At 48.1% G+C, this 141,897-nt stretch overlaps 3 protein-coding genes across 4 annotated transcripts; all 3 read left to right on the forward strand.

Moving 5' to 3' along the window:
- Positions 1-4,989: 4,989 nt before the first annotated feature.
- Positions 4,990-79,355, forward strand: CORO1C (coronin 1C). Its single transcript, XM_026515052.3, has 11 exons — positions 4,990-5,146; positions 32,400-32,599; positions 51,615-51,737; positions 65,458-65,587; positions 68,469-68,650; positions 69,852-69,971; positions 71,109-71,213; positions 73,232-73,377; positions 74,974-75,031; positions 75,135-75,380; positions 76,949-79,355. Exons 2-11 carry the CDS (start codon positions 32,405-32,407, stop codon positions 77,066-77,068), a joined length of 1,425 nt encoding a protein of 474 aa, XP_026370837.1. The 5' UTR covers positions 4,990-5,146; positions 32,400-32,404; the 3' UTR covers positions 77,069-79,355.
- A 14,123-nt stretch (positions 79,356-93,478) lies between these two features.
- SELPLG (selectin P ligand) lies at positions 93,479-102,954 on the forward strand. The gene is made up of 2 exons (XM_026515049.4): positions 93,479-93,649; positions 100,368-102,954. The coding sequence occupies exon 2, from the start codon at positions 100,373-100,375 to the stop codon at positions 101,693-101,695; it is 1,323 nt and encodes a 440-aa protein (XP_026370834.2). The 5' UTR covers positions 93,479-93,649; positions 100,368-100,372; the 3' UTR covers positions 101,696-102,954.
- A 14,748-nt stretch (positions 102,955-117,702) lies between these two features.
- Positions 117,703-124,973, forward strand: TMEM119 (transmembrane protein 119). Of its 2 annotated transcripts, none has more exons than XM_026515051.4 (2): positions 117,703-118,248; positions 122,816-124,973. In XM_026515051.4, exons 1-2 carry the CDS (start codon positions 117,718-117,720, stop codon positions 123,698-123,700), a joined length of 1,416 nt encoding a protein of 471 aa, XP_026370836.2. In that variant the 5' UTR covers positions 117,703-117,717; the 3' UTR covers positions 123,701-124,973. The 2 variants fall into 2 exon arrangements, with proteins under 2 accessions (XP_026370836.2, XP_057162062.1); XM_057306079.1 differs by lacking the exon at positions 117,703-118,248 and adding an exon at positions 119,077-119,307.
- Positions 124,974-141,897: the final 16,924 nt, after the last annotated feature.

The following is a 141,897-nucleotide window of genomic DNA, read 5'->3' on the forward strand; positions in this document are numbered from 1 at the left end:
TGAAAAAAATACTGGGAGAAAATTTTGGAAACTACATATTCAAAAGAGGAGTAGTATGGAGAACATATAAAGAACTCCCAAACTCAATAGTCAAAACACAAAAGTTTCAATAAAAAAGTGGGCAAAAGGCATGAAGAGACAAACAGATGGTAAATAAGCATATGAAAGGATTTCAGGGGTGCCTGGGCGGCTCAGTCACTTAAGCATCCAACTCTTCATATTGGCTCAGTTCATGATCTCAGGGTCCTGAAATTGAACCCCACATCTGGCTGCGTGCTCAGCAGGGAGTATGCTCTTCTCCCTCTGCTCCTTGTCCCCTTCCCCTGAGCTTGCTCTTTTTCTCTCAAAATAAATAAATAAAATCTTTTTTTTTTTTTTAAAGAATAGATTTCAACATCGTTAGCCATTGGAGAAATGCAAATTAAAACCACAATGAGGGGCGCCTGGGTGGCGCAGATAGTTGAGGATCTGCCTTTGGCTCGAGTCATGATCCCAGGGTTCTGGGATCGAGCCCCACATCGGGCTCCCTGCTCGGCGGGGAGCCTGCTTCTCCCTCTCCTACTGCTCCCCCTGCTTGTGCTCTCTCTCACTCTCTCTGTCAAATAAATAAATAAAATCTTTAAAAAAAAAACCCGACACAATGAGATACCACTACATATCTATCAGAATGGCTAAAATAAATAATGATGACAACACCAAATGCTGGTGAAGATGAAAGAAACTGGATCGCGTATGGATTTGTTTGATAGGGGTATAAAACGGCACAGCCACTCTGGAGAATAGTTGGGCAGTTTCCTAAAATACTAAACACACAATTACCGTATGACCCAGCCATCATACTATGCGGCAGATTTTCTTTTCACAGAGAAATAAAAATTTATGTTTACACAAAAACCTGAACATGAACGTTTATAATGTTTATAGCAGCTTTTTTGGTAATTATCTGCTCCTAATTGGAAACAACCCAGGTGTCCTTCAAGGGACAAATGGTTAAACTGGGATATAGCCATACCATGGAATAGCACTGAGCAGCAATAAAGAACGAATTACTCATACGTGCAACAACCTACGTACATCTCCAGAAATTTATACCGAGTGAAAAGAAACAATCCCCAAAGGTTGCATACTATCTAATTTCATTTGTCATTCTTGAAATGACAGAATTAGAGAAACTGAGAACAGATGAGTGGTTGTCAGGAGTTAAGGAGGAGGCGGGCAGGGAGGAAGTGGGTGTACCTATGAAATGGGCCTGTGATTTTGTGGTTTTGGAAATGTTCTGTATCTTGACTATCAATGTCAACATCTGGGTTATATTGTACTATCATTTTATAAGACGTTACCACTGGGGGAAACTGGGTAAAGGGTACGTATGATCTCTTTGTATTATTTCTTACACTTGCATGTGAATCTACAATTATCTCAAAATAAAAAATTTAATTTAGAAAAGGCAAATCCAGGGGCACCTGGGTGGTTCGGTCCATTGGGTGTCTGCCTTCCGCTCTGGTCATGATCCCAGGGTCCTGGGATCGAAACCCCATGCCCGGTTCCTTGCTCAGTGGGGAGCCTGCTTCTCCCTCTCCCTCTGCCTGCCGCTCTCCCTGTTTGTGCTCTCTCTCTCTGTCAAATAAATAAGTAAAATCTTTTTTAAAAAATTTAAAAAGTGAAATAAAATTAAAAAGGCAATCCGTCTGTAGCCGGTCAATCATTTCCAGCTCTTAGTTTGCAGAAAGAGGCACTCAAAGCAGGGAGAATCGAGATTTATCGATGTAGCATGAATTTTAATATTCTCTGAGGTTTGTCCTCTTCCATCACTCAATTAGGGGTCTTGCCTGCTGAGATTACTCTCGGGGTTTCCAGTCTCTCATGTATTTAATATTATTATTATTTGTTAATGCTTCCACAGGGCTAATTCACTCAGCTTCCAGGTTGCCCTGGCAACCCAAGACTAATGTCCCCATTTTGGTGCAAAGAGAAACAAGAAACATGATGTGCAGAGGAGCTCCAAATGCAGGCTTCATAATCCTTTCTTCTTCATATATGAGCTAGCACCTGTAGCGTGTAGCATTTGGAATCACTCTTATTTCTCCTGATCATTCAATTCCTCTTCATCTAGCACGTGTCTTAGGTCACTTCAGAAACCACTGGCAAAAGACTTTACAATCCAGCATCTCACCTGGACCGGAGTCCCTTCCTTTAAGGGCCAGCTTGGGCGAAGCCAAGATCACCTTCAGGCTCATGAAGCCTTTGCTGTGGATTCAAGAACAGGGAGATGCAGGGTTTCCTCCCAGCAAAGGGTTGCGCAATCTTCCTGCTGTTTTCTGGGAGTAGCAGCTCTCAGCCGACCACATTCAGGGCAGGTATGGGGTGGGGTGGGGTGGTGAGGTGGCCTTGTTTCTTGTGCAAGAATCACCACTCCCAACCCAGGAATACAACTAGGAATTGAAACAGGCACCTGGAAAGCAAAGGCCTTGGGAACTTTCTTTCTCAGTATATTCCATGGTTGCTCTGTGGTGGTGTCATCTGGGGGAAATCGGTGTCATGGAAAATTTTACTTCTAATTTCATCATTGAAAAAACTGGGGTAAGTGAATCAAGTTTTGAACATCTGCTGTGTGACAGGCTCTGTGCCGGGTGCTTTGCCGTGCCTTAATTCAATGAGTTAAGATCCAGATCCCTGAATCGTTAAAACCCCACCCCTAAGTAAGCATTTGGATGAACCCCACTGTTTAGATAAAGAGAGTAAGGCCAGAGAGGGGGAAATGACTTGCCCAAGGTCACACAGTGGGTAAGTAGAGGAGCTAGAAGGTAAGGCCAAGGCCACCAGGATCCAATTCTTTCTTGCTGCCATTAGAGGCGGTTTAATGGAATGACTAACTGGCAGAGGGTGCAGATTCTGCCTTTAGAGGGATGTGGGTTCTGTCTTTAGCTCTGCCTGGCTCAAGTGACCTTGAGCAATTAATTTAACTTCTTAGATGGGGATTAAGAATCGTTTTTGTAGGGGCACCTTGGTGGCTCAGTCGGATGCATCTGCCTTTGGCTCAGGTCATGATTTAGGGGTCCTGGCCCTGCGTAATCCATCTACCTGATCAGTGGGGGAGTCCGCTTCTCCCTCTGCCCCTCCCCCCCCCCCCCCCCCCCCCCCGCTCCTGCGCGCTCGCGCTCTCGCGCTCTCTCTCTCTCTCATATAAATAACTACAGTCTTAAGAAACAAGAATTGTTTTTGTAGCCATAGGATTGTTGGAGGAATTTCGGGAGATTTTGTGTTCAAATCTCTCAGATAGTGCCTGGCATATATATAAGCTGTGTTAAATGTTAGCAATAATCCGTTCCCAAAGAGTAAGCCAGTTTGGTTCCCGGTTCCGTCTCAAAGCACTTGCATCAACCCTCATTTTCCCCAATCCACTCAGAGCTCGCTGCTAACAATGGCCTTGCTTCACTAAAAATAGGAATCATAATCATAGCCAATGGTTTTTGTGCATGGCCAGATGCCCGGCGCTGCATTCGGTGCCCCACCAACTCCATCTTGTTTAAATGACGTCGTAGCCAAATCTTTCTGTAGAAGGGGTGCTCAGTCCCTCCTGTCAGTGGCTGCTTGAAGGCAAAACGAAACTCACCCCTCCACTTTGTTGACGCCCAGCAATAGCAGCATCAGGTACCATTTGTTGAGGGCTCATCACGAGTTAGTCACCCTGCTAAGTGCATTACTAAGCTCCTGGAATCCTTCCAGGAGTGGCTGCTACAGTCCCTATTTTACCGATAAAGAAACTGAGGCTTAGGATAGGTAAGCTACTGTTATAGCTCCTTAGGTTCCGGTGGACCATAATTTACAGAACACATATTTCCGAGGCTAATGCTTAACATGAAAAGGCCCCCCCCCCCCCCGCCTTAACTGCAAAGATGCCTTGCTTTGGATGGTAACCACCCCTCCGCAGGTCTGCTTTGTTCATTCAGTTCCTCAGGTCATTTCCCCAAATCTTGGTATTTCAGAGCTTGGTATTTCCAAAAGGGGCTCTGGCTAGTAACAGGACGACTTGATGTTAAAGATCAGGAAATTCTGGCCCGAAGAGGTGAAGGGAGCTGACCCAGGACACACAGGCTGACAGCCGCAAAGCTGGAACTCGAATCCGCTGATCTTTGGCCTGGGCGGCCCAGCTATTGAACAAACGGGTGAGGGACTTTGGCGAGCAAAAGGAAGGGAAGAACCCTGTTCCTCACCTGCAAAATAGGGTCAAGACGGGACTTCCTTGTGGAGTGGTGTGGCCCAGCCCAAGAGTAGCCACCCTGTGCTAGGAATGCGACAATGGAAAGTGGAGGGAGGGCGGGAGCGCCAGCAGTCCCCAGAGGTAGTGGTGGGAGGGTGTGATGGGACCAGGGGCGGAACTTCGGAAGGCAGAGGCGGGGAGTTCGAGAATTCGGGGCGGGGCTTGGAGATTTACGGGTTTACACAGGCAGTGGGCGAGGCTTGTGATGCCGAGAATCGGGTTGGGGTCCGTGGGTGGGGCTTCTAGCAGCAGGGCAGGGTTTTGTGGCGCCGTTTGGCCAATTCGGAAGCATTGGGAGGGGAGGCGGGCTTAGGGAGCCAGGAGGCCGGGTAAGGGCTTGGATGGGGCAGTGGGCGGGCTCAGAGGAGCTGATGTTTCGGTTTTGAGGGCCTCTGTAAGCATCTTTGAGGAGCCGGGGGATGCGGCCCTGCAGACCCAAGCGGGTCAGTGGGCGGAGCTCTAAGAACGCCGCTCCCGGTTCTGAGGAGCAGCGGGCGTGGCTCGGGAGCGCCCATGGGCGTGGCCCTCCGGCTAGTGGACTAGTGGGCGGTGCGTGTGCTTGGGTACCGCCTTCCTCCGCAGCCCACCGGCATCCTTCGGCGCGACCAGAGGGGGCGCTAACGAGAGTGGGGCGTGGAACGAGGGGTGGGGAGTGGGCTTCCCCTCCCGGAAGTGGGCGTGGCGCGCCGCAGCCCGAGGGCCCTTTGGTTGGGCGCGGCGCGGCGCGGGGGCGGGGCCTGCGTGCGGCGGCGGCGGCCGCGGCTGCTGCCCGCGCCCCTCCCCCGCGCGGCGCTCAGTGCCAGGCGGGAGGCGGCAGCGGTTAGAGGCTTCGCCGGGTTTTGCAGCGGGGACTTCGGCGGCGGCGCCTCAGGCACCTCGGCCCTGGTGAGCAGCGCGCGCCTGGCGGGACCGCTCGGGAGCGAGCCGGCGGGCCGACCGGTCCTCTCAGCATGTGCCGGCGCCGGCTGACAGGAGCCGGCGGGGCGTGGAGCAGGGCCCGGTGGAGGGGAGTGGGCTGTGGTGGGCGCGCGGGGCGCGGACCCTTGGGCCGAGCCCCCCCCACGCCGGCCGGTGTGCAGCGGGTTGGAGCAGGGGCTGCTGCGGGAGGCTCGGGACGGAACCGCTTGGCCTGGGGAGGGTGAACCGGGGTCCCTGTGGGGAGGAAGCTGCCCAGGGGAGGCTTTTGGGGATTTAGAAGCCTCCCGGCAGGGTGAAGAGCCGCGGGTCGGGTGGGGACGGGGCTGCTGGAGGAAGGGTTTTAGGGGTTGGGGACCCGCCTGGCTGGGTGGGGTCGGGGGTGGGGAAGGGCTGTTCGGGGCTGGGGCGCTGAGCCGCGGGGCGCCGGGCCTGGGGGCGGGGTTTGAGCCGCCCCAGGGAGCGAGTGGGTTGGGGGGGTGGGCAGTGGCCGGGCTCACGTGGGGCCAGGGCGAGCTGGGGCCCTGCGTGGGAGGGGCGAGGGCGGCGGTCCAGCCTGAGGGTGGCTGGCTGTGGGTGCGAGGCCAGCTCCGGGCCCTGAAGATCTAGCTCGGGGGTCGGGAAGGGCGGGGCACGGCTAGAACTGGAGTAATGTGGGCGGGGGCAGCTTGGGAAGAGCGCTGAGCGGGGCGGTGGGAGCGGCGGGCTGGGAGGGCCGGGACTGGCGGGGGGTTGGGAGAGGAAGAACGGAGCCGGAACGCTGGAGGGTCGGGGGCTTGGAGCGTCGGAGTGAACCGGGTGATTCAGAGACGTGTTCCCCTAATAGCGGAACAGCTGGCGAGGGACGCAGTCAAAAGGAGCGAGGTGCAGGTGGGGCTCCGCTGCGCCTGAATGACTGGGGATGAGGTCAGATGGAGAGGGTGGAAATGCAGGAACCCAGCTCTCCCGCCTGTCCACACAGGCGCGCACACACCAGCTAGCCGTCTCTCAAATGATTTGAATGTGTTGGGGGAAGTGGCAGGCTGCAAGGGAGAGCCGAGAAGAAAGGGGCTTCCTCTTGGAGGGAGGCGCTGGCCCTGCCGTCCTTTTTTGGGAGTGTTCAAAGGGTTTTGATCGCTGGAAAAGGAAACGTAGGCTTTACTGCATCGTGGTTTAGAATCACATCCTATATTTGGCCTTAATGTAGGCTGCCCTTGTTTTGTGGTGTCTGAAGTACTTGCTCTACATGTTGCAAACGTGGGATTCGGTGTGAGAAGCAAATTGCAAGTTGTTGTCTTCCCCAGGATAGGAAGATACAAAGGCCTTTCTTCCCTATAAGACATTTAAACAGAATTGAATGTAGTGCGTGTTTTTAAATTGGCCCCGGGTGGCCAGTGTCTTTACTTTTGGTAATAGTTATCACAAAATATTAGGCCGTTTTCCCGCTGCCTTCCTGCCTGGGATTACGTTCTAAAACAGTACTTGCAGGGCTCTTAGTCACTCTATATAATAATGCATTTCATTGTCCTTATCTGGCAGAACTCTCTCCTGACACCAGGGCCTGGTAGAATAGACAAAAACATGATGAAGTATAAGCAGTTGCTTTGTACCGTCTGTTCATTTGTGAAGGCAAATAGATATCTGTTTGTATAACTTCACTTTCTGCATTCCCTGTAAAACTGAAGAAATGGGAGAAATCTGTTCTGGACTTGATTTTTGTATATTTCAGAAAACAAACTTAAAGTAATTTTTTATTTTTTTATTTTTGTTTTTATTTTTTTGAGTGGAGGTACATTTCAGAGTCACAGTGTTTGGCTCTGAAGTCTAGTAGTAACCCTTGGGTCTGAGAGGTTGCATAACTACTTGGGAGAGAAGTGAAATAAAACATTCTCTTGAATGTTAGGCCTCCGTGCAGTGCAATGTTTTGTGGTAGGTGATAGTCATATGTACTGAGGATTGAACAAAGATTGGTATAAAGGTCGGGTCCACACCTTTTTGACAAATGTGCCATATTTGTTTTTGATTATTTGTGGAAGGTACATTGAAGCCTGACGAATTTTAATAGACACATAGCAGTGAGCTCTCACACTGCATACAGTATTGAATTTTTCATGTTCATTTGTTACTTTGCAGATTGTGCTAATGAGCATTTATGTCTGTTACTTTACACAGTTCAGGATTAGATTCAGGGTGACACACAGTACTTTTTTAAACACTGTTGGATTTTTTGGTTTACATTTTATGTTTAATGCACTTGTCACTTTTGGGATCCACCCCAACCATGATGAGGAGAGTCACTCCAATATCTGTGAAATGGAATGTTCAAAAGGATAAGTTACCAGTTCTCAGTTATGTAACTGGGAATGGCAAATTATTTCTTAATACTTTGATTTGTCACAAACTGGTGCTTTAGAAACAGATTTTTTTTTTAAGGTTGTATTTATTTATTTGTCGGAGAGAGAGAGAGAGCACACAAGCAGGGGGAGCAGCAGGCAGAGGGAGAAGCAGGCTCCCCACTAAGCAGGAAGCTGGACCTGGGGCTCGATCCCAGAACGCGGGGATCATGACCTGAGCCGAAGGCAGACGCTCAACGGACTGAGCCACCAAGGAGCCCCTAGAAACAGATATGATTAACTGGGCTGTTTCGCCTTTGAGTTTTTCAGAGGTGGAACAGTAATAAATTTGGGTGTCTCTTTCATAGCAGGGTACAAATCCATGTTTGTTTTCCATTTGGTGGCTTCTCTGTGTTATCCTGTTTCTGAGTTATAAAACCTCTTTTTTGACACTTCTCTGTCTTTTCCAACTTAAGGTGTCTTTTCTGTATTAAAACGTGGAAATCCTCATGAATATTTCAGTATGACCTAGTACCTAGAATCTTAAGTAATAGAATCTCTCTGGGTTTTCTTTGCCCTAGTTTGGATCCTTTAAAATGAGTGAACAAGGTTCTATACTCCTTTTTGAGAGCTTATTTATATTTCAGTAATGCATAATGGAATCTTTTTTTTGTTTTATAACTACTTTTGGGGATATAATTCACATACCATACAGTTCACCCATCTAAAGTATACAATTCAGTGGTTTTTATTATATTCACGGAGTTTTGCAGTCATCACCACATTTTTAGAACATTTTCATCAGTCCAAAAAGAAACCCCATACCTGTTAGCGGTCCTTCAACCCCCCTATTCTCCACCCTCCACTGCTCTAGGCAGCCACTAATCTATTTTCTGGCTCTGTGAATTTGCCTATTTTGGACATTTCATACAAATGGGATCATTCAGTATATGGTCTTTCATGTCTTTTATAAGTTTAAGTGTTTTCAAGGTTTATTTATGTTGTAGCATTCATCAGTACTATATCCTTTTTTAATGGTCAAATAATATTCCATTGTATGGATATACCATGTTTTGTTTATCCATTCTTCAGCTGATGGACATTTGGGTGTCCTGTACAAGTTTCTGCGTGGACGTGTTTTCATTTCTCTTGGGACTTGCTGGGTCAAATTGGTTACTCTGTGTTTAACTGTTAGAGGAACTGCCAGACTGTTTTCCAGAGCAGCTTCATCATTTTACAATTCCACCAGAATAGTATAAAGGTTTCAGTTTCTCCACATCCTTGTCAACAGTTATTCTCTTACTTTTTGACTCTGGCCATCCTAGTGGGTGTGAAGCAGTATCTCATTGTGGTTTTGATTTGCATTTCCCTGATGGCAAATGATGTCCAGCGTTTTCTGAAGTAATTAGCAGACAGTTGTATATTTTCTCTGAAGAAATCTATTTAGATGCTTTTCTTCTTTTTAAATTGATTATCCTTTTATTGTTATGAGTTACTTATATATTCTAGATTATATAGTATCTTATCAGATGTATCATTTACAAAATTTTTCTCCAATTCTGTGAGTTACTTTTTCACTTTCTTGATGGTATCCTTTGAAGCACAAAAGTTTTTAATTTTGGTGAAGTCCAATTTATGCATAATGAGAGTCAGTTGATAATGGAGTTAGAATTTACTTAGAGCTTGGGTGTCTGGATGGCTCAGTTGGTTAAGCATCTGCCTTTGGCTCAGCTCATGATCTTAGGGTCCTGGGATTGAGCCCCTTCAGGCTCCCTGCTCAGCTGGGAGCCTGCTTCTCCCTCCCCTGTGCCCCTCCTTCTGCTTGTGCTCTTGCTGTCTCTCTCTCAAATAAATAAACAAAATCTTAAAAAAAAAAAAAGTTACTTAGACCTTAAATCACATCCTCATCAATATTTTGGTTCTATAAATTAAAAACCAAACGTGAAAGGGTTAGGGAAAGATTTAAATTAGTTCTAGATCATAAAGGGTTCATGAGGAACATGCCCTTCCCCTTTTTAAATCCTCTGCTGGCTTCCCACCTCCTGTCTGTGGTTAAACTTCAGGCTTCTTCACGTGGTTGTGGATCAAGGTGTCTCTGATTTCAGCTTGCCTCATCTCTCACTACTCTCCTTCCTATGTTTTCATCGCTGTTGCCACTTCCTGAAACTTCCTTGCCTTCAGATCTTCTTAGGATGAACTTACTAGTTACCCCCCCCCCCCCAATCTGCTGAATCCCACTTGTCCTTTGGAATCCTCCATGAAACCTTCCTCAACCCTGCAGGCCGACATGGTCCCTGTCTTCACACCTCAGACATTCATCAATACTGTCTGCTACAGGGAACTGGACCCGAACTTGAGCTTACTGTCTGAAAGGGCCTTCCATAGAAGGCAGAATGTGAGAGCGAAGTTCCTATGGGAGGCAGACACAGCGTGGTCTCGAGCGCCTTTTGGGTTATTTGCTGAATGAAGGGTTATCGAAGTTAACTGGAAAGATCTTGAGGTCAGTGGGTTTCTCTGATGATTATTGACATCTTTGTTGCCTGTGTGAAAGTAACAGGAAGTACAGGGTTATCCCCCTCTGTCTTTCTGGCACCTAAGTCCAGCTCTTGCCAAAAATTGTTCAGATGTAAAACCGAGCATTTGAAACATTTTCCTGAGGGCAGAACCTTCTCATCCAGGTTCTTTCCCCCTAATGAACAGTGATGACTGGTGCACAGCCTTCTCAGTAGGACAGACGGTCAGGGAACGGTTTTAGTTTGGTGTGATTTAGTCACACCAAACGCAGCAAGCCAGCCCTGATGGTCCTGAGTCAGTCAGTACTGGAACCTCCCTCCGTACACCTGATGACGGGTGTAAACTGGGTTTTCAGGGCACGCGCCTTCTTGCCTTTCATTCTTTGGTTCATGCTCTCTTGCTTCTCTCAGAGCATCTGACTCTAGTAGTCTTTAGTTATGTTTTGTGCTCCTGTGTTCACTCTTAATAGTTTCATTGAAAATACTCCACTTAGTATCTTTTTGTTTTTTAAGATTTATTTATTTTGGAGAGAGGGAGAGAGAGAAACTAAGGCAGACTCCATGCTGAGCACAGATCCTGATGTGGGGCTCAACCTCACGACCCCAAGATCATGACCTGAGCTGAAAACAAGAATCGGACGCTCAACTGACTGAGCCACCCAGGTGTGCCCCCGGTTAGTATCGTCTTGAGAATTAGGAGAAACCGGTTGGCTGTTTGGGAACATTTCTCTTTTTGTGTTCACTGAAGTCGTTGGATTATGGTTAGGTAGTAAAGAAAAGAAAAATAAATTTCAAATTTCTTCATCCCTTCAGACTTAATGAGCCATCCCTACCTTTTGTAGTTTCTTGCTCTAAGAGAGTCTTATATTTAGAGAAACTGAGGCAATGAAAGGTGCAGGCCTTCAGAGCTAGACTGAGCTGGGTTTCACTCTTGGCTCCACTTCTTAATAGCTGTGACTGCCAGTTATCCCACCTCCCTGAGCCTGTTTTCTGTAGGGATGTTAATGGTGTCTGGCTGGGCTACCTGAGTAGACCATGAGTAAATTTGTATTTCCTCTGTCATCATTCTTAATGTCTGTTAATGAATGGAACTGGGGAGAATCAAATAGGGTAAGTTTAATACATTTTATTTCTGAAATTAAGCTATTAATATGGATTCCCACTCCGACCTCAGCATTTTAGACTTCTAATCAAAGTTGAATTACTGAAGAGAGGGAAAATGTCTAATTTTAGATTAGGAAGGTAATACTAAAGATGAGGCAGGATTTTGTTTTATTTTGTTTTTGCCTTCTATCCGAATTAGAAATGTCTGTTTAGACAAGCTTCTCTTATTCAGGCCTCCTTTGTATTCAGTCTGTCTGTCTATCTGACGGAAAAATGTTTAGTTCCTGGAAAAGATGGATATCTTTTTAGCGTTTGGAAGGAGATTGCGCTGTGGTGCCTGAGACCCTCATCTGGTTATAATGTGAATGGCAGTGTTGTGGAAAACTAACATTTGGGAAAGAGCCTCAGTAGCTACATGGGATGTTAAACTGGGCCTGTCATTTGAATTTCACATTAATAACAAAAATGGTTCCTCCTGTTTGCCACAGTAAAGAGAAATTAAGTCAAATTAATGCAAAGGTCAGAGTGAGAGAAAGTGGAATACAGATCGGTATAGGGAGGCTTATATTTTGTATGACTGAAGGCAATAATTTCACAATACATATCCTCCCCCTTTGGCCATGAAATTGCCTACATTAATTTTTTTAAAAAATTATGAAAATGGATCATACATAGCACCAGTATCTCACCTCCTTTTTAAGAATATATCATTGTAGGGTGTTTGGGCGATTATTTCTCAAGTCCAGAGGTCCTCATTCTTTTTTTTTTTTTTTTTTAAGATTTTATTTATTTATTTGTCAGAGCTCAAGAGAGCAGAAGCAGGGGAAGCAGCAGGCAGAGGGAGAGGGAGAGGGAGAAGCAGGCTCTCCGCTGAGCAGAGAGCTCGATGTGGGCTCCATCCCAGGACCCTGGGATCATGACTTGAGCGGAAGGCAGCTGCTTAACCGACTGAGCCACCTAGGTGCCCCCAGAGGTCTTCACTCTTGACTATCCATGAGGATCAGCTATAGACCTTTATAAATACATCTGCTTGGGCTTGTGCTCCCTGGTGATTCTGAATCACAGCCAGAGTGGAAAGTACCTTGTTGGTCTATTCCTCCTCTTACAGTTGAAGGGACTGTTGTCATAGGAGCATGAGAGACTTGCCCAAGATCTGCAACGTAACTGTTCCACCCCCCCTCCCCCAGCTGCCTTCCACCTCCTTAGATGTGTCTTGTGAAATTCATTTTTAGAGTTGGTTGTGTCAATCTATAGTGTCTTGAATTTTTTTTTTTTTACAGTGTGAACCTGATGTACTTTCTCTTTTTAGTCCTTGACCGCATGCACCAGTGCCCTCTTAACCTTCCACCACGGTCTTTTGCCAGATCTCACAGAGTTTGCCTCTTCAGTTTATCACCACTATCCGTAGTTTGTACCAATGTTTGTGCGTTTTCTCACATCTTTAGATTGTGCGTGTATTTTACACTATGAAGCTTGGTCCAGATTTTCAGGTTTTTTTAGATGAACTTAAAAATACACTGAATCTCTTGGATAAGCTTTTGGTAGATTCGATTTCTTAGTTTAAATGTAAAAAATTTTTTATTTCCTCAATCTTATAATCTGACCATTAGTAAACAGTGGTTGTAGGTATTTATCTCAAGAGTTTCAAAGACCAATTAGTATTGCAAAGGTGGCTTTGCATTGCGTCTTGCCAGAATAATCGGCACCATTAGGCCGTATGCATATGGAGACGCTAATTTTGATAGGAGCAAGGCTCTGGGGTACTGGAACTACACAGATTGTAACAGGCATAGTGAAAACCCTTTAGGATTAGCAGAAGTTGATCACAGCTTCATAGTGTGGTCATTCTGGTTCCATGGAACCAAGACAGACTGGGAACCTGGGCACAGGGCAGTTTGCTGCAAGAGCCTTTTTTGTGCCATGGTGGGGTCAGATGTGTGTTCCCATTTTCTGAGAACTGCTGAGGTCTTCATCCTGAATGAACAGAGCTGTAGTTTTTCAGTTTTGTGAAAGGCCATAAACACATGTGGGAAAGGAAGTGTTGGGAGAGTGCAGCCTTTGAGGGGGTATTTTCCACTCTTGATATTGTAGGGGTTCTTGACAGAATTCACAAGCACCTCCTTCTTAGGACAAATGCTTAATCACCATTGTTTGCTTACTTCACATGAAAGATACTTAAATTCCTTTTCATAATGGTCAAGCATTCTTTTCCAGTTAAAGATTCTAATTCCTTTCATTCTTAGGAACTTAAAGAATTGAGGCTGACTTACAAATGTAAAAACTCAGATGGTGCATGAGTGTGACTGAAAAACACATGTAAACTTGAGATATCTTCTCCCTTAAGCAGAAGGATTTATTGGGAGACCCATCAGTTTACAAGCTAGGTGGTGAATTAATTTTGTAGTTAGTAGTGTCTTTAGCTTAACATTGTCATCCTAGTTTTTCTTGGCAAGCAAGGGAGGGGTCTCAGCCAACGAGTGCCGGCTGTAGCTCTGAGTGCCGGCCGTAGCTCTTCGGGTGGTATTTAATAAGATGCCTGTTGTCTGTTTTAGAAATAGAGTAATCTTAGGCTTTCTCTCTTATCTGAGCCATTGCTGCTTCAGAGTGCTATTATAGGAAAAGTTAATCTAACTTCTAACCGTTTTTGGTTCTTTTAGTACCCTGAGAGTTTCATTTTGTTCTTAGACCATATAGATATACCTTGCCTGCACTGGGCTGAAATTGTCAAGTGGAACAAATAATGCCTATCGCCTGCAAAGGATGGTTGTGAACCATGTGGTTTTCGAAGCCTGAATGGTTGAGAGCCCAGATACAGTTTCTGTTTTGCAGGCACTGTGTACATTGAGTCCTCAACCCGGAACTGGGTTGTGTTCCAAAGCTGAACTCGGTTATTTGGAACTCAGATGGCATTTGTAGTATAGATTTGGTATTATAAGTGGTGGGTGAGTTCCCAGCCTAGACTGAAGAAATCTGTTTAATTCGCAGCACAGGTTTTTCACCTTTTAATGGTGATAGTGGAGTCCTGTGAAACAGAGGGAAGGAACCATGTTCTACCCCCACCAGTCTGTGCTGGCGTATGGTGGCCTCCTGCCCCGGCAGCCCTCAACGGGCTTCATCCTCCTTTCTTCATTTGAAGCTTCTACTCCCCTGGTTAAGCTGATCTCCTTTAAATAGTAAAGCACATGGTTCAAATTCATTTCTGCTAATGTGTTCCTGGATGGCCACAGTCACTGTTAATCAGTGCTAGGATGACAATGAGCTTTAATTATATTATTTTCCTCACATCCCTTTACCCTCTCAGAGGTACAATATTAATATTTTTATTGTTGTTAATTATTATTATTATTATTTTTTTAGAGACAGAGAGTGCAGAGCGGGGAGAGGGAGAGAGAATCTTAAGCAGGTTCCACACTGAGCTCAGAGCCACACTCGGTGCTTGATCTCATGACCCTGAGATCATGACCTGAGCTGAAATCAAGAGTCAGATGCTTAATCAACTGACCCACCCAGGCACCCCTATATTAATACTTTTAAAAAGGAATATTCCTATTAATAGATCATCTCTCTGAAATTTTGGCATTCGGTCAGCCCAACAAGGTTTCAAGGGGAAAGTTGAACCTAAGGCGTGTGGAATCAGGGAGAGCCCATATAAAGAGGCTAGCTCTGATACCTGGAATAGGGAAGAAGCCTTGCCTGATTTTGAAAGGTTCTTCCTGTTACCTCTAAAACAGTTAATCTGCTAAGTTTTTCGAATATTCATGATCCCTTTTTTTTCTCTTTCCTTTTGGATACCACTCTTGAAAGGGTGTTAAGTTTTAGCAGTGACTTGGTTTCTTTGACCTTTGAGAAGTGGATTAGGGCAGAGTAATGGCTGTAAATTGGGTTGGCTTGTACTGGCCAGAGCTAGGCGCTGATCTCTGTATTTCTATTCCCTTATAAACTCATATCAGAAAGCACCTTCTTCCTTCAAACAATGAGAAATAATTGACCTCTCTTTTTTGTTGTTGCCTCTTTGAAGGGTTTGGATTGTCTGGTTTCCAAGAACTCATTCAAACATTTTTATGTATAAAGTATTTTATTTGCTTTTACAATGTGTAATAGTGGGGCGCCTGGGTGGCACAGTGGTTAAGCATCTGCCTTCGGCTCAGGGCGTGATCCCGGCGTTGTGGGATCGAGCCCCACATCGGGCTCCTCCGCTGTGAGCCTGCTTCTTCCTCTCCCACTCTCCCTGCTTGTGTTCCCTATCTCGCTGGCTGTCTCTATCTCTGTCAAATAAATAAAATCTTTAAAAAAAATGTGTAATAGTATAAAAAATATGTTACAAGCTTCCTCTAGCCCTCAAGTGTACAATTCCTTTTATTTTTTTTAAGTAATATCTACGCCTAATGTGGGGCTCAAACGTATAACCCTGAGATCAAGAGTCATGTCTCTACTGACAGAGCCAGCCAGGTGCCCCTCAAGTGTATAATTCTCGATACTGAATTCTGTGTGGGGACTGAGCTCCATGGGAGTTGAGAGGACAAGGTGTTGGAGAGTCAGTATCTATGGGACATGGGGTTGAGGCCCTAAGGGTGTATAAAATAGCACTTGGCCGATTTGGAACAGGTGTAGTAGAGGAGGAGTGTAAGATGGATAGTGGAAATAGCCCAGATTGTGGGAAGTCATGATAATAGAATATATATTCTATGTATGTAAAATATAAATATAGTTTAGATATGGAGTTATAAAGGTAGATGAAAATGTAATTTGTGGGTGTCACTAGTGTTAATGATTCCTCCGCTAATATGAATTATATTTTGGGTTAAATGAGTAGAAATTTAAAAATAAATATCTGTATGGAATTATTTTTCAGTTTGTGAAAGTGAACACTAATACCGCTATCTTTCACATTCCTTGAAGGCAGAGAATATGGTACATTTTCCGTGCCTCTATCCTCAGCATGCTGCCTGGCACACAGTAGGTGTCCAATAAATGTTAGTTGAATAATTGAACTTCAGTTTTATGTGATACACTTGTGATAGAGATGGTCAGTCTTTCCATTTTACTAGAAGATGAAAGTAATGAAGGGGACTTTTCTGTGTAGAAGGATTACTAATTGTGAACATTTGCTTATTAAATTATTTAACAGTAATCCAACCCCATAATTTTTATTATAAATACTGTAAACAGTGTGTGCGTTTGTGTACATGTTTAGTTATTGAAACATGTTTTATTTGTAAAGCACATTTTGGAGCTCTGGTTGTTTAAAGCATGAATTCTGATGAAAAACAGGGTGACATTACATATTGGTACTTCATTGCAAATTTACTTAACTGACTTCTTGAATAAGTTGAAAATATTGGTAGCTTGGCGTTTTTAGGTCTTTGTTTTGTAGTTTGGTTAGCAGCTTTGACTTTAGAAGCAATTGAAGTAACATCCCAGTGGAAGCATGCTTTCATCTTGTGAGTTTTTGCTAAAGTGGACAGGAGAAAAACCATAATTTGTATCAAGATGAGGAAAACATTGAGCTTCCCTTTCCTGTCTTTCTCCTCTCAAGTTTCTTATCCTTTAATGCATTGACTGCCTGTTAAGTGTCCCCAGTGGATCCTGAGGGGCCTCCAGGCCAGCCCTAGGGGTATCATGGGACACCTGTCAGCCCTATTCAGGGGCTCCTGGGTTCCAAGGTTTTATGAATTCATTTGACTTGAGAAATTGACAAGAACTGGGTAAATTAAGATAGGGCAAATTGTGTACTATTCCAGCTGTTGAATCATTTGGGGGTTCATTTGTGTGTTATTAAAATTTGAGAAACCATAGGCTTTGGTTTATATTGTATTAGTGATGCATGATCACAAAAAATGTGTTTTGTAATTGTGATATGTGATCACAAAGAATTGTTTTGTAGTTGTGATAAGTGATCATAAGAATTGTTCTGTAGGGGCACCTGACTGGCTCAGTTGGTAGAGCATGTGACTCTCTCTCTCTCTTTTTTTTTTTTTTAATAGAGAAAGGGAGAGCAAGAGAGGGCGCGCCCGCACAGGGAGGTGGGGAGGGAGAGGAAGAGAGAGAATCTTAAGCAGGCTCCACGCCCAGCATGGAGCCGCTGTGGCTCAGTTTCACAACCCTGAGATCCTGACCTGAGCAGAAATTGGGTCAGACACTTAACTGATCGAGCTGCCTAGGCATCTGGAGCAATCCACTCTTGTTCTCATAGTCACGAGTTCAACAGCACATTGGGCATTGAGCCTACATTTAAAAAAAAAAAAGTTTTATAATTGCATTTATGTGTGTGTGTGTATTTCTTGGCAGTTTTTAGAGATTACTATTAACTATAAATGTAGGTTTTTTGCTTGTCTGTTATAAATGCAGTCTTTTAAAAGAGTATTAGGGATAGGAAGCCCCCTGATCCTTATGTTAGTCTTCTAGTCAAAATGCTTTAAAGAGGATTCTTCCTACTTTCTTTTGAGGCATATAGTATTTCTCTTTTGGTTGTATTATGCAGTCCAATTAATTTAACATAAAGAATTGACTGATTGTCTTTGCAATTCTTCATACAGTATGGAAGGAAAATAAATTTGGGGGATTGTGTTACAGTTTTGCCAGCTAAGGCTACTAAAATTTTGCTTCTTGTAATAGAATATTCACTCCCAAAATACTTAGCCCAACTGTTTCCTCCTCAAAGAGGGCTTTATTTGTTTGTCTCACTTCCCTGGAGGTATTTTCATTTTATTGGTGAAATGGTATGTATGATGTTTTTTCCTCAAGAACCGAGGTCTTTGGAACGTAGTGGGTGGTGGGAAAGTATTTATTTGGTAGTAACTGGATTTTCCTTAGTAAAGTTACATTCTTCCTGTTTCTTGTACTTTGTTGTAGATATTGACATTCTGTGGGTTTTTTGTCCCCTACTCCTTTTGAAGAGAGGTGTGCAGATAAGGAAATAGTTTGTATTTTTACCAGAAAGAATCAGACAAAATGATTTGCCCTAAGGTGGTAAGATTTTAAGAGGTATACTTTTCTATTTCTATAGGATGTCTGAAAATTCTGGAGACATAGATTTATATTTAAACAGTGTTAATTTCGTTTTGAAATCACTTGCTCAATATGTTTACCTTCAAGCTCTGGGTATGTCTGTGGGCAGAGTACCTTAATTTTAAAGCCTTTTTTTAAGCCTCTTTTTTTTTTTTTAAGATTTTATTTATTTATTTGACAGAAAGAGACAGCCAGCGAGAGAGGGAACACAAGCAGGGAGAGTGGGAGAGGAAGAAGCAGCCTTCCCAGTGGAGCAGGGAGCCCGATGCGGGGCTCGATCCCAGGACTCTGGGATCACACGCCCTGAGCCGAAGGCAGACGCTTAACGACTGAGCCACTGAGGCGCGCCCCCCCCCTTTTTTTAAGATTTTATTTATTTGTCAGAGAGAGACCGAGAGCATAAGCCGGAGGAGAGGCAGGCAGAGGGAGAAGCAGGCTCCCTGCTGAGCAAGGAGCCCTATGTGGGACTCTATCCCAGGACCCTGGGATCATGACCTGAGCCGAAGGCAGATGCTTAACCGACTGAGCCACCCAGATGTCCCGAGAGAAGGCTCTTTGAAGCTACTACTGAGAGGTGGTTCTTTGCCCTGGCTATTGACTCCCTCTGTGTGCACTTCTGCATCCCAACATTTGTCACAGCAGCACATTAATGTTAGTGTGATTATTTGATTATGATGTGTGTCTTCCAGCAGATTGTAAGCTGCATGAGAGCTAGGGCCAGGTCTCCTTGCTCAGCGTTGTGTCTGCCATGTCTTGGATAATGCCAACCACATGATCGAAGCTCAGTAAATATTTGAATAAATGAATGATGAATGACAAGGATTAAAGACCTACTCAGCATTCATAGTTGAGTGTATGTGTTGTATTTATAACCCTGTGAGTGCTAGTAACTAATGGAGTTCTCAGTGAATTGTGTGTCTTTATAGGGGGTTGTGGACTGGATCCCAATGAAATGAGCATTTCGTATCAAGTTGTAGGCTTCAGAGTACAGTAGGATCCCTAGAATAATAACATGGTGGTTGCCCATTTTGTAGATGAAGAAACCAACAACCGTAGGACAAAAATGATTTAGTGGTTGAGTGACTGTGTCAGGGTAAACTTGTGTCTTGCACCTAAGCCAGACTTTTCCCACTCTATCTCACTGTTCCCTTGAAACATTGTCAGGAGCATAGGTTTAGTCACTGCCCAGGGTATAGGGTATTAAAAAGTGAAGACAAATTCTTCAGTGAAAGGTGATTACTTTGTTTTTTGACATTGCTAGTTTTGCCTATGACTACCTTATGAAGATCTTCATAAAAATGTCTTTAAAACCCCCCCGAAAGATCTGGGAATCCAGTAATTTCATTTCCTGGTACAAGTATATTGGCAAAGAATTATTAAAATTTTATTCCAAGAGTAACTCCATCTGATTAAGTGGTAGAAACAGACTTAGCAAGTTTGAACACTCATACCGTGTGCTTTTTACCGGTTGTTGATAAGAGACAGTAGGTCATCGGTATAGAAAGAGTATTTCGAAACACATTCATCATTAATTTTTAAGTGAGATTGCTGGGTCAGTCATGTCTGTAAAAGTTCTACAGTTGATATGAGAACTCTTGGGATTAATTTGGCTCTTTGATGAGAAGAGTTTCGGCCTCTGAGACTAGTCTCCTGTGGTACGTTTGAGGGAGATGGTGCAGCCTCTGAATCTGATCCCAGTGTTCCCCGGGCAGGTAGGGCCTGCCTCTCTGTCTCTGTGTTGGAAGTTTCTTACGCAATTCTTCTTCAAAGCTCCAGGGATGGGGAGAGGTGGTTGTGTTTATGAAGATGCTGGCGATAAGCACCAAATTGGGAGAATACAAGGAATAGCAAACACGTCATCCTTGCACATGATCGCAGGAAAAAAATCTGCTCTTATTTTGATAGTGCAGTAACAAAAATATATTTCTGTCATCGAAGAGCCAGAGATGACCCCTGAAAACTTATAATCTCATGTTTTAACACCTGTAAAATTTCTGTAATGTCATTATTATTTATTATATTTTAAGTGAGTTACAGGCCCTATTAGGGCATCTTTTAGTTGATAAAGGGTTGCTCTTTAATTCAAGTGTGAGAGTTAATTTGAAGATTTTTATTTTTTGCATTTAGGATCTTTATGTTGCTATTTTGCTGTTTATGTGCTGATTTCATTTTTAAAATTTGGGCTTTGTTGAGATGTAGTATGACATGAAATTGTGAGATGTTTGAAGTGTACCTTGTGGTGATTTGATTTACGTTCTATAGCTCATTTCATTTCTCATCAGACTTCATTTTTAGCAGTCATTTTCATGGCTTCACATTCTATTCCAAATCATCAGTGAGTGTTGTCACCATCAGGAGTCCCTAGCTTCTCTCTGGAACAGGTTCATAAAATGACTACAAAATTGCAAAAGGTAAAAGTAAGAATTCTTTTCTTGGAAAGCTTTAAAAAGTATAAACCTGTTCATTATACCTCACCTTTTAGAAATTGTCCTTGATATATACATTTCTAGCTTTTTATGCATGTCCTTTGTGCTATTCTTAAACAAGAGAGAGCATAGTCCTCTGGCATGAAGCCTAAGGGTTTTCAATCAGAAGTAAAGGTTTGCTTCCTTTGGCATGTTTAATGCTGCTTGTCTCTGTCTTTAAATGTTTACAGCCAGTTTCTGTGTTTTATAAAATGTGAGCAGAATGCAATTTCATATTTAAAATGGCACAAACAGGCCAAGTGGAACCATGAACTGTGGAGGCAGCACCCCCACAGAAGAGCTCTGAGTGGCATTGTTGGCTGACGTGGGAAAGCCAAATTGTATGTATGATGGGGAGTTTATCATCGAAAAAGTATGAAAGTTCAGGGGGCGGGAAGTGGAACTGCCCTGTACTTTGTGGTTCAAGGTCATTGTGTCTCTCTAGAAGTCTTTTATCTTTGGGCAAGTCCCATAATGTTTCTGTGCGGAAAATGAAGGGCCTGGGATTGATGAGCTTTGGAACCTTTTCCACTCCAGGCTTCTGTGAGGATCGAGCCTGGAGTGGAAAAGGTTCTTGGTGGATCTTACTTGTGTTTTCTTTTTTTTCATTCCTGAAAAGATTTAAAAACTAAAATGATAATGGGTCATTGAATTGAAACAAAGTACATTTATAATTGATGCTTCCTTGGCATTTTGCCTGTTACCTGGATGAATAATGGTAATGGGATGAAACTACTTGGAAGGCAGGAATGAGGGTGATTTCCCCCCTGTGTTCTTACCATTCTCGATGTCATAATAAATTGAACCAACATCAAGGCTGTTCCATACTTGCAGTCAGTTGTCTTAAGTGGTCAGCTGTTTTTCAAGGGAAAAAAACCAAACATTTTTTTTCCCAGCACCTCAGCGTCATCGGTGGAGACCGCATCTCTTTTAGCTGTTGCTGCTGTGTAGGAGGTCTGTTGTGTGTCTGTCTGTTGTGCTTTATAAGAAACGTTGTATGTGATCTTTTTTCTTCTTTTTTAAAACAACTTCTATTAAAGTAGGTAAATTAGACATATTTTTTCCTTGGAATGTGTCATATATGAATCCGTTAATTGAGGAATTGGATGCAGTTAAAATGATTTGTTAGATGAATTCGAGTGTCACTGGTAGATTTTAAGAAAATTCATAACAGCTCAGCCATCTCATGTCCAGAAATGATGAATGTTGAATTTTTGTATTTAATCGGAGCACCTCCCATATTTGCTTTGGGTGTCTGCTCTCTTGTGAATGTGTATTCTACATAGGCTTACAAATTCCATTTCCAGCTTAAAAGCAATTTTAACTGTCTGTATTGCCATCTAAATAGCTGATTTTAGGGTGTTTGTTTCCTCATCCACGATCTTGTCATTTTCTTTTAAAAAATGCATCCGATCTCTCCCACATTGAAAAGTGCCTGCCATTAAGGCAACAACTTAGAGGGAACACGTTCTTTCCCTGTTGGGACATTCTCGAGTCTTCCTGCGGTTGCTGCTGGCAAGGGAGCACTCTGTGAGCACTGGGGTAATTGATGCTCTGGAATAGTCTCCGTAAATGTGCTGGGCAGGATTTTGCTACTAGTAGGGGTTTTCCTGTATGTGTTCCTAGCAGGATGTGTTTCCTTTCATATGAACCATAGAAATACATCTGCTGGAATCTTTAAACAGATAACTTCTCAATAAACAGGAAAATGTCAAAATTGTGGTCATTTTTTATGAGATTGATGGAAGTAGAGAGAATAGAGAAAATGTAGTAACATTTACTCAGGTGTTTTTAGTGTATTTTATTTGGTACCATTACAGTATAAACACCCTGTCTTGTCTACATTTTTTCGTCCTAACACCCAACACATTTCTTGTATGGCCTATGAAATAAATTTTCTAGGTATAACTTGGCAGTACCTTAAGACTTGACACTCTCCTTGAGGTTGAAGATTATTAACTGACTGTAAGATGCAAGTTTTATTCTGAGTATGACTTTTTGCAAACTTTCCTCTGACACTTATAAGTTTGGAGCACCTGGCTGGCTCAGTTGGTACATTATGCAACTCTTGATCTCAGGGTTGTGAGTTCAAGCCCCATGTTTGGTATGGAGATTACTTTTAAAAATAAAATCTTTAAAAATAAATCCCTAAACCATAGAGATAGACCTTATTTTTAACAGCTTGTTCTTGTTTAAGATGATCACCCAACATGTAAAGAAAATTTTTTTTTGTTTCCTAAGATGTGCTGTTAAGTATTATCAACTCATTAGAAATCTTTGTGGAAATGTAAATTTGTGCAGCCATTATGGAAAGAAAATGGAATGTAAATTTGCGTAGCCACTAGTATGGAGGCTCCTCAAAAAATTGATATTACCGTATGATCCAGTAATTCCACTTCTCGGTGTTTATCCAAAGGAAATGAAATGACTATCCTGAAAAGATATATGTACCCTCATGTTCATTATAGCATTATTTATAGGGGTGCCTGGGTGGCTCAGTCGTTAAGCGTCTGCCTTCGGCTCAGGGCATGATCCCGGGGTGCTGGGATCGAGCCCCACATCAGGCTCCTCTGTGGGAGCCTGCTTCTTCCGCTCCCACTCCCCCTGCTTGTGTTCCCTCTCTCGCTGGCTGTCTCTATCTCTGTCAAATAAATAAATAAAATCTTAAAAAAAAAAAAAAGCATTATTTATAATAGCAAGAATTGGAAACAACCTGTGTCCTTCAATAGATGAATTGATAAAGAAGATGTGGTATGTATATGTATGTGTGTGTGTATATGTATATACACACACACATACGCATACCACATCTCTATCAATTCATCTGTTGAATATATATATATATACGTACACACATATATAAAACATGTATGTATGGATATAAATATGCATGTGTATACATATATATACATATATATATGAGAGAATATTGTTCAGTCATAAAAAGAAATTCACCATCTGTGAAAACATGGATGGATCTTAAGGGTATTATGCTAAGTGAAATGAGTGAGACAGAGAAAGACAAATACTGTATGATATCACTTACATATTTTTAAAGATTTATTTATTTTAGAGAGAGTGTACACATGGAGGTGGGAGGAGCAGAGGGACAGGGAGAGAGAGAATCTCAAGCCGACTCCACTGAGCGCAGAGCCTGATGTGGGGCTCACTCTCATGACCCTGAGATCTTGAGCTGAGATCAAGAATCAGATGCCTAACTGACTGAGCCACCCAGATGCCCCCACTTATGTGGTTTAAAACAACAACAACAAAACAGAACTCATAGAAACAGAACAGAACTGGGGGAAGGGAGGTGGCTGAAATGGGTGAAGGTGATCAAAATGTACAGACTTCCAATTACAAGATAAGTAAGTGCAACCACAGGAAAGATTTAAGAAATTAAAAAAAAATAAATTTATTATGGTAGTCACTAGACAGTCAAGTCCTTGATCTTAATCCTCTTTCCTGGCTTTCAGTATTACCTGGGGACTTACATCATTACAGGTGACTGCCCATGTTGCTGAAGTTTCAGGGATGCCTGGGTGGCTCAGTCGGTTTAGCATGACCTGCCTTTGGCCCAGATCATGATGCCAGGGTGCTGGGATCGAGTCCTGTGTCAGGCTCCCTGCTCAGCAGGGAGTCTGCTTCTCCATCTGTCTACCCCTCCCCTCTGCTTGTGATCTCTCTCTCTCTCTCATGCTCTTTCTCTCTCAAATAAATAAGTAAATCTTTAAAAATAAAATAAAGTAGGTGTTTCAACTGAATCCCAGAGAGAGCATTTCATAGTTGAGCCTCTGCTGTCAACATGTTCTCATGTCTTTCAAAGACATCAGTTTTTATTACAATGAAAACCATTTTAGGATAGTCCCAGTCTTGTTAGAAATGTGGGTAGAATGAGAAGTTTCATACTAAAAGGCCTTAGGTAAGGTTTGTAATTCCTACATTTTGTGGAAATTAAAAACCGTGTTGCATTTTCTCACATCTGAAGTCAATTTATTTTGAAATTTGTAAACATTTCTTTCTTTGATTTGCTTAATGAATGACTTATTGCTGCATCTTCTCGCTCTACTGCTGTTGATGATCCTACAACTGCAAAGAAAAGGCCCTACGCATTTTTAAGAATTTGTACTTGAAAGACCAAAAGAGCAAGCAACTTCTTCAAGGTTGAACTCTGGCAAGAAATTTAGAATTATCCTTAGTACCTCCTTGGACTTTGTCTGTTGTATTAGTTTAGGATTTTTTCATTTATTCTTTTTAATTTAATTGAAAATTAGATTTCTTTATAAAGTGTTTTAGTTTTAGGGGATACTTTAACTGTATAGTTTAGGGTAAGATTATTTAATAGAAGAACTAAGATTGGCTGATAATGACATCTTAATTTGGAAATTCATAGCTTAGCATTTAAAAAAACAGTGAAACACTAATGCCATTTGATAATGCAGGGGAGTTGAGAAGTTGAGATAGATCTTATTTTTTCCTTTGGGGGGAAATTGAAGTGTAATAAATACTGTACTAAGGTAGGAGAACATAAAATTTTGTAAAGGGTCCATGATAACTGATGCTAGTTCTCTTATGTGAAAGTTACACTCTTGGACCATAATCAGTAGGGGATTGATTGGCCCTTTTCCCCTCAGGCAGGGAAACCTATAATGGGACTCTTCAATAATGATTGCTAACATTTATCGAGCAGTGCTTACTATGCTTCAGAGTCTATGCTAGGTACTTTGCGGATATTTTAAAAAACAGCTTTGTTGAGATACACAGTTGATCCTTGAACAACATGGAGGTTAGGGGCACTGATCCCTTGCTCAGTCAAAAATCTGTATATAACTTCTGACTTCCCAAAAACTTAACTACTAATAGCCTACTGTTGACTGGAAGCTTTACTGATAGCATAAGCAGTCAACACATATTTTGTATGTTATATGATATATTCTGTATTCTTACAGTAGAGTAAGCTAGAGAAAAGAAAGTGTTACTAAGAAAATCATAAGGAAGAGGAAATACACTTACAGTCCTGTACTATATTTATTTTAAAAAAATCTGCAAGTGTACCCATGCAGTTGAAACCCATGTTGTTCAAGGGTCAACTGTAATTCACACACCATACTTTTCGCCCATTTAAAGCATACAGTTCAATGGTTTTTAGTATACATATTGATAAATACATGCAGCTATCACCAGTTGATTTTAGAACATTTTCATCACTTCAGAAAGAAACCCTGTACTTGTTAGCTGTAACCTTTTATTCCCCTGTTGTCATCTCCCTTCCCCATCCCCCTCCAAACAATCACTAATTTACTTTCTTTATCTGTCAATTTGCCTGTTCTGGACTTTCCTATGAATGGAATCATAATATGTAGAATTTTGTGATTTACTCACCATAATATTTTCAAGGTTCCTCCAAGTTGTAGTGTGTATTACTACTTCATTCCTTTTTATGGCTGAATAATATTTCATTGTATGAGTATGCCACATTTTGTTTTCCCATTCATTTAATGAGTATCCAACCTATGGGTTGTTCCTTCCCTTTGGCTATTGTGAATATGCTGCCAAGAACATTCACATAACAAATATTTGTTTGAATACCTGTTTTCAGTTCTTTGGGGTGTATTTCTGGGAGTGGATTTGTGGGTCATATGGTAACTGTTTAATCACTTAAAAAACTGTGAGACTGCTTTCCAGAATAGCTCTGCCATTTGATACTCCGCTAGTAGTGTATGAGGGTTCTGATTTCTCTGCGACCTCATCAACACCTGTTATTCTCCGACTTTTTGATTCTAGCCATCTTAGTGATCATGAAGTGGTATTTCTTTGTGGTTGTGATTTACATTTCCATAATGACTAATGATGTCCAGTATCTTTTCATGTGCTTATTGGACATTTATTTATTTATTTTTCAAGATTTTATTTATTTATTTGACAGAGAGAGAGAGAGACAGCCAGCGAGAGAGGGAACACAAGCAGGGGGAGCAGGAAAGGAAGAAGCAGGCTCCCAGCGGAGGAGCCTGATGTGGGGCTCGATCCCCGCACCCCGGGATCACGCCCTGAGCCGAAGGCAGATGCTTAACGACTGAGCCACCCAGGCGCCCCTACATTTGTATATCTTCTTTGGAAAAATATCTATTCAAGTTCTTTGATTCCGTTTAAATTGGATTATTTGTCTATTATTGAATTGTAGGAATTCATATATAATCTAGACACAGGTGCCTTATCAGATACATGATTTGCAAAAAATTTCTTCCATTCTGGTGGATTGTCTTCACTTTCTTGATGGTATCTTTTGAAGCACAGAGGTTTTTAACTTTGATAAAATCGAGTTTATCTACTTTTTATTTTGTTGCTTGTGCTTTTGTTGGTGTCATATTTAAGAATCCTTTGTCAGATTGAAGGTCATGAAGATTTACTTCTGTGTTTTCTTTCAAGAGTTTCATAGTTTTAATTCTTTTACAGTTACGTCTTTGATCTGTTTTGAATTTATTATTTTATATGGTGAAGGTCAGGATCCAACTTCTTTTGTATGTGGCTGTTCAGTGGTCCCAGCACCTTCTGTTGAAGACTGTTCTTTCCCCATTGAATGGTTTTGGCATCCTTGTTGAAAATCACTTGACCAAAGATGTATGAATTTATTTCTGGACTTTGGATTTCGTTCCATTGATGTACATGTCCGTCCTTGTTCTTGTACCACACTGTCTTGATTTTCATTGCTTTGTAGTAAGTTTTGCAATCAGAAAGTATGGGTCTTCCTAATTTGTTCTTTTTTAAGGTTGTTTTGGTTATTTTTGGTTCCCTTGCAATTCCATCTGAATTTTAGAATCTGTTAATTTCTATAAAGTCAGCTGAGATTCTGATAGGGATTACATTAAATCTGTAGATCAGTTTGTGGAGTGTTGCTTTTTTTTTTTTTTTTTTTTTTAAAGTAGGCTCCATGCCCACTGTGGGGGCTTGAACTCACAACTTTGAGATCAGGTGTCCCATGCTCTACCAAGTGAGCCAGCCAGGCTCCCTGGAATATTGTTATCTTAATGTTAAGTCTTCTGATCCATCAACACAGGATGTCTTTCCATTTAATTGTGGTCTTCTTTAATTTCTTTTAGCAGTGTCTTGTCATTTTTAGTGTACAAATCTTTCACCTTCTTGGTTAGGTTTATTCCTATTTTATTCTTTCTGGTACTGCTGTGAATGGAGTTGTTTTCTTAATTTCATTTTCAGATTATTAGAGTGTGTAGAAATACAGTCGATTCTCGTGTATTGATCTCTTATCCTGCAACCTTGCTGAACTTATTCTGATAGTTTTTAAGTAGATTTCTTAGGATTTTCTCTATGTAAGATCATGTCATCTATGTTCAGAGATAGTTTCACTTCTTCCTTTCCGATCTGAATGCCTTTTATTTCATTTTCTTGTCTGATTGCGCTGGCTAGAACCTTTAGCACATTGCTGAATAGAAATGGCAAGAGTATACATCCTTGTCTGGTTCTGGATCTTGGAGAGAAAGCATCTTTCATCATTGAATATTGTGTTAGCTGTGGGGCTTTTGTTTTGTTTTGTTGTTTTAATCAGTTTGAGGAAGTTCCTTTGTATTCCTACTTTGTTGAGTGTTTTTATCATATGAAAGTCTTGGATTTTGTCAAATGCTTTATCTGTGTGAGATGATCGTATGATGTTTGTTTTTATTTGATTGATATGTTACATGATTTGATTTTCAGATGTTGACCCTACCTTGCGTTCCTGACAAGCCCCACTCTTTTTGTAGGTTGCTAGATTTGGTCTGCTAGTATTTTGTTGAGGATTTTTGCATCTGTATTCATAAGAAATACTGATGTAGTTTTCTTGTGATATCTTTCTATAATACTGGCCTCAAAATTAGTTTGGAGGTATTCTCTCCTCTTCTGTTCTTTGCAGGAATTGTTCTTTGTGAAGAATTGGTGTTAATTCCTTAAATGTTTGATAGGCTTCGGTGGTGAAACCATCTGGACTTAGGCTTTGTCAGATGATGTTTTTAATTATTATAGGTATCAGTCCATTCATTTTATAGAAGAGGAAACCGAAGCTCGGAAAGGTTAATAAGTAATTCGCTAGTAAGTGACAAAACTGGGATCTTAATCCAAATGACTTCTGTTAAGTTCTCGGATAACAATAGCTGACATTTACTGCATAGTTATGTGTCTCTAACCGCAATCCCCACACCAAGTGCTCATTTAATAATAACTTCAATTTCATATGTATTGTACCCATTTTCAGGTAGAGAATCTGACACTGACTTGCCCTATTGAACCTTGCCAGGAAGTAAATGATACAGCTGTGCTTCTTACTCACAAGGCTGTCCGACTGTGGAGCCTGCCCTCTAAATTGCTCTTCTCTATTGTGTGCAGCAAAAGCAGCTGTGCCACATGTGGACGGCTGAGCCCAGGTCAGGTTCAACCTTGTGTAAATGGGCTCACATATGTCACGTTCCACTTGGACATATCTGGCTTCAGTCAGCACAGTGCTCTGGAAGTACTGTCTTTTCTCACTTACTCTGCTATGTGGCTAACACTCTTCTCCATGGTTGTAGCAAAAGAACCTGCATATCATTCTGACTCCATGTGGTTAGGATGAAAGTAAGTTGTCACTATGCGTAATATAGAAATGACTTTTAAAGGTATTTTAGTATGGACGTCAGCCAGCAGATTTACATAATGCGTTTCAATGAGGACATTCAAAGCACTTTACATGTTTATATTCATATTCATATTGTTGCTGAGATTAGATGGTATCTGGTCTATTTGAGTAAAGAGGGAAAATTGTCTCTATTTTTTAAGTTAAAGGCCCTCCTCAAACATTCATTCACATTTCAAAGGAGGCCCAAAAAGCTGACCTGATGCCTTGTGTGGGTGGAGGGGCTGGTTGAGTGGTGGAGCTCACAGAGGGAGGTTAGCTCTCATCTCCTGCACAGTGGGGCGGGTGGTAGCTAGTCTTGGCAGCTGGTGTTCTGGGAGCCCCAGAACAAGGGCTCAAGGCTCCACTGTACAGAAACAGGTTGTCAGTGGTACCTTCTCATACCTGTGCGCGCCTGTGCTTGGTGATGTCTTATCCAGGGCCTGCAGCCTGGCTTCTGCTGAGGCTGGCGTGGGGCAGTGCCCTCACCGTGCAGCACTGGAGGAGGGTATCTGAGTGTCTAGCTGCTCTTAATTTAGGCTTTCAGTCAGTTTTCTCTGCAGCCTGTTTTCCACATCCCTGTCTTTAGAGATACACAGCTTTTCTTCTGAGTGCTCTGGGGTTTCACGATGGGCCTTGGCAGGCATCCTTTTCTGAGCCTTTCCTCCTGAGGCACTCAGCTGAGTGGAGAACATTCACACTTCCGTCAGTTATGTGTGCATGATCGCTTTCTGTCTTTCAGATTTTCTTGTCACGTTTACTTTTTTTTTTTTTTTAAGATTTTGTTTTTTTAAAGAAATCTGTACACCCAATGTGAGGCTTGAACTTTTACAACCCCAAGATTAAGAGTCGCACTGTCCACCCACTGAGCCAGCCAGGCATCCCCACATTTGCTCTTTCGTAGGCTTTTTTCCAGTGTTCTTTCTCTTGTGCTTCGGTGTTATCTACTTTTATTCCTTTTTTGGCATTTTATTAGGATTTCAGGAAGGAGTGGAGATAAATGTCATTTGTATTTCTTTTGTAGATTACCTCTTCATGTCTTTTTTTTTTTTTTAAAGCTTTTATTTATTTATTTGACAGAGAGAGAGACAGCCAGCGAGAGAGGGAACACAAGCAGGGGGAGTGGGAGAGGAAGAAGCAGGCTCACAGTGGAGGAGCCTGATGCGGGGCTCGATCCCATAACGCTGGGATCACACCCTGAGCTGAAGGCAGACGCTTAACCGCTGTGCCACCCAGGCGCCCCTCTTCATGTCCTTTGTATAACTTTCTATTGGGATTTTTATGTTTTGAATCGGTAAAAAATTCATACATGAACAATAATAACTCTTTGACATATGGTGCAGTCCTTCCTTTCTACTCCGTTAACTTACCTTAGAAACACTTGCTGGAAGATACCAGTGGGGATTCCAGTTTTGCTAACTTGTACAGATGGTTGTATAGGGAAATGGATCCAGAGACCAGCTGGCTGTACATTGACTTTTGTATGGATGTGATTTTCTTTTGGTTTTCACTACCCCACGGAAGCTGGCTTATCTATTCATACTTGAGAAATACTCAGGCTGTTTCACAAATGACCGACTCTGGCCAAGTAGAAGCGAATCATTTGCCATCTCCTCTACCAAATACTCTAAGTATATGGTCCTGGTAGTCAGCTGGAAAGGTCTGGCAACAGCTGGGCTGGGGAACACGGGTGCTCAGCTGCCTGCCAAGCGTTTGTTGCCTCAGCCCAGCCACATGCCCCAGGCTTGGAAAGAGGCCACTTTTGCACATGCCTTGGAAGTGTAGAAGGAGGCTCTGGCAAGTGTAAATGATCTCCCTCTGCATTTAGCAGTGGGCCCAGAGCCATGAGGAAGAGAATCAGAGGGAAGGAATTAGCAGCAGCCCACCATGTGTCCCATTTGGCATGAGTAGACAGGTGTTCACCTTCCTCTGTGCATGGTGATCAGGAGTACTGGTTTTCAGCTGAGTTGTCAGGTTTGACCATGTTCCATTTCCCCTTCTGTTTTCTCCAGGCCCCTTCTATCCTAGCCAATATGAACAGAATGTCCTGCATATTAGCAGACAGGAAAACTATATTGGCTGCGGTGTAGGAAACCTGGATCAGATGAGGCCTGGTGATTCCAAAGCATGAAGCTTTCAGTGCACATGTCCCTGGGATACCTAGTCTGGAGTACTTTGGAGTCTGAAGTGACCCATGAGGAAGCCCAGGAACACCGGCTTGGTGTCACTTCCCCTTACCCAGGTCCCCTGGTCACTTGGGAAGTGGCTGTGGTGAATGGTCAGCTCTGACATGAAAACTCATCCTGGTTTCATTTCCCCCCTGAGTTTTTCCTTTCCTCTGTCTGACTGCTACTGCTATAATCATTCTGGAACTTTCTCAGGCTGGTTTACTGCCACAGTTCAGCCAGCACCTTGCTTATAGCTTCTTCCCATCTGATATGTCCAATATACTACTGTTAGACCTCTTGTCATCCTAAATAACACTTTTATCACATTGCTTTCTATTTAAATCTTTGCTATTCTTTTCTAAGACCTAGCTTTTGACCTGTCTGCTGCCTTAGTCAGACTCCTGTTAGCACTTAGCACCAGAAGTCTTGTTCTAAGTTTCTCTGATATTATTCCTATGTTGGAAGGCTTTTGAAGACAAGGATGGTTGCTTATGTCTCTTGAATTTGCCACTACACGTAGCTGGTCTTAAGGAAACACTCATAAGCAGACACAGTCCTCAGCAAGAGCCGATGTCTGGGGAAAATGCTTAAAAACTGAAAAATTACCTTGGCAGACTGAGGAAAAAGCCACAGTAATATAACGTTTGGGGGGATTTGCTTTAGCTTCAAATTCACCAGATAACTTTACTTTGGATTTTCCTTATCTATGAAAGGAGAAGGTTGGAGTGAATTATCTTTCAATTCCCACTCAGCCCTGAAAGGCTAATTTTCCTTCATTCTTTGCCTTGATCTTTCTCTTGAAATTAAAACTGATGAGCTGTTTCTGGATCTTGAATTAGGAATTTTTCATTTCTTTGTAATTCTTTCCCTGACGCATTTTGTTTTCTCGGGTTATGTGCTGCTAAAGGGAATTTGGGTTTGCCATTTGGCTACTTTTTAGGAGAGCAGACAAAATGCCATATTCTGATTTTTTTTTTCCTGCTTGGATTTTAATGTACTTTTTGCTCTTCCACAGACACAATGAGGCGAGTGGTACGACAGAGCAAGTTTCGGCATGTATTTGGACAAGCAGTGAAAAATGACCAGTGTTACGATGACATCCGGGTTTCTCGAGTGACCTGGGATAGTTCCTTTTGCGCTGTCAATCCCAGATTCGTTGCCATTATCATAGAAGCGAGTGGGGGAGGAGCATTCCTTGTGCTCCCTTTGCACAAGGTAAGTAATCTGACTTTTCTGTTCTCTTAGACACCCTCTGGTAATCTCGATTTATTTCATAATAGATTAACTTTGGGGATTGATAGTTCACTAAGAATTGTGATTGTGGAGACCATTATACTCTGATGTAACGGAGGTTTACTCCACACATTTCACTAACCACATCAGTTTTTCTCTAACAGAATCATTAAACAAAATGGTAAACTCTGTTCTGGGTGTGCCTTCACTGAATGAAGAGTTTTTTGTTTTTTTTTTTTTAAGATTTTATTTATTTATTTGACAGAGACAGCGAGAGAGGGAACACAAGCAAGGGGAGTGTGAGAGGGAGAAGCAGGTTTCCCGCCGAGCAGGGAGCCTGATGCGGGGCTCGATCCCAGGACCCTGGGATCATGACTTGACCCAAAGGCAGACGCTTAACGGCTGAGGCACCCAGGGGCCCCTGGATGAAGAGATTATTGTAATGATGCTGTGAGCATGGGCGGGCACAGGCATTTTATGATTTGGTTAGTAATCATCCACTTTTCACAAGTTTTTTCAAAGAGTGCAATTTTTAAAAGGAGCGGAAAATTTTTTTTAAAGATTTTATTTGAGAGCGAACGTGTGTTCAAGCAGGGGGAAGAGCAGAGGGAGGAGGAGGAGAGATTCTCAAGCAAACTACACACCCAGCGTAGAGCCCGTCATGGGGCTCGATCACACAACCCTGAGATCATGACCTGAGCCAAAATCAAGAGTCCAGTGCTCAACTGACTGAGCCACCCAGGCACCCCGAGCAGAAATTTTTAAATTAATCTTCCTCTTCTTCTCCTTCTCCTTTGTTTTCCTTCTCCTCCTTCTCCTGTGAAGTCATGAAGACTGAGACTTTTTGGTTTTTTGAATGGTAAATGGGATGAGACCTTAAGAAAATGTCTCCCAACCAATGCAGGTTTCAAGTCTGGACAAGACTAGGTTTAGCATAGAATCTAGCAGTGCAAATAAGTGGTAGAAATAAAGGATCTTTACTGAAAGTTGTTACACGTGACCTTCAACCTTACTGGGCTTCCCCGTCTCCTGACTTTATCCTTCCAGGGAGCCCGCTCCAGTATGGGGGAGAAGATAGGAGATTTGTGAATTTCTGACTGTTCTTGAATATTGTAGATGAAACTCAGTACTTGCTTTAACAGGAGATCCCAGGATTGCAGATAAGTGGGGGTCGGGAGGTGGGTGTGAAGAGAGAAAGTGAGCCTGGAAAGCATCCTTTTCTAGTTGGCTTCTAAGAGGAAAATAAGTTTGGGTGAGTCCTGAGCTCTAATGATAAGGGCTCGGTACCGGTGAGGATGCAGGTGTTGGGTCACATTACAGCTGTTTCCACTCTGCTGAGAACATTGGGTCTCTGTGAGTCTGAGCCATGTATATTACGGGTACATCTCATCATAATGGACTGTGTGATTCTGAAAGTGGTTATAGTAGAGTGAATTTCTGTCAAAGTATTGTTTCCCATTATATTTCGATGTTTTTGCCTTGGGAAAATTCTCAGTGGGAAAACTTCCAATTCCCTTGTACTTTACTTTCTCTCAGATGTCATGACTGACTTATTTTAACATCTGATTTTTACTTCAGTGGCCAGATTGCTGTGATATTATACAATAGGACCATCTCACTATAGAAATAGTAGATGGATGCCTTTAGGGAACAAATTTGTTAAGTGTTTCCAAACATACCTTCTTACTGGCAGAGTTGTTGATTATATCTTAAAGGGGACTCTTTTTGTTAAGTTGAATTTTTATTTTCTACTCAGATACTTTTATTTCTGTGGAGAAAATTGCTGTTTAGCAGCAGATAATACATTACAGTATTGTAACTGCTTACCTGATTCTAGAGTGGGAGTTTGACTTTAATGTCAGTTGCATGTGGTGGGTTCTGTAATGGCCACCCGAGAGGACACCTCAGTTTGTCAACCAAGATCAGGCACCGGAGTACCATGATGTGTTTCGGAGTTTGAGTTTTTATTCTCTCTTTTATAGACTGAGAGATAGATTTAAGACTGATTTATTTACTTATTTGGCTTCAAAGAAATGGAACAAGCCAATTAAGCCCCAAAGTAAACTTTTTGAATGGTTTATCTTCCTCTGAGTTCAGGTAGTTCTCTTCAAGTTCCACATTCACAAAAGGCTCTGTGAATCCATCTTTGCTTCTACAAACCACAGGAAGCTTTGAGTTTCATTTATATCATTTAAGGGAGACCTGTATGCAGTTTCTAAGCCAACTGGATCTTATGATCTGGTTTTCACTTGCATTAGTATTTTGTTCTTTTACCAGTTGTATAGGAATTAAGGTAGAATAAGTTCTTTAAAAAGTGCTGTGTTTGGAAGAAGTGTTAGTTTTTGGAAGAACCTCAAGGGTCATTTTCCCAGACTGTAATATGGTCTGTGTGGCTTTGGTCCTTAAATACTAATTTGTTTTGGAGGAGGTGACATTGGCATAAACTAAGCCCAGCCATTGGAAATAAGGTCAGTACTTGGTGTTAATGACCTTTGTAATTGATGGGTTCACATGTACTGTGTGGGACTTTGTGTATTAAAGTGTCTGTATTTTAGCCCTTAGGGCCAGTGTGGCATAGAGGAAGAACACAGGTCTGGGAATTGGGGAGCTGGGGGTGGTTCAGTCCTGGCTCAGCTACAGACTTGCAGTAGGACATGGATATGTCACTCTGTCCTTCCTACAACTTCAGTCTCTTGACATCTCTGAGATAGTTTTATAATAAGGTGCTGCTTTTGTTCAAAGCTAAGAAAAACCAAATTCTTAAATATAATATGAAGTGATGCTTGAAATGGCAAGAAATGATGCTCCAGATGTGTACTGGGCTCCAGTATGTGTTGTTAGCAGTCTGGGATTACTCTAAACATGAATTGTAGGAGATGGGCATGGTTTTTAATAGCCATCTCAGAGACTTCTATTAATGCTCCCCACCCCCTTTTTTCCTGGTTATAGACAGGCAGGTGAGTTTTGGAGACGCTTTTGGGGCTCTCTGTACATATTAATACTGAATATGCATGTATCAATCTTGAGATGTATTGTGACTCTTCCGCAAAGGTTCCTTTTTGAAAACATGGCCTTCCATGAGTTTATCTTCAAAGCTAGTTAGTGTCCACAGTAAATAGGGCTTATTATTGCTACTTCGTGAGGTTTGTGGTTAGATTCTGGGAAAATCGTGATCTCTGTGGACTTAAAATAGATACAGTGTTAGGGCAGGTACATTAAAACACATACGTAGCAAGAGGCAAGCTTAGGAATGAATGTCTATTTATTTTAAGTGTATGGTTTATGAGGTTTTCGTTAAGAAGGTTTTATTAGAGAAAGTGGGATTGTAGGAGGTCACTGCTAGAGGACTACAGAAGGTACTGAGCCCTGAGGTGGGGTGATTTAGGTTAGCACACGTGGTTCAGGATCTCTTTTGTAATGCTCCCATCAGGCTGTGGCATGCTGTGCTGTCATGACTTTCAGGGTGTGGCTTAATACATTTTCTTACTATTTGGTCTTTCAGAGGATGAATAATAGCAGTCTTGCAGAACAGAAGTTGGCTTTGTGGTTTTGGCTGTAGGGATTTTTCCCCCCACAGTGACACAAGCTGCCTTGTATCAGCATACAGGTTTGAGCTCCCTGTGTACTGTACCATGTGGGCATGAACAAGCCTCTCCTGTGTGGAGTAGCTGCACTGGTGATGTGGGGTGAGGCATTCCCAGTCCTGTCCTGAACCGTGGTGCTCATACACACCGGTGTTTGAGGGAAGGTGCATGTGTGTGCGTGCACATACACATTAAAGCTTCAGATCACGGTGAACATGTAAATCCTAACTTAAAACAAGCGTGTGGGGGGGAGTTGGTTAGAATTCTATGCTCTTGATCTCTTAACATTCACTTAGGTGGAGCATGCAAATTGGAGGGCTCCTGTCTTCCCTAATTGCTTTCTCCCTTCCTCCCTTCACTGTTCTTACTTTGGGTTACTGGAGTGATGGCTGATTTCATCCTCCCAGTAATTGCCTCTTAGGCAGCTCTGCTCTGGGCCAGGGTGGGCTGGGTGTAGCCAGGCCTCTTACCCTTTTGGGTAACTATCCCCTCTCCTTCTAGCTTCTCTGGTATAGCTGTGCAGTACTTTCTTGCACACGGTTATGTTTCTCCCATTTGTTTTAGGAACTGTGTGTAGGAATTTGTGACACGGCTTTATTTATGTCTGTGAACTATCTTTTCAGCTCATCTGGTAGTCTTTCTCAACTAGGGTTTTGTGAAAGAATTCAGTCCTACAGAAAATCATTTCAGTAAATATTTTCTTAGTTCTCTCAAGGATGGGACATGCTATTCCTTCTAGATGTATAGGAGGGAAATTAATTCATTACATGAATTTGCTGCCTTAGAGCACTTGGACTTAATTTTCTTATAGAACCTGGGTTGACAAGGGCTGCTTTAGAGTGTTATTCTGTATTACTTATTGAGGAAGATTATCTTGATTCATTTCAGTCAGAATTCTAAGTACCTCTTCTTACTGTTCAGTATCCAATTCAAACGTAATCTCTGATTCACTGAGTCAGTGAAAATCGTCCTTTGGGTTCCCTTAGCTGCTTGTCCATGTGCTGGTACCACATCCTGCATCATCACAATGTACTATAATTATTTTCTTAGCCACTGAACAGATAAGGGAAGAATGATTGCAATTATAGTCTCTTGATCTCTTGACATTCACTCGGATGGAGGATGCAAACCCGATGGCTGTTTGTGTGGTAGACCTCCAGGATGGCCTCCAGTGATCTCACCTCCTTGTATCCATGCTCTAGTGTGGTTTCCTCCCGCATTAAATTGGGCTGAACTATGTAACCACTGGGATATGGTGGAGTTGATGGCATGTGACTTCTGAGGCTAGGTACTAAAAGCATGTTGGCTTCCGCTTTGTCTCTTTGGGAAGCAGCATGTTTTGAGGAGACTCGAGCAGTTCTGTGGAGAGGTCCACAGGCCCTCCTGCTGATAGTCCGCATCAGCTGACCAACCCTGTGAGTGACCTGTCTTGAAAGTGGATCCTGCAGCCCCGGCTGACACATGACTCATGAGAACCCTGGGCTAGAACCACCCAGATAAGGTGCTTTTGAACTCCTGACCCTCAAACTCTGAGACAATAAATGTTTACTGTCTTAAGCAGCTAAGTTTTAGTGTAACTTATTAAGCAGCAATTGATAAGTGATTCATGTATTCTGAGGATATAGCACTTGATTCATCATGTAAGTCACACAATGCATGAATAGATGAGATACTTACAGTGACCTAAAAGGCCTTCTGGGAGTTTTGGGCACTCTTTCCACATATCTCTTAAACTGTCTACACAGGTAATATTCTTAAATAAATCTTAAATGGATAATTGAGGGGTTCTGTGCAGTAGCAAGAGGAAGTTACGTGGCAAAATTTGGTGATCCTTTGTTCCGTGATACTCTCATAGAACCTAAAAAATGTGTTGTGAGGTCATAGCCACTGTCCTATGTATAATTTCAAATTATGTTATTGGTTTTTGGGGAAAAGTCTGGAATGTTAACATTGATGGTGGGATTGAAGGTGATTTTTATTTTCTACTTTATAATTACCTATACTTTTTTCAAAATGTTTGCAATGAATTTATTACATGTAAAGGTTATTTTTAAAAAATATTATCACTAATATTATCAGAGCATATATAAAGAGCTAATTGTTCTTTAAGCTTTAGTGAAGTCTAAAACAGTACTTTAAAAAAGTCATATTCAGGGGCGCCTGGGTGGCACAGCGGTTAAAGCGTCTGCCTTCAGCTCAGGGCGTGATCCCAGCGTTCTGGGATCGAGTCCCACATCAGGCTCCTCCGCCATGAGCCTGCTTCTTCCTCTCCCACTCCCCCTGCTTGTGTTCCCTCTCTCGCTGGCTGTCTCTATCTCTGTCAAATAAATAAATAAAATCTTTAAAAATAAAAATAAAAAAAAAATAAAAAAGTCATATTCATTCATTCACATACTCATTCCTTAGACATTTGAGTACTCTGTGCCAGGACCTGTGTTGGGTTCTTGCTCTTAAAAAGCTTTGGTAACAGTTGACCTCGATCTCTCTGATGGGAAAGTTTGTGTATATATAAAGTTCTCAGACACCTTAATGAGAGTTGAGTTCCAACTGAGGCTCATAAGTCAAGGAAGACATCATAGAAAAGGTCCTGTTGGAATTCGGGTTTCTCCTGTGTGTAGGAGCTAGGGATGAAACAGAAGAGGAGCCCAGCCAATTCGCTAAGCTGATGAGTTTGAAGAGGTGCTCAATTCCCAGCAGGACAGAGAACGAAGTGGGAGCCCCATTCCCCTCTCATATTCCAGGATCTCTGGGTGTGGAGGTGGGCGTTCAGTGAGACTGGTGAAATTGGATGTTTGATTGGAGAGATTAAGAGGAGGTAAAGGATAGCTTTTTGGTAGAAAAAGCATTTCCTTTGTCCTTTTGGTCCCATCACTTCCAGTGTAAATGGTGCAAAATTAGTGTTTTCCTTGATCATTATATGGAGAAGAACCAGAAAATAAGCAGCACTGTTCTCTATTTTAGGATTATTGTCGTAACTGGATCCACATAGCATTTTTCCTACGTCTTCTTCAGGGGAAAAGGCAATGCCTTCATGTCATCTTCATAAAAATACGACTCCAAAATGACCTCAGAATGTGCTTGGAGGGTCCCCTTCATAAATGGTCTTAGCTGTTGCATGGGTGGGGTTGCTGTTCTAGTTGTTTCTGCAGGTGCGGGAATTGAAGCTCAGACTGAGTGATTACCCAGAGCTGTATGGGGTCTTTCATGGATGAGAACCTGGACCTCTGAGCCTTTATTTGATTTGTACATGTATATTTTTGAATAACATTTCTCCCCCTACTGAGTGAAAGATTTTTTTGGTGGGGGGTGTATAGAAACTGTGGGTCTAATTGATACTTAATCCTTTGCATTCTTTCTTTCTCTGGCATTAGAAGGCTTAATAACAAAAACACTAGCTTGTCAGGGCTTTGGTTCTGTCAGCTGGGAGAATTGTCTTTAGGTTTGGAAAGTACTGGGTCTATACCCTGCCTCGAGGAGACAGCCACAGAGATGAAATCGCAGCACTTCACATTATGGAGGGCTTCCTTTAAGCGCCAGGCACCGTGCTGATAAGTGCCGTCTTTCATGGGCTAGTTCAAAAGGAGTGGCAGTCTCCCGATGGCGCTTTTCTCTGTGACCCCCCGTCCCTGCCAGCACCTGCTGGATTTGCATTGGCTGCATCTCCCCCTTACTGTACACTGCTGACAGGCAGTTTTCATTCCCACAAATAGCAGTGCTTCAGCTTGGACAAGGGGAGCGGTGCCAGTAGCCCTTTGTACAGATGTGGGCGTTTGGCACATGGTCGCTTTGGTGTTACGGGCAGGGAATTTTATTCATTGCCAGTGTCCTGATGTGTCACGGGATGCCCATTCACTGCCTCCTGAAATAGAGGCTGTCTGATGCGCTGAGCACCTTAAACTGTCAATTGTATGGGCGGTGAAAGGCTGCAAGGCGGGGGTGGGGGTGGAGGATGCAGGGGGACGGCACCAGGTGCAGAACAATGACTTCCAAATTATGTCACGAGCTGCCAGCCGCAGGAGCACTGCACGGCCTCATTACCACATGAAGTGCCACAGAAGGGCCCTTTCATTTTCTCCCAGTGACTGTTTTCCACAGTCCTGCTATGGGGGCTTTTAGGGGGCATACCCTGCTCACCCCCAGTTAACAATGGAGCACAAAGTCCTGGCAGAAGGAACCTCACAATGTACCCTGGGGCTATTTTTGATTACAGTGAGTGGCTGTGAGTCAGAGTGTGCCCTGGCAGATGACGGCTTCCACCCTCCCCTCCCCATCCTCCTCCCCTGGAGATGAGCAGGCCGCCTGTCCTTTGTACATTTCCTTGGCTGGCTTCTCCTGCTGCTGCAGTTCACTGATATGTCCACAGCAGCCGGCTTGTAGGCCTGACAGGGCTCTGACAGTGGTTTTTACCATATATGGCCATCAGAGCTCTGGGGCTGTCAGCTGGCCAGGATAATTTCCTTCCTTTGCTTTGATTGGCTGCTTGGTGGCTCGGAGAATGGTGGGATCTGGGAGTGTGTGGTGAAGGGAAGCCACTGAGTCAAGTGCAAAGAACGTTTAACTCTTTGCTGGTTTTCTGGAGCGTGAGTCTGTGCTAAGCACACAGGCAAGTGCTGCTAGCGAAAGCCCTCACTGTGTAAACATCATAACCTAAGTCTGGGAAAGCAGCGAAGAAAAGGTTTCCGAACACACATTACTCTGAAATAGACCCAAGGTTTAATGGACAAATATCTACAGTCCTGATTTGTCCAGAAGCCTCCTTTATAACCATATGTAGCAAATTTTCTGCAGCCAAGTTGAATATCTGTACTTGTTAGGGTGGGACCTGAGTTGAGTCCAGGGGAGGCTGAGCTGGGAGGGTGAGTGATGGAGCACATGTTAGCTTTCTTAGAGGACCAGTGACTAGAGTTTCTTTTCTGGCTGAGCTGTAAGTCATGAGTAAATGCTACAGTCTACTGAAGTGGGTCTGTACTCCCATACTCCCGCTTGTTTACAACTGCTGCAAGGTGGGAACTGCCTCTGCCGTGGAGCCCAAGACATTTACCTTTAAAAAAAATTACAGTATTTTTCTGGTTTTCATCTCTACTTCAGGGCGGGTGGTTTTTATTCTGAAGCTTGTGTGTAAGCCACTGCAGAGCTTGGACTGAAAGGGGTAGCTCTGGAGTTCGTCGTCATCACAGAAGGTCCTAGGGGAGAAATCCCCAGTGTCATTCGCTGAGTACAGGGAGTTAGGCAACTGATTACTCTCTGATTTGAAATTGAATTATTTGTTTTGGTTTCCTATATTTGCACTTACATCCGTAGTTATTTTGCTTTTCAGCTTTTTCTTTCGAGCCGAATTTTATTTTGACTAGGTTCTACCTCATCTTGGATTCCTAGCTTTTGTTTATTCTCAGACCAGAAGTGTATGGAATTACTTGTCTGTAGTGATGAGGTTTTCACTTTATAAATTGTTAAGTTAGGAAATACAGTGTCTCCATGAACTATTGCATATTTAGGCGTGGTTGAGCAAGGAAACGTTAACTTCCACTGTTTTGCTTTCTGATCATGAAATCCATAGTTTTACGGTAACTTCCCTCATATCTCTAATGAACTTTAAAATGGTCTATGCAGTATTAGCCCAGGTTTTAAAGAGGACCCATGATGCCAAATAATTTGCTTGGCATGTTTTCTTATGCCCATAAGCCTGTTGTTCTTTGCTCACAGGCAGCTGAGCTCTCTACAGAGCCGCCCTGCCTCTCTCTGGCAGCTCTAGGAGCTCCCTTACTTTACAGGACTGGGTAACCCAACCTGTGTGCTTGATTCCAGGACACCTCCGCTTACCCTCAAGGTTGGTGTTTTCGGTTCCCTTAAAGTAAAACCTCCTCAGAATGTATTTGTCCCGGGTCAGGAGCTGTCACTCTCGGTGGCCAGCTTGTCGACAAGATGTATATTTTGTGCCTCAGTCTTTCCAGTCTGCTGCAGAAGTCCTTGTCATGTTCCCTGTGCCACTCTGCCCTGTCCCATGATCACAGACACTGTAGTGTCTTCATGTGGAGCAATAGGGCCCGAAGAGATTTCAACAGAACATGTATCCACATAAATAATACTGATACAAGAAAAAGGAAGTTGAAAAAAACTTCAATAGACATCCTTTTTGGATTCCTTTGAACTCTGCACAGTGTGAATGGAGCCCTTATGCCTGGGCTCAAAACTTTTCCTTTGCTTCCGAGCACATGTTTGACTTACCATTCTCCTTGCTGAGAGTTCAAGAATTCTCAGTGTATTACTCCGAGGCCAGTAAGGAGTCATTATCAGTGCCTTACAAAAGTTCTTTTAAAGCATGAACAGAATGATTATGTTATTGAACTTTGGGCATATAAAGTGATTTTGATCAGCAGTTTTTCCTAAAATATATAAATATAAAGTAGGGATGGACAGTTTGGAAAATCTTTGTCTCTTGTTCCTTTTTTTTTTTTTTTTTAAAGATTTATTTATTTATTTATTTGACAGAGATAGAGACAGCCAGCGAGAGAGGGAACACAAGCAGGGGGAGTGGGAGAGGAAGAAGCAGGCTCATAGCAGAGGAGCCTGATGTGGGGCTCGATCCCAGATCGCCGGGATCACGCCCTGAGCCGAAGGCAGACGCTTAACCGCTGTGCCACCCAGGCACCCCTCTCTTGTTCCTTGAGTCAGGATAGGGAGGGGCTTCTTAGGCATTTATATCCGGGGGTGCTGGAGTCAGTCTGGATAATAGGCACAGAATATAAAGCAGCTGGATCAGATGACTGCAGGTCAGAATTTGGAAAGGCTCTGGGAGCTGCCATGCAGGACTAGAGGAGGGGGACGGTGTGGACTGCTGTCAGAAGCCGGCACCCTGGAACAGTGTGGATCTGCATGCCTGAACTCCGGGATGTCAGCTAGAAAGACGTCGTATGAGGGATACGTGGGGCATCTTAAAGGGGAGTCCTTGATTTGGCTGATAAAATTAACACGTGTCACTTTAACACCATGGAAGTTTATTAACTTTTTGGAAACCTATGTTATTGTGAGAAAGAGTGAGCCTGCTGGGAAAAATGCTGTGTGGCTTTAACAAAATGGTACATTTTGAAGTACCCACTAGGAGCTCCCGTGGCTCCAGTTTGGTAGTATCTTCAGCCTAATATTGAGCAAACTAATGTGTGGATCGGAAACAGTTATCATGTTAGGAGTTGTTACATTAATAAACAGTCATTCTGAATGATCTTTTATATATGCAGAGGGTCATATGGGCAAGCTTCCCAGTGTTGAATTTTGAGAGTTCAGGAGGGTGAAAATGCATGCGGATTCCTCTGTGATATTCCATCAGCTCCTTTAAAAACACATCGCAGAGTGGAGCTCCTTTATAGAGACAGACTCCTGTACACTTTTGTTCGTGTATATTTAGAGTTTTTGATTGCACAGTACTGCCCTTGGCATGTAGGACGAGTGCACTTCCTAAGTGTGGATTCCTTTTTGACATGAGGTGTGAGAAATAAATAAGACACACTGTGAGTTCTAAGTGGGAGAAGTTATGGTTTCCCATCGAAATTGATGGGAAGTGTCTTTAACAACCAGAAATGTCATAAGAGTTACACTGAACTTTGTATGCCTCAGGAGCAATGCGTTTGCAAGGTTATTTAAAATCACAAACATTCCTTCTTAGAGCAGTGACGTAATGTATTTACCGGTGCTTAAAATTTGATTTTTACTTTCCCCTACCCAAAAATGCCTGTTGGAGGAAATCATTGCCTAACTCTGGGTTTAGTTGAAGCATCAGTTTCCAGGAGCTCTGTTGAGTTTTGTGGCTGCTTTGAAATTTTTGAGAACTCTCCCCAAACCCAAAGTAAATGGTAGTGCTAGTGTCTAGGTGGTTTTCTGCCACCATGAGGGTTACAGGCTGGAGCATGTCAAAGCCATCAGCCTCAGCTCGGGCCAGCCACATGGAAATTGTGCTGTCACACCTCTCCCCTATGCCAGCAAGTACACACACTCTGGAGGCTGAATTTTCCCTGGGGCTCATGTTGCTTGGCCCTGGGCAGGCCACTGGATCTTTTAGATAATGACAGTCCATAAGCCAGTGCCCTGACCTATTTCACTAATATGCCACAAGTTTATGAGCTAGGCACGGGGCCAGTGCCGTTGGTAACCTTGGTCATGTTGCCACTTGTGTTGACTTGCTGGCAATTCCCACCACTTGGAGTTTTAGCTAGAGAGGTACAATAAGAGCTCTCTTGTGACAAGTGGCTGAGACTAGTTAGTAATTGATAAATTTTTAAACATTACTTAAGGCAGGGAGTCTAAATGGTGGCAGACTGTTCTCAGCTAAACTTTCAATTCCATGCTAGAAAAGGAGTGATGTTCTAGATGATGGAGCTGAGGTGTGACACATCCTTAATGAGACAGTGACCTGAGGAGTTAGTGAATGAAATTACTCTATATGTGAGCCTTGGAAAACTGATTGATAGTACTTAAAATAAATTACCATTTAGTTAAAAAAAAAAAAAGGCTGCCATTAAATTCTTGTAACTTTTTTCCAGCCTCAGCATTCACTGACATTTGCTGCTTAGAGGTGCAGGTGAGCTGTGTTTCCCCATGACTGGCACTGGATGTCTCTTCTGAGTGGTCCTTCACAAGCCAGCAATTAGACATGGATTCCTCGGTCTGTTCACTGCATGATGAATGAGGCTGTGTCATGGGTATGAACGAGAAATGCGTTTTCATTAGATCCTCGTGCAAAATGTTTCTCGGAAATGATGCGTCCACATCTTTGCCATATAAGGCCAGTATTGTATGGTTTCCTCCACTTTTCATGTACTCGTGCTCTCAGCAGTTCATAATTGCCCAGCTTTGCCCTTTGAATAACATATACTCATTGGGTAAAATATGTTGTGCTTTTCTTTTGATTGATTTTGTTATGGGTAAGAAGATATTCAGGGGTATAAGCCCTTGAAATCGAGATAGCTGATCCAGGATTGTGTGTGGTGAGCGTCCTGTACGTAAAACAGTCAGTGCACATTTAAAATGCTAGATCTTCTCGTACTTCTTCCCTTTTTTGTTCCTTTATCACGATCAGACATTTAGTCAATTCCCTTTTTGTTCTGCTGCAATATGATGCTATTTTCCAAAGTTTTATTTATTGTAAGGATCTGTGGTAATGTTAAAACCAGAGGAAACAGCTGTTGGCAGGATATCATTTTTTATTAACTCTGTTTCTGATGACCAGCTGCCAATAATTTTAACATTACTTTCATGCCTTTTTCACAACCCGTGGCCTAGTGGGAATTTTCTTTCTCTACGGAAATCTAGTAAGGCTGGGTGGTCAGTGATGTTTTAGATCTCTGCTTCTTCACTCCATTTCTTTATTTAGAAGATGGGATAATACAGTTGCTATATCATAAAGCAACTTTGTGAGAATGAAGATCTAAAGGTCTTCATACAGTTCCTGGCATGAATACAAGCATTCTGAAAGTGTTAGCTACTTTTGTAAAAAATTTGTTTGCTTGTTTATTTTAGGGAGAGAGAGAGCACGCAAGCAGCAGGGGGGATGTTGGAGCCAAGGGAGAGGGACAAGCAGATTCCACACTGAGCACCGAGCCTGACTCGGGGCTTGATCTCACCACACTGACCTGAGCCTAAACCAAGAGTTGGATGCTTAACCAACTGTGCCACCTAGGCCACCCCAAGTGTTAGCTATTTTTATTATACTTGGTTTTGATAGGAAGGAGGGCAATTGGTGGCAGTTGCCCTTTATTATTATTATTTTTTTAAGATTTTATTTATTTGACAGAGCGATGGAGGGAACACAAGCAAGGGGAGTGGGAGAGGGAGAAGCAGACTTCCCGCCAAGCAGGGAGCCCCATGCAGGGCTCTGTCCCAGGAGCCTGGGATCATGACCTGAGCCGAAGGCAGACCCTTAACGGCTGAGCCACCCAGGCACCCCGGCAGTTGCTCTTTAAATGACATTCAAGTTCCTATGAAAATGTTAGGCTCTTTAGTACTTTGATGCTATGGCGTTGTCAGCACTAAGCTGAGAATGGCAGCTAGGCTTACTACTGTTCTTAAATGTCTGACTTGACTGAACAACACTGGCCAGTATCTTTAAGCCAGGATCGTATAATTTTCACCTTAAAAAGAAAGCCATTTAGTAAGCTGCTCAGAATTAAGAAGAACTTGTATTAGTACTTCCAGATTGCCTTCAAAATTGTTGTATATCTGAGCAAAAGCTCTTCTTAACCCAGATTGGAAAAAATTATTTTGTGTCCTTGGAAGTTCAGAGCTTAGTGACTATACTCTGCCATCAGAGATGCGAGACGTGGTTTGCTGGGGAGAGTGTAAAGATGCAAAGACCCTGAGATAAAACAGTTCAGATAGAAAAACATTTTTTCCTTGGGAGTGAAGTTTTGATGTAAAGTTAGTTAACAGTACATTGGTGGGGGGGGGGGATAACAATACATTGGTGTGTTTCTCAACTTTATTGTATTTTAATTATTTTTTTAAGAATAGGAAACAAAATAATAGGACACTTATGTACTTACCCACAAGATTAAACAGATGTTAATATTTTGCCTTGTTTGTTTCATACCTCCTGTTTTTGAAAAACAATAAAGCATAACAGATGTAGCTAAAATACCATTCCTCTTTCCGCCTCTTCTCCTTCACCAGAGGTAACCATTTCCTCAAAGTTGGGATGTGTACCTTTATTACATGTGTATCTATCTATATATAGGTTATTATTTTATATGTGTTATACTTTTACATAAGTGATATTTATTTCCATACCAAGGACAGTTAAATTGCTTCTGCTTTTTTCGCTATTCCCAACGATGCTGCAGTTAATATCCTTCCTGTGTAAAATATGGGAACCTCTCTCTCCTACAGACCACCCGGTGGTGGCACTGGTCAGGGCTGGGCATCTTCACCTCCACCTGTTTGCAGATTGCTCTCAAAAAGTATTATAGCAGGAGAATCTCCTGTGACAGGTGTCTTTGAGTTCCTCTTTCCTGACAACCTTGGCAACATTGTATTTAGAGTTCTAAATTGTTGCCAGTTTTAATAGGTGTAAAATGTTACCTTATCATTTTAATATGTAGTTCTCTGATTACCACTGAGAGCAATATCTTTTCTTACATCTATAGGCTGTTCAGGTTTCCTTCCCTGGGGATTCTGAGCTCATACCATTTGCCATTATTCTGTTAGGTTGTTCATTGACTTTGTCCAGTACGGATGTTGGATATATATTTTCTCTGTCTGCAACTTGTCTTTCCACTCTGCTGTTTTTTGAGAACAACACACACTGCCAGGTTTGGTTTAGTTGTTGTTTTTGAGGGGAGTTTGCATCAATATTTGTCCTATAGGCTTCAATTTCTCTTTCTTATATTGTCCTTTGTGTCAGGGTGGTACATTCTTTATGTAATGAGTTCAGTGGTACTCCTCTTTTCTGTTCTCTGGGAAGTTTTGTCTGAGATGATCTCTTCCTTGAGTGTTTGGTAAAGCTCTCCAGTAAAACAGTCTGGGCCTAGTGGCTTTTGGTATTACGTGATTGATGGGGAGGTGGGTAATAGGTGGACTTTTGTTGCTGGTTCTTTTATGGTTATGGGTCTATTCAGGTTTTTTATTTATTGAAAAAGTTTTGATATGATATTTTTTTTTCTAGGAGATTGCCTAATCCATCTCATGTTTTCAAATTTATTACCAGATGTTATTCCTATTATTTTCATGTCATGTAAATTTACACCATATTTTTAAGTTATGTCCCTTTTAAATTCCTGGTATTTGTCCTTTCTCTCTTTTCCTAATCTATCCTACTGTGTCAGTTTGGCTTATTATTTATTTCTTGTTAATTTCTTCTCATAATTTTACATTCTTTGCGTGTGTTCTGTGTATGTTCTAACTTCTCAATACATACTTAGCTCCTTAATTTTCATACTTTCTGTATATATACATTTAAGGCTACTGATTTTCCATTAAGGAGATCTGGTTTAGCTCTGTCCCACAAATTGTGAAATGTCATGGGTTTATTGATCAGTTTTAACCTTTCTCTATTGGCCATTATAATTTTTTGTGTGAAGAATTTAGTAAATTTAAAAATGTTTCAGATGCCTTGGGGATTTAGGGTGTATGTATTTTTCTATTAATTTTTAATTGAATTGCATTGTACTCCGAAAATGGGCTACAGGATATTGATTCCTTGGTATTTTGTGTGAGATTTGCTTTGTGGTATCCTAATTGGTTGTTTTAAAAAGGTAATGTTTAATGTGTGCTTGAAAAAAATGTTTATTTAAAAATATTGGCTCCAAGGCTGGATACATCCATTCGATCAAGCTTGTTACTTGCTAGAGTCTTCTACATTCATGCTAATTTTTGTCTGTTTGCTTGAGAGTAAGTCTTTGTTAACATCTTCTAAGATTATGGCTTTGTCATTTTCTCTTTGCTATAATCTATGTAGTGAGATGTGTTAAAGTTCATAGTGCCTGTAGCGTCCCAGTGAATTGTTTAAATGTTAGGTAGTGACATTAATCTTTAATAATGTGTCTTTAATAATGTATTGCACCTTAAAGTTTGTTTGTTCTAGTGTAGCTGGCTGGTACATATTTTTACACCCTTCCCCTTCTCTAGTGGCCTTTTTAGCTTTTAATTTAGTTGCTTTATTATTTTTTAAACATGTAGCTGGTTTTAATCTAATCAGAGACACGCTGTCTTTTAGCTGGTGGATTTAATATAATGTTCATCTTATCATTTTGTATTCTGTATATCATAATGTATAAAATGGACACCTGTGAGTTCCATTACCACCTGCTTGAGCAGTAGAGTATTACGGGGTGGCAGGTAGTAGCTTCAGGGCTGGGTTACTCACATGGTTTCTGTGGCTAAGGTGTTTAGAAGCAGTTTAGTAGCAGTTCCTTCTTTAAGGAAAGACATGATCAGGGATGTGATAGAGTGGATTCCAGCAGTTGTTCAATTTGGGGTAACGTTTATTGAGCCCTTCAGGTGCTGGGAAAGTACCAAGTCCTTTACTTTGATTGTTTCCAGTTAATCCTCTGATCAGCTCTTATAGAAGGAGTTGTAACATTCTTGTTTTACAGATGAGGAAATGAGGTTGGAAGATGAAGTCATTTGGCTAGGGCCTCAGAGCTGGAAAAGGACAGAGCCACGACGCCAGCCCCAGGCAGTCTGGTTCCCAGCCACTTGTGCTTTGCTGCCTGTGAATGACCCATATGGCCCCTCCTTATAACAAACACCCACATTCTATATAATGTGTTAGTTGGCATTTTCTTCTAGGATTCCTTTTTTGGAATTTATCAGGGTTGAATCAGATTTGCAAGGGGAAATGAGTATGTGAAAAACCCAGGCTTTAGGTCTATGGACAGGGCCATCTCCACACCTCAGTTTAGAGTTCTTCTTTCTCAGCAGAAAACCTTCCCAAAGACTGTGACCCCACAGGCCTGGTTGAATGTCCCCCTCTGTGTCCCTGCCACCCGTGCCTTTCCTGGTTGGAGCATGTCTCACGCTGCACTGGAATTCGTGGTTTAATTGGACTCCACATTCAGCCAGGCCGGAGCTGCCCTGTTCACTTTTGTATCTCCAGTACTCAGCACAGTGTCTGGCCCCTAAAAATTCATAAAGGACACATATTTGTAGTTCTTAATGATGGAGTAAATTAATATATTATACTAATATATACTTATATATAGAACTAATAATAAGTGACTGTAGTTTTTTATTAAGTAATTACTATATTCCAGGCATTATACAGGCTTACCTCATTTACCGCACTTCCCATATACTTTTTTTTTTTTTTTTTTTTTTTTACAAACTGAAGGTCTGTGGCAATCCTCTGTGGAGCAAGTCTGTCGATGCCATTCTCCCAACAGCATTTGCTCACTTCACGTCTCTTTGTCACATTTTGTTTATTCTTGGAATACTTCAAACTATTCCGTAACTATTATATTTGTTACGGCTTGATGATGGTTAGCATTCTTTAGCAAGAAAGTACTTTTTAATTAAGGTCTATACATTGTACTTTTTTAGACAGAATGCTGTCACATGCTTCATAGATTACAGTACGGTGTAACTGTGACTTTTATGTGCACTGGGAAGTCAAAAACTTCATTTGATTGACTTTAATTGCGGTGATATGGACCAGAACCTGCAATATCTCTGAGGTAGACCTGAAATTAAATTTTTCGCATATCTTACACAGATAATTGTCATACTAAGTTATGGTTTGCCAAAAAACTTTATTTTACCTAATCCTTACAGTAATCTTGGAAGATAAGTATTCTTGTCACTCATTTCACAGGTGATGAGATGACGCTCAGAGAGATTGTGTCCCTTGCCCAAGGTCCGTTTGCTGTTGGAACAGTAGCGTCTGCACTTGAACCCATATCTGTCTGACTGGATACTGTGGTCTTTGCGTGTAGCTTACGCTTCTCTGGAGATTTCCACGGTTGAGTCCAAGTGGAGAAATCATAGAATTTCTTGATCTTGAAAAATGTCCAGAAAGCCTTGCCTCAGTGTTTTGAGGCCTCGCATCACAGGAGAATGACGACAACAAACAATGGGTTCAGTTTTGCTTGGCAATGGTTCTGTGTTGCACGCCTGCTTTAGAGCATATAGGACCTCGGCACGGACCGGCATTAACCTGTTCAAAAAGGGAATAGCTTTTACATACCTGTTGTTAACAATAGCGTTTGTTCTGGTTTATGCAAAATTGGCTTGATAAGCCAAATTGACTTGTTAGATTCAAATGTATACCGTGAGCATACTGTGGTGGCTCTTTAGCCAACATTGAAAATTGTATTCTTAATGAGATGTGGACCAGATAACGGCTGAGATCCAAGCTGGTGTTAATTAGATAATCTGGCTGCCTCTTTGTTGATTGAAGACAGTGAAGAAACTGAGACATTAAAATAAAGTATGTTCTTTAGCCCCTGCGTAATAGCTAAAGCTTTTCTTTTTATTATCCTAACTTAGCATGCTCACAATCCCATTCATTTCCAGACTGGTTATTTGTTATATTCAAGGGTATTAGTTAATATATTAAAAGTTATATTTAACATTTTGAATAATACCATGGTTTCTTTTAATAGTAAAAACACACCTATAGTTTACAGATTGTATTTTGGTGAAAAGATTTTGTGTTTTTGTTTGCTGTATCTGTTAATGCAGTTGATTAAATAATACCTTTGTGGTTCTAGAAATTTGGATCCTTATAATTTGGTGGAGTGTCCTTTGCAGTAGCTATTTCTAGAAATGCAAGCTGACAGTTCCTGCTAGTTGACACTGACCGATGTGAATGTCATCGTATGTAGACACTGGAGAGTTTGGGGTGGAAGTAACAAAAGAAAAATGGGTTTGAGAAAACACACAAACTCTGTGGTGTTGGTGTTACTCAGGAATTTGTTTCTCTCTTTCAGACTGGTCGAATCGACAAATCTTACCCTACAGTATGTGGCCACACAGGACCGGTGCTCGACATAGACTGGTGCCCACATAATGATCAGGTCATTGCCAGTGGCTCAGAGGACTGCACGGTTATGGTAAGCTCCCAGGGTGTGGCATACACACAGACCAGTGAGACTCCACGGACTGCTTCCAAAGAGAGGAAGTCACAGCAGTTTTGATTGTCCGTTGGATTATACACTGGTTGAGTGACATGAAGGCGTATCTGTAGATAAGCCTCTTGTAAGCCCTGGTATCAGAGACGTTGTACTCTGTTGTCTGTCTTCTTCTTTTGTATGGGTGTGCGTGTGTACCTGCTTATTGATGGTTGTCACATCTGCTCTGTGGCATTCTGTGAATGCCATTGATCCACGAGTCCTCTCCCTCCTCCAGCAGGAGAAACAAACCTGCTATCATGAATGGCATATTATAGTGAAAGGTAATACATTAAAAATGCCAACGGTTATACATAAAAAGTGGGATATGTAACAGGTATTGGGAAATAGTTAAGTTTCGCGATAAGTAAAGTGCTTATTTCCAGGCTGACGTCAGAATGTGTGTTCTCTCTCATTGGACCCTCTTAAGAAAGTCCTTTTTATGCAGATACACAAACAACTTGAAAGATACTTAAAGTAAGTTCTTTATGTTCCCTCATTTAGATTCCAAAAGTAGATGATGTGTGAAACCAGGCTTTGGGATACTTTTTAATGTAAAGCTTCTTATTCTTGATTATGTTCTTCTTAGCCTTAAAATGTAATTATTGGTTTGGATCAGTTCTTAGTCTTAGCCCAAAATATATTGAAAAGCTACCGTAAGTACAGATGGGGAGTATAATGCACTAAGAGCAGAAATAAGTGAAGGGGCTCCCTCTGTCAGTTGTAGGCAGTCTCACGCATGTCAGGTGCAGAGCTTGGACACCAGCACTGCTGTTTCCCTCTTCATTTTCTGTGGACTGAGCCAGACTTAGAAACATTGTTTGGAAAGTTTTATTAATTAAAATTGTTTTACGTAAACACAAATTAATTCCTGAGCTGTGTCATTTAAACATTTACCCGTTTTTCCTGATGGACTTTTGGCTGAGGATAATTCCTCCTGTGATCTCATAATTTTGGCAGCCAAGTCATATTATAATGAAATATGCTGCTGTTAAAAGGAATTGTTCCGCTTAGTGCGCCTTGCTAAATTGATCATTTTCATGGCTGCAGACACATTTTACTAAGGGAAAGGAACATTATTTAGACCACTGATGCCAAAATCTTAAACTTGACTTCTCTTGAAGAAGCAGGTTTGATTCATCTAAAAAAACCCTTTTTTATTATAAAACGTGCTAAACAGGGAAGGAAGTTTGGTGAAGTGAATACCCTCTAACCACCACCCAGGTCAGGAAATAGAACTTTGCCAGCCTTCTCAGACTCTCTTCCCTGTGCAGCATCCCTGTCCTAACCCCTCCCTCTCTCCCAAAGTAACCACTACGCCCGCTCTTGGAATACTTACTTCCTTGCTGTTCTTCATGGTTTTAATCACCCCAGGATGCCTTTCTGGACACTATAGCTTAGTATCGCTGCCTTAAAGAACTTGATATGTCTTCTAAGTTTTTCCTAATCTGTAGATTCCTCCTCCATTGTTTTCTTGTCCTTAACAATGAAGAAGCCTGACCTTTGACCTGCATCTTTCGGCTATCTGGTGTTTGGTGATTGCATGCTAATGGTGCAGTTCAGCATGCTCCTCTGTCCTCTGAATTCCCTGCAAATTGCTAGCTAGATCCTGAAGTGTGATCAGATTCAGGTTCAATCCTTTCAGCAATACTATAGCCGGTGTTACGTTCTTCCATCAAGAGGCCCGTGATACCAAGATGTCTGGTCTTTGTTCTTTTTTGATTTGTGCAGCTATTGATGCTTACCACTCAGATCCTGCAAATCCTTAGGGGTCACAAAATGTTAAATTCTGTTATTTTGTTTTCAATTTTTAGCTGGTAAAGATCGTAAGATGATGCCCCCTCTTGGGTACTACTTGGTTGCTGTTCATATAGGAAAGTAGGATAGATGCTAGTTTCTTTCCTTTCATTTACCCAGTTTTCAAGATAATGAATTGGTTCTCTGTCTTTCTCAGAGGGTGACCAGTTAGGTTCTCCCCCCCACCCCCCGCCACTTCCATTTCATTTTGAGCTTGCGGATTTGAACATATTTCATGGGTTTTGATTCATTACAATTCTTATCTCAAAGCTCAGGTCATCCAGTCTTTGTTAATGGGGACTTCTTCAGGTTTCCTGAGTTCTTTTGACATACCCTGGTTGTTTTTGATAGCTTCCCTGCTGTTTGGTACGTTAAGATGTTCCAGGCTCAGTGTGGACATCTCTTCGCCCACACTTCATACCCGCCATTTCTCCCACAAGCTCTGGCTTCTTTTAATGGAAAATGGAATTTCTAGATCAGTCGGGATGCTAGGAATGCTCATTGTTACCATGGTGATCATTTGTTTTTAAAGATTTTATTTATTTATTTGAGAGAGAGAGAGAGAAAGTGAGAGCAAGAGAAAGCACGAGTAGGAGGAGGGGCAGGGGGAGAGGGAGAAGCAGGCTCTCCGCCTGAGCAGGGAGCCCGATGCGGTACGTGATCCTAGGACTCCGGGATCATGACCCGAGTGGAAGGCAGATGCTTAACCGACTGAGCCACCCAGCCACCCCTTTGGTGATCAATTTTTTTAAGACTTTGCAGTAAATGGGGCAAGAATATACATATATATATATTTTTAAAGATTTTTTATTTATTTACCTGACAGAGATAGACAGCCAGCGAGAGAGGGAACACAAGCAGGGGGAGTGGGAGAGGAAGAAGCAGGCTCACAGCAGAGGAGCCCGATGTGGGGCTCGATCCCAGAACGCCGGGATCATGCCCTGAGCCCAAGGCAGACGCCCAACGACTGAGCCACCCAGACGCCCCAAGAATATACATATATATTTAAGGATAAAATACCTTATGACTTCATCTTAATATTCCCTGTTCAAATTCTGGACTGTCTAGTTTTAACCTAATCTCTTGAATGTTGCATCTTTATCTCTCTTCTTCTACAGTGAGAATCTGGGTTCTCAAGGGCTCAGAGGGTGAATTAGAGAGCCCTGTCTGTCTCATGTGCTTTATCATATTATAGATAGGACAGACTCAGAGCAAAAATACTGTTATGACCACCAGCTGATGATTACTAACAATAGTTTTAAAAAGCCACAACTTTTTCATCTATGCTATCTGTTTTCCCTCTTTAAAAATGATATACTCTGTAATTCCAAGATGACATAGCCATTACATTTAACAGCCTCTCCTTAGTTCTGTAAGTCATTATATTTAGTGCTCTCTGTAGGTCCTACGTCCACCTCTCTCTCGTCATTTAGATCCTCTGAAGCTCCTTCCCTGGTAGATTCTAGACCCCGGTATGCTAGAACCCAACCAGAGAGTGCTCCCTTCTGGGACAGGCCCCGCACTGAGGAGAGATTGCAAAGAATGGATTCAAATAGAAAAGGCTCATGGGATCAGTACTTTTTTAAGTTCTTCTATATAGATAGTAGCTCGTCTCTGACCTTTCTCGATTTGGAGGTGAGTTTTTCTGAATATAAAATCCTTGGCTCACAGTTTTTCCTCAGGTATCTAAATGTATTATTCCATTTTCTTTTGGCATAAAGTATTGCTCTCAAAAAAAAAAAAAAAATCAGATAATCCAGTTCTCTTTCCCTTATAAACCGTATGTTCTTTTCGCCTAGATGTTCGTAGGATTTTTTTTTTTCTTAGAATGTACTAATCTTGCTAGAATATTTTTGTTATTCTGACTTGGAATTCCTAGGTTGGTGGTATGTTCTTTCAGTAATAGGGTTTCAGATGTCTTTTTTCTCCCTCCCAGGAATGTTTTCTCAACTATAGTCCTTAGTATTTGTTCTGTTTTCTTGCCTTGGTTTTCTTCTTCAGGGACTCCTCCTGTTAATCCACATGCTTTGTCTTCTTTACCTATCTTCAATATTGGTGAGTTTCTCACCCAGCTTTTTTCTTGTTCATTTATTTTATTTTATTTTTTTAATTAAAAAATTTTTTTTTAATTTTTAAAAGATTTTATTTATTTATTTGAGAGTGACAGAGAGAAGCAAACACCCCTTGAGCAGGGAGGCCGGCGCAAGGATCGATCCCAGGACCCTGAGATCATTACCTAAGCAGAAGGCAGACGCTCAACTGACTGAGCCGCCCAGGGTGCCCCTAAAAATTTTTTTAATTGAAGTATAATTGACACATAGTGTTTGTCACAGTAGCTTCAGAACTTTAATCTTTTTTCTGCTTTTTACCTTTTATTTCTTTGAGGGCATTATTATGCTTTTGATAATATGTTCTTTCTTGGTTAGTCTTCACTTCTAAAGTGATTTTTCTTTTTCTAATTTTGAAAAGTTTTTGCTACCTTTTGAGTTTTTCAAGTTCTGGTTTTATTTTGTTTTGAAATAGTGATTGTTTTTCTTTTTGAACACACCTTCTTAGCATTCTTCTCTTGTCTATAGGACACTATTCTATGCCTTGTTCTATTTGTTTCTTATAGTAATTTGGGGAGCCTTGGCTTTTTTTTCTTATTTTTATAAGTGTCTAGTTGATCCGAAGGTGTCTCAGTTCATATAGCCTACCTAACTGCACAGAGCTCCCCCTTCTGTCCTTTTCGGGTAGTGTTCAGAAATGTGGTGACTTGCTTTCTGGGATTTCCTGGCCTGCTTTTATTTGGCCTTTCTCATTCTTTTGTCCCTCTTATTTCTATCCTTGTCAGATTTGATTCCATTCCTTGAAATTTCTCCTCATTGTGGGTCCTGTCTCAGAAAGGAGCCCTTTCTGGTTCGCTTCTCCAGTATGGGGCCTAAACTGAGATCTAGATTGCTCCAGCCCCTTCAGACCTTTCTGTTTCAGGTCCCTGTCCTCTCCTGCTGTGGGAGAGGGCAAAACCCTTCCCAGTTTCCACTGCTTCTCTCACATTGGCCTAGTACTCTCATGTTTGTGAAGCACCCCATTGCTGCCCCATGGTTTTTCCACACAGAAACCCATAATACGCCGGTCATATGGCTGTTGGCTTTCCTCCTCCCACTTGCATTTGAGGGTTATCACCTAGTTCTGGGTTTTTGTTTTGTTTCCTGTTTGTTCTGTGTTTTTACGGAGACACTTGAGAAGATCCCAGAACTGTGCTTGCCACTGATGCCACCATCCTTCCAGAATCTTCTAATGTTCCCTTTTATTGGTATTGCCAAAGTGAACATTCTATAAACTAAATAATGCTTTGAGATAAATCCTCCTCCTAGTTTGTTTTCTTAAGCCCTTAAGTATTAGGCACTGATATTTTAATCATTTAATATCCCCCAAAATCATTTGTTATTATTATTGGGGCAGTTACAAGAAGCTTTTACAGCTTAGCATTGGAATGAAATTTTAAAGAAATAGTTGATTTTCTCTTACCCTACCTTCTCAATACCTCATTTTCCACTTTGCTCTCCTGAAGGTAAAAGTACACTGTATGATAGACCAATCCATTTCAAACACAACACCATGTTTAAGTTTTATTTTTATTTTATTATTATTATTATTATTATTATTATTATTATTATTATTATTTTAGTAGTCTCCATGCCCACCATGGCGCTCAAACTCATGACCCTGAGATCAGGGACCACCTGCTTTACTAATGGAGCCAGCCAGGTGCCCCAACACCTATCTATCTATCTATCTATCTATCTATCTATCTATCTATCTATCTATCTAAACAGAGATGCTTTCAGTAGCTTCCCAAGCCTAGGCTATTGGTAGTAACCCAGGAGCTACAGATAGATAGTGTAACAAGGCCTCATTCTAGTAGGAGAAGGCCCAAAATGGGGGGTTCAGAGCGCGTGCAGGCCACTTAACATGCCCTCAATCTCAGTTGCCTTACAGGTAAATAATAATAACAACAACAGGAAGGAATCTATAAATATAAAACGAGTTAGTGGTTTTTACAGTATACCTATAGTGGATTCATAGCAGTAAGAATATCTTTAGCAAATATTCAGTCAAAAAATACAATAAAACCACTTTGTCAAATGAACTGTAAAAGAATTGAGTTATTTATTTATTTATTTATTTATTTATTTTATTTTATTTTATTTTATTTATTTTTAAGAAAGAGCATGTGCGCATAGCAGGGCTGGAGCAGGGTGGGAGGTGTGTGGTAAGGAGGGGCAGAGGAAGAGAATCTTAGCCTGTCACAAGTGCTCCATCACACAACCCTGAGATTATAACCTGAGCTGAAATCAGGAGTTGGACACTCAACAGCTGTGCCACCCAGGTGCCCCTAAATTTATTTTTAAAACTTTCTGTATTTATAGTTCTAATTCCATTAAGTGCTAAACATTTAAGAATTGATTTGTTAATTTTGCAATCATTGATTCAGTGACAGTTATGTCCTTTTGATTGTAGGTTTAGGCTAATGGTACATTCCTTCGTCTTTTACAGATGACTTTTTTTTTTAATTTAGAAAAAAATTAGCTGTATTTCTTGTTATGAATAAGAACAGACAGCACTACACAGTAGACTAAGATTTTCTAAGTAAATTAATTTTTTAAATTATTAACGTATAATGTACTATTTGTTTTGGGGGTACAGGTTTGTGATTCATCAGTCTTACACAATACACAGCGCTCACCACAACACATACCTCCCCAGTGTCCATCACCCAGCCACCCCATTACTCCTCCAGCAGCCCTGTTTGTTTCCTGAGATTAAGAGTCTCTTATGGTTTGTCTCCCTCTCTGGTTTTGTCTTGTTTCATTTTTCCCTCTCTTCCCCTGTGATCCTCTGCCTTTTTCTCAAATTTCACATACCAGTGAGATCATATGATAATTGTCTTTCTCTGATTGACTTATTTCACTTAGCACAATACCCTCTAGCTCTATCCACGTCCTTGCAAATGGCAAGATCTCATTTTTTGATGGCTGCATAGTATTCCAGTGTGTGTGTGCGCGCGCGCATCACATCTTCTTTATCATTCATACAGATGACTTCTTTAAGCAATCTGAAAGTAAATTACATTGGTGTAGCTTACCATTAATGTACTACTTTTTGGAACAGTGTCTTATACTGGCAGAAAGCAATTGTATAAATCTTCCTCCTGGAAATTATACTCTGTTTCTAGGGTTTTCAGACTTTTCATACTGTGAGTTCTTTTCTTCAACAATATTTTCTCATAGTTTTAAAGATTGTGGCTACTAAGTATTTTACTTGGGAGAAGTCTAGCTCCAAGAAAATATTACTGTTTTAAATAATACAAAGAGCAGCCAAGTTAAGCTTAGTGATGGTGTTGACTCACGGTTGTTCCTTATCTGCAGGGAGTAATCAAATACAAATTTAAGAAATGGCTGATTCAAACAGTGGGTTGCAGTCATTGTTTCTTCCAGAATCTGGGTGAGGAAAAGATCTTGGAAACAGAGTATTTGTCTTATTTGTCTCTGGCTAGATGTTCTGACCAGTCCCAAATGAAGTTCAAATGGATACTTTTCCATTCTCCCAAATCGGTCTTACACTAGAAGTCAACAGAGTAAACTCCCTATTTTGCACATCATTTTTTTCTGTGACAGATTCTCCTAATACAGTTTTTGCCTTGAAATAAAAATGGAAGTAGGGGCGCCTGGGTGGCACAGCCGTTAAGCGTCTTCCTTCGGCTCGGGGCGTGATCCTGGCGTTATGGGATCGAGCCCCACATCGGGCTCCTCCGCTATGAGCCTGCTTCTTCCTCTCCCACTCCCCCTGCTTGTGTTCCTTCTCTCGCTGGCTGTCTCTATCTCTGTTGAATAAATAAATAAAATCTTAAAAAAAAAAAATGGAAGTGATGTTGTAGTTGGTGATGAGAGTGAATTCCTCAGTCATTTTGCAGGGCTTCGTGTTATTTCCATTTTGTGCAGATTGCATCTGGGCCGTTTGCCAGTGGTTATTGTAACCTGGGCACATCAGAAACGAGCTCTCAGTTCTTGACTTTCCCCAAACTAATGTCATTCCTAGCGACCTGGTTCGTTCAGGCGGCTTCTATGGGGGTTCTGCTGCGCTGCGGCTGCCGCGGCGGCTGTAAGCCTATTCCTGTCTCTCAAGATCATCTCTTTTCTTCATTTTCCCTTTGGAAGTGGTTTCCTTAGCATTTAAAAAATACGGCCTTTGGGGGGGAGTAGCCCTTTTTATGGCTGTAACTCTAGTGCCGAGACCAGTAGCAAGTTCAAGGGGGGTGACTAAAGTAGGGAAGCAGTGTTTGGAAACGCTTTGTGTGTGCTTTAAATTTGCACTGTGTTTTAAACAAAACCATCAGTGATTTGCACTTCAGAATGACTCTTCGAAAAAACCCAAGTTTCTTAATTTTCATCACTTTTTTTTTTTTTTAAGATTTTATTTTTAAGTACTCTCTGTACCCTGTATGGGGCTCGAATTCACAACCCCGAGATCAAGAGTCACGTGCTCTCCTGACTGAACCAGCCAGGTGCCCCATTCACCACTTTTTTCTTATTGGAACTGTTCTCTCAAACTGTCCTTTTTCCATTTTCAGAATTTCACATGTTGAAAAGGATTCCAGTGATACATTAGTTCCTGAACATGTGCTTCAAGTATTTTTTTCCAGAACCATGATGAGTTTTTACTGATTGATTTGCTTTTTCATCTGGAAGCCCTTGGGACTGATTACGTGTTTTGTTTTGTTTTTTTTTAAACAAAACATTGCCATAGCAATGTCTAGTCCAAATAGACAATTTCAGGAATACACAGTATTATTTAAAAAACAAAACAAAGCAAAAAATCAAGTGGAGGAGAGAGATAGCTTATTATCCCTGCCGTGCTGAGATGCTCAGTCTGGGCTCAGCGGAGGATGGTTGATTCCTGTTTTCCTCTCTACTCACTGACACGGTTTTGAAAAAGCTGATTGGTTTGAGAGTAGTGGCTTGAGCAGCTAAACATGGAACAGAGAAAAGCTAATAGACCTGCGTAGAAATCAGAGCTGTTCTCATTTGTGCTGATGGGTCTAGGCATGTCCTAGAGCTTTCACACACAATATCTTGGACGTAAATTAAATAGTTGGGTACAGGGCTGAATTAATTTGAAGTAAGGCTCATGAAAGAAATCCTGGTGTTCACATCTTAAAAATATATGCGGGGACATAGTAAACAGCAAGAAAAATAATCGTGAACATGGTAAGCATTTTTTTTGGACCGATCTGTGTTTTATAAGCCCTTATGTGCATGATCACATTTAATCATCATAACAACACAGTAAGGCCAAGAGTACGTCACATTTTACAGCGTAGGAAACACTGGCACAGGCGATAACTGGTTTGTCGGAGGTCACTCTGCAGTACGTCACAACCAGGGAGTGCTTCGGGTATGCGGAATGTTTTAGCTCTTTTGATGCATCCTTTAACGCCTGTATGTAGAGCCGATGCTGGCCCCATATCAAACAAGGAAACTGAAGCTCCCAGAAGTGAAGTCCCTTCTTAATGTTAACCCAGCCAATTAGAGTCCTAGCTCTGTTGGGAGCCAGCGTCCTTTCTGCCACACCAGGCTGCATCCCAGATTACGCACAGGAAGGCTAAACATGTACCAAGTAGGGGTTCTGCTTTGTTGTCGCTGCGCTTCAGGAGGCAAGACCTCTTCAGTCCAAACAGGAAGGCCATTGCCTGGAAGCCTCAGACAGCCCTGCAAAGGGCAGAGAGCCACATAACGACAGACCTGTGAGTAGGGCCAGTGGGCACCAGCCAAGCGGCGTGCATGCTTTGTGTGGAAAAGTTTCCTGGTATTCCAGCCCTTTCCACTGTCCACAGTGCAGAACACCACCACCTTTATTTACAAGCAAAGGGAAGCGTTCCATCATCTTTTCATTTAGTTTTACAGACCTTTCCAGTCACTGACACCTTCCGCTGTAAATCCTCAGGTCTGTGTTACTCCTTCCTTCTTTCCTCTTCTTCCTGTCACCTAACTCCTGTTCGTTGTTAGAGGTCATCCCCTCAGCCTTCCTGGATGCACCAGACTGGATAACAAGAAGGTAACTTCATGACACTTGCCTTTTCGTGCAGCCCTTGGCTTATACCAGCATAGCTTTGGTTACATACGCTGTGGGGTTTCCTGGCACATAATACAGGCAGTGGCAATGGCTAACACTTAGGAAGAGCTTGCCTTATGACAGGCGTTATTCTAAATACTTTAGATTCATATTACCACATTGCTTCTCAAATGAACCTGTAATGAAAGCAGATTTGTTATTCCCATTTTATAGATGAGGAAATCTTAGGGGTCAGAAAGTTTAGGTCAATGTCTCCAAGGTTATGCAGCTGATAATGGGGCAGAATCAGGAAATGGGCAGTCTGTTCTAACCACTCCACTGTTCTTAACCAGTGCACTGTTCTGTCTCTGCGTTTGGGGGGCACTAACTGTATGCCAGGCACTGTTCTAGAGCTTACAAACTCGTGTAATCCTCACAGCAGCCCTAGAAAGTATAAGTACTAATGTTTCCTCTGTGCACAGTGATGTTGAGTTGTTTGCCCAGGACCATGACTATACATGTCCCAGGCAGGATTTGAACCAGGGTCTGTTTGGCTCTGGAGCCCATGCCCCAAGCCTCTACATCATACCACTTGTCTTTGATTTTTGGTCTCTTAGAAGTCTCTGTTTTCTGTTAGACTGTAAACCCCTTGACAGCAGAGCCTGGGTGTAGTCACCCTTTCCCCTCTTGCCTGCTAATAGGCCTTCCTTAGAGGCTACGCGAGAGATGTGTTGTGTGAATGAGCGACCAAGTTGCTAAAATGGGTTAGGAACCATTGAATCTGCTAAGGTGAGATAAGAAAGGAACAGTTTCCTCATTAAAAAATTACATAATAAATGTTTTGCTCCATCATTAAATTTTCCTTGCACCCCAAGGAAAACATGGATGAGGGAGAAGCTAGAAACAGGAAAAGGTGAAGTCCCATTAGGGGCTCTGCTTCCACCCTCATATTTAAGATTGGAAATGCTGGCTGTAAACAAAGCCCTCCATCACTCCACGCCTCATTAGGGATCTAGAAAACACAGTATTTAATTGTGATCAGGGTGGATTACAGGGTGCAGAGGTTTCCAGACCTTGTCAGAGAAGCCAGCAGCCCGCGGTTGTGGTGCCGTCTGCAGGTGGTGTTACTGCTCCTTCAGTTCTAAGCCTGGGTCAGAATTCAGTTTGGAAAATGCATTTCCTGTTGAGTCACTAAAGTCCCATTTTGTAATTGTTTCTCTGAGACTTTAGGCTTTGATTGAATCAGTTTTCCATTCCTTCTGTTAAAAAAAAAACCCAAGACCTGCTCTATGTTCAGATAGTTACGTTCAGTTTGGAGGTGTTTCACGAATCATAAACCCTTCACTAAAAATAGTGTGTATCAGGATGAAAGCAAACCTGTAATGCTGGGGCTGGTCAGCAGATGGCCACACCCCCAGCGCAGAGGCGCGGGTTAGAGTGTCTGGCGGAGAGAGGCAAGGTAGGTTTTCTTTTGCCATCTATGCTTGTTCACAACTGCAGTTTTAGTTTAAAATTTGCTGAATGAGGAGGGTTCAGGGGAAATCAGGTGACGTCCTGAGCTTGGGCCCTCAGAAGGCATGTTTGTTTTGCCATGATTGACGTAAGGGGTTATAGTTAGCCTGGGCAGAATTTAGCTGTAAGAATGAATGATCACTTAATTCGTGATTTTTTTCCCGTTCTTCAGGATGGCAAACTTTTTCTTCTAATTTTTTGCAGGACAACAGAACTGAGCTGAACCTTAAACACTCATCTAATCCAGATCTCTGCCTTCCACTAAGCAGTTGAAAACAGACAGTTGTTTGTCTCCTTAAAAATCCCCAACAAAGGAAAATTCTGTTTCTCACTTGTTCCACTGTTGAGCATGATTTTTCACTGGCAAGTTCTAAATTTTTCATGAACTAGTTCCTTAAAATCTTTTTTGGTGGTAAATTTACGTATTTTAACATATCACTTAATACATTTGAATTGTTTAATATATTTTAAATACATATATATTTAAAATATATTAACTTATTTAATGCGTTTTAATCTCTGTATATAAGAAGATAATTATTTCAAACTTTAGCCTTTTCACAAACTTAAATATTACTTAATGTCTGGTTTTCTACAGGATTCTTAGTGCTACTCAGCTTTGTGGTGAATCGGTTCTTTCTTCTTAGAGGGTGTCTCTTAACCTGTTAAAATTCTGGTCTAACACTGTCATAGTCTCTTGTCCCTTCCATCTAATGCTTTTTCCATTCCCATCCCCCTCTGCCAACCAGGCATGTCCCCAGTTAAGATATGATGAATCTTCTGTGTGTCTTCACGAGTCAAGAAGATTTTTTAAAACCACTTCATTGAGCTATAATTCACCTACAGTTCACCCATTTCAAGTGTACAACTTAATGGTCTTAATTTATTCACAGATACGTAAAACCATCACCAGAGACAATTTTAGCACATTTTATCACCTCAGAAAGAAACCCTGTATCCATTAGCTATCACTGCCCCCACGTCCCCAGCACTAAGCAACCACTAGTCTACTCTCTGTCTCTCTGTATTTTTCTGTTCTGGACATTTCATGTACACAGAGTCCTGCAATATGTGGTCTTTGGGAACTAGCTTTTTTAACTTAGCGTAGTATTTTCAAGCTTCATCCATGTTTTAGCATGAATCAGTACTTAATTTTTTTTGTGGGTAAATATACTACCTTGTGTAGATACATCCCATTTTGTTTATCCGTTTCTCAGTTGCTGGACTTCTGGGTTGTTCCCACATTTTGGCTTTTATGAATAATGCTGCTGTGAACATTCACGTACAAGTTTTTGTGTGGACACGTATTTTCGTTTCTCTTGGGTTACCTTAGGAGTGATCTTGCTGGGCCATATAGTAACTCTGTGTTTAACCATTTGAGAACTACCAGACTTTTCCAAAGCGGCTGCCCCAGTTTACGTGCTCACCAGCAGTGTGGGGGCTCCGATTCCCCCATCCACCAGCATTCACTGTCTGTCTTTTGATTATAGCCTCCCAATGGGTGTGAACTGGTGTTTTATTGTGGTTTAGATTTGCGTTTCCCTAATGACTGTAACTATCTATCTTTCTGAAGAAATGTTCTATTTAAATTCCTTGCTCATTTTAAAAATTGGGTTATTTTCCTTTTATTATTGATTCAAGAGTTCTTTATATGTTCTTTTTCACTGTCTTGATTGTGTTCTTTGAAAGGCAAAGTTTTTAATTTTGGTGAGGTCTGGTTTATCTTTTTTTTCTTTGTAAGATATTTCTATGGTAGATGTTACAAAACTATTATGTGTATTTTTATTTTCCAAATAAATCACAGAAAACACGATGGTTTAAAAACTGCACCATCCCCCACAAGCCCTGGTGGGTGGAGTTTGCTCTCCCCTCCAGAACCGAGGGCTCGGCTGGGGGCTGTCACCCCAGTGCTACTTATCACGGGTGCTTCAGTTGTTCCCTGTTCCTCTTCCAATTTTTTTTTTTTTTTTGCACACTTTTAACTGGAGAGTTTTGAACTTAACAGGGAATTTAAAATAAAATCTTAACTATTAAGTAAAAGTGGAGCGGCAACATTTTGTAGGCCTGACGGATGTTCTGATCTTTAATATCCTACTCCATTTTTTAAAAAACTGCATAGAGTAGTTGTACAATATTCTGCCTTTCATCCAAAAACCAGTATGTGTTCTGTTTATACAGGTCAGCAAACTGGATGGTCACAGGAGAGGTGACAGTGAAAGGTCATCCCTCATATGGTCCCTCTTGCTTCCTTTCCCAACAGGTGTGGCAGATCCCAGAAAACGGACTTACCCTTTCCCTGACCGAACCTGTGGTGATTTTAGAAGGCCACTCGAAGAGAGTTGGCATCGTGGCCTGGCATCCGACTGCCCGCAATGTACTTCTTAGCGCAGGTAGGAGCTAAGCAGTGGGGGAGGGGAGAGTAGCCAGTGCGTTTCAATGTGTGCTGTGCACATCTGAAGCAGCTCACTAGGAGTCGACGGTGAGGGGCCAAGGTGTGGTGGCTGCCAGCCCCCCTGCCCACATGCACACGTCTGTGTGTGAAGGCCACTTGGGCAGTCTGACTCAAGACTTCTCACCTAGAGAAATGAACAGATACATTCTTACCTAGAATTCCAGCAGACTCATGGCTCCTGCTGGGGCCCTTCCTGGACCACAGTTCTAGTTATTCCTGATATAGCAGGAGGATCCCTGGTAGGAGCCCTGGGTGCCAGCTCTGAATGTTATTGGCAACTTTGGGGTGATCCTCTTAGGCAAATCTCCTTCTTTTAAAAAGATACTTTGGTTTTTCTCCTTATACAAGTAGAACATGTATGTTATAGAAAATATATAAACAAGAGGGGAAGATAAAATCATACGTAATCCTGCCACCCACCCAGAGGGAGTATCATCATTGACGTTTCTTTCCAGAAGATACTTTTGTGCACATACATAAGTGATTTTACTCACGAAGATGGGTTCAGAAACCTTACATGTGACTTGCTTTCTGTGCTTAGTGGTGCCCTGTGGTCCTGTCCATGTGCCGTTAAATGTTGTTCCTGTGATTTTTTTTTTTTTAAGATTTTATTTATTAGGGAGAGAGAGAGCATGAGAGCAGGGTGAGGGGCAGAGGAAGAATCAGACTCCCCACTGAGCAGGGAGCCCAACGTGGGGCTCAGTCCTAGGAATCTGGGATCATGACCTGAGCTGAAGGCAGATGCTTAACCAGGAGACACCCAGGCGCCCCATGCCTGTGATATTTTTAACACCGCCGTAACAGTCCGTTGTCTGGGTACCTTCATTTATTTGATCAGGCCCCTATTTGGGGACATTGAGGTTTTCTGGGGTTTGTTTGTTTGTTTGTTTGTTTGTTTTAAGAGTGTTAAACAGCACTGCAGAACCCTCGAACCAAGATTTAGTGTTCTCGGTTTGCCACTTGAGTAAAGTATTATCCTATAGAAATCTTGTCCTCTGTCTACAATTTGAGATTTTATCTTTTATAGAAGCAATACAAAGGTCACAGGGAGCCTCATGGGATGGTGGAAATGTTCTATATCTTGATTGTGATGGTGGCTACATGAATATATACATTTGTCAAAATTTAGCAAATGTATACTTAAAATGGTGCGTTAGAGTGTAAATTATACCTTAATAAAATTGATTTGTCGACAAAGTAATGTTAATGTTAGTAGTAGAATTTTAAAGATCTTTCCCCTCACCAGTAAAAAGAAAGGGGGCAGTTGAGTTTTTAACTAGGAATAGAGGGTGTTTGTGATATTGTTAGGTAAATTTAAAAACTTAACACCAGGTACCTATTGAAACCAAGGACTACTTTTCAAAAAAGATGCTGTATAGAATTCTCTCTTTTAGTTAAAATCACCAGTAACTATGCCTGGGAACCCTCCTGATGTTCTACTCAGCCTGATACGGAGAGAAAACAGTTCCAGAGGTGGAATTCCTCATCATGGAAATTTTCCTGCCATCCCTTTTCATCAAGGTCGAACGTAGGGCATCATCAGCTGACTGACCCCCAGTCTGCCTTTTACAAGCAAAGGAGAGCAGTTGATGGCGGCGTTGTGCATATTTTAAGAGCGCATGATCCATCCATGGTGGCTGAAGTTACCTGTCTGCCTGTGGGACACAAGGCAGAGGAAGGGTCGGGGCTCACCCCAGGGTTCAGCTGCCGCCTTACTGTTGTGCATGCTTTTTTTCCAGTCTCCTGTTTCTAGCCCATAGACAACTTAGGTGTCTGGATATCAGTGGCTAAGTTTTTTGAAGTGCTTACAAAATTGGCTTATTGGGAAGAATTTGTCTTCAGGATAGCCATCCCTTATTTTGCTTTATCCTTGAACTAATGTCCTGGAAGCAATGAATGGCACCTGCTTTTTAAAGGAGTCTTGGGTGGGGTGCCTGGGTGACTCAGTTGAGCATCTGTCTGCCTTCGGCTCAGGTCATGATCTCAGGGTCCTGGGATCGAGTCCCTCAGCAGGGAGCCTGCTTGGGATTCTCTCTCCCCCTCGGCCCTTCCCCACCCGCCCCCTCTAAAATAAATAAATCTTTAAAAAAAATAAAATAAAAAAGAGGTCCTGGGCCTGATGAAGCAAGGTGCAGTCGATGAGCAGAGGGGTGTGGCTGCATCAGCGTTGTGTCCTCTTCAGGGATCAGCTTCTGAATCCACATGCCTACTTGATTACAGTTTTGGTGTCTTAGATCAGCCCAGTCTTGACCTATTTTTCTCCCCTTTTAAAGATAAAGATCTGTTCTGAGCACATGCATTTCCCTTCCGCTTACTTGATTTACCATTCTTTAATGTAAGACCATGTTTTACAGCATTATTGATTTGAATAACTTGCTGTCCCACATTTTTGTTGAGTGTTCTAAACAGTTATTTAAACTCTTTATTTTTAGTTCTGCTGGAGAAGAAACAAACTGTATTCATTCTGATGTTGGTTTTACTAGAAAAGGAAGCTTAATAAGATCACATGGGGTCCACCAGCCCCAGTTAACTCAAAAAACATAGGATTTTGTTTTCTTAGAGTTCTTTGGTCTTTGCTTTTTGTTTGTTTCATATGAACCCAAGCTTAGCAAGCCGTATTTTTCCTTTAACACATTTCTTTTATACAGATGTCTTTTTTCTTTGCCACTTGAGTTTTTAACTCCCAACAAATAAGTAGAGCCACTTATAATCAGCGTCTTTCTTTCCGTGCATATGTCTCCTCACTGTATTTGTAGCTTTCAAGTGTTGTTGCACAGGTGTTTCTAATCTCTGAGGGATGTGGCTTTGCTTGCTTTCAGGCTGTGATAATGCCATCATCATCTGGAATGTGGGGACGGGGGAAGCCCTTATAAACTTGGACGATATGCATTCAGACATGATTTACAACGTAAGCTGGAACCGGAACGGCAGTCTGATCTGCACAGCTTCCAAAGACAAGAAAGTGAGAGTAATCGATCCTAGGAAACAAGAGATTGTTGCTGTGAGTATGCTTAGGACAAAACCCCCTGTCTTTGTAGCACTCAGTGAGTGTGAACTTTGCTTGTGAAGGCAGGCTGTAGAGGCCTCGCTCCTGGTCAGTGGAGCCTCATTGTCTGCAGATGCTGGACCGTGACTCCGCAGAGCCTTGTACAGGCTTCTGCCTCCCAGCCACCCTTCAGAGCTGTGCATTCCAGCACTTACACAAATCTTATCTCTCACTTGGTGACCATTTTTCACAAAGAAACAAAGTTCTCATCAGTTCACCAGAGTCCTTGAGAATTTACAAGTCTAGATCAGCTAACCTAAACAGTTAACTGCATTCCTGGCTTAGTGCTGAGTATTGATTAATTGATCCCTGCCCCTTCCTGCAACCATCGTCGGAGTACCTCACAGAGAAGCCGTAGGTTGTCTCTTCAGCTCAGTGGCTTGGTTTCTGCCACTCAGAGTAGGCCTCACCAGGTCACCCATTATGACAGAAGATGGGCATTTGGAGCTGGAGCTGGGGTTGAAACGGTAGGTGCTGGATCCCAGAATGTCTTGCATCAGCCCTGCTCTCTGGTCCTCACATGCCTCTCTCTGGGGTGTGCTGGTTCTTTGGCAGTTTTACTTCTTCAGAGTTGGGTAGCGGTCATGACTAGTGCTTATTGAGCACTGGGGACTTGCCCGGCCCTGCACAAAGTGCTTTCAACACTAGAATCTTCCAGGCCTCACTGTATTAGTGCACTCTCAATGAGCAAATGAGATTAAGGAAGGGGTTAACTGAACTAGACTTCCTTCTGTCCAGTGAATTTGGTAGAAACCATAGGGTACATCCAACTTTCAGGTTATCCTCTTGAGAAACAGACATCTGGCAGAGTCCTTTCATGTTTTTTATTTTTGCAGAGCATGGACTTGGGTTGGCAGCAGGACATGGTAGAAAGGATTGAGGCTTTTGAGTTAACTCCTGGCATTCCTGCTTGCTAACTAGCTGAGGGACCTTGGCCAGATTACATTGTCTCTTTGTTTTCTCATCTTGGGAGGAGACACACACACACAAACACAGACACACACACACACACGTGTGCACACCTGGTAATTTGAATGGCATGGGGGACATGGGTTGGATTCAGTGTATGAGCCCCCCCACTTTCCCACCTCACCCCACCCCACCTCACCTTTTTTGCAGTTTGAATATAATATGCCTATTGTTCTTGGTCCCCCAGGAGAAGGAGAAAGCACATGAAGGAGCAAGACCCATGAGAGCCATCTTTCTGGCTGACGGAAATGTCTTTACCACTGGTTTCAGCCGCATGAGTGAGCGGCAGCTGGCTCTCTGGAACCCGGTATGCCCCTCGCAGCCTTTCCATTGGCTTACACTTGAGCTTTCTCCCTTTTCTGAGCAGGTCCTTGGGTGGGTAAATGGATTATAGGATTCTTAGTGTAGTTTTCTGAACCCCTACTGGTCTTAAATCGGATGTGACATTCTCATCCTCACTGGAGACTTATTGCCTAAATGTATTATAAAAATGCATTCTTAATACTCTCAAGTAGTCTATGTTGACTAGGTTTTTTTAAAAAGAAAGTATGAAGAAGCCAGTGTTTGGGACTTGGGAAACAAGTTCTGAACTTTATTTTATGAAGAATATGATCAAATGTTTAAATTAAAATAGTCATGTTTAGGAAAATGTTAAGAGTAGCATAAGAAAAAAATAACAAAACTGAATATACGCTATGATCTCAGTGTGTGTGTGGGGGGGGGAAGTAGACAAAAATGGTCATTGTTTTTGCCACCCACCGGGCTGTGGGATTATGGAATATGGGATGATTTTTATAGTCTTTCTGTAACTTTAGCTGAAGAATGTATATTTACAATAAGAAAAATTTCTTTTAAAAAAGAAAATAGGGTGCCTGCCTGGCTCAGTCAGTAGTGTGTGACTCTTGATCTCAGGGTCATGAGTTCAAGCCCTGCATTGGGCATGGAGCCTACTTTAAATAAATACATTTTTTTAAAAAGAAAAAAAGTCGGGGCGCCTGGGTGGCACAGTGGTTAAGCGTCTGCCTTCGGCTCAGGGCGTGGTCCCGGCGTTCTGGGATCGAGCCCCACATCAGGCTCCTCTGCTGTGAGCCTGCTTCTTCCTCTCCCACTCCCCCTGCTTGTGTTCCCTCTCTCGCTGGCTGTCTCTATCTCTGTCAAATAAATAAATAAAATCTTTAAAAAAAAAAAAAAAAGAAAGTCACAAAGGAGAAGGGTTGTCTTTCTTATCTTCATCATGGAATCACACTGATATGTACATTGATGAGGTTTTCAAACTGACACAGTTTTCAGTGGGTTGGGAAATTGGTATTTACATGTATGAATGTTATATGTGCATTGTTCAACCTTTCATTATTCTAGGAGATTGCTCACATAATTTAGGGATAAAAGAATGATTCACCTTGTGAAAAAGTGTGTGTATATATATTTGTATTTTTTTTCCCAGAAAAATATGCAGGAACCAATCGCTCTTCATGAAATGGACACTAGCAATGGGGTGTTGCTGCCCTTCTATGACCCTGACACCAGTATCATCTACTTATGTGGAAAGGTAAACAGTCATTTTAATGTTTCATATTGAAGTTAATCTTGTAAGAGGAAAAGTATCCTTCAGAGATTTAGTAGATGGGCAATGCATTACATCATTTTAATATTTTAATTTATCTGGTTTGTGTGTGTGTCTTAAGCTAAAATAAGGACTGATGATTTTGGTGTGTTTTCCGTCTTGAGACTGGACCCTTTGAACTTGTCATTTGTGTGGTAATAACACGCTGTGTTCAGGACTTCCGACTGCAGCAGGGTTGGGGCTCTGGTGTTGGGGCAAATGTTGACAGGGATATCTTTGCTCAGGCTTTCTAGTGAGAAAAAGAAGGCACACTGATGTCCTTTCACCTCTGGTGCCAGGTGTTCCGGGACTTTAGATTGCTCTATAACGGTCTGACGAATGAGTAAGGAGGTTGCCACATCTAGTGCTGAAATCCACCGGGTAGCCCTATACGGACACGTAGGTGCTTACCACCACATGCCATGGACTTGCAGAGAGAAGAGTGCTTTGTAGATAGGAGCTTTTGAAGGCCTCAGAGAGTCTCCAGGGGCTCCTGGAGCTCAGCATTAGGGCCCTGGGCTTGAAAGTATGTGGTGCCTAGTTTCAGGAGGTGACAGTTGTTACAGGAAGACCCCACACTAAAATCAGAAAGCCCGCCTTCCTGCGTTATCATCTCCGTAACTACAGTGTCGCTAGCTTGATGATGATGGTTTCTTTTTAGTGGACAGTAACCGTAATGTTCCTTATTCTTTTGTAGGTTCAATTTCCCTTAGAATTTTTGTAGTTGAAGTAAATGAATTAATGCAACTGGAGCTGTTGATGTATTTCCCCCAAACCCGTTAGCTAGCCCCTCGCTAGGTAAAGCCGGAGAGGTTTCGCTTCGCGTAGTTGACCGAGCATGCTTTACACGGTCGTAGATCAGCCGCTTAGAAACTGGGATCTTGTCTGTTTCCTTGAAAGTCATTTTACTTCAGATGTTCACAGCTGCCATGGAGTACATCAAAACAAATAACAGGAGCGGTTACCCAGATATTATTAACATGAGGTGGAAGGTTATTTTGAGTATGCAGGAAATAAATGTATTTGTCCGTGTTTAGCTTTTTTACCGTTCCTTTAGATATTTACATCATTGAAACAAGTGGAAACCATGCAAAATGAGAGACTTGTAGACAAGGGCATAATACTGCCTGGTTATTTAGATCACTCCCTCTCCCTCCCTCTCTCTCTCTCTCTCTCTCTCTCTCTCTCTCACACACACACACACACACACACACACACACACACTGCTTCCAGCAGGCAGCCCGCCTTGGTGGTTCATGTTGGTATAACTGTGTGACAGTTAGTTATACTTGGAGAGACTAGCATATGCTTCAGATTTCCAAAAACATCTGACCTTTCTAAGCAAAATTATCATAGAATTTGACACACTGCAACGAGATAGCACTATTTTCTCAAGTTAAAGGATACTATGTTTTAATGAGTTTCTTAATTAAGAATTACTATGAGTTAAGGATACTGAATTAAGAATAATTAAGAACTATTCTTAATTTTCTTAATTATAAAAATCTTACCTCTTATTATCATCTGGTTGTCCGACGTTAGTGCCCTCAGGTCTGTGAACACCACCATTCCATTGCCCCTGAGAATCAGTCATTGCCTTCTCCACAGTCCTACTAGACTTCTGTTTGTTTTTTCACATTGAATTGCCGTTGCAGTTTCTTGGCCAGAGGTGTTAGCGTTTTGCCGTGACTCCGCCGTGGGGTCTCGGCTCAGTGGGGTACAGTTTGCGCCTTCGTTCGTAGGAGGCAGAGGAGACCGTGTAGAGGACATGCTAGCATCTCGTGAGAGAGGGCTTGCTTTGCCAGGAAGAGAAACCATCATATCCTCTTCCTCCGAAGAGAAACCAAAGGTTGGCCAGTGAGGCAAAGTCCCAGTTAATGCTGGCCTCAGAGGGGAGAGAGACCCCACTTCAACCAGATGCTGCAGGTAACATTCAGCTCAAACTTGTCTCCGATTTCTTGTAGGGTGACAGCAGTATCCGCTATTTCGAGATCACAGATGAATCCCCGTACGTCCACTACCTCAACACATTCAGCAGCAAGGAGCCTCAGAGAGGGATGGGCTACATGCCCAAGAGGGGACTCGATGTTAACAAATGTGAGATTGCCAGGTAAAGAATCGGTCCTGCGAAGTCTTCACATTGTGCCGTATGCGCTACGCAAGAGCAGTGCGTCTGCCAGTCGTGCCTGGAGCCGGGCTGTGTGCCCTTTGTTGTGGTGTAGAATTGCTGTCTCGTTTCCTGCCTGCACTTAGGAACATGGAGTTTTATTTACTTTTTAAAAAGATTTTATTTATTCATTTGAGAGAGAGAGAGAGACAAGAGAGAGCACAAGCAGGGGGAGCGGCAGAGGGGGAAGGAGAAGCAGGCTCCGCAGGGAGCCCGATGTGGGGCTGGATCTCATGATCCTGAGATCATGACCTGAGCCAAAATCAAGAGTTGGGCACTTAAGCGACTGAGCCACCCACGTGCCCCACAACACTACATTTCTGAGGACATCTGCCTAACTATGCTGTCCTGGTCACACAAGTAATGAACACATCTTTAAAAAGAAAAATAATTTTTAAAAGCCCCTTTTTATATTGATTACTAGAAGTTTCTTTTTAAAATACATTTAATTCTCTCTGCCTGGAATAGCGAAGGAAAGCTGTCACAGATAATTCAAAATTATGGTGTAAGTCAATCTCATCAAAATGTGGTTCAAAGTAGACTGAATCCGAACTGAAGATTGCCTCCACTATTCGGGAAAGCCTTTATTTTACTGTCATCTAAAAGTTTAAAAGACTATAAGCATAATCGATTATTCAGGATACCTCCTACGTATTCAGTATCTCCTGGGCATTTGTTAGATGCTGGGCCCTGTGCTGATCGTGCCGCCACACACAGTACTTGAGCTGGCTGTCAATCCTAGGGCAGTGTTTTTTACTGCCAAGCGGACTACAGAGGTTCCCACTCTTTCCACCCTTTGGATAATTTCAAATTTTTCTTAAGTGTTAGACATGATGTGGTTTACTTGGATGTCAAAATTTTAAGCTTAGGATTGTTTCCTTTTCCTTTTTAAAAATCCTGGAGCGCCTGGGTGGCTCAGTCATTAAGCGTCTGCCTTCGGCTCAGGGCGTGATCCCAGCGTTCTGGGATCGAGTCCCACCTCAGGCTCTTCCGCTGGGAGCCTGCTTCTTCCTCTCCCACTCCCCCTGCTTGTGTTCCCTCTCTCTCTGGCTGTCTCTCTGTCAAATAAATAAAATCTTTAAAAAAATAAAAATCCCATTTATGCTGACAAATGTTCAGACACCTCTAGTTGACAGAACACCCGTCATCCAGGTCATCAGTGCTATCTAATACTAGGTGTTCGTTCTCTCCTGCCTGCTGACTTGGTCACTTTTGTATAAGTGAATCATCGTGGTGGTGGTGTTTCCACCACGGCTGGTCAGCCCCCAGAGGACTGGAGCTGGACCATCCCCAGAAGCACAGACTTCTGTTCCTGGTTCTTGTTTCCAGTCTGCCATTTCCTGGCATAGTTACTCTTGGCTTCTCCTTTCTCATCTGGAAAATGGGAACGCAATTGTTCCTGCTCCCCAGGGTAGATGAGCTAGGTGATAGAGCATTTCATATCCCATACAGCAGTGGAGACTAGTTGTCAGTCATGAAGCCTGTTACCTGGACTCCTGTTTCACTTAATACAACTTTGCCTTTATGTCCCCTTTGAAGATTCTTCAAACTTCATGAGAGAAAGTGTGAGCCTATTATCATGACTGTTCCCAGGAAGGTAAGTGCCCAGTTCCCTAGGCAATCCATGTTTAAAAAGATTGTTAAAATTCCAGGTCTGTCTTCTTCTTTATCTAAGGATTTCCCCAAAATGTCTCTTGCAGTCCGACCTTTTCCAAGATGACCTGTATCCTGACACAGCAGGGCCTGAAGCGGCACTGGAGGCAGAGGAGTGGTTTGAGGGGAAAAGTGCAGATCCAGTCCTCATCTCCTTAAAGCATGGATACATTCCTGGCAAAAACAGGGATCTCAAGGTGGTCAAGAAGAACATTCTGGATAGCAAGCCCACTGCAAATAAGAAGTGCGACCTGATCAATGTCCCCAAGAAAACCCCAGACACGGCCAGTGTGGTAAGGACTGCAGGAGGGCGGGGAGGGTGTGCTTGGCTGGCTCAGGGCTTGTATTTTTTTTTTTTTAAGATTTTTTTTTTTTTTTTAATTTATTGAGAGAGAGGGAGAGCAGGGGCAGGGGCAGAGGGAGAAGCAAACTTCCCACTGAGCAGGGAGCTGACGCGGGGCTCGATCCCAGGACCCTGGGATCATGATCTGAGCTGAAGGCAGCCACTTAACTGACAGAGCCACCCAGGTGCCCCAGGCTCAGGGCTTTTAGTGAATGAGAACGTGTAAGAACCTCCTTGGTCACATGACATTTATGAGCTTGTGGCCACTTCTGGCTCCTTTAGCTGTATTTTTTATAATGACCAGGGTAGAAGTCAGTCTACTACCATCTTTGAGAGAGTACACAGGAGCTGCTTAGGTGGGGTTTTTTTGGTTTTTAAGGTTTTATTTATTAGAGTGAGCAAGAGAGAGAACACAAGCCGAGGCAGAGGGAGAGGGAGAAGCAGACTCCCCGCTGAGCAGGGGGCCCATTGCGGGCTTGATCCCAGGACCCCGGGATCATGACCTGAGCCGAAGGCAGACACTTAACTGACTGAGCCGCCCAGGTGTCCCTGTTGGGTGTTTTCTTAACTGCCTCTCCCCAGTGTTTACATTCATGTCTGACTGGGGTAGAAATGAAACAGGAGAGCATGGGGCTATAGGTTCTGGGAAGAGAGGGTCCCAGGAAGGGGAAAGAATGGTGAGAGGGTTCAGGTGTTGCAGGAGTGTTCCAGAGACAAGCATCTGGTGGTGAGTGAGACTTAGCAGCAAAGATGATCTTGGGCCTCCTGGCAAGAACCATTTCAGTGGAGTGGTGGGAACCAAAGCCTGATGGAGACCCGCATGGCCCCCGCTGGGAGAGCAGGGTCTAGCTAGGGAGGACAGGGCATGGGGAGTTGGCGGGAGTGGGGCAGGATCCCAGGGAGCCAGAGGAAAGACAGTGAGTTGTCAGTGAGAAGGTGAGTGGAATGAAGAGCCAAGGTACCTGGAGGAGCTGGTGCTTTGGCCATGACTGAGGAAGCCACGTGAGGCGCCGTGGCCTGCAGGGTTTCCAAAAGAATCAGCTCCACCTGGGAGAGACTGTGGCCTCTTCGGAAAAGTTAGCAAGCAGGGCAAGGGGTTTAGCTCCTAAGAAGGACCCTCCCTGGGAGATGATAGGAGCTCTGTAGCCTCTGGAAGTTCACCCCTGACCCAGGTCACATAGAAGTTACTCCTGATGGCATTGCATGGGGTGGCTGGGCTGTGGGGCAGCCTTGAAAGGATCGGTCCTGTCCCACAGTTTGTGTCGAGTCTCAGTCCAGGTAAGTGCATAGGCACAGGGAGTGGGAGCAGCGCTTCGGGGCCCTAGTTCTGCTGTGGGCGGCAGGTGGACTGACCATGCAGTACTTACTCGAAAGGCCCAATCTGGTGGCTGTGGCTTGCCACTTCCAAAGTAGAAAATTAGATTGTATGCCTTATAAATTCTCAACTGTGGTAAGCTTTGTTTACTGCGTTTTAGTAACGTCTTCCCTCTCTACCTCCCCCCTGTCTGGTTTCCTTAGCAAAACGAAGCCAAGTTGGATGAGATTTTAAAAGAGATCAAATCTATAAAAGACACAATCTGCAATCAAGATGAGCGCATTTCCAAGTTAGAACAGCAGATGGCGAAGATTGCGGCCTGAAGGTTCACCCCCCACCCCCAAAATGGGAGCAGGAACTTGTGCTTGGTAGCTGGTTGTTGGCGTGGTCCCAGGGAGGGCGAAAGGGAGGCACTGCCATTCGGAGACATTCCGTGTCACATTTGTCAACCAGCGATAGGCCACATTCCAGTAAGAACTCAATTCGTCTCCCAGATTTGCAGAAACAAAATGTGATTGAAAAGCTGAGCTTTTTATCAGAAAGCTTTTTTGATGTTTTAAGTGTTATGTGACTTGAACTTTTAAAAGACAAAAGTGCTACTTTTAAAATCCCAGATATTCTGAATTTTAGAAAACCAACCAATTCTGATTCAGTGTCATGCCCAAGTACCTTTTTTTTATAAACAGGGACCAATGCCACATTGCTTTTTATATTTCTTTTTTTTTATTGTTGCCAAAACCAAAAGTAGCTTTTCCCCCCCTTGTATTTTGCTACTTTGCAGTATTTGTGTGTGGTTTTTTTTTTTCCTTAATTTGAAAGGGACAGCACTGTGTATGTTTATAAACTAAATGAAGATAAGATATTATTTTGTATACACGTTCATCCGAGAACAATCAGAGCAGTAGCCACACGGTGCTGGCTCGTTTGCAGCACAAACCTGGTCATCCTCATGACTGTACAGAAGGAAGACTTGAAAAATCACGTGGGTTCGCATCACCACCCTCTCCTTTCATGGAGTCTTCTGATCAAAAAAGCTCCTATTGTATTGTTTCCTTTCTTTCCTTTCTCTTTTCTAGAAACTGGGTGGTTGTACCAGAATGGAATTTCACTTCTTGGTTATCCTGTGCTTCAGATGATTATAATCTAACCTAAACTAGCATGTGTTTCTGCAGTTTTGTTATACACATAGAATCTATTGCATTGATCACTTTAAACATCATGTTTCAGGTTTCGGTCAATACTTGACAAGGGTACCCGGGACAAGAAGCCACAGAGGCCACTGTGGGGTGCGCCTTCTTGCCCACTTCAGCAGCCTGCCTAGCTCTTGAGTACAGTAGGGGACTAAGACCTAGGGAACCTGGAGGGGAGTGCGTGCCCCCACATGACCCTCTGCTCTTCCCGCACATCCCCTGCCGTCCCTGTGCTGTGCTGGAGGCAGCAGTGGCTCTCCCCGCACCACCAGAGCCCCTGCCCTTCCCACAGTCTCATGGGTGCAGCCGCCTCTCTCAGGGCTCCCCCAGCCAGTCCTGTCCTCCCTGCCTTTCAGCCCTCCCCACATTCAGCTAAGAGGAGGCCAGAGGGTGCTACTGAATATTGAGAGTGAGGAGAATGGTCTAGCAGGAGCCAGACCAGGTGCACAGGCCTCTGCTGTAGCTTTAATGTGTACCAGCTCGTCCCTTTGCGCCCTCCACACAAAGCAACCTGCTGTGCCCCTGCAGCTCACACGGAGGTTCCCCAGACGCAGGGGCCGGCGACTGAGCTCTGATGCCTGTTCCCTTCCTAGGTGAGCTCGGACTTCTCTCCCATTTCCATGTTCTCATTTTGCATGCTTGAGGAGCAAGATTTAGGGAATCTCTGGGAAGGGCCGAGTGAGTGTCTGTGGTTGAACATGAAACGTATAGTGCCAGTGGGCCCACCCAGGGGCTCTCATGCCTGTTCCTGCCAGCGCCTGGTTGGAGGTGGAGTGTGGTGACAGTGGGTTGGAATGCACAGCCGAGCTGGGGCTAATGTCCGTGTGGGAAAGGTACCATGTTTTTACCCAGTATTGGGATTGCTGCCTCCACAACTTCCAGGCACCTCAATGTTTGGTGTGGTTTTGTGTGTGTATGTGTGTGTGTTTAATATTGGAGTGGATAATGACATGTGAGGAAAACAATAATCACAGTGACTTATATTCAAAACTTGTACATGTTTCTTTTTCAACATAATCTGTTGAGGACCTTCATTTTGAAGATTCAGAAATGTTTTAAGGTTCTGATATCAAATTAAGTAAACAAAACTGTTGATGGTGGTGGAACACCATCGAGAATGTGGTTCAAAGAGAAGACAGAGGGCAGGGAGAAATTACCCTGATCTTAGCATGTAGTTTATGACTTATTTAATGAACGGATGCCCAGCCAGGCTCAAAGGTGGCGCCTGAAGCTTTGTGGATTATTCTTCCTGTTGTGTCTTTCTTTTGTTTTTTTTTTTCCTTCTTTTTCTTTTTAAAGCCGTGCTATCCCAGAGGAAAACCAGTGAATTACTCCTAGATCGGCTCTTATAGAGCGGCCATAGTTTTCTGTCAAAACACTTGCTTCCATTTTCAAAGATAAAAAATCATTGATTACAAAATGGTGTCCGTGTTTATTTCACACCTCAGCTGTCTTTAAGGCAGCCCACAGCCTCTCTGACTCAGTGGAACCAGCTGGGCGACTGTTCCTCTCTGAGGGTGAGTACAGGGGTAGTGTGGGTGGGCCGCTGCGCTCCAGCACAAGGGGAGGCCGGGCGGGGTATAGCGGAGCGAGGGCTGCTGCCGGGTTCCAGGAGGCCGCCAGCCTTTACCAGGGGTGGGGTTTGGGGCAGATCTGCTAATCTTGAGGCATCCTTTCCCTGCTTTGAAGGAGGGATACGAATCCTATGTCGTTCATAAGAGAGAGACCCGCACCTGGCCACACACACAGCCCTTGCCACTGCCGCGTGGCTGACATTGTGACTACGACCAGCTGAGTCCCTGGCTGCGCCTCCGAAAGTACTGTTTTCTTCAGTACAAGTACAGCCGTCTCGGCTTAGCTGTGATTTTTATTCTAACAGAGGGTTTTCAGGGTCATTCGAACTTCATGGCCTTTTTAGCTTCCGTTTTTTACACCCAAATACTGTCTCATGACATTTCAGTGATTGTAGCAAAGAATCCCCCACCGTTTGGTTTTTCCAAAGGTTTGTAGACATGATGAATAACTGGCACAAAGCTCTCCCTCCTCAAGTGCATTCTGCTGAAGTTGCTGTAGTCCGTGACCGTGGTCGGTCCATGCGAGGTCAGCCGGGTTCGTGGTCAGCCCATGCGTGGCTGCAGGAAGTACAGTGGTCAGACACTGTCTGTGCCCCTCCGGGATGCCCCCGGTCAGGGGGCAGACGCATGTGTGAGGTGTTGACGACCGGCTTTCTCTCACTTGGCTGCCTTGCTTCTATGCCAGAAAACCTAAAGGTCACCATGTCAGCCCCAGACGGCCAGCCAGGCCCCCCTGAGGGAGGACTTCCGTTTTTTTTTTTTTTTTTTAAAGGCTACTTCCCTTGCTGTTCTTATTCTGTGTCCAGAAAAACTTTTTGTTGGCTCTTAAGAATCTGTTAACTCTAAGAGGCCCTTCTCTTTCGGCTAGCACATTAGAATGTCCTGAAGCCATCAGTGGGCTTGAACGTGAGTCATGGCCAACACCCCTTTTCCTCCTTCAGACAGGCAATACTGGACAGTGCCCCTTTCCTGTTAGAGTCCTTTCCTGCGAGGCTGGAGCGGGTTTATGCTTATTGGCACAGCTTTCCAAGAGGGCAGTGCGACAAGGTAGATCTCAAGTCTTCAACGTTCCTACCTTTTGGCCCAGGGTTTTCACCTCTGGGAATTTTGCCCCAAGGAAACTAGTGGGAGAGCTATTCAGGAATTAGCGGAGGAAAAATTCGTGGAGCAGGGTTGGTTAATTAAGCAGCCCAGGACAGATTGCTTTTGACAAGCCCTCTTAAGGATACATACATGTATGACGTATATTTACGTGTTGAATCAACAAAGTTTTGTTGTTGCTATGTGGAGGTACCAGCTGTGGATAATTTTTATTTAATTAGATTTTACTCAATTTTATATTTCTCGTAAATGCCCTTATTCCCGGAAAGAAGTTATTAAAATAATGTATGAACGATGAATTAGTGAGGCGTTGAAACAAGCGTCTTAAATCAGTGGGGGAGGGAAGTGGTACAGCAACGACAAGTAGCTCTGGGGGGCAGGGACTCCTAAGAGCCGCCCAGCGACACCAGCGTCTGTTCCTGATGGAGTCAGTAGTTAAATGGAAGGAAACTTTATTTTCAAGTTTAGAAAAAAAAATACAACCTTAACTTGACAATAGCAAGACCTCCCATATCTTGGTATCTTGTAGGTCTTCCTTAGCATACGAAAATCCTTTTGAAACCTCCCTTTTCCTCACCTCCCCCAACCCCATAGTGTGTAATCAGCCACCCCTCACCACCCTGGGGCAGCAGCTCACTCTGCCCACGGGTCCTTTCCTCGTGCTTTAATAAACCACCATTTTGCAGCCAAAAAAAAAAAAAAAAAAAGTCCTTTTCTATCTAGACTTTGGGGAAAACCTTTTTTTTTTTTTTTTTAAGATTTTATTTATTTATTCGACAGAGACAGAGACAGCCAGCGAGAGAGGGAACACAAGTAGGGGGAGTGGGAGAGGAAGAAGCAGGCTCATAGCAGAAGAGCCTGATGTGGGGCTTGATCCCAGAACACCGGGATCACGCCCTGAGCTGAAGGCAGACGCTTAACCGCTGTGCCACCCAGGCGCCCCTGGGGGGGAAAACCTTTTAAATCGCAAAGGAAAAGCTAGATTGGCTCCATAAAAATCAAATTACATAAGACTTTAAAATGTCAAAAAAGGTGAAGGTCATGGAAGCTGGGAAATAGATTTTCAACCAATATGATACGAAGCAATATACTTTAATATGCTTAATCTCTGTCCCAGCTGCCTGCTCTACGTGAGGGGGAGGTGATCTCACCTCCCTGGTGGGGTGTGTCCAGTGGTGAGGCCGAGAGGGCTGATGTGCCAGTAGCGGCCTTCCTTCCTGCCCCCCCCCAAGGGTTCAGTCTTATCAGCGGGTGGTTTATCACAAACAGGTGGAAGGAGGTTGCTAGGCGACACTAGTCAGATGAGCTTTGCTCCCCGATGGCAAGTTTCTGGAAAAGGTGGAATGGAGAAGTGGGGAGGGAGGAACCGCCCCAGATCCAAAAGTACCCAAGGATAAGGTGGCTGCTAAGTTGGTTAGGTTGGCTGGAATGTGGAGAAAGGGGAGTTTAGAGAAGCTGCTGGAATCTGCAGTTCATTGCAGCTTTATTGTACGGAAATGCAGCCAGGTAAAAAAACAGATTTTAAGGGCCCGAGTTAGTAAGTGGGTGGTGGGGGGTGTGTTTGGGTGAGGAGCACAGCTCAGGTGACCGGAAAGCCCTGCCAGCCCTGCTGCCCAGGGAGCCTGGGCTCGGGAGACAAGTGAATCACTGCGGTGTGCCCCACTCAGGAGGGCGGATAACAAGATCTCTTCTGTTACCAAAACCACAGGGTGCTAAGTTTTTTGTCTGTTTTTCAGTGGAGAAGCTTTCTCACACTGGCCTCAGACTACATGGCTATTTCTGGAAAGGATGACAGCGGTGGGTTCGCAGCAGCGCCAGAGAGAGAGGATTCAGACGAAGGTCTAGCAGGCACTTGGCAGCTGTCGGGAAAGCTTTGGGTTGAACGGGACCAGCAGTCCTCAGTGTTGCAAAGGGAAAGAGAAGGAGCTTGTGTGGTGCCCGGTGCTGTGTGAGCTAGGACTTCAGACACGGATCAAGTACCTTCGCTGCTAACTAGTCCAGGTGATGCAAAGAGGTTACGGTGTGAAGAGGTCACACACAGGGTGCCTGGGGGCCCTGAGGGGCTGCAGGAGCTGAGGGGGTGGGTTGCCAGATGAGTTGAGCCTCACCTCCGCTGAGTGCCACTCTGGTCCCGAGCAACCGGCCTTACCTTCATTATAGCCTTGCTTTCTTATTACTTCTCTCCAGCCCCACCCCCACCACACACACTAGTCGTGATTCTGTTGTCTTGGCATTCAGTGGGTAAGTACTTATTTTTCTGGTGAGGATGTGAAAGTCCTGGAGAAAATTGTAGTTGAGCAAGTGACCAAGTGGTCCAGCTGTGTTTGGTGTTCAGACTGAAGCTAGCTGTGTGCCCTGACGGTCGGGAAATCAACCATCAGTATTTTAGCAACAAAATCCAAGCTTGTGGGCTGCACGGAGAGGTCTGAGAACTGGGAAGTTGCCCCATAAATAACAGGAAGTTGTTGCAGGTTTGTTTCCGTGCCAAGATGATGCTTGGGTTCTAGAAGGTAGAGAAGGCACCTCGTGGTTAAACTGGGACTGCATATGGCCACCCTCCGCTGCAGTTCCTTGAAACGGTAAAATGAGTTACCACCCTGGCCTGTTTCTACTAAGGGCAGTGGATGAAAATGCCACAAAAGTTGGCAAGGTAGAGAATCAGGCATCTGGGCACCTGCCAGAAACTTCCCCTTGTAGAGAGAACAGACCATTGTCTGAACAGCCTTGTGACTGGTTCCTCTACCACTGCCCACCTGTTCCCTTTTTTGCTTCCAGAGTCATGGTTTCTAGAACAGAATCTGTCAAGATCTCTGAGGGGGACACAAGTGGTTCCCCTTGTCTCCAGGAAGAAGTCCATGCTTTTCAGCCTCCTCTTTGAGAGCCCCCTTGACTTGCTCCCTGCCTGCTACCCTACCTGATTCCCATCTCCTTTCTCATATCCCACCATGGGCTGTCAGCCACTCATGTTGGCTGTAGCTTCAGATTATGTGCATATTCCAGATGCTTCTCACACTGCCACTGTTAACCCACTAGTCCACATCCCTGTCTTCTCCGGTGTGTACTGAGCTTCTATGTTAGGGTTCTCCGGAGAGACAGAACCAGTAGGATGTGTACATATGTAGAGAGAAAGAGATTCATTGTAAGGAACTGGCTCACAGTTATGGAGACTGACATGTCCCAAGGTCTGTCAGCAAGCTGGAGACCCGGGAGACCTGATGTTTCCGTTTGAGTCCAGAGGCAGCGAAAAAAACCAATGCTCAAGGATGGTCAGGCAAGGAGTTCCCTCTTATCTCCTCCTTTTTGTTCTTTTCTGGCCTTCACCTGATTGGGTGAGGCCCACCCACACTGTGGAGGGCAATCTGCTTTCCTCAGTCTAGGGATTCAAATGTTAGTATCTGGAAACACCCTCACAGAAACACACCGAATATTTGCCCAAATAATCATGGCCCAATCAAATTGACATAAAATGTACTACCACATCTTCTAAACCAAGCTTCCTGCTTCCTGCTTTAATCTGCTCTCAACACAGTGGCCAGAGTGACCATTAATGGTATTAAGGCAGATGTGGGCAAACTGAGGCCCACAGGCCAAATCCACCCTGCTGGAAGTTTCTGTAGAGCCCACAAGTTAAGGATGGTTTTTTTACATTTTAAATGGGGGGAAAAACTTCAAAAAGAATAGTGACAAGTAAAAAAAATATGAAATTCAAATTTTAGTGAGCTTGAAGTATTCAACAGTATTCCTGTTTGTTTAAACAACATCAGTGGCTGCTTTTCCTTTATACCTTCAGAGTTGAGTTGCAACGGAGACTCTATGACCACAAACCCTAACATATTTACAATTTGGCCTACTAAGGAAAAGCTTGCTGACCCCCATATTTAGAGTCAAAACCCCCTATGGTTTCTCCTCCCACTAAGCTGGCCTCCTCACGTTTGGCTGGCCCAGCTGCCTCCCTGCCCGCCTCTCCTGATGTCCCCTTGTTTTCGGGAGGCCTCCTACCTTTGGTATTTACGTGCACGGCTCTTTCCAGACCACCCATCCTTCCTCCACCCCGGTATCTGCAAGGCTTACCACGTCATTCTCTCTCCCCTGCCATCTTCCCCATAACACCTTATTCCCACCAGATGTATCAACTTCAATTGAGATTTTGACTGTCTCCCCTGAATTCAATATAAACTCCGCAAGGACAGGAATTCATTTCATGCACTATTATCCCCAGGATCTGGCAGATTGTTTTTAAAAATACTTGCTAGAGTGAAACTTCTTGTAAGACACGTCTCTAAAGGCAAGGGAAACAAGGAAAAATGAACTATTGGGTCTTCATCAAGATAAAAAGGAAACCTATGGAATGAGAGAAGATATTTGCAAATGACATTACAGATAAAGGGCTGGTATCCAAGACCTATAAAAAAATCAAACTCAACACCCAAAAACCAAATAATCCAGTCAAGAAATGGGCAGAAGACATGAACAGACATTTCTCCAAAGAAGACATCCAGATGGCCAACAGACACATGAAAAAATGCTCCACATCACTTGGTATCAGGTAAATACAAACCAAAACCACAATGAGATACCACCTCACACCAATCAGAATGGCTAAAATTAACAAGACAGGAAAGAAATGTTGGCGAGGATGTGAAGAAAGGGGAACCCTCTTACACTGTTGGTGGGAATGCAAGCTGGTGCAGCCATTCTGGAAAACAGTATGGAGGTTCCTCAAGAAGTTAAAAATAGAGCTACCCTATGACCCAGCAATTGCACTACTGGGTATTTACTCCAAAGATACAAATGTAGTGATCCAAAGAGGCACCTGCACCCCAATGTTCATAGCAGCAATGTCCACAATAGCCAAACTGGAAGGAGCCGAGATGTCCTTCAACAGATGAATGGATAAAGAAGACGTGGTTCATATATACAATGGAATATTACTCAGCCATTGGAAAGGATGAATACCTACTATTTATATTGATGTGGATGGAACTGGAAGGTATTATGCTAAGTGGAATAAGTCAATCAGAGAAAGACAATTACACAGTTTCACACAAGTGGAATATAAGAAATGGTGCAGAAGATCATAGGGGAAGGAAGGGAAAACTGGGAAGAAATCAGAGAAGGAGACAAACCATGAGAGACTCCTGACTCTGGGAAACAAACTGAGGGCTGCAGAAGGGGAGGTGGGTGAGTGGGGGGATGGTGTGACTGGGTGACGGGCATTAAGGAGGGCACATGATGTCATGAGAACTGGGTGTTATATGCAACTGATGAATCATTGAACCCTACATCTGAAACTACATCTGTACTATATATTGGCTAATTGAATTTAAATTAAAAAAAAAGAAATAAAGATATTTGCGAGGGGGCCTGGGTGGCTCGGTTGGTGAAGCGTCTGCCTTCGGCTCAGGTCATGATCCCAGGGTGCTGGGATTGAGCCCCACATCGGGCTCCCTGCTCAGTGGGGAGCCAGCTTCTCCCTCTCCCTCTGCCTGTTGCTCCCTCTGCCTGTGCTCACTCTGTCTCTGTCAAATAAAATTGAAAAAAAAAATCTTAAGAAAAATAGTAAAAAATAAAAATATTTGCTAAATAAATGAATGAAAACAGACATTTTGGGGACGGGGATGCTGTTGGATTGTCTGTGTGGCAGTACTTTGCTTCCAGAATGTGACCCTCACCGGGCTGGGCCAGTGTGCCCTTTGGAGCCACCTTGTGTGGTACCGAATCTGAGTTTCCCTTTACAGAGGCCTGGGATTTGGGGACGGTCAGGAGCAAGCAGGCAGAGCAAGTGTGCAGTGATGGAGAAAAAGCTGCTGGTCCCTTCAGTTCCCTGAATCCATGCATAAGATCCAGCTACGTTTCTAGCCTCAAATCCCATGGGCTACTTCAGGAATCCTATTGCTGCTAAAGCCAGTTTGAGATAAGTTTGCAACCAAGACTCCTTCCTCCTGGTGGTATTTCTCCTTCATCAGAGCCCCTTGAGGTCTGAGATCCAGAGTTCTCCATCACTGTACCACCAGACCCAGTGCTCGGGGTGGCCATTGGAGGCATTGATATCTTCACCTGCTACTGTAGGAAAAACCTGAGTTGAGCACATTTCTATATTTGATTACCCTCTGGCCTTCCAGGTCTGGGACCAGCCCCTGCGTTGGCCACTCTCCAGCATCCACGCTGACGTGGTGAGACCCTGGGGAGCCCCTGTTCTCCATTACTCTGGAGGAGCACCTTCACTCTGCAGACCTTCATCCCAGAAGGCGCTCCTGGGCTGCCCAGAGTGACAGCCAGAATCCAGGGCTCCCCAAGGTTCTGTTCCCATTTGAGAAGGGGAATTGCGTCGCATCTGTGGTGGGCCCCAAAGTGGCCATTTCCCCTTTAGATGTTTCATATTGGCAAATCACAGCCTGTGAGCCCTCCCTTCAATCAAAGAGTATGTGTGTGTTGGGGAAGGGGGGAGGGCAGGCCCTTGGGTATGACCCCTCCCCCAACACCTCCCGGTCATTAAAGCAACTTTGTTCTCTATGAGATCTCTGCTTTCGTTTGAACAAGGGATACCCATGGCGGGTCATTTTCCAATGCTGCCACAGAGAAACGAAGCTGTAGGTTTTGTGGTCTGGTCTGGCCAACCTAGACTGAAATCCACCTGGGCCCTTCCCTGAGCCTCAGCTTCCTAGGAGGCAGATTGGCCACTTTAGAAGGCAGGCATGATTCTAGATGTGACCCCATTTTCCCCTCTGTTTTCCCCATTTTCAGGGAAATGGGCATCTTAGGGGGGTGGGAGGAGCCACAATGCGTTCTCAGCAAATTACAAATAGATATTCAGGTCTCAGCTGTATACCTGGCCTGTCAGGTGCAGTCCTTGCCCATGCACAAAATTTCAGGATTCCACAAGTGTTTAATTTTTTTCTCTCTCTCATTTTCCTCACTAGCTGAATGCACGGTTGACCCGCTTATGCCTGGTAAATACCAGGTCGAAGGTAAGCTTTGCTGGCTTTCCTCTGTCTCTACATGGCAGCTATACTGGTCAGTGGTGTGAACAGTTCCCTACTCCACTCCCCACCCAGAAACAACAGAGGAGCGAAATGCAACCAGACAGGCCCCCGCCCAGCTGGGGTGAACACCATCACGTGGCAGCTACAAGCATTGTCACCCATCGGCTAATGTAAGCAAAACTGCATTTAGTGTGCGGACGACCACTTAGGGGTGCCCAGGTGTAAGGAGGTGGTGGATTGCTCGGATGTCAGATCTTTGCTTGTCCAAGTTTGGGGGCCAGTGAGCTTTAAAATGGGGCTGCTCCAGCAGTAACGGGTTAGTGAACCCCCTCGGAGCACATGTTTGCCAAAAGGCCCATAAGTGGCCCTTGGTTCCCAGGCTAGCCCCACCACTGGGGTCCGAATGGAGAGGAACCTAATACTCACTGGCTTTGCTGATTGTGGTTCCCGCGCCACACCTCAGCAGTTCACATCCTGTTGGAGAGTGGTGGGGAGCATTGCATCCCCTTGGACCAATTGTAATGGGCAGGGTCTGCCAGGAGAAGCAGTGACAGTTTGTATATCTATTCAACAAACATCTACCATGATTGAATTTAGGCTCTGTAATAAGAGAGCTTGGGTTTAAATCCTGGCTCTCCCACTTACTAGCTGTGTGACCTCAGGTAAGTTACTTAACCTCTCTGGGCCTTGGTTTTTTTCCCCCCATCCAAAAACAAGAATACTAATAATACCTCGAAGGGCGGTTGTGACATATTAAATTACGTTTGTTTAATTGTGACAAATGTGTCAAGAGCCTAGGACAGTGCCTGGCTTGAGGAAGCACCTGATAAGTGTTAGCCATTATTTTTCTTATATGCCAGGCACTGTGCTTGGCCCAGGAGATGCAATGGTGGGCAGTGGGTTTCTTCTGGAGCTTCCAGGGAGAGAGATTTGTATCAAGGAATGACATGCATGTTGGAGAGGGGCGCAGTGTTCTGAGATCTCAGAGTAGGGTCGGGGGTCAGGAAAGGCTTTTCCTGAGGAGATAGATGGCACATGAACTGGGTCTAAATTGTGAGTAGGAGTTACACAGGTGATGAGCAGTAAGCAATGCTCCAAGCAGAAGGAACTGTATGTGCAAAGGTCCTGTGTCAGGAGGAAACATAAGAGTTGCTGAAAGAAGGCACTGGAGCAGAGAACAAGGGGGCATGTGAGTGAGATGAGGCTGGAGGGGAAGAGGGGTCAAGTCATTGGCTGCCATGTCAGGGATTTGAGTCTTTATTCTAAAAGCCACAGGGAGGGACGCCTGGGTGGCTCAGTCAGTTGAGTATCTGTCTTGGACTCAGGCTGTGATCTCTGGGTCCTGGGATTGGCCCCAAGGTGGGCTTCCTGCTCAGGGAGTCTGCTTCTCTCTCTCTCTCTCTCATTCCCTCTTTCTCTCTCTCTCTCTTTTTTTTTTTTAAAGATTTTATTTATTTATTCGACAGAGATAGAGACAGCCAGCGAGAGAGGGAACACAAGCAGGGGGAGTGGGAGAGGAAGAAGCAGGCTCATAGCGGAGGAGCCTGATGTGGGGCTCGATCCCAGAACGCCAGGATCACGCCCTGAGCCGAAGGCAGACGCTCAACCGCTGTGCCACCCAGGCACCCCTCTCTCTCTTTTTCTGTCTCTCTCCCCCCTTCTTTCTCTCCTCCCCTCTACCCCTCCCCACTGCTCATTCTCTCAAATAAATAAATATATAAATACATAAATAAATAAATAAAATCTTCAAAAAACAAAAAAAAAAGCAATGGGGAGCCATTGAATCCTGCATAGGGAGAGAGTTCCTGCACTTGGAGCAAGGATTATACATTGAGGGCTAGGGACCGGAGACTCATTGTGGGTTTTGCTCTTAAGATTTAGGATAGATGGACTCAAGGGAGTCAGGTGAGGTGATTGGGCTCTGCCTACAACTGCAGCCCAACCTACTCTTGGACTTTTATTTTTCCTTGCATTGTTTTGCACTAAGCATTCATGCCTCCATTTTCCAGCTGAGACAATCCCAGAGAGGTCAAGTGAATTCCCTAAAGCCACACAGCAAGCTTGAGGCAAGGATTCAATTCTCCTCATTCTCAGACCCCTGTTTTTCCACCTGGCTATATCCAGTGGCCCTGGATGGTGGCTTTTGACCTGGCCACTAATCTGTAGGCCCGCAGAGGGCAAGGACAGTAGGTGTCTTGTGTGCAGCTCATCCCAGTATCTGGCACTCAGGGCTCAATGCATGTGTCCTGCCCTGAGAAAGCCAGCGGCATAGTCTTAAGGGGACCCGTGTTTCATTCTGTCCATTCGCGGGGACCCATTCATTTCTTATTCCGGTTTGGTTCTCCCCATAGCCAATGTCTCTCATTTTTCTAGGTCAGGGGTCAGTAAACTGCAGCGTATAGGACAAATCAGTTCCTCCGCCTGTTTTTTTTACAAAGAAAGCGTTATTGGCTCACAGCCACACCCACTTATTACATATGGACCCTGGCTGTTTCCATGTTACCACCACAGAGTTGAATATTTGGGACAGATCCACAAAGCTGAGAAGATTCTATCTCTGGCCTTTTACAGGAAAAGCTCCTTGATCCTATTCTAGGGAAGGAGTTGCCCCCTTGGGGGGGTTAGTCTACGATGTCTGAGTAGGTTCCTAAACCCCTCCAGACACTCCTCCAGAGTCAGGCTGAGGAACGTTTGAGGAAGTGATGTGACTGGCCCCCATCGCTGTGGCCAAGGGCCTTGGGAAACCATAGCTGGGAGCCCTGAGAAACACAGGGCTGGGGCGTGGGAGGGACCGTCCCCCAAACACCCCAGGAGGGTGGAGACAGACGGTGGTAAATGTCAAGTCATCCTGAAATCTGGGTATCTATCAAGTCCTTGCGCTGCTTAAAGTCTCTGTTTCCTGATAATAAAGCTGACATATATGTCGTTATCTACATTTTTCTGTCTAAAAATATAGGGCAGGAAGATGTATGGGAAAGAGAAGGGCCCCCCATCACTGGGCCACCCAGAGATGATTGCTGTGAGCATTTCCATCAGTGCCTCCTCAGAGCACCCACCCACAGCTAAAAGTACCCTATTTATACATCTTTACACCTGCTTTTCCACTAACGAGGCGTGAGGGCTCGGTACGCATTCAGCATACGTGCAGCTGTCACACCCGTGTCACGCTCGGAGGGGCAGGTTTCCGTTAGGATGGGACTTGCACGTTTTTTCCAGTGTTTCTTTCACGTTAAGGATCATCGCTTTGCTCTCTGAAGGCATTTGTGGAGGCCTTTTTTGGGCTTCGCCTGTGGAAGTGGAAACCTGCTCACTTTGAATGCTTGAATCATGAGATGTGGTTTTTCTGGTCTTCACACAGACGACACGAGCCGGAATCCTCGTAGCGATATTTGCTCCTCGGCAAGGCACATTTAGCTGCTCAAGTCTTACCTTGAGGTAACTTCCCGGCCCCTAAGTTACTCCCTTCCTTACGCAGAGGACTTGCTGCTCTGCAGACAGAACTCCCTGCATGTGGATCCCGAGCCAGCACCCTCACAGGCCACGGGGTGCGATAGGGGGCTTTTCCCTCCGGCTGCCTGGACTTGGCTCTGCCCCCTACTGTGTGGGACCTTGAGCAAGGCACGGCCTCGCTTTGAGCCTCAGTTTCCCCCAAAAGACTGCTCTGAGCCTTCTATGAGCTGCTATGATGCACGGTGTCTGGTGAGTGACAGAGGCCAAGGAAATGTTAAGCATTTGTATTACAAGGCTTTGCAGGGGAGGAAGCCGAGGCTCGAGAGAAGAGACTTGCCCAGGGTCACGCAGCTCGTAGGAGGCCAGTTATCAGCCCCCTGGCCTTGAGTGTTTTCCCCTGTAGGGCCCTGCTCCTGGATGGTTTTCAAAGCTCACAGATGGCATAAAGAACCAGGGGCGGGTCTGTGGTACGGTTTCCTTTTCCCCAGGTTGTGCCCGACCCTCCTGAGAAGCGGCTTGTGGCTGCATCTGGGACAGGGAGGAAGGGATGCATCTGGGGGATGTGGGACCTGCATCCGCTTGCTCCGGAACAACCCCCCCCCCCAGTTCTTCCACCCCAGTGCTGAAGGTGGGGGTCAAAGTCTCTGATGCCACCCCATTCAGAACTTAGCAAATGACCAGCTGCCCTGGCCCCATGGCCTGGACGGGGCTGGTCCCTGCTCTAGGGTGACCAAGTCCTTTTGGTTTGCCAGGGACTTACCCAGTTTTAAGCCTGAAAGTCCCACATCCCCAGAGCCCCTTCAGTCCCAGGCAGACTGGGAAGGTAGGTCACCCTCCCTTGTCCTCTGTATCTTTAGGACCTCACCGTTGGTTTCACAGCTGTGGATCTGGTGATGGGCTCTGGTTCAGGATGAGCTGGGTTGAAGGGTGAGGGGTGGGGGCCCAAGGCAGTCCCCAGCAGGGGGACTGTCCTGTTTCTGATGTGCTCATGGACTCAGGCTAAAACATCTGCCTGGAATGCCTGTAACCTGAGAGTGGCCTCCAGGCCCGGCGTGGGTCTGTTCAGAGTTTCTCAGTCCCTGCTCCTGAGGGCTGGCTATTTCTAAACCTACTGGGGGAGAGTGGGAAGTTCTAACATTATTCTCACCTCCCCTTTGGGGGTCTTAGAGTTCCTGTCTCTGTACAGACTGGGGGAGTTTTTGGCCACTTCAAGAACAGAGGTTCTTTTTTTTTTATTTTTTTTATTTTATTCATCTATTTATTTGAGAGAGAAAGCGTGCACGAGTTGAGGGGAGGGGCAGGGGGAGTGGGAGAGGCAGACTCCCCACTGAGCAGGAAGTCCGCCACAGGGCTGGATCCCAGAGCCCTGGGATCATGACCTGAGCCAAAGGCAGATGCTTAACCAACTGAGCCACCCAGGCACGCCTGGAATGGAGGTTCTGTCGTGGTGAACACCCACTGGGTCTCCCGTTATCATTTTAAAACAACCCACCTGTGCGTAAGGTTTCCATTACCCTGTCTGCATATGTTCATACCCCTGTCTGCATATGCTCCGTATCCCACCTGGTGCAGAGCCACAGGCCGGACCCTGGGAGAGGACGCTTTCCTTCACCGCCTTGAGAGTTCGGTGCTTTCTTATGTCTCCGGGCCTTTGGCCACTCTGTGCCCTCTGCCTGGGATGCCTTTGCTTTCCTCCTGGGCTGCCCACCCAGCCCACCCCTACTTGTCATTCCCCGTGCCACTTCTTGGAAGATTCTCCTGACACCCCCCTCCCCTGCCCGGGGTGGGGGGGTAGGGGCCCCTCCTTAGTTCACCGCATGGTGACATTCCTGTCTGTAATGGTCTGTTCACTTGTTCACCTGCTGGCTTCCCCACCAGATGAAGAGCTATGGGAGGACCAGAGCCTGGAATTGCTTGCATGTCAGAGCACCCAGCCTGGGGTGCCAGAATTGACGGAGCAACGAGTCAGGATGGAGAGTAAAATAGGCAGGTCTCGCACCGGTGGAATTTGCCACGTAGCGACTCAGAGCAGGTACGGCTTGTCGCTAAAAGGACCACCTGTGCACCTAGAGAAGGATCCTGAAAGAATGGCTGCGTCATATTTGCAAATCTCAGGAAGGTCTATGTTCCGTGGCTTCTCCCACCCTGAGTCCCTCCTTGGACAAGAATCTAGAACCATCCTTATTTGCATCTGGTCACTCCCTTCCTTCCAGGGTGGGGCCCCCCTCACCCCTACTTCCCATCACCGTGGGGTCATACCTCTCAACCAGCCCTCCCCAGGAAGCTTCCATGTGGTTTTCGGCATGTGTGTGGTTACCAGAACCCAAGAGGACACAGCAGGTCCCAGTCTCCCACCCAGTCTCAATCCACACTGCCACCAAAGCTGTCACAAACAAGGGGGTGTGGGCCGTCACGTGGCCCTGTCTGAGTAACCACATTCTCGCTTCCTTCTTTCGCACAGGCCGCTGAGGGTTGGCGGGGTCCAGGACCACGGCTGGGGTGCCACGGCAGTGCTCTGGCAGCGTGGGCTCTGTCCCAGTGGCGAAGGCAGAGAAGCCGCTTCTCCTGGGCCCACGAGGCACCTGTCCCATGCTCTGCTGAGCACGGTAAGTGCTGGCTCGCAAAACCGCAGGGAGCAGCTGAGGGGGGGGCTGCGACCAGGAGGCCCGCCTGACAGCAGAGAGCAGGCCCCGGGACAGGACCCGAGCTCCAAACCAGAGCCCCGGCAGCTCGGGATCAAGGTCATGGCCTTATTCCACTGTCTCTTCTGGATCCTGCTCCCTCAACTTCCACCCTACCCTCCCCGTCAGGCTTGCCAGCAGCTGCTGGCTTAAAGGAGGGGGAGGGGCTCTAAAGTTGAAAAAAATCAGAGAAATTGGGAACATTTCCCTAAAAATCATGCTGCCTCTCTTTTCATGCGAGGAACAGGGGGTGAAGGGGTTTGCTCGGAGCAGAGCTGGGGTTTGATGGGTGATTGCAGAGAGGGAGAGCAGGTGCAAGCTGTGTCTTGAAGCCTCTTAGGCTATGGCTCCAAGACAGTATTGTCCCCAAAGTGATGTTCTTCCTGCTTTTTATAAAGTTGAGAAAATGACACTGGTACGTAGCAAATTAGGAAAATACCAGAATTAGGATACTAATATTGCTAGCAAAAGAGAAAATAATCATAATAATTAGAATACTCTTAATAATTTGTATTTGAGGTGCTTTAGGGGCATAAAGGAGAATAAGAATGGCTGGCAGGGGTGGTACCTAAAGCGGTGACCCCCCAACACACACACACACACACACACACACGTGCGCACAAACACCCATAGACAATGATCAATGCTCCAGTCGCCTAGAATTCTCTTCCTCCTTCTTGGACCCTCTTGTTTTCTTCTTTTCCCATCTCTGACTTCGAGCCCCCCGAGACCAGGCCTCTGGGTCGGCAGGGAACTCAGGAGGTGACTCTCCTGGCCCCAGACCCCTCAGCGGCTTCCTCCAGGGCTGGCCTGGCCACACCCGAAGTGGTAGATGCCTCCCTCACCAGGCTTGGCCAGAGGCCAGGGGAGATTGAAGCCCGGATGGCGGAAGCGGCTGGGCTGCCAGGCTGAGCGCCTCCCGGGAAGCTTGGCCAGGCAGGAGCAGGGCCTTCCGAGGGGCTGGGAATCATCCAGGAATGCTGTGCCCCCCTTGTGCAGATGAGAAAATCGAGGCTCAGAGAGGAGAAGCAGCTACCCATCGTGGCCTGGCTGGGAGGTGGCTGGCTTGGACTTGCTGCCCCCCCCCATCTGGCTGCAGGACCCTCATGGAGCCCAGAGTGACCCCAGCTGTGGTCTCTGGGTTTCCTTTGCTGAGAGTGAGCAAGAGGATGATGGTAGGACGTGGGGTTCAGGCTAGGAGATAGGGTGGCTGGAGTGTGTCTGTCTGTCTCTGCGCTGGTCCACCTGCCTGTCTACACAGACAATTCTTCAGACAATCCTCAGTTGTTAAACTGAAACTAGGTGTAGGTCTCTTTGAATTCATTTGTGCTAAATATCTTGCCTCCTCTGTACCAGGCTAGCAAATTCAGGGTCCAGAAGGCGAAAGTTGGTTTTGTTTTGCTTTGTTTTGTTTTGTTTTGTTTTGGGGGGCTGGGCAGGGGGCAGAAAAAGTCTTAGTGGTCACTGGGGCTTGTGTTCCTGCAAAGAGCTATGGAACAGTAACAGGTGTATCTGCGGTATTACAGTTTATGGGGACAGGTGGTAATTAGGTAAAAAACCCGTCTGAAAGGGCTCCTTGATAGGGGCTCGGGGGCGATGCAGAGAAAAGGTCAGGAAGGGCAGGACAAGAACCTGAGTGCTGGTTGCCTCTGTCTGTTCACGAGTCCCCTCCTGCAACGGGCCTTTAATGAACCCCCAGGAGGCCAGGCCTGTCGGTGCTGGGGACCCAGTGGAGACTCTGCCCTGCAAAAGCTTGCAGTCTGGTGGAGGCGGTGGTGGGGCTGCCACCGTGCCTGCGCCCCACCGGGCAAATGTCACAAGGCCTGTGAAGTGCCTGTCTGTCTGCTAAGCCCTGAGCATGGGGTGTGAGCAGCAAGACATCTGTGGTTCCTGTCCTCTTGACGTTTATGGGCCAATGGGAATGGAGTTTTAGACAGTAAACAGTATTTTAAACGGTTTCAACAATGGGAGTGACTAATTGTGCCTGAGCAATCCAGGATGGCTTCTTGGAGAAGGCACCATTTGCTCAGCTCCAGAGAATGGACGATAGGAGACTGTGACTGTGAGTTGGATCTGGAACGAGAACACGCAAGTTGCTGAGCGCTCTCTTACTGGGTATGTGACTCTAGGTGCCAAGTGGGTCTCGGTTTCCCCATTTTCACATGCGGTTAGTAGAGGAGGTGTTAGGGCCTGAGTGAGCTAGTGATTCATATGTGGCTCTTAGATCAGTCCCTGGAACATGGTCTACACCTGATACCTGTGATTTGCAAACCAGGGGTGGCCCAGGGCTTGCCGTGGAGACAGTTTTCTAGGGCTCCTTATCCCGGCCCTCTCTGACTGACAAGATCGGAGGTATGTCAAAGCTATTCTGGGGTTGGGGATCTTTCCGGGATATGGCCCTGAATGCAGAATGACAGAGACAACAGCTGGCCGTTATTGAGCATTTACTGTGTGCCAAACACTCAACCTGAACCGGCTCACTTCAACCCACAACAACCCCACAAGTGCACATGCTAGCATTGTCCTTGTATTCCACATGTGGCACCTGTGGCTCAGAGAGGTGAGTTCAGTTGCCCAAGGTCACACAGCTTGTGCATGCAGAGCTGGGCCCTCAATTGGTTCGATGCTGGACCTGATCTCGAGTTGGGCCAGGGCCTGTCCTGGTTGCCAGGACTGAGAACTGCCCTGGGGTCTGGGGAAGCGCGGGAGAGGGACATCTGGGCCTCGGTTTGACCTACTTACTGACTTGGAGCCTCCCCTTCTCTTGGCCAGTGCTCGACCCACACCCTGAGATGCTTAGTCTTTCCGGTCCTAAGCTTCCAAACTCTTGAGTGCTGGGATTCCCGGGATGCCAGATTCTGACTGTGAAGTCCCAAGCTTCTTGGAGTTGCCACGGTGTCTTTCCCGAGCAGCCCAGGATAGCCGCACACAGCCGTGTCTGGAGCAGGGTGTGGGCCCCCGGCAGCCGCTTGCCCCTCCACAGCCTGGGTGGGGCCCCGGCAGAGCGACCTGGTTTTAGGGTAAGACAGGAAACGGGCCCTATCTGACCTACTCCGTTAGGCAAGCAGGAAGACAGATAGGATGTGGCAGCTCTCTGCCCCTCTCTCAGAGCCCCTCTCCTGTGATAAGTGACCGTTTTCCTGCCTCCGGGGGGGAGAAAGGTGTAAGGTGGGGCTTCACCGCTCTGAGGAATTGCCTTCGCTCTTCTGAGCCCTGCTGTCCTCATCTGTATAATGGGACTCGTAGCTCCCAGTGCTGTGTGGAATGGTCCAGCCGCAGTGGGGGCCTTCTGGTAAGCCATTCTCATTGTATTACAATATATTTACCTTAGCAAATATTAAAGTCGGTATCCTACCTGCCAGACACAGCGCTCACACTCCGCCCCTCTCCTTGCCACCTGCACGGCCCCCTCAGAGCCACAGAATGCCCAGGAGCTGGATTTTCTTCCTGTCAAATGGGCCGATGTCTGCCCAGCCACAACCCGTCTCGTGGCTGGGGTGTCTGTGGTCCCTCTCCCTTGAAGGCCGTGGGGTGACAGGCACCAGGCTGGGGTGACCAGCCAGCCCAGCTTGCCTGGGACTGAGGCAACAGGGGGTGAGAGATTTTCAGCACTAAGAGCTATCTCCACAAACACGGGGGTCTCTGCTCTCGCGCCGGACCCCACAGAGTCCCTCACTGCCCCTGGGGGTGGTAGGGAGGCTGCCGCGTCCGTACCTTCCCTGACTCTGAGCTTTCTCTTTCCTCTGCATCTCTGTCCACAGCCCCGAAGAGGCTCCCCCAGTAAAACACCCCTGCTGGATGCCAGATATCAGGGACCTTCCCTGCAGCATGCTATTTGATTCTCAGCTCCATTCTTTGAAGCAAGGTCGCCCATTTTACAGATAGGGAAACTGAGGTTACACAGCTGCTGAGTGGTTTCTCCTCCAGGTGGCCTCTGCATGCAGGGGATGGTGGGGATGGTCACAGGGAGAGGGCAGCCGCCCCTTCCATACCTTCCTCCCCACCTCTGGGCTGCAGAAAGTCAGGTCCTGACTCATCAAAGTGCCTCCTCCATGCAGGAACCTACGTGTGGGGCTTTTTGTTCTTGCCCCCACCCTGTCTGCTTCCAGGAAGTGGCTGAGGGCTCTGCCTTCCAGGAACCGAGAACTGCCCAAGCGGGGGTGCTGGGTACAAGTCTTTGTAATTTTGAAATACGGATCCTGAAGTCCACACCCCCCACCACCAGGAAAGCAAGGCCAAGGCTACGCCCAAGCAGGAACTCCACCCCTGTGCAAAGATACTCTGCCTCCTAAAGGCAAGTTGGGAGGCAAAAAATGTGTATGTGTGTGTGTGTGTGTGTGTGTGTGTGTGTGTGTGTGTGTGTGATACATATATTAAGCATCTACTGTGAGCCTGGAACTTTTGAGTCCATCATCTTGTTGCATTCCCTTAACAGCTTGATGAGATAGATGCAGATTGGTATCCCCATTTTACAGATGAGAAAACTGAGGCTCAGAAATTCAAGGTCATATAGCTTATAAGGGACAGAGCTGGGACCTGAACATCTTTTTGTCTGACCCCATAGTCTGTGTTCTCAATCCTGTGCCCCGCATAGCACCTGGTACATATGGGGCTGACCTTTCTGGATGAGATGGCCCTCAAGGTTATTGTTGTTGTTCTTCTTCTTCCTTCTTCCTTCTTCTTCTTCCTTCTTCTTCTTCCTTCTTCTTCCTTCTTCTTCTTTCTTCTTCTTTAAAAGATTTATTTGTTTATTGAGGCGGGAGAGGCAGAGGGAAAGGGGGAGAGAGAACCTCAAGCAGACTCCATGCTGAGCACTGAGCTAAAGGGGAGCTTAATCCCATGACCCTGAGATCATGACCTGAGCCAAAATCAAGAGTCAGACGTGTAACCAGCTAAGCCACCCAGGAGCTCCAAGGTCCTTCTTATTCTTACTCTGCCTGCCTTCTCTCAACTGGGTCCCCAACCCCAGCCACAGACACAGCAAGCTAAGGTCTCTTCCAAGACTTTGCTCCTTCTACCCCCTCAGGTTTCTCCACAAAGCCTTCCTGAATCTTCAGTGGGCTCCAGTCAGATCTCTGCCGCTTGCCAGCTGTGTGCCTTTGGGCAAGTTGCTTTACCTGTCTGAGCCTTATCCCTCCTTAGTGAAATGAAGATAATTGTGAAGGCCTGATGTGTCTGGTGCAAATCTCATAAAGTTTGGTTTGAGAAATTATTTAAAGACATGATCGCACTGGCATTTTAGAAACCAACATGAACTAACAGGTGAAGGAGGTCAGGTTGAGCCTAGAAGCTAAGGGGCCTATGAGTAAGTGACAGTCACTCAAGGAAGGATGGGCAACTGGTCTCTGCTCTAAATTATGTGAAGAACAAGGAAAAGTATTGGAAATGATCCAGGCTCTGCCCCAGACACCGTGCCTGGGATTGCATCCCGCTGAGGGTATTATGTCCAAGAAAACCAGGAATACCTGAATCCTGGCCCAGGACACAGCTGTCACTCCCCACGGGGTCCTCAAGTGCATGATTCTGAATCCCGCAAACAACCGGCCACTGCCAGGGGGAGCGTAAGGGGAGGGAGAGCCATCAAGAAAGAATAGGTGTTCACAAGGCCAGGAAGAAAGACCAAGGAGTTGGCTGAAAGGAGAGACCCTGCCCTTTCTGGCTACTGGTCAGGGGGCTGGTTGAAGGGTCACAGAAGAATGGGCCCTCAGGTAAGTGAGGTGACTCTCAGCTCCCCAAGGGCAGGGCTGTTCTGAAGAGATGGGAGTTTTCTCCTGGCCCCAGATAGTACAGTTGATGGCTCTGGGCCCTTGAGGACTTACAGGAGAGGCTTACTGATGGAGCCAAATAGCCGCCCTTTGCTAGAGCTTGTGATGTGAACAAAGTGCTAAGGGCTTTGTAGACATTCCCTATTTCAACCTCACAATAAACTACTAGGTAGGTACTGTCATCCCAGTTGTGGAAGTGAGGACAAAATCAAGCCGAGACACCAAGAGAGGTTGGGAAAAAGTGAGAATCTGAGGGACAGTCTGCACTGTGTAGGGTGGGAGCCAAGACAAAGGAAAGTAGAACAGAGGGACATGGAGAGATGGGTCAGGAACAGACTCCAAAAGGCCTCAAAGGCCCAAACAAGCGGTTTTATCCTGTAGACCCGTCGTCTCCAGACTCTCTGGCTCATGGATGCCGTTAGTAGATAATATGTGTACGTTGATCTGTCTGTGAACTGGAAGCAGGTACTACGGGGCTCATGATATTTTTGTGTGTGAATCAGAAATCACAAAGGAGCGAGAGTCTAACTAGAAGCTCTGATAGTTTCTTTCTATACCCCAGCGGACATCTTGCCCACAACTTTGAAGTCTTAATCACAAAGGGTAGGGAGGCACATAGAACTTCTATGCACCATATAAGGAGAGTTGCAGGGCCCTCCAGGTGGACCTATTGATATTGATAAGTAATAACAATTGCTATTTGCTGGGGAGCTACCATGTACCAGGTGTGCCCTGGGTCGTGAAGATGCTTGACGCCAAGTGCCTGCCCCAGATCAGACATACTCCTGTCTGCGGCTGTCCATGATTGCAGTCGAGGGGGCTTGGCAGGCCCAGGGGTGAAGCTGTCCTGATGTCCCTCTGTCCGTGTCTCCCTCCAGGTGCCATGCCTCTGCAAGTCCTGCTTCTGATTTTGCTGGGCCCTGGCAGCAGCCTCCAGCTGGGGGAGATAGGGGGGAATGGAACCAAGGTGGCCCCAGATGCCCTGCTTGCCCGGCGCCCGAGACAAGTGGATGAGGACCAAGATGTGGACTCGTATGACTACCCTACGGAAGGCACAGAGCCCCCGGAAATGCTTACCGATAACCCCGGCTCTTTGGCCCTGACCCCTCAACTTCTGGCTGAGTTGGCAACATTGGGGCATGGAACTCCTGAGCCAGCCACTCTGCAGGTGGCCCCAGGGGACTCTGCTGGCCTGGACGTGGAAGGGGTGGCCATGCGGAATCTGAGCATGGAAGTGGCCACACAGGGGATTCCTGTCACACGGGACCCACTCACCAAAGAACCGGCCACGACATTACCTCCCATCACAGAGGCTCCATCCACAGAGGGGGCTCCATCCACAGAGCTGGCCACCACTGAGGCCCTGTCCACAGAGCCAGCAGCCACAGAGGCACCGACCACACAACCTGCAGTCACAGAGGCCCCATCCATGGAGTCTACTGTCATGGAGACTCTGTCCATGGGGCCAGAAGCCACGGATGCCCTGTCCACGGAGCCCACTGCCACAGAGGCCCTGACCATGGAGTCAACTGTCATGGAGACCCTGTCCACGGGGCCAGAAGCCACGGATGCCCTGTCCACGGAGCCCACTGCCACAGAGGCCCTGACCATGGAGTCTACTGTCATGGAGACCCTGTCCACGGGGCCAGAAGCCACAGACGCCCTGTCCACGGAGCCCGCTGCCACAGAGGCCCCGTCTACAGATCCAGCAACCACAAAGGCCCCATCCACAGGACCTGCCACCATATGGCGCCTAACCACGGTCCCTCTTGTGACCTCTGATCCTCACAACAGCACCACTGCGGCAGTAGGCAATTTGTCTGATGCCCTCACCAACCAATGGAAAAATAGGCAGCGTCTCTCCCCACAGAGCTCTGTGGCCCCCAACCCCACAGCAGCCCCGGACCACATCCCCGTGAAGCAGTGTCTGCTGGCCATCCTCATCCTGGCCCTGGTAGCCACGACTTTTCTTGTGTGCACAGTGGTGCTGGCTGTCCGCCTCTCCCGCAAGAATCATATGTACCCGGTGCGCAATTATTCCCCCACCGAGATGGTCTGCATCTCGTCCCTGCTGCCTGAGGGGGGCGACGTGCCCACTGCCACGGCCAATGGGGGCCTGCCCAATGCCAAGAGCCAGGGCCTAAAGGCGGAGCCTGGCGAGGGCCGAGATGGGGATGACCTCACCTTGCAGAGCTTCCTCCCGTAACGCCTCCGGCTTGTCCACCTGAGCAGGACCCAGGCTCCTCGCTCCCTCCAAGGCCCACCGGGCCACAACCGAGCACCCCGGCTCTGTTCCACAGGTCTGGGCTTCCTTGGGGCCCCCGGGGATGGGGATCTTTAGGACGGGGCCCCTGGTTGCCCCACAGGCCCAAAAGCGACCGAACTCCTGCAGCCAAAGCAGGACTGGTGAGGGAGCCGCCTTGTCTTCCACCTCCAGGGAAGACCGGAGTCATCCCTCCACCTCCCTGCCTCCCACCGTTGAGGTCTCATATCCCTGTGCCCAGGGAAGACCCAGAGTCTTCTGGTTGCTCTGGTCACCGTACAGGAAGGGGACGCTGGGGGGAGGAGTGCCGGGATCCTGAGGCGATTCCTGGTCAACCCCGACTTGGGGGCAGCTTGGGTTTTCTTGGGCATCTCCCCAGGGAGCCCAGGGTGAGATCCTGGCCTGCGAAGTCTGGGGCATACTTGGCGAGCCCAGGGGTATACCCTTCTTCGGGGCTGTGTGGACCAGTGAGTACCCCCATCCTGCCCTCTCTCGTCTGCCCCTGTGCCTGCGTTTTAGGGAGGGCTCTGTCTTGTTCACTGAAGTATCCCACCTTCCAGCCTAGGGCCTGGTACAGAACAGGCCTTTAATAAATATTTGATGAACAAATGATGGCTGAATGTTTCAGGGTATCAGGGTGCCTCCTTCTGGTGGGGCGTTGGTCCTTTGCTGTTTACCCCCAGCCCCCTCCAGGAAGCCCCCTGTATGGGCCTAAAGTTGACTTCAGTGTTGTCTCTTGGACACTGGGAGTATCTTGGTACATCCTTGGGCAGCTGGGGAAGGTTTTAGGCTGTTGGGGGGACAGGGAGGCTAGTCCCCGAATCCACTTTTTTCAACTCCCCCCTTGACCCAGTTCTGGCCTCCCCCCAACTGCCCCACACCAAATCTCAGACAAATATGCCTTTCAATGTCAAGGCATTTCCTCCCTGGAAACCCACCCTGACCTCTGCCTTTTACAAGGGGGCCTGTCTCCCATTTAATACCCACTCACAGGGCTGAGCACAGCTGCAGCCTACAAGGTTTGGGGCCGGCAAACATTTTCTTAAATGGTGAGACCAAAAATATTTTACGTTTCACAGACCACGTGGTCTCCGCTGCACCTTCTCAACCCCATCCTCAGTCCTCAGAGATCGAATGCGTCATGGACAGCGTGTCCCAAATGAATGGGGTCGGCTGGGTTCTAATAAAACTTCATTTACAAACAGGCGTCAGGCTCTGTTTGCTGACCGCTGATTTAAGCGTTGGATGAGCCAACGGCCCGGTTTGTGTGGGACTTTGAGAATTTAGCACTAGGAGCCCCATATTGGGGGAAACTCCGCAGCCCCAACAAATCAGGACTGTCGGTCGCCCAATTCACGCTGCGTTCGCCGTGTGCCTACATTACCGCATTCGGACCCACACGGACCCCGAGGGTCGGATCAGAAAGCCAAAGCTTCGACAGTGGCTGAGCCCGGATTCAGACCTGGAATCTTCTGCCTCCTGATGCTTTTCTGTCCCTTCGATATCGGGAGAAGGAACTGCTGCTTCACGTTGTTCTACCTCTGGGAGAGCAGTACAGCTCCTCTTGGTGGACTTTTTCTCTTCTAGAAAAATACCTCCAGCAGCCTCTTTGGGAGCCACGGATCCCTTCACTTCAGGTTGTGGTCCGCAGAGAGTTCAAAGACAAGGTTGAATCTGGGTAGGTATTGGCTGCAGCTGGAGAGGGGGGTGAGAGACAAGGGACAGGCAGGAGGGAACGTGGCAGGCCATGGGGGCAGTCAGTGAGAAGTGGAGGAATGTCGGCCCTGCCCCCTGACTCTCTGGAACAAGTGTGACACACGAGGAAGGTGTTCGGGGCGCTTTGGTGGGAGACGAGTGTCCACCCTGGGCCGGGGCAGCTGACCCTGGAAGAGGTGGGATTGTGCGTTAGGAGAAACGTGATTTACTTGCCCTTTGGAAATGATGAGAAAAATCACGTGGGGGACTCAACGTCCTGGACCTGGGGACCCAGAGGCCGAAGGACTTGGGGGACATCTGAGCAGTCTCTGTGGGGCCTTGTCACCCCGTCCTTCTGGACAGGGAGCAGGTCCCCACGTCCCCCCCCCCCCCTCCGCTGGAGGACACTGTGACCCCACAGGTCTCCCCTTGGCGGCTCTCTCCCAGGCTCTGGACTGAAGTGGGCGTCAAGGGATGACAGGTGCTTGAAGCAGCCACCAGGGGGCGCCCGCCGCCAGCTCTTGGAGCCGGGGAGAGCCGGGAGCTTCCCAGTGTTCGAGGAGCAGGGATTGCGGAGCCAGGAGCCAGGGACGGGCTGCAGACCCAGAACACGGGCTCCTTGGCTGGATTTGTACCCAAGCGGTGATCTGTGGTGCTTGCCGATGTCCTTGGTGTAAATGCTCCCATGGCTGTTTCTGAGCCACCAACTATGTATAAAATAAATGATACAACAAATGTAAATCATCTCAAGGACGTAGATAAAAGCGGAATGTAGCAAAATAATTAGGAAGTGATGACTGTTGAGCATTGGAGGCCTTTTATAATTTAACTTATGAAACAACTGGCTTACAAAATTCTAAAAATCTAACAGTTGGCCCTCGGAGATGGCTATAGGCTGGGTCCTGCGCACCCCTGTGAACTGCTCCTGCCCCGACCTCCCCTCGACCTTGAACATCACTGCCTGAATCACCCATTCATCCATTCGGCACGTATATTCTGAGCATGAACATCTGCAACATCTCCACGAATCCCCTCAAACAACCGGGGAAGGAGGACTCGTATTCTCCTCATTTTACAGAAGAAGAAACTGAGGTGAAGTCACCTGTCTTGGGTCACACATAGGATCTGGGACGGGAACCCAGGCCTGAATCAGAAAACCCTGTTCCTACCTCAATGTCGTGCTGTCCTTCGTGTCACAGTGGGGTTCCTGGGGTCATGCCATGCCCCAAACTCTCCCCGATGCTAACCTGTCCTGGCATCTGGAAGTTCCTATCAGTCACCCTTGCAGCTCCTGGTGGCCGAGGGAAGGCAATGGTACCTGGGAAGGTGACAGGGTCGAAGCCAGCTCTCTCCTTGCAGAGAGGATGCAGTAATGCTGGGGTCTAGGACAAAGAGAGATGGCGGGGGGCGTGGGGCCAGCGTGTCCTGGGCATTTAGTGCACATCCAGCCCCATGCCGAACACTTCATCGGTGTGATCTACTCAGGCCTCACAGCCACCTGGGACGTGAGCATAATTGTTATCCCATTTTACTGCTAGGGAAACAGAGGCTCAGGAGGCTGGATCACTTGCACCAGCAGGTTGCATTGCTAAGAAAGCACACTCTGCTGACTTCAGCTCTGGCGGCAGGGAAGGAAGGAGGGTAGACAGGAAATCAGGAAATGGGGGCGAGAGCGGGGGACGCAGACTAAGTTTACTCTAGGTCTCTTGCATCTTCCGGGCTGGGGTTGCCAGCCCTGCGGTGGTTCATTCGGCAGCTGATCTGGGGAGAGGCTCCTCAAGCTTGCCCTCTATACCCCGCCCCATCTGCCACTCAGCCGGGCCACATAACGCGAATGTCATGGTGTGTCCACCCTGTGCCAGGCACCATGCTAGGTCCTGGCGATGCCATGTGGGCGAGACAGGCCTGGGGATGCCTTTTGGGGCTCCTGGCCTGGAGGGAGAGTGAGAGATTCATGAAATGATCACCCTTTTGTCCTGGAGCCCAAAAAGGAGGAGTGCTGGGGGCTGTGAGCATGTGCGATGTGGCTGGACCTTGGGGGATGGGGTGGGGAGAGGTCAGAACAATGTTTGAGGCTGGACAGGTGCAGAGTTGTGGAGGGTAGGGGTAGAGAGGAGAATGTTCCAGGCACTGAGGACAGTGTAGAGTACAGGCTGGGGGGCACTGGGAGAATGGATGAGGCTGGGGCAGCGGGAAGGAGCCAGAGTGGCTGCAGGGAGGCAGGCAAGGCTGTGTGAGGTTAAGAGGCCCTGAGCCAGGGTGGGGGGTGCGAGAGGTGAGGAATCGAGAGATAACTGGGAAGCTAGTTGGGTGGTGGGTTGGGCTTCGGCCCTGAAGAGTCTCCAGGGTCTGGTCGTCTCCAGGCGGAAGTGTCAAGAAGGCTGCTGGAAAGGATGCTCAACGTCATTAGCCACCGGGGGAATGCAAATGACAGCCTCTGTGAGATGTCACCTCGTGCCACCAGGAGGACTCCCATTCAAGCCCCACAGTACCATGTAAGGACGTGGAGAAGCCAGAATGCAGCCAGTGTGGCGGTGTCTTACAAGGTCAGATGTGCATTCACCGTATTGTGTATTTGCACCTAGTTGCACGCCCGGGCAACCTTGAAATCCCTTTCCTAGGTCTTTCTGCAAGAGGACGAAGACGTGCATCCGCCCAGAGACCTGTGTGCAGTGTTTATGGCAGCTTTACTCACCACAGCCAAAAAGCGGGAGGCAATCCAAAGGTCCACCGTCTGGCGAGTGGATAAATGAACAATGGGGCACTACGCGGGATAAAAAGGAGCACGCAGTTGATACACGCACCAAAGTGCACGAATCTCAAACACACGCTGAGTTAAGGAGGCTAGACATCAAGGGCTATTTGCAAACTATGTGGCTTCAATGATAAAACGTCCAAGAACAGGCAAAGCCAATCCAGAGTGGTAGAAATCAGCTCAGTGGCTACCCTCGCGGGGGACGGTTTAGGAGGGGCTGGACGGAGGCTTCTGGGGTGATGGGAACATGCTCGATCTTGGTCTGGGTGGGGGGGGATCGTCCTTTACTGAAGCTCACTCAACTCTTCTGGCGTGACTGGTGCATCTGACGAGCAAGCAGGCGGGCAGTGGGTTTCTGAGCCTGGGCGCGCCTGCGGTCTGCTCAGGTGAAGAGCATGTGTGAGCGTGGCGGGCTTGGCCATCCGCCCCAGGGAGGCCGGAAGAGGCCACAGCTCCTGGGGCCACCCCACCCATGCCCTGCCTAGCATGCTCCTTTCCTTCAGTGGCTGCTCCTGTGCTCAGACACCATCACCGACTCCCTGGTGCCCGAGGACAAAAGAAGTTTCCAACCTTGCCATTTGCTGGCCATTGACCTAAATGTTTCATGGTCCGTACAGACTGACCTTGTCACTCGTCACTCCTCCTCACACAAGCCTCCTGCCTCTGATCCATCACCCCCTTCCACTGCCTCTGCCTGGGGCTTGCCTCCCCCAGGGCCCGAGTACTGTCTGAGCTCAGGGTTCATCCAGCCATGCCTCTGGGCTCCCTGTTTGTTTGTCCCTCCTCTTCCTGGTTCTTCGCCCCGAGCCCCAGGCACAGAGACCGGCCTGGCTGGCCAAAAGGTAACTCCAGGTTGTTCTCCTCCACTCCGGGCCTCCATCTCTCCGTCTGTGAAATGGGTGTCCGCGTGTCTGCTCATGCCACTGAGTGGCCACTGTTCACTCACCTGTTCCTCTCACTCCAATGGGAGCCGCACGAAGCAGGGTCTTGTGGGTCTTTCATGCCGTAGAAGGCTCAGGAAGGATACAGAGGTCAAGAGGATGCTTGGTCCGGGCCTGGCCACATAAGCTCTCTGAGCCTCCGGGTCCTCATCTGTAACACAGGCACGGTCGAGTGCCTCAAGGCCCGTGAACGATAAGGGTTCCACCAACCTTCACAGCAGCAGGAGAAGTGACAGCGACTGCTCGCTCCCGGGTGCCAACCGTGAGTTTACTCTGTGCTGGATTTGTTGTCTGTGTTTTCTCGTTTCATCCTCTCCCTGTGAGGTAGGTTCTGTCTGTAGCCCCGTTTTATAGATGGACACACTGAGGTTCAGAGAGGTTCGATGACTTGCCTGAAAAATCACAGATCTGGGATCAAACTCTGAGACCTGCTCAGGGGGCAGGCGGACGCTGGCTCCTTGAGGAAGGGCTGGGAATTCCCCCCAAATCTCCAGAGCTCAAAGCCACACCCTTGACCTGACCTCCCCTCGGCCACAGAGCCGAGTCCACCCCGCAGGCCGCTCTGCGCCCACACCGGCCCACAGTGGAGGGCGGGAGGAGCTGGGAAGCAGCCACGGGGCTCTGCCCATCCTTGGTGCCCGTGCCGTGCTGGGGGCTGCGAAGGGGCGGTGGGACCTGAAGCCATGGGTGGGGGTGGGATTGCCCAGAAGAGAGTGTGGCCCTTTTCCGACAGAACACCGCTTACTAATGGCCAGGATGCTCTCAGTCCCCACAGAGGGGGCAGACGACAGGGTGACAAACAGCTCCTGGGGGAATGACCCTTCCCCATGCATTTCCCCGTGGGTAGCTCACCTGCAGCTCCAGGCAGCTCACAAAAGTTCAATCCACGGTGTGCGAGGCGGTGTGTGGATTCAGGGTCAAACGCGGTTGGCCTTGAGGATGGGCGTGCTCCTCCTTCGGCTCTGCCCACCCGCCCCGCCACCTGACTGCCAGCCTCGGCCTCTGACTCCTGCGCTCCCTCCACACGCAGCCCCCCAGCCCAGGATGCGGCATGCTTGTGGACAGGGATCGCGACTCAGCCTCTAGCACGACCCCAGCACAAAGCAGGGGACTGGGCAGAGTTCGTGGAATATTCCAACAGCTGGGCCTGGGCGTGCAAGTGTTCTTGAAAGACAGCAGTGAAAAATGCCCGTGATGTAACATCACGTGGACTTGGCCTCGGTCTCCTCCTCTGGGAAATGGGATAATAGCAGTATCGCCCCGCGGGGGTCAGGAGGCAGGAGGAGACAAGGCTGGAAGCGAGGAAGTGATCGATAAGTCACAGCCATTAGGATGATTGAGAGTGGAAAGAAGACGAGAAGGAAGTCCCCCAAAACATTGAGAGGTTAGCCACCCAGTGTGCAATGATAGGTGAGCTTTCTTGGCTTCTTTCAGATTTTTCTGTGTTTTCTTCGTATTTCTCAACAAATAGAATTAAACCCTAAGTGCTGGGAACTCCGGGGGTCCCATCGACTTACTGCTACCCACACAGGGAGGCTCTGAGCCCGTGGGTCTCAGCTGGGGGCGACTTCGCCCTCCCCAGGGACATTGGCCCTGTCTGTGGATACTTTGGTTGTACTCCTGGCATCGAACACATGGTTGGGGCTGCTGCTGACGCCGCCGGCAGCGCCCAGGACAGCCCCCCACAGCAAAGAAGTGTCTGGTCCGAAAGGCCAGTAGTGCCGAAGTAGACACACCCTGCTATCCCCACTCGGCAGCGAGAGACCCACAGAGAGCCCTTTCCCAGAGGTTTCTGGAAACCCAGAGGGGCTTCTGTGTGCCAGCAACCTTGAGTAGCCTCCTGCTGGCTGAAGGCTGGAGCTACAGCTGCTCCCACTCTTGCCACCCAGGAGCCCGCAGAGCTGCACCCCCATGCCCGAAGTCGGCGGAGCGAGAACGCCGTCACTGAACCTTGCGACGGGACGGGCTCAGGGCTGCTTTTCCCAAGAAAGAAGAGCGAAATGGGCCCCCAGACAGGAAACTGGGGTGCCAAAGTGGCACAGACACAGGCCCCTTTCCAAGGCACATGAACTCTGCCAGGGAAGTCATGTGCACACGAACCACCCTCCCCTCCAGCCTCAGCACTGGTTGCGGGCTGCCCCCCTGCTCCCTTGGGGTGGTTCTTTCCTGAGACCCTGTTGTCCAGCCGCTGGGCCCCCCAGGAGGGAGAGGCTTCATGAGATTTCCTGCAGAGTTTCGGCAGTGCCTCAGGAAATCGCTGGGTACACATGAACACGTAGGACGATATTTTCCTCTCACTGTGCTCTGGCCACATGAGCCTTCTTGCTCTTTCTTCTTCACGTGCCCCTGCCTCAGGACCTTTGCACTTGCTGTTTCCTCTACCTGATGTTCTCTTCCCAGATGTCTGCATGGCTGGCATTGTCCCATCCTTTTGGTCTCAGCTTGACATCACCTCTTCAGAGAGGCCTTCTCTGCGGCCCTGCCCATAGGTCTTCATTCCAACAACCCCCTTTTGCCTTCAAGGCACTGATGACTTCTGCAGTAATGTTGAGATACCAATTTTTGCTGTGCAAGGGCGGGGGCCCCTGCCCCTCACGTTCACTCTCCTCTCGTCACTGCCCAGGGCTTGGCTCGCAGTAGAGGTTCAGGGGACATTTACTGAATCAACGCACGAGCAAGGGAGGCTTTGGGAGGGTGTGGCAACGGGACTGCCAAAAACATGAGCACCAGGGGTAGAGACCCAGGGAGCCTTCAGTGTAGGGCTTAGAGTCAGGCAGTCCTGGTTCGAATCCTGGTTCCACTGCTTACCAGTTGCAGGACAGTGGGCAACTCTCTAACCTCTGGGGGCCTCAGCTTCCACACCTGTGAAATGGGGAGCCGAGTCCTCGCTAACCCAAAGGCCAAGAGAGGTGCCCACGCATGTGGCTGGCACATTATCAGTGCCCAGTTATGGCCCATCTGGGGAGAGACGGTCCCTGCCTTCGGGGCAGACCTGGACCACCTGAGCCGCACCGTGGAGGCCTCCCTGTCCCCCTAAACCTCGAAGCCCCGCCCTGTGGTTTGGGGAGCAAACCCCCACCCTGCTGAGCTCTCTGTCTTTTGGCCTAAAATTAGCTCACAAATTCCTTGGCTGCCTGGCCAGGGCTTCTAACCGACAATTCAAACCAGATGTTTCCAGCTGTCGGGGCCCATCCCCCCTGGCCAGCGCCCCCTGGGTCCCTGCTCAGGGAGGTCTGAATTAACCCTGGAGGAGAGCAGCCCGCTGCCTGCACCAGGAGCCCTGGCTGCGTGGCGGGGGCAGGGGTGTGGAGGGGAGCCCCTGGTCTGCATGCACACCCCTCTAAGGATGGGGGCACCCCTTGCCAACTGACCTGCTGGTGGGTGGGGGTGGGGGGCGGGGCTAATTGCTCTGCCCCTTTCCCTCCAGTAGCCTTACGGAGTGCCTGCTGTATGCCAGGCTTCAGTGTTCGCTGCTGTCCAGATGTGTGATGCACGTTCTCCGTCCCTCGTGTCACTTGGTTGCTGTTGTTATTATTATTATTAGCGTATTTATTTAGTGCCAGGTGCCAAGGCTCATTGATCTCTCATAATAACCCTGGGGATGAGGATGTCACTATTACTCCCATTTTACAGCTGAGGAAACTGAGGCCCAGAGGAGTTGAGTAACCTAGCCCCAGGTCGCCCAGCTTCCAAGCAGCAGATCCCGGAGGTCCCTGAAGAACAGGTCATCTTGGGTTTTACCCCCGTGTGGCCCTTTCCCACACGGCGGGAGGATCTGGATGTTGTGGAAGGACCCTGTCTGCGAAGATGTCCCTGGGCCCGGCTGCAGAAGACAGACTCGTGGCAGCTGCCAGGAGGAGGTGGCTCAGTGGGAGCCCCCACCAGCCCAGTTTCCGGTCCCAGCTGAGTCAGAAGCTGGTGGTCAGGGTGGAAGGAGCCACAGGGAAGGCTGGGGATCTGTGTGACTTTCATGGGGGCCTCATAGGGAGCCCCCTTCTCCTCCCCAGAGATGAGACCTAGAGCCATCTCAGAGTCCGTGTGTGTGTGTGTGTGTGTGTGTGTGTGTGTGTGTGTGTTGGGGTGGGTGAAGAGAAGAAGGGCTTGATGCAAGGAGAGAAGTGGTGGAAGGTTTTGCACACGTAGGGACCCATGGTTGGGCCTTCATCTATAGTAAAAGCCCAACCCGCTGCCAGTGCCCGCAGAGGCCCTGCCTGATCTGGCCTTGGTGCCCTCTGACCTCACTTCCTCCCGCTGTGCCCCCACTCACTCTGTTCTGGCCACACCGGACACTTTTTTTCCCCACTCCTCGAAAATGCAAGGCACCCCTACCTCAGGACCTTTGCTCTTCCTGGAATGCTCTTCCTCTGATCATCTCTGACTCAGTCTCTGTCACCCTCAGAGCTTTGCTGGAACGTCACCCTTTCCCTGACTTTTCTCCAGACCAGGCCATATAGACATTACTAAGTTACCGCTTTAATTGTCTTCCTTGTCCCACTAGAATGTCAGCTCCACGAGAACGGGGATTTTTATCTGCATTGTTCTCTGCTGTAGCCCTAGGGCTTGGGAAGCATCTGGCATGTAGTGTGTGCCCAGTAAGTACTGAGAGAGAGAGAAAGAGAGAAAGAAGGAGGGAGGGAAGGAGGGAAGAAAAGAGGAAAGACAAGAGAGAAGGAAGATGGGACAGAAGGTCCTAGTGTACAGCAAGGGGGGAGAAAGAAAGCAGGAGGAATGTGGGCTGATGTACTGGTGTTCGGGTGACTTAGGACCCCCTGAAGTTCAGCCCCAAGCCTCCCCACTTCTCCCTCTCAGCCAGCCTCCTTCTGCTCAAAGTCGGGCAGCCCCCGCCCCCCATTTCCAGCAGTGCTACAGAGGAATTCAGAAGCATCTTCTCGATTCCTTCTCTGATGGGGTAGCAGGTGGGGCGGGGGTGGCAGGAACTCCTGGGGACAACTTCCCAGAGGGCACCCAGTGGGCAGTCTGCGGATGGGGAGCGTGAGGCCAGCCGGCAGCCCCTGCTTACATTCCTGCCCTCAACGGCTTCCCTGCGGGGCTAACAGCTAAGGCACTGGTCCTTACCGAGCGGGGAAATGTAAATGTTTACAAGGCAGCCTGCAGCTGGCCTGGCCACCACAGCCCCAGGAAGCCAGAGATCCCACAGGCTCCCCCTGCCCCCGTCAAAAGAAGAGAGGGATGCAGAGGTCTTTTTTTTTTTTTTTTTTTAAGAAAACTTCTAATTGAGTCATAACCTACGTAAACCACACCAAACTGAAGCACGCACCTTGATTTTTCCATACACGTGCACCCTCGCAACCACCACCCGGGTCTAGATACTGCCCATTTCCAGCCCCGGGAGGTCCCTTTGTGCCTCTTTCCAGTGGACAGCCCCCCAAGGATAACTGCTCCTCTGACGTCTGTTCCCGTAGCTGAGTTTTGTGTTTGTTCCAGAACTTCATGTAAATGGCATCACCCAGAGTGTGTTCTTTTGGTCTAGGTCTTTCGCTCAGCGTGTGTATGGGACTTCTCCAACCTGTACATCTCCTGCCTCTTCCCTGCACTGCGGAGAAGCGCGCCCCTGTATGGACATCTCGCTGTCTGTACATCCATTTTTCTCCTGGTGGACATTGGGGTTGTTTCCAGATTTTTTGCTTTTACGAATTGAGCAATTATGGGCATTTTTGTCTTTGTGTGGATATGTGTTTTTATTTCTTTTGAGTAGATACCTACAAAAGAGAGGCTGGGCCACCCGGAAGTGGACGGCTAACTTTGTAGAAACTGCCAGACTGTTTTTCAAAGAGGCTGTGCTATTTTTCTCTCCCATCCATAGTGGGTGAGCATCTGATCGTTGGCTGGGGGTGGGCAAACAAAGTGGAGATTTTACTTAAAACCACTGAACGACAGAGCTTGGAGGAGCCTCCCCTGACCCTTCCTGATGCAGGAAGGGAAACTGAGGCTCGGGTCATACAGTGTGTGAGGACAGAGCCAGGAGCTAATGCAGGTCCCCCCATTTCCAAGCTCTAACTAGTCCCTGGTCTTATCAGATCGGCACCCAGTCTTGTTTTCTTGGAAGAGGCCTCATGCCAAGCCTTTTCCACCTCAGGGCCTTTGCACTTCCTGTTCCCTTGGCCCAGGGAGCTCTTCCTCCTGGTCCTGGAGTGCCTAGCTTCTCTTTATCCTGCAGGCCTCAGTTCAGAAACCTCTTCTGAGGGGCTGTGCCTGACCACAGTTGCTAAAATAGCTGCCCAGGCCCCTTCCCCCACCTGCTTCTAAGCTACTCTGTATCCTTTTTGTCTCCTTGATAGTACTCTGCAGTGTTGGGTTATCTTCCTGATTTGCCAGTTGACTTGTGGCTCCCATGTACCCCCTACTGAGAGTTCCCTGAGGCAGGGGCTGGGTCTGTCTTTTTCCCATGCAGGAGCTGGTGCCGAGCAAAGTAATGTCAGTGTCTCCCCTCCCTGAGCCTCATTTTCCCATCTGTAACATGGGCAGATTGGGCTGAAGTCATTCAGCCAGCGGATGGCATTTTTTGAGCGCCTGCTGTGTCCAGGCACTGGTATTGGGGATTGCTTAACAGAAAAGGCCCTGATGCTGGACCCGAGAAACTGACTGTCTAGAGTCCTATGTCAACAGGGCCATGATGGCCCAGTGTGTTCAGTGTTCCCAGTGGGAGCCTAGTGGTACGAGAGCCTGGAGGAGGCCGCTGATCTCCCTCTCCAGAGGATGGGGTCAGGGAGGGCTTCCTGGAGGTGGTGATGACTGAGTTAGAAGATATGCAGTGGTGTGGTCAGGCAAGGGGGGCATGGAGGACAGTGCATCGTGGCTCTCTGCGCCTGGCACAGGTCCTGGCACCCGCAGGCACTCAGCAAATAGCTGGGGAGTGAGTGAACCTCTCTGATTTATGGGTGAGGAAACTGAGGCCCAGGGAGGTTTCACGGCACACCTGGAGCTCTGGCCTGCCCAGACAAGGCCCATTCTGCCTCCTTGGAGCACCCCCCAGGAGACCACGCCATGGGTGTCCCTCTGAAGGCCAGAACTATGCTGTGATGGGGCCACAGCCCAGGCGTCTCCAGCCACATGAAAGGCTTGGGATATTTTTGCCAGGAGGGCAGGCCCCAGTGGCCTGAGGGCTGTGTAATTAGAAGTGACTCCAAGCCCACCAGAGGCTAGATCTGGGGGCTGTGGTGGGCCAGGCTGCCCTGGGCTCCACTGGGGAGGACCGTGGCAGAAACTTGGGGTGTGGGGGGTTTCCTCCCCTTCCCTGCCTCCTTGGCCATGGCTGTTCAGCAGGGCGGGGGTGCAGCTGTTAATTGTACGGCGGGCACAGGGTGGGGTCTCTGAATTGCTTCAAGGCTGGAATTATAGGTTGCAAACGAGTGGCCTGGCCTATTCCGTGCCACAAGCCTGCCCGCACCCCTTGGAGCCGTGGCGGTAGGGGCCGTAGGGATCATCTGGCCTGGACCCCACAGCAGGTCCTGGGACTGGACTGTGTAGAATGTGAGACCCTCGGATAGACAAAGAGCGGCTGGAGCAAACTCTCAGAGCATGAGGTTGTCAAAACCTGGGAATGCAAGAGGGGAGGTCAGAGTGGTCATGCACACATCAATAAGTATTTATTGAGCACCTACTGTGTGCCAGGCACTGTCCTAGATGCTGGCATTATGGCAGTGCACAAAACAGACCCCGCAGACCTGGCTCATCTACTTTTAATCGATAATAACCCTCAGGAGCTGTTCTGAAGGTACTGGGTGCCATCTACCTCAGGGCCTTTGCACACGCTATCCTCGCTGCTGGGAATCCTCTTGCACCCTTGCCCTCCTGAATACCTCCTCCTCATCTTCATGAGCAGCTCTACCATTACTTCCTCACGGAGGCTCCCATGAGCCTGGGTCCAGACCAGCGCCCTACAGCGCCAGAACTGCCCCAGCCCAGCTCTTAGCGCAGTGTGCAGTTAGATATTCATTTGTTTGTTTACTTGCTTATTGCAGGTCTCCTTCCACTCTGTAAGCTCTGTGCCCGTGTTTGCTCATCATTGTCTCCCAGAGCCCAACACTGGCTGGGGATAAAGTAAATGTTAAGAGAAATTTGTAGAATGAAGGAAGGGCAGAATGCTAGAGCATTGGAACCTCAGTGTCGGCAGGCTTGTGGCAGACATCTAGTCCAACCCCACATTTAGCTGCACCCCAGAGAGGGGCAGGGATTTGCCCAGCACCCCCACACTTGGGCCATGAGCTGGGGCTGGAACTCAGGGATCCTTCTTTCCTTGCAGGGGTGACTGACGTGTCTGCTGTGCTCACACTGTGGCTTGGGATGTCTGGCTTCAGGAGAGCATGTGTTGACATGGTCTGATTTTTTGCCCACGGGGCAGATGGAGGTAGTACAGGGGCCCCACTGTGGGGAATGGGCCCCTTGGCGGTGGGGCGGTCACTGGCCTGGCAGTTTCATTTCTAAGTAAGGCACAGGAGCTGGTGAAGAAGAAAGGGCTCTGGATCCCCACGTGCTGTTGGATCCTGGCGAGGTCACCCTGCTGTGAACCTCAGTTTGCACATCTGTCAAATGGGCTTTGCTTATTTCTCCACCTTTCCCCAAGCACTCATGGAGCCTTCTGGGCCTGAGGCTCCGTGGAGGGAAGGAAAACTCTGTACTTTGGAGGGTGGGATGACTCCAGCTCTGCAGGAAACAAGTAACAATATTCAATCTCCGTGCAGGAGACAGACTAGGACCCTCTCCCCAGAGATGTCCCCAACCCCACCCCAAAACCTGTGGATATGAATGTGTCACCCGGCATGGCAAAAGGGCTTTGCAGATGGGATTAAGTTAAGGATAGTAGATGGGGAAATCACCCTGGGCTACCTGGGTGGGCTCAATGTCATCCCAAGGGTCCCTGAAATTGGGAGAGAGGTTGGAAGAGAGCCAGAGATGGTACTGGAAGGACTCAGCCTGCTGCCACTTGCTGTGAGGACAGCGGAAGAGCCTATAAGCCGAGGAGTGCAGGCGGCTTCTAGATTCCTCCGGCCCTGAAGATGCCGGGATGCACGGAGCGCTGTGGGTTGTTTTCAGCCACTGAAAACATGTGGCCGTTTGTTACAGTGACCATAGGAAACGCATACGCTTGGCATCCAGGCAGCTTCCTGCCCTCCGGTGCCTCTGACTTTTCCCAGCAGCCTTGTGAGCAGCTGAGATTCTCTGTCCTCGGTTTTCAGATGACAAACCAGAGGCTCCATGGGAGGCAGGACTCGGTGGAGGCAGGATTGGAACCCGGGTCTGTCTGCCCACCGCCAAAGGAGGAGCACAGAACAGGCCCCTGACTCAGGCTGGGGCATCTGGGTTGTCCCAGCTGGGGGCAGGCCCTGACTGGTAGGGTGCGGCCCCTGCCTCTTGATTTCTTAGGGTCAGATTCCCGGTAGCCCTCAGACGTGGCAGAGCGGCTCCTCCCCTGGAGCCCCGGGCTGCCCCCTGGCCATCTGGAAAGCTGGGACATGTGGGTGGGTAGCATCTCGCACCTGGGGGGAGGGCGTGTGCGTCCGTTCCCTTGAGGATGCAGGATTTGGGGGTGATCCCGAGAGAAAATGGGAACTTCTCTGGTTTTATTTTCCAAACAAACAACTGTCCCCTCCCCCTGTTTTTGAAGGTGAGTAGAGGTTGCTGGGACCATTGGAAGGAATGACAGTCATCTGGAGTCCTGGTTCCTAAAGGTGGGCAGGAACTGTGGATTCATGCACTGCCCCCTGCCCCATACCTTCTGTGGCTCCCTACTGCCTGGTGGATGAGTGACATTCTGACACTTTAGCCTGGCTCTTGCTGACTCCCACCCTCATTACCTGCTCCTCCCTTCTGTCCACCTATGCTCCAGCCTCATATAATTAGAGGACAGCATTCCGGCCCCTCTGCCTTTATCCACGCCGGTCCTTCTGCCTGGGATGCCTCTCCCGAGTCTCCTGTTCAGACTCTGCTCGCTCACAAGCCACGTCCTCCAGGATAACTTCCCTGCCTCCTGCTCTCAGAGGACCTCTGCTGGCTCTGGGATTCCCTTAGCCGTTGGCCTGACCGCTCTCCTGCCACTGACCCCTTTCTGTTTTGTAAGAAAAGTAATTTACATCTGCGTGAGCTCCTCGGGGGCTGGGTTGTGTCTGATTTGCCTCTGAAACCTGATTGGCACACCACAGGTGTTTATTAAGCATTCGCTGAATGAATGAATGAATGAATGGGCATGTGAATGAATGAATGCAAAGGGCCGCTGACCCACTGGAGTCCTCAGGGCAGCCAGAGATCCCAGTTCCAGTGGCTACTACTGACTTGCCTCAGTTTCCCGTTTGAGCCACTTGACTGCACCCTGCCTCACTTTGCCCACCTATGAAATGCCCCCCCCCCACTCCTTCTCTGGCTACTCCATTTGAGGTCCCATTAAGCCACGGATGTTAAAGTGTCAGAGCCAGAGGGAGCCCAGAAAGCTTCCTGCCCACCCTGGCAAATAAGCAAACTGAGGCCCCGACAAGGGAAGAGCCCGGCCAGGGCCAGACAGTGGGTGCCAGAGCGCCGTTCCCTTCAGCAGGCCCGGACCCTCCGGCTGGCCTGAGCTCATGCTCTCCCTGAAACACACTCTGCTCTCACCCTGCACCCCAGCCTCTGGAAAACCTGAGTCACAGCTGGAACCGGGGCCGGGGGACTTCCCTGCTCACTTCCAAGGGCCCCTGAACCTCCCTGACCTCGTTGTCCCCTTCGGAAAGGAGGCAGGCCCCAGCTCGCTGTTCTGGGGCAGGGCAGGACAGCTCCGTCTGTCTGTCTGTCTGTCTGTCTGTCTGCCCGGGCCAGCGCTGGGGACCCAGGGTCGGGGAGGAAGTGTCCCATCTGGCGTTCCCCAGAGCTGGAGGGGCGCCTGCGGGAGTGGGAGCGGGGAGCAGGGGGGATCCTGTGTGTGTGGCCGAGCGCAGCCCCGCCCCTCCCCTGTCCCCACCCCAAACCCTCTTAATGGAATCAAGCTGGCCCCGCGGCGGCCGGGCGGGAGGCGGAGGCAGGAGGGTGGGCGGCGGCGTCAGCCCCGAGCAGCGGCAGCTGGCACTCCCCATCGCTCCACCTGGCGGGAGCAGCCCGGCCTGCGTGCGGACGGACGGGTGAGTCGCGGCGGGCCCTCCGTCCGGGGAGCCTGCGGCGCTTGGGGTTTAGGGCCTGGCGGCCGGCGCAAGCACTTTGGGGGGCGTCTCGGAGTTCCTGCGCCGTCGGAGCACAGGATGGTGCCGCGTGTGCGCGCTTGGGATCCGTGCTGAGGGTTCGGGCGGCGGAATGTGTGTGCACCTTCTCCGTGTCCCGCGTGCGGGGCCGGCCCTGTGCGTGTGTGCAGCTGTGGCCTAACCGGAGGGGATGTGCTCTCGAAAAGTGGGCACCAGGGTGGTTGGCCCAGGGTCCGCGGGAGGGTCGTGTGGCCCGCGTTGCCCTGTCTGTGGTCTGTGGGGGCCAAGTGTGTCAGGAGATTGTGTCTGCGCTCTCGTGGCCAGAGAGTCAGCCTGTTGTGGGTCTGTTGTCTGTCCTCTGTATCCATGCTGGTGGCTGTGCAGACTTTCTGGGGTGTCTGGGCCTTGTGTGTCCCTGTTGTTGTGTGTGTGTGTATGTGTGTGTGTTGTGAAACAGGTTAGTGTGTCTGTGTTGTGTGTCCGTGTATTGTGTGTCCATGCTGCTGCTGCTATGTGCGGGTGTATATTTTGAGCCTCAGGACTCCCCTTCCCTCTCCTGGCCTCCCTTCCAAGGGGCCCGAGTCCCTGTCCTTGGCTGCCCCGGGGCAGGAGGGGTAGCGCTTCAGCCAGACCCTCCTCCCCCAAAAGCCACTAATTGAAGCCAGGTTTTCGTGGGCTGCCCCTCCCCCTCCGGCCACCAGTCTCTGGGTGGGGGTGGGGCAGCGGCTCCCTCAGCCTCAGGTCTCTAGGCCCTAGGGTAGATTTGCATCATCTGCCTATTCCTGGACTCTGGAGGGGCCATCACCACCTTTAAAGCCACAGACCCGAGTGAGCTGGGCTCCAGAGGGAGGCCCTCCTCCAAGCCGGGGGTCCCATGCAATCACGTGGTGCCTGTAATTGGTACGGCCTCCTCATCTGGCACAGCTGATTCTTGTCCTGACCATCGTCCAGGGAGTGGCCCTTAGCCCCACTGCACAGATGTGGAAGCCGAGGCTCAAGGAGGTGACGTGCCCGACCCCAGGACACGGAGCTGGGCGGTGACTTCCCCTGGGGTATTCCGGCTCTGTTCCCCTGGTGGTGGGACCCCGGACTGGCCATTCCCAGTCTCGGGCCTGAGTTTCCTCTTGGCTAAAATGAGAGGGGTGGGCCTGACCCCAGCTCCCTCTGAGCCCTGGAAAACGTCAGGGCCCGGGAAGCCAGGCTGACTCTCTCAGAAGGAGGTGGGGACAGCTGATGGACACACTGATCGCTTCGGGGCTGTCCGGGCCAGCGTGCCCACTGTACAGAGGGGAAACTGAGGCCCAGAGAGGGCGGGGGCTCCTCATGCAGGGCCACACAGCCATTGAAGCCCGGAGGGGTCCCCCACGCTTTGCCTGCACCTTTCCCAGGAAGCCGGGTTGAGGGGTGTGGGGGACCTGAGAGTTGGGGGTCTCAGCCTCTAAGAGCCAGTGATCGTTTGTGTGGCCTCTTTCCTTACCCTCTGTCCCTGACCCCAAGGCTCCGGGGAGAAGGGGGCCCTTCCCTCTGTCCAGCTCGTTGTCGCGTGTGTGTGTATGTGTGTCTGTCTGTCTCTGTGTGTATCTGTGTGTGTGTGTGTGTGCAACTATGTCTCTGTGTGCATGTGTGTGTGTCTCTGTGTGTGCGTGTCTGTGTGTGCCTGTGTGTACATGTGTGTGTGTCCGTGCGTGTGTCTGTGTGCGCATGTGTCTGTGTGTGCATGTTTCTATGTGTGCCTGTGTATGTACATGTGTGTCTGTGTCTCTGTGCTTGTGTGAGCATGCGTGTCTGTGTCTCTGTGTGTGTGTGCGTGTGTGCGCGCGTGTGTGTCTGTGTGTGTGTCTGTGTGTACATGCGTGTCTGTGTCTCTGTGCGTGTGTGAGCATGCGTGTCTGTGTCTCTGCGTGTGTGTGCGTGTGTGCGCGCGCGTGTCTGTGTGTCTGTGTGTGCCTGTGTGTACATGCGTGTCTGTGTCTCTGTGCATGTGTGAACATGCATGTCTGTGTCTCTGCGTGTGTGTGCGTGTGTGCGTGTCTGTGTGTGCCTGTGTGTACATGCGTGTCTGTGTCTCTGTGCGTGTGTGCGTGCGTCTGTGTGTGTGCGTGCGTCTGTGCGCACACACATGCCTGTGCCCTGGATTCCTGGGTGGCCAGAGCTGAGATGTCACTCCACAGGGTGCAGGCTTGGTCACTTCCCGAGCCGGGGGGCTGAGCCAGTCCACACGCCGGGTGGAGCTAACCATCCACCCGCCCGGTGGGAAGACGGGGCTCGTCCTGGGCTCCGCTGGGGTGGAAATGGGGCTGCTCGCGAGCCTGGGCCCTTCCTGGGTGCGCAGCTACCCTGTGCCAGACGCTTTCTGCGCGTCGTCTCCCCCGGCCCACGTGGCTCTGCGACCACTTCCCCGCCGACCCCTGATTTCAGACGGGGACAGCGAGGCCCGGAGGGGTCAGCCCGCGGAGCCGGACCCCGTGGAGCCCCCTGCGCCCGCTCATGGCTGCCCTGTGTGGGGAGAAGCCTCGGCTGCCACCACGGAAGGTCTCCCGGGCTTGACTTGCAGCAGGCAGGGAGGCGACCAGTGGACGACGACCCCGAAGACCAAGGCCGCCTGGGGGGACCTTTGCTAACACGTTCAACGTGGGGTGCCGGGAAGCCCCCCCTCCCTGTCCCAGCTGACGCCTGGTGTCTTCCAGGGGCGCACGAGAGTGTGCGGGGGGTGTGTGTGTGTGTGTACGGTGTGTGGTATGGATGTGTGTGTGTGTGCACGCGTGTGTGCACGCGTGTGTGGTGTGAGCGTGTGGATCTCAGAGTCACACAGAGGAAGGTTCAAACCCCAGCTCTGACAGGTACCCTCTGTGTGTCCTTGTGCAAGTCGCTGTCCATCTGGGAACCTCCAGCCCCCCCCCCCCCCCGCCGGCCCCCAGAGTCGCACTCTCCGGTGGAACTCTCCGTTGGAACTCTAGGGTCGCGCTCTAGGGCTGTGCTAGGGGTGAAGCCCGGCCAAGGGGGCAGGGGCCCCCCCTCCATGAAAGCACAGGATCATCTGCTCATTTAAACCGAACCTCTGAGTAGCTCGGCCTCTTTTTCTGTCCTGGAATTACCTTTGGGTTTTCCTGGTCATCTGAGCCAGTTTGTCCAAACTGACGTCAGTACGATTAATTTCCATTAGTGCTACTTAATCGGGAGGCTTCAGGTCAGTGGGAAGAAGCCACTCAGCGTCCCGACATCATAACTGCCTCCCTCCCCGAGTCCCCATGGTAACCTGCGAGGCTGGGACTGCCAGCCGTTTTGGGGAGCAGGCCTGGAGGACTGGGCATCCAAGTGTTGGGAACCTGATCTCCCCCTCCAGCCCGGGACCTCGTTCTGTGGCCTTGGGCCTGCCCCTCGCCTCCGGACCCCTGTCCCCCATCTCGGTCGCCTGAGAGAGGGTGTCAGACAGGGGATCCCAAGGCTTTTCTGTCTTGGTGCTTTGAGCCCCACCCGGGTCAGGAGGGGGTTCTCGGGGACAGCCCACGAGGGGGCACAGAAAGGGGCTCCTGGGTTTGTCTGAGGGCCCAGCCCCCCTAGGGCTGGCAGGGAGAGCCCGAGTTTAAGGAGCTGGCCTCTTCCAGAAACCTGGACCATGCGGAATGTATTAGTCAGCCTGGCTGTCTGGGCCAGATGGGGTCTGGGGGTTCATGTCGGGAGCAGCCTTCCAGGGGGGAGGGGGAGGGGTGGGGCTCATCTGGTTCTCATTTAGTGGTGGCCATAGGACTCGGCTGCAGCTTTGTCTCAGGCACGAGGGTTCCCCCCCACCCCCTCCCCGGGCCTCCAGGCCCTTCTTTGCGCCTTGAGGTGAGAGCCAGCCACGCTCCTGGCATCCAGGCCCTTTGCTGAGCTCAGGGAGTCTGGAAGATTCACAACGTGTGAGTCTCCCGGAGAAGGGTTCCGGGACCACAGAGAGGCCGGGGGCTGCTGGATAGGATTCCCCAGCAGAGGAGGGGTCAGCTCCCTCCGTTGCTCCGTTTCTGACTCCCAGCCCACCCGACCGTTTCCCTCTCCGGGCCTGGCTCCAAACCCCAGCTCTTGCCTGCCAGTGACTTTACTCCTCTGAGCCTCAGCTTCCATACCTGGATCCTGGGGATAATAATAGTACCCCCATTGGGTGGTTCTCAGGGTTCAATGAAATTCTTTGTAAGAAACTCAAAATAGTATCTGGCACGTGATAGGCTACGAAAGGGTAAGTTGTTATTAATTCTGCCAAGTCCGTCAAGATGCATTTATCGAGCACGTATGGTATACCAGATATGGTAGGAAACCCTGAGGGTGCAGAGGTACATAAGAGGGGGGTGCCTCCCTGGGGGGCGGTCCCTCCAGGGTCTCAGGATGACATGGAGGGGCAGGCAAGAACCCCATGTCTGAACAAGCAGGGTCCATCATACGGCGGGCGAGGGGAGTGGCATGCTGGAAGGTGCCCCGTGTCCCCCGAGGCCCTGGAGCTCCACCCTGACCCCTCTCCGGCCTCGCTGCCCCGCAGGTCTCGGCCAGGATGGTGTCGGCGGTGGTCCCCAGGCTGGCGGCGTCCGTGCTGCTGCTCTTCAGGACCCTGCCCGTGGTGGCCTACTCTGCGCCCGTGCCCGCGGTGGCCTACTCTGCGCCCCTGCAGGCCGGCTTCCTAGAGGACACAGGGGGCAGCGGGGAGGCCGAGGGCTCATCGGCCTCCTCCCCAAGCCTCCCGCCGCCCCAGACCCCGGCCCTGAGCCCCACATCGGTGGGGCCCCAGCCCACGCCCCTGGCAGGCCCCAAGCCCCCCACCAGCCTCCTGGACGGGATCGTGGACTTCTTCCGCCAGTACGTGATGCTCATCGCCGTGGTGGGCTCCCTGGCGTTCCTGCTCATGTTCACTGTCTGCGCCGCGCTCATCACCCGCCAGAAGCACAAGGCCTCGGCCTACTACCCCTCGTCTTTCCCCGAGAAGAAGTACGTGGACCAGAGTGACCGGGCCGGGGGCCCCCGGGCCTTCAGCGAGGTCCCCGACCGGGCTCCCGACGGCCGGCCCGAGGAGGCCCTGGATTCCTCCCAGCAGCTCCAGGCTGACATCCTTGCCGCCACCCAGAACCTCAAGTCCCCCGCCAGAGCTGCGCTGAGCAGCGGAGACGGAGCCAGGATGGAGGGCAAGTCGGAGGGAGAGGAGAGCGGCGGCCGGGAGGCGGACCAGGAGGCCCAGGGACGTGCAAGCCCAGCGGAGAAAGCAGCGGTGCCGGAGGAGGGGTGCCTGGCCTTGGCGGAGGGGGCCCGGGAGGCCGGCCAAGGCCAAGGCCAAGGAGAGCTGGAAGCGGCTCCTTCGTTAGCCCAGGAAGCCAGGGGAGCCGCTGGTCCCCCCGAGAGCCCTTGTGCTTGCAGTGTCGTCCCCAAGGTCTAACAGGCCTCTGGGGCTCTGGCCCTGACTGTCGGACTCCTACTGGTCACCTCCATGGCTGTGGAAAGGCCCTTGACCCTGACTGCTCCCCGACACCCCCTCCTAGGCCACCCCCTGCTGCAGGCAGAGACGCTGGTCTCCAGCATACCCCAGGAATCTCCCCGGCTTCCAGGAACATTTGCCCCTGCGGCCCCAAAGGGCTGCGTCCCAAACATAGCTTCTCTGGGGAGAGGGGGATGGGAAGGATCCCCATTATATTCATGATACTACATCCCACGAAATCAGCCCCATCATTTGGGCCAACATATGCCACAGGTCCCCCGTGACGGGGACAACTTTGGCGCTTTTCCACGGAGCTAGGGAAGAAAAGAGTAACTAGGAGTTTGGGACGAGGGCGAACGGGACCTGCCGAGGCCCCCCGGGGTGAGAGCAGACAGCGTTACCACAGAAGTGGGCCTGGGGAGTCAGGAAGCTTCCGAGGGGCCCGTGCCTCCATCATGATGGCCCCCTAAGGGAGTGGGTCCAAGGCTGCGTTCCCTGAGCTTCTCTGCAGAAAAAGGGTTTGGGGGGCCAGTGAGTTGAGGAAACACTGCCTCTCCGCTCCCTGCACCCCCACTCTCCACTCTTAGAGCACCCTAGTGTTCTGCAAATACTCCAGGAAAGGCCCCCTGTGGAATCTGGTTTTGCTCGGCCTAGCTCAAGCTGTTTTTAACCAAAGAGCACTTTTTTTTTTTTTTTTTACAGTTACAGAATAAAATCTTGCAGAGCACACTCTGGAAATTACTGCCCCAAATGTTCCTGCAGGTGCCCCCCCGTTTGCGGTTGCTCTGGGGTTAGGGGTGTGGGGTCTGGGGGCTCAGGCCCGCTCAAGTTCTGCCCACCATCTCTGCCTGGGGACGAAGTCTCATCCCGTTACTGCTACGGGCGTGGGGTGAATGAATCGAACCTTTCTTGTCAGGCCTCCAAAGCCGCCCAGAAGCTGGGGGGCTGTGTGTGAGGGGGCACCACTCCAGAGTCTGAGGGGGTGGGGGGGTTTCTAACACCCAGCCTGGAGCAGGGGGGCCCTGGCCCCCGACCCTTTGCTCATGTGCGTTGTCTGGCAGCCTGCGCTCACAGCATTCTTTAGCCTTTGACAAGGGAGCCTGAGCTCCGTCCTGATTTGGGGAGGCTCTGGGGGGGTCCTCTTCCTCATCCCTCCATCTGGGCCCCCCCGACCTCTGCACAATTTTTTAGGTGCTGAAATATAGCAAAACCAGCACAATAAACCTTTACTCTGGCCTGAGCCTCACTGGTTTTCTGAGGGGGGAATGAGTCTGCTGGCGGGGGTGGGGGTGGGGTATTTCTTCTGGGCTGTTCCATGGGGTGGGGAGCAGCTTTCTGGGGGAGACACATCAGGCAGGGCCGAGAAGCTGAATGAGATGAATCCAAATGAGATGATTTGTGAAACGAGGGCGGAACGGAGCGCGGGGTGGGAGCCCCTGCCCCCAAGGCTGCGCACAGCCCTGGGCTTGAGGCCACACAGACCTGGCTTCCTAGCAGTTCTGCTCTGCACTGTGGCTGCAGGAGAGCCGCCCGGCTCCTTTTCCAGGAAACATGAGCAGTGGAGGAGCTCCCAGCCAAGGTTTCAGTCTCCTGTCCGCTGGCAGAGTGGCCGAGGACTAGAACGGGGCTCACGGACAATGCCATGCTCCCGGCACCCTTGTGGGGTCGTAGGCAGCCCTGGCCTTTGTCTCCTCGCCCACCAGGCTCTTCCTTGCCTTTGATGGCAAGTTCCTGCAGCCACTGCTCCTCCCCCCCCCCCCCCAGCTGCCAGCTGGAATCCAGATGTGGCTGGGCTGGGAGCAGTGCTGGATCCCCGGGGGCAGGGAGGCCATCCCCCCACTCCAGCCCCTCTCCTCCGCTGACCCCACATCCCTTCAGAGGGGGCCGTGTTTGGGTTTCATAACACACAATGGCCTCTGTCTCTCACAGCGGGGAAGGGCCCTCCCTTTCTCAGCCCAGACCGGCTCCCCGCCCAAGAATGTAGGGAAAATCCAATATGGATGCCTGAGTGCTGTGTGGCTTTGACCAAATCACTCAACCTCTCTGTGTGTGACAGGCTCTCTCCTAGTTTCTGAGCTCCCGCGGGATCCTAGGTGATTGGCTATGGCTGGGGTATGCATGAAGCTTCCACGGAACAAGTAAAACTCTGGTAAGACAGAAGCAGATGTTAGAGATTCCTGGGGAGCCGGCAGGCATGAGTTTGGCAATCAGCAGCTCCCTGGTCAATGGCTCCCCATTAATTGTCAGCTGGGCCCGCCGGAGGACATGAAGCGTGTGGCCTTAGTTATAGCCTGGGTCCCCCGGGCACTGCTGGGGGTGGGGACTCGGGAGGTAGTTTGAGTCCAGAGCAGGAGTCACCCTCCCCTTCACCTCTGAGCTTTAACAGCTACTATTCCCTCTGCCTAGGACACCCTTCCATACCCCTCCTTGTCCAGCGAACTCCCCCACCTCCTTTAGCTTCCAGACTAGATGACACCTGCCCCCCCCCCGACAGCCCCCACCCAGACTCTGTCCCACACTCCCCTGGGCTCAATACTACCAATAATTGCTCGCAGCTAACGAGCACCTGTGACGCACCAGACACTACTCTAAGCACTTAACAGCATTTACTCGTTGAGGCTCCCAACCCCGAGGAGAGGGACCTGCTGTTATCCCCGTGTCGCAGAGGGGAAGTCAGTTGCCGAGGTCACAGAGCCAGGATCCCAGCCCCACCAGCTGATTCTAGAGCGACTTCTCCACCGAGCTCAACAGCTTTTTGGATGAATGAATGAGTGAATGAAGCTCTTGGCGAGGAGAGAGCAGGGCCCCACTCCTGCTTAGAGCCCCTCCAGTGTGCTCCCACATTTTTGATGGGGTTACTGGGAGGGCCTTCTGCGGGCACACATCTGGCCAGGCAGCAGGGGAAGGTAAGCTTTGGAGGGGAGATGGGCTGGGGGCACATGTGGGCTGGGGCCAGGCAAGGGGCAGAACTGGGCTGGAGGGTGGGGATGGGGGCGTTCCACTGTTCCCAGGGATCCGGGAACCTGCCAGGGCCTGAACAGGCCCCCCGCTGTCCCAGGGCTTGTAAAACCACACAGCTGCCCCCAGGCTGGGAGTCTGTCCCTGGGCCAGGCCTGCTGTCGCTCTCCCTATAGACGGAGGGGGAGGGGGAGCAAAACCACCTGGAGACACAGCCCCCAGCTCAGTGTGGAAGTGGGGCCTTCTGGGGAAGTGTGGTGGGGGTCCGCGGGTGCTGGGGAGACCTCTTCCACGTGTCCTGCCTTTCTCTGATCAGCCCGATGGCCTGGGTGTTCGCTGGCTGGGGATCGTGTCCGAGGCAAGAGCAGGAGGGGCAGAACTCACGTCCCCCCCAGGAGCTCTGCACTAGGCACGTTGTTTTGTTTTTTTTTTTTTTTTTTAAATGGAAGGGTTTTGGGTTTTTTTTAAGATTATTTATTTATTTATTTGACAGAGAGACAGCCAGCGAGAGAGGGAACACAGCAGGGGGAGTGGGAGAGGAAGAAGCAGGCTCCCAGCGGAGGAGCCCGATGTGGGACTCGATCCAGGAAAGCCAGGATCACGCCCTGAGCTGAAGGCAGACGCCCAAGGACTGCACTACCCAGGTGCCCCTAGGCACATTGTTTTGAACCCTCTTGGGGTGGTTCAGGTAGTTTGGGCCCTGGGGGGAGACTGCCTGAGTCAGTGTCAGCTCCACCCTTTCTTAGCTGTGTGGCGTTGGGCAAATGGCCTCACCTCTCTGGTCTTGCATTTCCGTATGTGTAAAAAGATGACCCTACCCTACCTGGCGGGGAGTCACAACATGCTCGCTGGGATTGTCTGAGGGTTTTGTCTTGTTGTAACTCCTGGGCTCCACCCAGACCATTTATTTATTTATTTAGATAATCTCCACGGGCTCGAACTCACACCCCCAAAATCAAGAGTCACATGCTCTACCAACCGAGGCAGCCCAGCGCCCCCTCACCCAGACCAATTACATTGGAGTGTCCAAGGGTGAGGCTGGGCAACTGTCGCTGCCTGGGGGGGCAGTCCACCACCGTCTCCCCGGCACGGGGCACGGCGCCTGGCACACAGTAGGTGCTCCATGAGTGCACACGCGTATAAGGCCGAGGGAAGCCCTCTGTGCCAGCGCCTCCATGACCCCATTTAACCCTCACCACATTCCCCACAGAGAGATGCGCCATCTCATGACCCCCCCCCATTTTACAGATGAGGAAACAGAGGGTGCAGAGGCTTGGCCCGTGTCACACAGACGGGCAGAGCTGGGATTTGAACCCAGGCCCGTCTGGCTCCTCAAGTCAGGCTCATCAGCACTGAGCCTCCTGCTTCATGTTAAGAACCTGTTTGTGGGTCCAAAGGCTGAGCCCTTCTACTGATGTTGGGGTGTCTGTTGCATTTCATCACGGGTCCACTTCCTTGTTTTAACCCCACCCTCCCCCTCGGGGTGTTGACTGGGACTGCCCAGCGCTGCGGGGCCCCGCCTGTTGTGCTGAGAGCCTCGGAACCACGGAGTCTACCCCAGCTGGGCTTCCTCAGCTCTCTGGGCTCCGAGGTGGCCAAGGAGCCCCCGCCAGGGTCAGAGACTCTTAGTTTCCCAACCTCAAACTCTTCAGGGAGCACCCGCTGAGTGCCAGGTCCGGGGGACGCGCCATTGGCACAACTGATCTGAGGCTGTCTTTGAGTGGAGGCGAGGAAAATGCATCAAAGAATCTTCTAGATGCGACCACAGTGATTAATAACAGGAACGGCCGCCATACGTGAATGCACGATGACACGTGACTGCCGCTTTCCTGCTACTAGTTTTTACGGCTTTATGGAGGTGTAATTGACATGCAATAACTGCCCGTATTTAAAATGTGCACTTTCATAATTTTGACAGATAAGTATATTCAGGAAGCCATCGCCAGAGTCAAGATAACGGACATATCAGTCACCTCTGACCGTTTCTTCGTACCTCTTTGCAATCTCTGCCAGCTGCTCCCCCCACCTCAGTCCCTAGACCACTGTTGATCTGCTCTCTGTCCCTAGGACTCATTTCTATTTTCTGGAATTTTATATACATGGAACCATCTAGAGGCGCCTGGGTGGCTCAGTCGGTGAAGCGTCAGCCTTCGGCTCGGGTCATGATCCCAGCGTCCTAGGATAGAGTCCTGCTTGGGGCTCCCTGCTCAGCGGGGAGCCTGCTTCTCCCTTGGCCTCTCCCCCTGCTTGTGCGCGCTCTCTCTCTCTCTCTCTCTCTCTCGCTTTGACAAGTAAATTAAAATCTTTTTAAAAAATGGAACCATGTGGTGTGCTCTTTTTACCTGGCTTTTTGCACGCAGCGCGGACCTTCTGAGATTTATTCATGTTACTGTGTGTGTTAACATTTCACTGCTTTTACTGTGGAGTAGTTTTCCCTCGCACTGCAATTTGTTTATCTATTCACCTGCAGATGGACGTCTGGGTGGTGTTCCAGCTTGTGGCGATTACAAATAACGCTGCTGGGAACTTCCGAAGTTCGCTTATTTTATCGTTCCAACCTTCTTAATGAGATGGTCGTTATTTCTCCCCATTTTACAGATGAACCCAACAGACTCAGAGAGGTCAAGTAACTTGCCTAAGGTCACACAGCCAGAAGTGGGAGCATGGAATCTTAAAGTGGGAATGTTTAAGCTAAGTTACTGTAGGGAACTTCTGAAGCTCAGAGGGTCTCAGGAATCCTGATCTAGACCAGCTCCCCCCCATTTCATATGTGGACATCTGAGGATCAGACAGGGATCCGGGTCTCTGGTGGGCAGTCTTGTGCTATGTCTTGCTCTGCTCGGCTTCAGCCCTGGCTCCTCATCTGGGGTTGGGAAAGAAGCAGGCCGATGTGGAGTGGGACAGGGCTTTGTCATTTTTTCGGGCGGTTTTAATTTCACGATTCCTCCGGCTGCTTGGAAATAGCAGGAAGGATTTGGCCCTGGCTCCAGGGACCGGGGGTTCCCCTGCAGCTGCTCTCCCCTCCCCAAACGGCTCCAGGGTTTACAGCAGCAGCTGCAAAGTATAAAATAGTCCTGCTCATAAATCCGCTCTTGCCAGGGCCCCTGATGCCAGAGGCCTCTGCAGGGCCCAGCATGGGCATCCCCCCCACCCACTGGGGCCCCGCAGGGACACCTAGGGGCGCCCCGGAAGACTGGAGGGTCCAGGTCTATGGGTGGCCTTAGGGTTTGGGGAAGCAGACTGAGCTAGGGGGTCTGGAGGGGGGAAAGAGACTGAGATTGTGCAGGGGTGGAGGACAGGGGACAGCAAGGGGAGGGAGAGATAGTGGGACACAGAAATAAGGAACCAGGAGACCCGGTTAGGCTCCTCCTATCTGCATGACTTTGGGCAAGTCACTTTGAACTACAGGCTCTTCACGTCTAGAGTCCTGGGACCACAGCCCTTGCCCTGTCTCCCCTGACCCCCCAGAATGCTGTGAATGCACTTTACGATGTGTAGGACGGTGGAGTGTGGTGGTTAGGGGTACAGGCTTCACATGACCTGGGTTGAAATCTCAACTCAGCCACCACCCAGCTCTGTGACCTTGGGCAAGTCACTTCACCTCTCTGGGCCCAAATTTCCTGTCTGTGAAATGGGAATAATGGCTCCTACATCAGAGAGGAGGTGGAAGTTGAGTTCGTTCACTTCCAGGCCCCCTATGGGTGCTCAATAAATGGGAGGTGCTATTAGCTATAAACTGTGAAGTGCCGTGCCTGAAGAAAAGGAGGAAACTTCTGTCTCTAAGTGTCTCACTGTTCTGAGAGTCACCTCTTCTTTCCAGATCTAAGTATAGTAGCTTCAGAATCCTAAGATCAGTGATTCTTAGATGCTTGAAACTTCAGCGTCGTCACGTCTTTTCTTGGGGTGAGGGCAGGGCAGAGGGTCCTGGAAACGTTGGCAAAAGCAGAACAAGGCCAGCAGCCAGGGAAGTCCCGTGAACCCCAAGGAGGGGGTGAAGGATGGGGCTAGAGGGAAGAGACAGGCTCACGCTGCCCTTTGGGCCAAGACCCCCCCAACCCATGTGCCCCCCTGCAGGGGTTTGGCGCCTGATGGGGCCAGGGGTCACGTGGCAGCTGTTCCCTGTCTCCCTCTGAGGTGCGATGACCCCAGTTAGAGCTTAGACATTGTCTGGGCGAGTGTGGCTGGAGACACGGGTCCGGGAGCCCAGGGACTTGGGCCCATGTGGGGCAGGCGCCAGGGCTATTTCTGGGAAGTTGGAAAGGTTGGGAGGGGGGAGGTACCCAGCTGGATTAGTTGCCAGGTGACCTGGAATATCTCCGCTCCCCTCTCTGTTGGGTTCCCATCTATTAAACAAGCCACTCCTTACCAGCACTGACTCTGGACGGGAGACTCCCTGGCGCAGGGGGAAGGACGGAGGTGTCTGCGGTCCAAAAGACTGCAGTCGAATCTGAGTTCGAATTCCACTTCCAGCTGTGTGACCTCCGGCAGCTTGTGGCCCCTTTCGGAGCCTCAGCGCCTCACCTGTGAAAGCGCAGGTCCTGCCCTGTTGCGAGACTCAGATGAGAAAATGCTCCTCGAGTTCACGGCCCAGGGCCCAGGGTGGAGAAGGGACTCCTCTGCCATCGGCTCCTCGGATGATCTTTGTCGCTCCTAGCGCCAGGAAGCGGCAAAGAGGACGCTGCCGGCAGTTCTGATCTCCCTGCCCAGCCCTGCGGTCAGAGCCCAGTACAGAGCCTGGTACCCCGTAGGCGCTCAGCGAATGCCGAGCAAGGACTGCTGACTTCCCTTCGAGCTGCTCCTTGTTGGAGGAGCAGAGAGGAAGGGTAACATTGGGATGTCGGACACCTCCTTTGCACCCACCCTGGGGAGGGCTGAGATGAGGCTCTCTGAAAACCCCCCTCGGCCCGCAATCTCCTACTTCCGTCCTTGGTCAGTGTTTAAATCCCACTATCAGGTCCAGTCTCCATCACTGCTTGAGTACCCACTGGGTAGCAGGCACAGCACTAAGCACTTTCTATACCCTGGGTCCTCACAAAGCTGACGGAGGCACAGATACCCACCTCCTACCGAGGAAGACATGGAAGCTCAGAGAGGTAAAGCGACTTGCCCAAGGTCACACAGCCAGAATGTGCCTGAGCCGGGCTTTGAACCTCCTGAGGCTCTTGGACTCCAGGGCCAGTGCTCTAACCATGCCAGCAATCCTGTTCCTGAACAAATGAATGAATGAATGAATGAGAGCATGAATGCTGGACAACAGGGTTGGAACAGAGGCCCAAGGCGCCCACACTTCCCCGTGGCCCTGCAGCTCAGCTGGGGCACAGGTGTCATCACAGTGGCTGGGTGCCTCGGTGCCTGTGGTCTGCCGGCCAAAAGGCGGCATAAAGGGCTCTGACCGCAGCCCCTGGCCCGCCCCCAGCCCGCCCCGGCCCTCCGGGGTGACACACGGCGCATGTGCGCACCTGCGGGCTTGCTGGCGGAGCAGCTGTCTGAGCGCCTGGCAGCAGCCCCCCGCGAGCGCTTTGCTCCCACGGTCCTGAGTGCGCCATGGGGGGCGGCCCCAGGTCCCATGGCGGGTGAAGAAGCAGACAGACGGCTCTTGAGACCCCGGTGCCCTTGGTCCTGCCCCGGATGCTGCATGTGTGGGGATTCCGAGAATCCACCAGGTCTGGAGGTCGAGCCCACGGCCCTGGGGCTCTCCGGAGACGTGAACTTGCAGGTAGGAGGCCCTGGGGCCGGTGCCCTGGGGCCTGGGGATGGGGGGGGGGGTGTTCAGCTCCACCCCCTCCCTGGCTGTGCTGCCTGGGGCAAGTCCCTTGCCCTCCCTGGGCCTCAGCTGCGTCTCTGGCAAAGGGAAGAAGGAGGCTTGCTCTGGATTGCAGCCAGCTGGTGGGCTCCAAACTCGGAGATCCTGCGTGAGGCAAGATTGTCAGCACCTGGGGGGACGCGTGCAGGACGCCGTTTCCCCCAAGGGCAAAGAGCCACTCAATTCTTGGACAAGAAGGTCTTGGGAGAACCTGGCTTCTTCCTGCCGTCCCCCCACTTTAATCCTTCCCGGGGAGCTCAAACTGCCCCTCGGTCCCCATCGTAAGAGACCCCTGGAGGAACCCTTCAGGCACCTTCTGTTGTTAACAGCGTCTGCGAACACCTCCTTGTGGGGAAGTCCTTTCTTCTATCACACCGAAGTTGAACAGGCTGGGCCAGAGGGCCAGCTTCCCCGCCGCCTGGCCTGCAGCAGAGCTCTGGCTGGAAGGCCCGGGCCAGCTGTGGGGGAGCCGGTTAGAAACCCTTTTGAATTTTTCCCACAACCTCTCGTAAGATAAGAACATCTCGTCTTTGTCCAGATTTGATCTTCGCACGGTCTGGGTTTCAGCAGACCGGAGTGGAGATGCTCGGCCGTCTTGGAGGGTCAGACGGCCGCATCCACCGATGCTGTACACGTCCTTGCCCCTCGCCCCCGAAGCTCTTGTCCGGAGCCGGCCTACGCACGGACCTGCGAGGGTGTTCATGCCGGCGTCGCTTATAAACGAAAAAAGGAGGCGGTGTCCGTGCCTAGCAGCGAAGGGCGGTACAGAGGGCGCTCCTGCCAAGCAAGAGGATATTCAGAGAGAGTTTGCTCTGGGGGGGCAAGGGCCTGGAACATGGGGGGCGTCAATCCTGACATAGTCAATGTTTCCCAATTGGCTTTTCACGTAAAGGATTTCATTTCAAAAACCGCTATGGAGTTGCTTTGGTCAGCGTCGTTGAGCCGATGAGGAAACCATCCCTGCTCGGCCCGTTGTCGATGACAGTGAGCTGATGTGTCCCCGGTCACGCTTGTGGTTTGCGGTCTACCTTACGTGAAGGGAGAGAGCGCCACGCTCCGGGAGAAGCCCTGGGGTGATGGACTTACACAAGCAAGTCACTTTTTTGGAGGTGTGAGCCCAGATCTCCGCTCCCCTGGGCTTCGGGTGTCCCCAGAATGGAGCCAGTTGGGGGTTCCTCCGGGTAGACGTGGGGGCCACAGCAGGCCCGGGGCAAGCTCATGAAGGGCGGTCCCAGATGGCAGAGATGGGTGGCCCCGTGTCCTCACACATTTTCGAGGGGGGCCTGCATGGGCCTGTCTGTGCAGACGCACTCAGTGCTCCTGCCGGTAGGTCCTTCCGGTGGGGTCTTCGGCTTAGACGTACGTGCATGGCCTTTTCACAGGCACTGCCAAATGACTTGTCCAAGATGCGGCCCCAGTTTCTGTTCCCAGCTTGATCTAGGAGTGCCCCCACTTCCCCACATCCTTGACAGCACTGCTGGCGTTGTGTGTTTCCGATCCGAGAGGTGAGAAGTGGTATTCCGTTGTTGGGTTAGGTGGGGCCGTCTGATTACTGGCGAGAAAGGGGCTTCTCCTTACAGAGTTCTTCTCCCATGAATTACCTGTTTCTTTTCTTTTTTTTTTTTTTAAAGATTTTATTTATTTATTTGACAGAGAGACAGCCAGCGAGAGAGAGAACACAAGCAGGGGGAGTGGGAGAGGGAGAAGCAGGCTCCCAGCGGAGGAGCCCGATGCGGGGCTCGATCCCAGGACCCCGGGATCACTCCCTGAGCCGAAGGCAGATGCTAAACGCCTGCACCACCAGGCGCCCCAGAACTACCTGTTTCTATCCTTAGTCCCCACTTGTATTGACATGAGCCACAGGCTCCTTTGTTCTAATAAACACTCACCAGGAATCTTAACAGCAGTTGAATAAAAGAAGAGCTGCATTTTGGGAGGAGGATGGGCTCCCCAGAGGGCACCTGCTTGCTTCCCTGTGCCCCCTGCAGGGGCCCCTAGAGCTCAGTAGAGCGTAGTTTGCAAACAGTTGGTACAGTCCTATCACTCAAGCTACAAATGGGGAAACTGAGACCCAAAGTTACCTAGAAAGGTAATGGCTGAGGCAGGTCTCCAGCCCAGGTCCCCTGACTGTCATCAATATTGACTGGTCAGGTGGAGGTGGAGGGGATGGTGAAAGAGGTGTCATGATGGTAGAGGTGGTAATGGTGGCAGAGGTGGTGGAGTGATGGTAGATGTGGAGTTGATGGTGGTAGAGGAAGTGGGGGTGGGGGTGGAGGTGTTGGTAAAGAGGTGGTGGTTGAGGAGGTGAAGGTGGTGGTGATGATGGTGGAGGTGATGGTGATGGTGGTGGGGGTGATGGTTGAGGAGGCGATGGTGGTGGTGGTGGTGATGGTGGAGGCGGTGGTGGTGGTAGACATCCTTGCCTGGTGCGTGATCTTAACAGTAGTGCTTCCAAAGTTTTCCAGTGGGCAAATTGTTTGCTGTTAGTTTTCTGGTAAATATCCTTTTTCAAGTTAAGGAAATTCCTTTCTATTCTTAGATTGCCAAGATTTTGTGTTGCAAGCGGGTATTGAAGTTTATGAAATGCTTTCCAGTATCTGCTAAGATGAGACAAGTCCTTTTTCTCACTGTGGGGACCTGGATGCAAATATCCCTTGGGCCCTCTGAGTGGGCTGTCCCTCCGCCCTGCTCACTTTCCTGGTCTCTCCTTTTTTCCTCCCTAAAACGTAGACAACTTTTCGAGGCCTGAGGAGGGTGAGGCGTCAGAATAGAAGTGATCTCCCCGTGCTGGGTCAGCGCTTTCTGCCTGTCTGACTTCTGCTGCTGTTTCCTGTACTAATCCCGGGGGGGGGAGCAGCTCCCCCCAGCTCGTTCCAGACATAGCCCGAGACATTCTGAGGTTGTGTTAAAATGTTGGTGGCAGACAGACGGGGGATCTTGAAGCCTTGCATTCCTCGCCAGGATGCCAGAAGAGGGGCGGGGGAGGGGGGAGGCGGGGCGGGTGCGTGGTTGGGGGAGGAATTTTTCTTGGGGGGGTTGATTTGGGGTGTGGGGAGAAGGGCTGGTTGCTAGGCAAAATCGGCAGAGATGAATCACGTTCTGGCAAGAGTTGGTTATTGGCTAAAATGAGAAGTTGTCCAAGTTTGTGGAATCTTTTTGTTTGAGCTGGAAGGGAATATGGAGTCATTGGGTCCAGTCTCCTCCTTTTGCAGAGAAACTGCAAATACAGAGCGGGGGAAAGATTTGCCCAGGGAGGGAGAACGGGTCTCTTCTGCCTCCTATCTTCTTCAGGACCCGTGGCCCGTTGGGAGCACCTCCCGTATCGCACACAGTTACTGTTCTGGGCATCGGAGGTTGCATGGTGAACTCTCCGACCTACCCTCCCCGAGCAAGGTGAATCCAGAGTGCCGTGTACGGCGGAGAAAACGAACAGGGTGTTGAGCTAGTGAGGAGGCAAGAGTTTCTACCTGAGCCGGGGTGGACGGGATGAGGTAGGACCTGAATGGAGGAGGCAGCCTTGGGAAGCTCTGGGGAAGGGGGCTCTGGGGCAGCAAGTGCAAGGGCCCTGAGGTGGGCATGAGCTTCGTGAGTCTGAGGGATGGCAGGGAGGCCTGGAGTGGGGTGAGTGGGGCAAAAGTTAGACAGGTAGGGCCTCAGAGGCCAGAGAGAGAGGTTCAGTGGGAAGCTGTTGCTTGGCATGAATCCTGACTTCTCCTTCTGCCCTGTGGTGCCTGCTGAGGGCCTGTCCTATGGATGAAGGAGTGTTTAGTAAGCACCTACTGTGTGCCTAGCTGTCTTGGGCACTTTGATCACGTGACCCCCTTTGCCCGGTAACAGATCCTCGAAGGTTTTCTAAATCAGAGGGGCCCACCCTTGCTCGTGGCCAGGCAGTACAAGCAGCCCTGACCCAGGCCCCCTCCCTGAGGTCCTCAGCTCCGTCAGCTCGGCCAGAAAGGGACTCGCCTGCACGAGCAGATCATCGTTTGGTTCAGCTGCCTAGAAAAAAGAGTGGGAAAGGTCAAGAGGAGACAGATTGCGGCGGCCGCCCAAGAAGGCTTGCCAGGAACAGGGCCATGGTGTCCCAAGCCTTTGGGGTTAGAATGGAGGAGTACCCACTCAAAGGGAGATGGTCCCAGGGGCCCCGCTGTTGTGGGAAAGTGAGCAGGATTCTGGGGCTGCAGGGCAAGTGGGACAGTGTGAGAAGCTCCCACTAAACTCCTTTGCCCCCAGATGGTAAACCCAGCAGATGCCTGGGATTCCACTAGTGATGATTTATTCATTGGTGGTAAGCCCTTGGCTCCTCCTCTTGCAATATGCACGTCTCCTTTGGAAAACGAGTGGGAAGATGAGGGCTTGAGCCCAATAGTGTGATAAATTCTAGAGACTGTAAGTGACAGGGGCCTGGATGCAGGGCAACTCTGAGGGGCTCTTTGATTAAGGGCTTCCCGTGGCATCGACGAGCACTTTCGTTGGGGGTACACGGCTGCCCGTCTCCGTCTGCCCAGTCCTGCTTTCTTACCACCCTCCCACAGGTGTTGATACCAGGAACACTCCCGAATAAATACCCTTCATGCTAGGTGCCGTCTCAGAGTCAGCTTCCCGGGGAATCTGACCGGTGGTGGCGACGGTGGCGGCGATGATGGTGGCGTGGATGACGACGAGGGCTGTATCCGTCGGCTTGCGCTGCTGTAACGGAATACCCCAGTCCACATGGCTTCAGCAGTAGAAATTTATTTTCTCACAGTTCTGGAGGCTGGAAAGTCTAAGATCAAGGTTTGGACAGGGCTCAGTTTCTGGTGAGAGCTTTCTTCTCGGCCTGTCGATGGCCACTTTGTCCCCGCATGGCCTTTCCCCTGAGAGCCTGCAGAGGGACCTTTCTCGTAAGGCCCCACCCACCCTTATGCCCTCACCTAACTGTGTTTACCTCCGAAAGACCCTATAGTCACGTTGCAGGTTAGGTTTCAATGTGTGAATTTTGCAGCAACACAGTCTAGTCCATAGCAGTGATGGGGGGACAGTGACGACGGTGATGACCGTGACGGTGACAGCGCTGTTGCTGCTGCTGAACTCGGTGGTGATGATGATGACGATGGAGGTGGGGGTAGGGGTGAAGGCGAGGACAGTTAACATTTATTGAGCGCTTACTATATGCCTGACTCTGTGTTTTTTTTAACTTGACACGTGATAATCCATTCAATCCTCACAGCAATCCTATGACTTAGGAGCTAGTCTTCTGCTGATTTTTCAAGGCTCAGAGAAGTTCAGTACCTGCTTAAGGTCACATGCAGGGATCATGGCAGAGCTGGGATCAGAACCCAAGTCCCCAGGTCCCATCCAGGGTTGCTCCCTCAGGCCATGTGGTCCTGCTTAAAGGGGCCAGTGACACAGGGCTGCGTATGGTGGGGAGGTGTTTGGGCAGAGGGGGGTCCAGCCCACTTTCCCCACTGGGGCTTCCTGCGACCCCTTGGCCCGAGGTACCGGGGGCGGGATGGGCGGCCCCTGGAACATCTTTACCAGCAACAGTTCCAGGGCAGTAAGAGTTGTCCTCACCCTGGGGGCCTTTTGGAGTTATTCTGGGAGCTGGGCTGCTCTGAGGTGAGGCCAGGAGCTAGAGTTTTCCAAAGATAGCTGGGCAGGGAGGGTGGTGGTGGTATCTGAGGCTGGAGCTGGGGGAGAGCCATGCCCTGTGGTTGGCCAAGCACGGTGGAGGGCGCCTGCCCCACGAGCCGTGTGTGACGGAAGTCACATCTGCGTGCGTCCTGCACGGGGGCAGCCCGGCCAGGGCTCTGCAGTATTTGCAAAGCCTTACTGTGAGGTCCGGTCTCGTGGCAAAGACACCAGAGGCTGGAAGCCTTGAGGTTCTCGTATTTTAAAAAGAGTACCAGTAGCAGCAACCGTAGAAGTAAGAGTAACAGCAGTTACTATTAGTGATGGTCATAATAACACCAAGGCTCACAGAATTCAGGGCAGGGGGGAGAATGGAGCGGAGAAGCAGCAAGCGGAGGGCCGGGACTCTGGATCCGACAGCCTTGGGTTCGAATCCCGCCTCTGTCACTTCCTAGCTATGTGGTCTTGAACATGTCACTTTACCTTTTAGTTTCTTCATCCGTAAAATGGGATAACAGCAGCATTTGAGGCTTCCTGGGAGGAGTCCACGAGCTGCTCTGTGTCAACACCGAGTGGCTGTGCCTGGTGTGCGGTCAGGGCTGAGCGGTTGTGCGTGGTCATAACCGACGCCGTGACCACGAGCTCTGTGGACATGTGCTTTATTGCATTGTCTCGTTTAACCGTCATGTCAACCTGACTGCATAGGTACTGTTTTCATTCCCATTTTGCAGATGAATAAGCTGAGGTGCAGGGTGCTTGAAGTCTCTTGTTCAGGGTCACCCAGTGGCAGCAGGCATTCGGACCCACCCTGTCTGATCCCAGTGCTCCCAGCTCACTCTGCTTTGCCCAGCTGGTGCCTCCCTGTGTGGGGACGGCCTTCTCTGGGGAGGTGGCTTTTTGAGGGTTGGCTGATGTCGCCTTGGAGGGGGGAGAAAGTCAGCAGATAGGCCAGAAAGAGCCTTTGATGAGGAATGAACCCCACATCCATCTTCTGGTTGGAGCCGGAGCTCGTCTGCAGGGTCCCCCTCACTCTACCAAGACTCAGTAGGACCTAGAAGTACTCTGTCTGGCCATGAGGACGGACACAGAGCCTGCACTCCTGCCTCAAGTTCAAGGAGCCTCAGTTATCAAGAGGGACCTCTTGTTTGGCGTTCATTCATTCATTCATTCATTCATTGGCATTTATTCATTTATTTAGATTTATGTATTTATTTATTTGAGAGAGACACAGTGAGCACTGAGCAGTGGGGAGGAGCAGAGGGAGAGGGAGAAGCAGACTGCCCGCTGAGCAGGGAGCCTAATGTGGGGCTCGATCCCAGGACCTCGATATCATGACCTGAGCCGAAGGCAGACGCTTAACCAACTGAGCCACCCAGGCGCCCCTCATTTGTTTGGCTTTTAAAGAAGACTCCAGAGTAGGGACAGCTAGTTTTCATAGGACACGCTTAATGGGAGGTTCTAAAACTGTGCATTCTGATGTGGTCCCAAGTGGCCCAAATCCAGGAATAACATCTAGAAAAGGTTAAATTAGAGACATGGTCATAGTTGTGGTGTGGTGCTTTGAAAGAGGTGGGAGGGGGATAGAGGACCTCAGCAGAGCGCTAACCTACTTGCTTCCTAGCTGTGTCATCTGGGGTAAGTCATTTCACCATTCTGAGCCTGTTTCTCCATCCATCCATCCATCCATCCACCCACCCACCCACGCACCCACCCACTATCCATCTATGTATCCATTCACGCAGGAACCCACCCATCTACCCACACAGTCTCCATTCATCCATGCATCCATTGACCCACCCATCAACTGATCCACCCATGCACCTGTCTACTTACCCATGAATCCACCCATCCACCCGCAATCCATGCATGCATATATCCAACCGTCCATCCATTCATCCACTCAGGCATTTAGGGGGTCCCCTAGTAAGTTAAGAACTGTACCAGATGCTGGGTCCCCTAATTAAGACATTGCCGTGAAAATAATCTACACAGTCATCAACAGAAAACTGAATTATGGACCTTCATACATGGAATGCTGTGCAGCTGTTAAGAATGTGGCAGGTCATTAGGAACGGAGAGGGAACGGCCTTCAGAAATACGGTCAAGAGGAAAATAAACATGGCAGAAGTATGCATAGTCTGTTACCACCTGTGTAAAAAGGAAGTAAGAGAAAAGTCTATTTAAACACATGTATCCTTGGATTTGCTTAGAGAATTTCTGGAAGGACACCTAAGAAACGAGTTATCAGAGACTGCCTCTGGGGAAGGAGGCTGGGGAATTGGGGATGGCAAGGACACTTATACAGCACTTTTCCATTTCAGGTTGTTTTCATTTTTTTCTTGTAGCATGTTACCTATTTAAAATCGAAAAAACAAAAAAGACTCCGTGTCTGCATAATGATATGGAAAGTCAAGAGAACAGCAAATTACAATGCTGTCCATGACACATGTGATTAAGAAGCAGGGGCGCCTGGGTGGCGCAGTCGTTAAAGCGTCTGCTTTCGGCTCAGGGTGTGATCCCGGCGTTCCGGGATCAAGTCCCTCGTCGGGCTCCTCCGCTGGGAGCCTGCTTCTTCCTCTCTCACTCCCCTGCTGTGTTCCCTCTCTCGCTGGCTGTCTCTCTGTCACATAAATAAAAATAAAAAATCTTAAAAAAAAAAAAAAAAGCATAGAGGACTGTGGGAGCAGAGCGCGGCACCTAGCTCAGCCTGGGACAATCTAGAAGGCTTCCTAGAGGAGGTGATGCCTGAGATAAGGCTCCCAGGCTGAGCAGAGGTTAAGGGAAGACATCTGGCAAAGGCATTCCCCGCAGAAGGAATAGCAAGGGAAAGGCCTGATGGTAAGGTTCAGCACCTGGAGCAAATCCATTGACGTGGTAGGAAAAGTGTGGACAACCAGGAGCCATGGACAGGGTCACTTTTGTTTAGGAAGATTCTTCTGGCAGCCACTTGCAAAGTGGATCCCAGCAGTGAGGCTGGAGGCAGGGAGACCAGTGGGGAGGCCAGGAGAGATGAGGAAGGTCTAAACTGAGGCCAATGCTGTGGGGCAGCGAGGAAGGGACTCAGGAGCTCTTTTGAAGATGGGAAGTGACACCTCCCCACAGGCCCATGCCCAGCCACTGAACACTGGAAACTCCCGGGGAGCTTTAAAAACACCAGCACCCAGGCCCCACCTCCAGGACGTGAGATTTAAGGGGCGTCGGGGTTAAAGGGCCATGGTGCTTGGATGGTGAGGTGGCCAAATGAATGGATGGGGGCTCACCTGTGTTGGTTTAGCTCCTTCATGTGAAGGCTCAAGGCTCACACGAGCCTCTGATGTGCGGTCAGTCGGAATCTTCGGCGTGTTCTGCCAGAAGGAAACCAGGAAGGAGAAGCATGGGCTTTGGCTTGAGTCGGTTTAGATAATGTCCACCTCGGAGGGTTGTCAGCAGAAGGAACAGACTACCAATGTGAAGGCCTGGCACAGGGCATGGGTGCGGGATACACTCTCCTAACTTCTATGTCCACACCTCCCGGCGGAAGTTTGACTCAGAGGCGCTCAGAGCTAGCTTTAAGCTCATTGAAGGGTACGTGATGCCCTCATGTGGTTAAAACTAGATTTGTCTGGGCAAAGGGAAGGGGGGGGGGAGGTCTTGAATGTAAGTTACAAAAAAAAAATTCATTTCTTTTAGCTGCACAGCCCCATTATTTTGAGGTTTGGGCTGTTCTGGTGATATTGCCCGAGCTGTTTGTGAGCGGCCTGTGATGTGCAGACTTCTGGGTCCACTCTCGGAGGGCGCTAACCCAGGCAGA

Source organism: Ursus arctos, unplaced genomic scaffold (genome assembly GCF_023065955.2).
Source record: "Ursus arctos isolate Adak ecotype North America unplaced genomic scaffold, UrsArc2.0 scaffold_34, whole genome shotgun sequence".
Classification (NCBI taxonomy): Eukaryota; Metazoa; Chordata; class Mammalia; order Carnivora; family Ursidae; genus Ursus; species Ursus arctos.

Bases quoted from the DNA above. Each gene is read 5' to 3' on its own strand.
- CORO1C (XM_026515052.3), top strand. From the start codon at position 32,405: ATGAGGCGAGTGGTACGACAGAGCAAGTTTCGGCATGTATTTGGACAA. The intron at 68,651-69,851 runs GTGAGTATGCTT...TTGGTCCCCCAG, and splicing joins GGAAACAAGAGATTGTTGCT to GAGAAGGAGAAAGCACATGA. The intron at 69,972-71,108 runs GTATGCCCCTCG...TTTTTTTCCCAG, and splicing joins AGCTGGCTCTCTGGAACCCG to AAAAATATGCAGGAACCAAT.
- SELPLG (XM_026515049.4), top strand. From the start codon at position 100,373: ATGCCTCTGCAAGTCCTGCTTCTGATTTTGCTGGGCCCTGGCAGCAGC.
- TMEM119 (XM_026515051.4), top strand. From the start codon at position 117,718: ATGCTCTCCCTGAAACACACTCTGCTCTCACCCTGCACCCCAGCCTCT. The intron at 118,249-122,815 runs GTGAGTCGCGGC...GCTGCCCCGCAG, and splicing joins GCCTGCGTGCGGACGGACGG to GTCTCGGCCAGGATGGTGTC.